This window comes from Aphis gossypii, chromosome X (assembly GCF_020184175.1).
Source record: "Aphis gossypii isolate Hap1 chromosome X, ASM2018417v2, whole genome shotgun sequence".
Classification (NCBI taxonomy): Eukaryota; Metazoa; Arthropoda; class Insecta; order Hemiptera; family Aphididae; genus Aphis; species Aphis gossypii.
Genome location: NC_065533.1, coordinates 15,560,226 through 15,671,617, shown reverse-complemented (window position 1 = coordinate 15,671,617; position 111,392 = coordinate 15,560,226). Strand labels below are relative to the sequence as shown.

The 111,392-nt window shown below is 26.0% G+C and overlaps 6 protein-coding genes and 1 long non-coding RNA gene across 11 annotated transcripts; 4 read left to right on the top strand and 3 right to left on the bottom strand.

The window, feature by feature from the left end:
- Positions 1-738: 738 nt before the first annotated feature.
- On the bottom strand, positions 739-14,620 carry LOC114124520 (protein BCL9 homolog). Of its 2 annotated transcripts, none has more exons than XM_027987795.2 (10): positions 13,954-14,620; positions 8,379-8,721; positions 8,214-8,306; positions 7,847-8,160; positions 7,502-7,765; positions 5,547-5,760; positions 4,967-5,458; positions 3,810-4,595; positions 3,549-3,747; positions 739-3,002 (listed from the first exon to the last, which is right to left on the bottom strand). In XM_027987795.2, exons 2-10 carry the CDS (start codon positions 8,683-8,685, stop codon positions 1,394-1,396), a joined length of 4,278 nt encoding a protein of 1,425 aa, XP_027843596.2. In that variant the 5' UTR covers positions 8,686-8,721; positions 13,954-14,620; the 3' UTR covers positions 739-1,393. The 2 variants fall into 2 exon arrangements, with proteins under 2 accessions (XP_027843596.2, XP_050061246.1); XM_050205289.1 differs by having other exon boundaries at positions 7,847-8,052.
- Positions 14,621-18,630: 4,010 nt separating this feature from the next.
- Positions 18,631-30,479, top strand: LOC126552940 (uncharacterized). The gene is made up of 3 exons (XR_007606408.1): positions 18,631-18,968; positions 29,396-29,578; positions 30,338-30,479. It is a non-coding gene; the product is annotated as an uncharacterized LOC126552940 (long non-coding RNA).
- LOC114124514 (uncharacterized) lies at positions 25,047-66,250 on the bottom strand. 3 transcript variants are annotated; one of them, XM_027987782.2, is made up of 43 exons: positions 65,679-66,249; positions 65,406-65,602; positions 64,970-65,320; positions 64,810-64,887; positions 64,640-64,735; positions 64,453-64,578; positions 63,334-63,526; positions 60,426-60,789; positions 59,203-59,326; positions 58,857-59,130; positions 58,091-58,778; positions 57,721-58,029; positions 57,537-57,660; positions 57,256-57,476; positions 56,861-57,178; positions 56,069-56,150; positions 55,205-55,594; positions 43,210-43,471; positions 42,398-43,132; positions 42,154-42,335; positions 40,332-40,514; positions 40,067-40,271; positions 39,386-39,602; positions 39,238-39,331; positions 38,950-39,150; positions 37,573-37,901; positions 37,331-37,512; positions 36,354-36,588; positions 36,098-36,296; positions 34,887-35,007; positions 34,644-34,810; positions 34,023-34,416; positions 33,693-33,939; positions 32,493-32,923; positions 31,190-31,798; positions 30,627-30,759; positions 30,348-30,551; positions 30,092-30,281; positions 29,667-29,970; positions 29,394-29,602; positions 29,064-29,329; positions 27,025-27,463; positions 25,047-26,954 (listed from the first exon to the last, which is right to left on the bottom strand). In XM_027987782.2, the coding sequence occupies exons 2-43, from the start codon at positions 65,523-65,525 to the stop codon at positions 26,490-26,492; spliced, it is 11,061 nt and encodes a 3,686-aa protein (XP_027843583.2). In that variant the 5' UTR covers positions 65,526-65,602; positions 65,679-66,249; the 3' UTR covers positions 25,047-26,489. The 3 variants fall into 3 exon arrangements, with proteins under 3 accessions (XP_027843583.2, XP_027843585.2, XP_027843581.2); XM_027987784.2 differs by having other exon boundaries at positions 42,398-43,129; positions 65,406-66,250; XM_027987780.2 differs by having other exon boundaries at positions 65,406-66,249.
- LOC114124515 (uncharacterized) lies at positions 61,946-63,171 on the top strand. The gene is made up of 2 exons (XM_027987785.2): positions 61,946-62,399; positions 62,460-63,171. The coding sequence occupies exons 1-2, from the start codon at positions 62,020-62,022 to the stop codon at positions 62,674-62,676; spliced, it is 597 nt and encodes a 198-aa protein (XP_027843586.2). The 5' UTR covers positions 61,946-62,019; the 3' UTR covers positions 62,677-63,171.
- Positions 66,251-81,775: 15,525 nt separating the features above from the next.
- On the bottom strand, positions 81,776-88,056 carry LOC114124519 (U3 small nucleolar RNA-associated protein 6 homolog). Its single transcript, XM_027987794.2, has 11 exons — positions 87,558-88,056; positions 87,067-87,392; positions 86,852-86,978; positions 86,643-86,795; positions 83,729-84,093; positions 83,535-83,666; positions 83,232-83,454; positions 82,937-83,161; positions 82,532-82,805; positions 82,323-82,470; positions 81,776-82,228 (listed from the first exon to the last, which is right to left on the bottom strand). Exons 2-11 carry the CDS (start codon positions 87,138-87,140, stop codon positions 82,177-82,179), a joined length of 1,773 nt encoding a protein of 590 aa, XP_027843595.2. The 5' UTR covers positions 87,141-87,392; positions 87,558-88,056; the 3' UTR covers positions 81,776-82,176.
- A 5,796-nt stretch (positions 88,057-93,852) lies between these two features.
- LOC114124516 (dual specificity protein phosphatase CDC14C) lies at positions 93,853-103,610 on the top strand. The gene is given in 14 exon segments (XM_027987786.2): positions 93,853-93,957; positions 94,371-94,414; positions 94,514-94,698; positions 94,758-94,966; positions 97,147-97,230; positions 97,298-97,377; positions 97,443-97,575; positions 97,634-97,721; positions 98,251-98,436; positions 98,439-98,597; positions 98,655-98,793; positions 98,908-99,142; positions 99,203-99,558; positions 100,050-103,610. Coding segments are annotated over 12 exon segments (1,851 nt in total). The 5' UTR covers positions 93,853-93,957; positions 94,371-94,414; positions 94,514-94,616; the 3' UTR covers positions 100,150-103,610.
- Positions 103,611-104,990: 1,380 nt separating this feature from the next.
- LOC114124513 (uncharacterized) lies at positions 104,991-108,804 on the top strand. Of its 2 annotated transcripts, none has more exons than XM_027987779.2 (3): positions 104,991-105,998; positions 107,803-108,406; positions 108,491-108,804. In XM_027987779.2, the coding sequence occupies exons 1-2, from the start codon at positions 105,087-105,089 to the stop codon at positions 108,304-108,306; spliced, it is 1,416 nt and encodes a 471-aa protein (XP_027843580.1). In that variant the 5' UTR covers positions 104,991-105,086; the 3' UTR covers positions 108,307-108,406; positions 108,491-108,804. The 2 variants fall into 2 exon arrangements, with proteins under 2 accessions (XP_027843580.1, XP_027843579.1); XM_027987778.2 differs by having other exon boundaries at positions 108,488-108,804.
- Positions 108,805-111,392: the final 2,588 nt, after the last annotated feature.

The following is a 111,392-nucleotide window of genomic DNA, read 5'->3' as shown; positions in this document are numbered from 1 at the left end:
AATTTATAAATAATAATTCATAAGCATTTAACATTTTATTTAAAATATAAATTAAAAATAAATCCTATGTCAAACTACAAAATCAATTATTATTATTTGCAATTAATATTTAACATTCAATTTGAATACAATAAATTAATGAATTAAATATAATATTTTGTTAATGCTATAGCAGCAAGAATCAGAATTAAAATAATAAGAAATATTTTAAGTGTTAAAAAAATCAAATATTTTAAAACAAATGTGTAATTGAACAATAGCTAAGAAGGTATATAATAAATAATTAAGGCAACTTCTTTTACCTTCTGAAAAGATTTTTATAGTTACATAATATACTGTTTGTGAATATTATTATATTAATTTTCAGTGATCATACTAAATTAATACATGACAAAGAATATACCAACTAAATAGTTGGTTTATCTCTGAAAATTAAATGACCACCATTTATTTGATCACAAACACTTTGCACTAAGTTTTTGACAATTCCTGATTATTGATCATTGTCTTTTCACAATATTTTTCAAAAAGCATTGAACACAAACCTTTCATTTTAAATATATATTGCACTTTGTAATTTAAATAGATTATATAACCATTGATCTCACACTTCATTTTAATAGAGATTTTTAGGTTGAGATAATAACCATGGTAATAGAAAAACCTTTACCACAGTTAACATGAGTTATACTGAAAATGTATTCAATTATTAAGATTTAAATAAATTAACCACAAAAATTATTTAACACATTTGTTATAATAATTATAATAATCATTTATATTACATTGGAGTGGCGCATCATAATAATCTTAATAATAAAATGTACAAAAAAAAAATATATATCATTAAAGTTACACGCTCACTCCCTCATTATTGCTGCTGCTGTATTCAAATTGGTGTACAAAATAAATCATTTGCGATAATTTTATATTAATAATAATATAATAATATAATAATGTATAATAATAATAATAATAAAAAAAAATAATAATCATAATAATTATAAATTATTAAATTGTAATGTGGTGGTAGAGATGAATTATTTGTTATTTTTCCATTATAAATGGTCACGTCTATACAGTTTTAGTATATAAATATATATTATATACATATATATTTTAATAATACTTACATTGTATACACGTACAAATTAACTATTTTTTTTTCTTACATTATTTTTAACCTTAAATTTCAGGGTGTTATTCGAAAACAAATTGAATACACATAAAAATAATTATCTTTAAGGATTATCAGTCTGCTGTTAATCTTATACAATTGGGAGGCAGCTTAAAAAAATATAATTAAAAAAGGGAGAGGATTAATAATACAACACACATAATTTGCTAATATAAATAATTGTTATTGCTTTGGAAAAAGTCAAATTATTGTTATTTACTTAGAGACAAAAAATTGTTGAGGCCCTCCTCCGCCAGGTCCTGATGGACCTCCTCCTCCACCTCCACCACGAGTATTAGTGGCATATAATTGTTGCTGGAAATTATGAAACTGTTGGGCATAATTAGGATCTGCTGTAGTTGGGCCAATAAATGAATTTGAAGTAGGTGGACCACCTCTAAAACCTACAGGCCCACCACCAGGTCCCGGACCTCCTCCACCACCCATTGATGGTGGTAAAGGTTGTGTAGCATCTGGAGGACCTGGGCCACCCATCATTCCCCCGCCTTTATGTTGTTGAGGTGGAGGGCCTCCTGAACCACCTCCCATCATCATCATTTGCTGTTGTTGTGGATGACCTGATGATGGATGATGAAGAGGACCACCACCACCAAACATGTTATCTGTAGGTCCTCCATTATAGTTACTACCACCCATCCCCATTCCGTTGTTACCACTTCCTAATCGTATCATACCTGCCGAACTACCACGCATCATTCCTCGACTATTATTTGGTCCACCAGGTGGCATACCTCCCATACCACCTGCTCCAGGAGGACCACCGCTACCACACATCATATCATTAATTCCAGTTCCTCCATTACTATTATTGTAACCACCACCACCACCGGAATTTGGAAAATATTGTAAATTATGAGTAGGTACTTTTCCATCAAGATTAGACAATGGATTTCCACCATTACCAGGTCCACCAGAAAATCTTTGCAAAAAATCTAAACCCGGTTGTTGTTGTTGTTGTTGATTTTGAGGAGGCGGGGGAGCACCTCTAGGACCACCACCCCTAGAGTTGTTAGGTAAATATTGTATTGTATTGGGTGCACTAGGTTTAACCTGTATATTAGCACCACCATTATATAATACTCCAGGTCCACCTCCTGCTGGTATCCTAGGCATTAACCTTTGTTGTTGTTGCTGTTGATATTGTTGTTGTTGCATCATTGATGATGATTTTGGTGATAATGGACCACCACTAACACAGGAATTCATCATCATACCACCATTCCTACCACCGCCTATTGGAGGCATTCCCATAGGTAATCCACCTCCTGGTCCCATAGACATTCCACCTCCATTAGGACCAGGTGGTGGTGGCCCTTGTCCAATCCCCGGTCCAGGTCCATACATCATACGACCACCACTACCAGGAGGACCACCCATTCCACTATCATGCATTCCACCACTGCCCATACCCATTGGACCACACATAGGATCATTATTACTACCCATCATGTGCATTGGTGGACCACCTCCTCCGCCAAAAGGTGACATCATTCCACCTCCAGGATGATGATGTCCTGGACCACCAGGGTGGTGTAAGTTAGGTACTCCACCACCATGGTTAACAATCGGAGATGATCCTCCACCAGCCACATTATTAGCCAATTGTTGGTTCATTTGAGCCAAAGAAGATATTGGATCAAAATGTTTCATTGGTTGATGCTGTGATGTTTGAAGACCAGCTGCAACAGCAGCTGCTGCGGCTGCAGAAGGGTTTAAAGGCATATCACCAGGACGAACGATATTATAAGACTTCATATTAGAATCTGTCATTATCATGTCCATATTGTTTTGAGATGAAGAGACTCTAAAAACAATAAAAACATAATTATATTAAAATGATTTACTACAATTAGCTTTATTAGATTTAACTGTTAATAAAAAAATTAATTCAAATTTATAAATATTACATAATTAGATACATATTAATAATAGTTAAATGTATTGCAAATATATACAAAATAAAGTTATTATGATAATTAACAACCAACAAATAAATGCCTTGATATTACAATTAAATTTCTTTGACTCAAATCTTAATAATAAAATGAATTTTGAAGTAGATTTAATTGTTTTAATATTTAAAAAGTATATAACAGATATTCCAAAATTTTTCATTGAAATTAAAATGTTAATAATATTTCATAATAAAATGTGAGTGAAATCATATACATACAAAATTACGAACAAGATAATAATAAATCAATTATAGAATAAATTGGAATGAATAATAATAATAATTAATAAATGTTTATGTCAGTAGAATTTGAAATAATTGAACAAATGATGTTGTTACAAAGATTTTATCGTATTTTATTATTTTATATACAATGTAATAACTAGATTGACTTACGAAGGGGACATAGTTGAAGTAGTTGTAGTAGTAGAGGATGATGAATCTTTTAAACCAGTATTAGGTTGTTTTTGAATGGTAAGTTCTTGACCATCGAATGTATTCAAATATTGAATGTGTTGAGGAGAAGGAACGGGCATTAGATTAGGTTCATCTCCTCTTTTAGATAACTGTTTATTGCTATGACAAAATAATCCATCTAAAAATAAAATAACAAATAATTAGTTACAAAATAAAGTGTTATTTTATTTATGTATATACCAGGAGATTGTTGACCACCACCACTAGGTTGACCCGGAGTAGCAATGTTAGATGAGGGTGAAAATTCATTGGACATTGGTCCTTTTTGTTGTTTCATAGATGAACAAGAATTGTGGCCAGGCGACATATGAACTGGTGTACCTGGATTACTGGATTGTAGTCTTGATCCATTGCTACCAGGAGATCGTACTGCAGTTGGACTCATATTTGATGATGGTCGACCACCAGCTGGAGAGTTGAGTGCTGAACATGTGCGAGGAGATGGCAATGATAAATTGCTATTTGTTACTCCAGTACCATTGCCAGCTAATGGTGAATTTGGGCTACAACTTGGCACAGAAACAATAGGAACGCTAGCAGATCGAGCTACTGTTTGATGGTAAGAAGGTGGTGGACCACAACGTCCCCCATCTTTTTTCTTCTCATCTTCATTGCCAAACATTGATTTTGGCCAATCAGATGAACATGATGTTGGTGTTTTGGGTGGCAACAAGAGATCACCTGCAGAGCTAGTTGCTGCAGCTGTTACAACAGCATCTACATCCAAATCATCGTCAATGGATGGCATTAAGTCGTCCATACCACCACTCCCACTGCAATTATCTAATGGACCTCCAACAGAAGAAGATGACGATGTAACAGGAGGAGGTTGCTGCTGAGAAGGTCCTCCACCACTATTTGAATTTTCAGGAAATAATACTAGTTGAAGTTTCCGTAAAGTTGCTTGTTGTTCTTCACGATGTTGTCTTTGTTGTGGAGTCAAATTTTCATCAGGTACTTGAACACCTAACAAAATAAAAATATTATAAAATATGTGTGTTTAAAAATAACTGTGAAAGGGTAACTGGTAAGTTATTAGTAATAACTTAATTAAAAGAAAAATGATTCTATTAAAAATACATTAACTTGCAATAAGAAAAGCTAACAAAATAAGTAACAAAAATAATTTAATTACTTAAAGCTCATTTGTAGTATTTTTTCAACATTTTAAATAAATAAAATATTCTATATTTTTATGTAACTTTATATTTTGGCTAACTCTTTTATGCTTCTACAACTCTTATTGTACTTGGTTTTATGAATATAATTACACTATAATGGACTGTGAAATTTATTGGTAGATCTGGCGTATGTAGTTTCAAATGAAAAATACTCACCAGTTAACGAATGGTGTGATGTTGCTCCTAGAGATGAGTTTCCACTACCTATAGGATCATCAAAGTCTAAAGTTGGCATCATAGAGGCTAAAGAATTGTGGCCACCTGGTGAATCACCTGGGCCTGAAGGTACTGGTACTGGGGGTCCACCAGATGATGACATAAGACTATCCATTGTAGATGGTTGACATTTATTAGGGCCACCCATTGTCATCATGTCAGACATACCATGATGGTGAGGAGGCCCACCCATTCCTAGAGAACCACCTCTATGGTGAAGTGCACCAGAAGGATGATGAGGAGGTGGATGATGAGGATGATGTGGACCACCACCCATCATTGGTCTATGACCACCATCTATCATATTAGATGGATGATGTGGATTTGGGTGGTGTTGTTGATGATGTGGGTTGTGATGATCCATTAAATCTAAATCCATACCATTCATGGGCATACCACCACCACTACCAGGTCCCATAGAACATAAATTTCCTAAAATTGAAAATTAATAATAATTAATAAAATAAATAAATAAATAATTAGTAAAAATACTTTAAATAAAATAATTTCAAATAAATACCATGCTGATTCATCATTGAACCAGGACCTGATCCCATCATTGATTGATTTGAATTATTGCTATTCATTAACATTCCAGGACCCATTGATCCTCCACCACTATGATTTGACATACCCATAATACCATTATTACCAGGACCACACATTGATCCCATCATATTATGATTCGGAGGATGTTGTAGCTGCTGAGGTCCAGAATCATTGAGATTATTTCCCTTAAAAATAAAATAAAAATAAAATTGTGATTTTTTTAGTGTTGACAAGCATCAAAAAATATATAATATGTAAATACAAATAAAGTGGAGTATAACCATTATTTACGATTCAACAATAATATTTACCCTAAAGTGTGTTAGACGTATAAGTCACCTAATATTTTTTTATTTATTAAATTATGATTTATTAGTTATCCAGGTTCATAATAAACCTATAAAACAAGGATCATTTAACCTTCCGTAGTCACATAATATAAAATATAGTTATTATATAATATACATAATTATTATTTTTATTATTTACACATACTACTTAATTGATTTTTAAAATATTTATTATGTATTAATGTTTACTTATTTTTGTAATCCAAGATTTTATATCAACAATTATTATCACAATAATAATTATTTATTTTAATATATATAAATATAATATGCTTAATTTTGTTTTTAGATTCTTCAATTTTATAATCTTTTATTATGTTTATATATTGATTATTTAATTACAAAAAAAATATATAAAATGAAAAGTACTTATTACATGAACATTAAACTGAAAGAAAATATGTCAATTCTTTTAATTCTAACATTAAATTAATCAGATTGACCATGTAATTAATACAAAAGCGTTCAAATTCTGATCTAATCACTGATATAAGAAGTTTTTGAGTCACCAATTATACAATTGATTACTGTACATAGTTATGAAATGGAAACTAGAGGGTAAAAGACTTATAGGCAACCCGAAGAAAATATGGGTAGACATAGTAGAAAACGATCTTAAAATTAAGGTAAAGCAAGATAAGAAATAAATAATTTAAAACATTACGAAAAATGGGGGGATATAGGATATAGGATGATGATTACTTTTAATTATAAATAAATATCAAAAATTCATTAATATATTAAGTTTAGCTTAATATAACCAGAGGCTTATAAAATCAAAGAAAAAAAATTAAACCAAATTATATTTTTTTAAAGTTAATTTAACTGCTTATAAGTAAACAATCATTATATTATTGAACCATTTTAATAACTTTTAGTAGTCAAAAACAGAGCTAATTTTATCATAACATTAGATAATTATTTTTATGATGAATAATAACAATAAATATTATTATCCATTATATGATTAAAATATAAATCATACCAAAGTTTTTAGGTATTGCAAGTACCATTTAATTAACCAATTATCCACATATGTTTTAATTTTAAGCTAGTAAGAGAAATAAATTATGCAATGTTCAAGTGAGGACAATTATTGGTTATAATTATTGATTGTAAATCAGAAGACAGAAATAAACAACTCAAAATTACTATGATAATAATTATTTGAACTAAGTTAGAGTAACAATTAAAAAAATAAAAAAACAATTATTTAAAAACTATGTAATAAAAGAGTTAAAATATTTTTAATATTTTATTTTAAACTGAACTAAAATAATTTATTTTTAAGATAAATTCTCTATTTCTAAAAAATTATTTCACAAACACAAGTGATTTGTTGCAGTTTATTTACTTACACAATTCAAAACATAAAATGATTTTTTTTTTTTATAAGAAAATTATAGATTTGTGCCTTCAACATTTCTGTGCCCTCGGATTTTGCCTATATTGCAAACTTCTAGATACCCATGGCTTTACATATTTAATAGTAACATAATGATACATTCATATTTTTATTAATATAAATTAACTTAAATATTGCACATAAATTAGAAATCCATAATTAAAACTATACCTGGTGTTGATTCCACATTGGCATTCTTGCTCCAGGTTGTTGTTGCATCATGGGATTTTCCATCGAGGCACCTGATGGACTATTGCTGTTTTTCATTGATCTTGAATAAGGTGTACCACCACCATATTTTGGTTGTCCACCATGAGGAGTCATACCTTTGTTTAGTTGTTGTTGATGTTTCATTTGTTGTTGAGATGCAACCACATTATTCATCCACTGTCCAGGATTCTGTCTATTAAACTGGTTTACTTTTAATGGATGTTTCTAATAAAATTAAAAATGTATTAAATTTTTTTAAATTATATGGTATTTTTACATTGAACATTTAAAAATATTTCACCATACCTCTAGGAATTTTTTTGTTCGTGGTTGAGCACAATGATAAGCTATAATAGTAGGATATTGGCCAGCTAATACAGATTCAGCTGATTTATTTGCTAAACTCGTGGAAAATACAAAAATCTGACTTTGTTGTTGCATATACTGTTGTTGTTGGGCATCCATATTTCCACTAGTTGTATTTGATTGTTTGTTTCCAGCAGCATTTGGGCCTAAAACATTGCTCATTAATGGTTGTACTCCACCAGAACCATCAATTAAATCTGATGGCCCTCCACTTCCACTATTCATTGAAGATAGTACAACCCGATCACACGATTCTAAAAAGATTTAGTTTAATATTTAAAATTAAATAAAATCATAAATATCATACCAAAGTCAGATTCAACAGTAGTTGTGGTTGTACTTGTAGTATTGTTATCTTCTACTTTAATGCCACTGTTATTACTGGAATCTTCGTGCTTAACTGAAGAACCCAAATAATAATTTTAGTATTGGCATTTTTTTTTAAGAAAATAATCTAAAATTATTTACTCACTTTGACTAAGACAAAGATCATTTGACATTAGCTGTTGCTTTTGGTCAGTGTTAGAAGAACCTGGTGAAGTATTGCTACTAGCATTTCCACCAACACCACTTTTATTATCAGCTACATCCCCGCCAGCATTATCTATTAAAGCTGTCATATCAGATTCGGTTTTGATAATTCTGTCCAAATCGTGATGAAGTTCACCACTATTATTATCTGGTGTTTTGATCATTTGGTTATCATCCCCAGCACTAGGGTCTCCTTCACTACTAAACGATGAAGACTTTGTTTCAATGTATTGCTTCTCCTTGATCATCACACGCGTGAGCTTGTGATTAAAATTCTTGTGGAGCTGTTTAAATATAATATTAACTAAATTAATTTAAGGTAGATACTAATGGTAATTGGTTAACCAAAATTGTAAATGATATATTAATGATTTAGTATATTATGGGTAGTATGATGGGTAACATTATAATTAGTGAAATATAATTCTAAAATCACATTCATTAAAACAGATTTAAAATTGTATTAGATATTTTGTTGTTTATATTGCACAATTTGATATTTATAAGCATCTAAACAAATCATATTTATTTTTACATACTATAGAATATATTTATCTCTCAAGCTTATCCTAAATAACACTTAATACCATCATAAATCACAATTTATATCATTTTTAACATAAAATCATGAATATATTAAAATAATTGATAAGACAAAATATGTTTCATAAACTTAATATAGGTACCATCTATATAGATTACATTTTAGAGTTCAGATACCTAATTATGAATATAATAACAATGAGGCCTAAATTTGTATGTAGTAGTTAATTCATTTTAAGTTTAATGATACATAAATTATACGCATCTCTAGTTCTTACAATATCTCCCAAAATGTTTAAATTGGAATAATATAATAAATTATTTATAAAATTAAAAAGGGCAAATAGTTTAATACATAATATAATAGGGCAGTTATATGTAGTTACCAAATATTAAAGCAATTAAACAAATGAAAGTGATACGTACTAGAACTAGGTATTTGAAATAAAATTATAGTTTATCATTGAATTTTTATTCTAAAGCACTGTATAATTATACAGTATATTTTAGTATACTATAATAAGTACTTAAAGTACATCTTAAAATCAGCAAATTTAATAATCAAATTATGATAATGATTATAATAATTAAGTATATAGGTTAAAACTTATTAGAGCTTGAACTTTAATGCATTGGCAATATTTTAGTACTATGATTTATTACTCTGTAAATTATAAATATTTTCAGATTAAATTAAACTAAATTTCTTTTTTGATTATCAGGTATTTCCTTTTTCTTTTAAGTACCTAATTGTTTAAAATGATAATTTTTCAAAATTGTACATAATATGTTTAGTGTGACAGAAGTTAAATTTTAATTGTTGTTAAATTAATAAACCAACATCCTATTTAAACCCAGTTTTACTGCAAATAGGGTACAGAATTTAAAGTATTTTGACCAGATTGTAAATAGAAACTAGATGTAATGGAACAAATAAAATAAAAACCATATGATTATTATGTTGTATTTTAAATTGAATTACCTACCAAAGGTGAATCTTTTTTGTGAATAAATTAAAAAGTTAATTTTATTTACATTTCAACATACAATTAAGGGCTAACTCCAATTTATACTTTAACTGCTGGTATTACTTGTACTATTGGTTATGGTTATCTTATCATATACACTCTAGTATGTAATTTAAATCTTTATTATCATAAATTAATAGAAACAAAGATTAGTACTGTCTTTCCTTACATGTAATAATTTTTTACCCATCATATATTTTGTCATTGGGTGATAATCTTTGGGTTCACACATAGTTTTCTATTTTACTGATACATTTGACAAATTTCTGAGGGACAAGGTACATATATTTTAATATTTATAAATATTAATGATAATGAAACAAATAATGAATATTGAAGAACTAGATGATGATGACAAACAGTGTTGATACTATACAATAATTTATAATGATATAGTACTTATTTATAAAAAATTTGGTTTGTCATTGTAACCAATTTTACATTATCCACTTATCACTCGACTTATCATGAGAAAATATCATCTAAAATCTAAATATAGTTGTGGAGTGATAAAACTTGGTAGAGAGCATACTGCAGTCGCAATGCTGCTGGTAAAGCATAATATACAACAAAATAGCTTTGGTTATCATTATGTTTAGTAAATATTTTAATAAGCTATTTCCAGTGTATTCAAGATTATTAATCATACCTAAGTAATTTAAACAGTCATCATCTTGATATACTTAAAATATTTTACCAATTTGAAATACTTTAGAGTAATTTAGTGGTTTTTGAGAATAAATCTGGGAACTGACAAATATATTTTAAAAATTAAGAAGTTTCTAATTAAACGACAAACCTAGTAAAATTTAATATTTTCAGGTTTTATAGTAATAAATTAATATTTTTTTTAGTAAATAATTATTTTATTTAAAGTTTGCAATTAGTTTAGATTAATAATGATTCTTGAAACTGAAAACCAAATATATACATAGTGATTCTTTTATCAAACAACACTTATTATTTCAAAATCCATTACCTAACGTGTTTGAAAATATATTGTTTTATATAATTTTTTAAGTATTTAATTTTTTAAAACAACATATATTATTAATTTTATATTCTGAATTACCTATAGGATATATTTCAAAATTGATTAGCGTTAACTTGTATTTTAAAAACCAGTAATAGGTACCCATTTATTTTAACTTAACGACTGTAACTCTTAAACAAAATTGAATGAATAAAACCATTTTAATTTTTAATTTAATTTTTTTTTTGATTTATTAAAAAATCTATTATTTTTAATTTCATACAAATTTAAAAAAAATTATTTTGTTATTAGTTGATGTGGTACAATATTTGCTTGAATATTATATTTGGTATTCGTTTAATATAATATATACCAAAAAAAACTGTATGCATGGAGTATGCTTCCTACCGTAGTTATTTTTAAATTGATTTTTGAAAGTGGAAAAAAGAGACAAGGCAACTTTATTACCAATCGTACAAAATGAAATATAACTAAGAACAATTATTTATTCAAATCAATGGCAAACATGTAATAGGTATCTTAAAAGATATAAGTTATCATCATGAAACCGCCAATCATTCAGAGTTTTTTGTTGATCCTACAACGAGTGCATAAACATAAACGACCGAGTATAATATACATGGAGACATGTCAAAACTAAATACCCAAGAAATAACGATTTGATAAACCAACAATTAAAAGAAGAATGGTGGCGGTCAATTAATACGCAACATGGCTAATTAGAAATTTTCTGGAATGATGCAAAAATAATAGGTATATAATGACATATTATAACAATATTATAAAATACTTGACTATGATGATCATCAGTCATTAATATTGTTAATTTGTTATTAATCAAAAACCAGTAGGTAAACGGTTTTTGGTAAGTAGCGTACTATCCAATATTTTAAGGATAAAAAATGTATTATATCAGGTATGTTTATTAAAAGCTTAAAGTTATTTTAACTAATATAACCATAGATAATGAATTATATAAAGCTATTAACTTATAAAAATATTATTATTAATATTACAAGGTATATTCAAAAAGTTAGTTCCATTTTCTACTAATTCTTGTAGATTTTGCATAAGAGCAGTTTGATTATCCTTCCTACAAGATATAGGCATCTAAAATCAGGCCACCGAGAGAACACTTCTGGGCGGCAATCAAAATTTGTCCCTTCTCGCGCATTCCCACCACTAAACCCTCTAAAACACCGACTGCCATTAACACGTGTCGCCAACATCATCGCCGCTTTATGGCGATTAGACAGTAGAGTGGGAGAGATTTGGGTACGAAACTGTAGAGCTCTATAATTTGTACGTGCGAAAGGTTAGGTACGCTCTCGGTGGCCCGAGTATAGTGATTTTTATCTTTATTTACACATAAAATCATCTATGGAAGGCCAAAACTTCAACAAAAATGATGAGGTGAAAGAAGCTGTTAATACATTGTTACAATCGCAGAAGGCATTTTTCTATGAGGAAAGATACAAAAACTAGTATACTAAATGATAAGTGCCTAAATAATGGTGTTGACTATATTGAAAAAAATAGTGTAATAGATACATGTAAGTACTTTATATTCAAATAAAATGTGTTTTAAAAATTAATTATGACTTCTTTTACATGTATTTATTGCCCATAGTAACTTACTTTCTGGGCATACCTTAAACGTTATTTTTATAAATTATTTTATTTTATTGCTAAGCAGCATTGGTGGAGGTCAGGTGAGTTAACGGCGATCAGTGTTTTGGAGGGTCTAGTGATAGGAATGCGCGAGAACGAACAAATTTTGGTCCCCGCCCAGAAGCTTTCTCTTGGTAGCCCGATTATAGCAATGATCATGAAATTAAGTTATAGGTTTATTTCTGTCTGACTTCAGCAAAATAAATAAAAGAGTAAAATTCTGGTTATGCAATTGAAGTACCTATAACATATTATAATTTATTGATGATCAAATTAAATATTCAAAATCAAAGTTGGTTTAACAAAACTCTTTGAAAAAGCATTATTATGCCTAAAACATTATATTAGTAACAAAAGATAAAAACTAAATAGTAGGTAAATATTAAAATAGTGTCACAAAATAGAATAAAAGTATGGTTGATTAATGATTATACATGGATAACCCATATCACAAGTAGTCCAAGACTAAAGGTAAATAATAATGGTATCAGAGATAACTGGTGAGATAATTAATAAGTACCAAATTAATTTTTCGAAAATCATCAAAATTTAATCAATTATAATAAAATACTCATTAAAATGGTAAGACATATTATTGTAATACTTCAATTAGGAACAAACATTAAGATAAAATATGAAAAGTATGCTACCTAATCAAAAATAGAATTAATCAATGTTTTAACTAGACTTTAACCTTTGTCCTTAGCAATTCTACGAAATAATTCTTACAAAAAAAAATATATATATTAAAAATCTTATTATAGACGTTATAAAAACAACATTGAATTGATTGCGAGTACAATAAATACATCTACCTATGTAATCTTTATTTTGTTTAGACATGATTAAAAAATGTATCGGTACAAATACAATACAATACACATTTCTGTTGTTCAAAACCATTAAATGACCTACATCGTTTACATTTAACTTCTCGATGGGGCAGGTTAAGAACAAACAACATAAATAGGTAGAATAGGATCTATCAGACTTCAGATTTGATACGGTAAAAAAAACGAATGCGACACACAGAATTAAGGGTGTTATGTTTTGTTTTTTGGAGGCATAGCAAGTGAGTGATATTTGACACTTAAAACGTCGGTCGACATTAATATCGTAAGAAGAAAATGATTTGGAATGGCGTTCGCAACGCATGTTCAACGCCTGCAGTGTGAAACACATCACGGCTGCCTATCGAGAGAGAGACACTGACGTGACTCGGTGCTACTCTACGGTACCTACGACTACCTATTACAATAGACGGACGTTAAGACACTCACTCGGACCAACTATAACCACTGCGGCGTACTACAGTCGGTACTGGACGACGAACGCGCGAGCGTAGTCACCGTGTGTTATGGGACGGTCCTGCGTTTGTTCCGGCCTTTTCCATGGCCACCGCCAGTGTCGTCCGATTGCAGTCGGGCTGTTTCTCGAGGCATGATCTTCACGGGCCGCCGCCGCCGCCAACTCTGGACGCGCGCGACCGGACCATCGGCAGACGGAAACTGGGCTGGACCGACACGAATGGACTCGTCGCCCCCGGGATCTCACTGTACAGCGGTCATCGACGACGAGAGACGGTCGTGTGAGGAGGTAGACGGGCCGGCGACTAGAGCGTCGGCGGCATGTCGCCGAGAGAACGACGACGTTCGGTCAGACCAAAGAGGCCGAGTGTTGACGGGCGCGCGCGAGTCCAAACCAACGTGCGACCGACGGACGAGACGGAGAACGCGGCGACGGGTGCCGGACGACGGAAACGTTGCGACGTCTGTTGGTCGTTGCTCGTAAATCGCGACGACGACGAAAGAGACGATAATAATAATAATATTGTTACCGGACGAAACGGCACGGATCGACGGCGGTGTGCTGGTTGGTCGATGTCGCTGGTGACAATAATAAAACCCAATGTTACACACGCACACGCACACACACACACACACACACACACACACACGTACGTACGCGAGCGCGCTCGGACACACGGACGACGCACACGCGCACAACCGCGAGCGCACGCACGCGCCCCAATTCTCGCGCACACGGACGCACGCACACACACGCACAAGCGATAATAACACGCGCCGGCACTGCGACTATTATTGTGTGGCGGCGGCGGCGACGGGGGGTCGGCGGCGATCGGCGGGGCGGGGAGGAGGGGGGCGGCCGACGAGATCGGACCCGTGCGGCGCGCGGACCGACGGGGGGTCGAGATAAATAAATAACAACACGGATACGGCGACGGCGCGCATCGGCCATTTTGACGGCGCGTGGAGGCGAAAACGGCGCGCCACCGCGAGCCGCGGTGTGCGTGTGTGTTCGTTCGGTTACCGCGTCCCCGTGGAGGTATCGCGATCGGCGTAGTTGTCGACGCCGCCGCGGCCGCCGTACCGCGTACCGTCGTTCGCGCGATCGGCGGTGCTCCGAGAGCTGATATTCTAAACGATTTTCGATTTTTAACCCCCGGTCGACGTCCTATTTTCTAAAAAACGCACGAATTTATCGTTACGCTAACAGAAAACGTATAACGACGTCATGATCGTCGGAAAAACGTTTACCCAATTGTACCGTTGAAATAGGATTTCGAGATATACATACCAAACGACACTTGTACGAAAATTAAATTTTTTACGTGCTCGTAATTTATAAAACAAAATATAGGTATGAGGTACTTTCGAAAATAGAAATTATAGGTAGGCATATGAGTTTTTATGATTTTTTTGGTGGTGCAATAATATAAACTTGCACTATCACGTTTCAAATGTGGTAATGCAATTATTATTGTTTCATTTACGCCACTGCGTACGATGAAATCCTATCGAAAACGATAACGGGATACGATTCAAGTATTAATACGGGTTGAAACGGTGTTTCAAACCGCGAAACTGTAAAACACCGATATCACAGAGTGCTACGTGATATTGTACAATAATATTAGAGATTTTATATTTCGAATATTTATCGTTTAAAATCGCTGAATAATATAATAACATAATGAGTGGCGGGCGCCACACGAGACGCGTAAGGACACGACCCTACGTCGTAATCGATTCGCACGATAAATCATTACTTTCGTTTGTCGCTGAGTTGTAACACGGAACTTTTGATCGATACGCCTAAAATGGTGGTCCCCTAAATTTAATTTAGTGCGGCACAGAGTTTAATTTTTTACGTAACCCGTCGTGCTTAATTACCTATACCTAGATAGATATGATAGGTACTGTCGTACTGATTACTGATAAGAGGCGGTCACGAATTCGATATTAACTTATCTTACTTAGGTACCTAGTAGTGGAAAAGATACGGATAACGGTTGTTGAATCGTAGGTATAAGTCAAACTATACGCGATATTTCGTTTTTATTCAATGCTGTTTTAATAAATAAAAAACATTTATACGGTTTTACGTCAAATTGTTTGTAACATATTATTTATATTTTGACCGTATCGTAATTAAATAGGTAAAGGCAATAGAGTCACCAGTGACCAGTCATGACTATTACAACACGACCTGTTTACGTGAACTTGACAGAATAAAATTAAAAATAGTTTTTTTTAAATAAACAAACCCACGCAAAAAAAACTGCTTTAGAAACTTACAAACTGCTTAAATACGTTTTTTTCTTTTATCAAAAATATAATCTATATAATATTTTGCAATAAACATATTCCTATTACCTTTAACCCACGTAAAACAATAATTAAACACCTGTGTATAATATTTCTGTAGGTAATAAAAAAAAATGTATTTAATTATAACTTTTTAGATACCTATTGAATTGAGTGACGATTGTATTGATTTTACAATGTGTGTGTATTTTTTTATTGGAGTTTAAAGAAAATTAGATCTAGTTGGTACTTTAAAAGTCAAAAGTAAAAAATTCTTAGCACTTTTCTAAATAATGGTAGAAAAGAAAGTTAAGCAAAATCCGAAAATTTTTTTTTGCAAAACCAGTGTATGATCAAATTGATTTTATTTTACGTTATAATACAAGTAGAAATTTTCATTCTCTTTATTACCATTTTCTTTAAATGATAACATTTTCAAGATTTTTTAAATCTTTTTGAGATATTTATAGACATTTAAAATTATTGTTTGATCTAATATGAATATTTTTATAAGTTTTAAAATTAAAAAAAGAAATGAAGAGTGTAAAATATTTTTATAAGCGTTTAGAATTAAAATTTTAACACATTTTGTGAAAATCGTGGAAATTAGCAAATTATTTTACAGTTAAAAACTGATAACATTTTTAATATTCCAGTAAACATTGCAGGTTTATAATCTACATTTATAATAAGGATAACTTAGTTGTATGTGTATACGCAGTCTGGCAGTCATAATTCGTATAATAATGGTATAATATAAGTTAAAAAGATAGATTTTACGTTGACAATACACATGTACGTATTTGTAAATTTTTCATGATAAAATTACGTTTATTTTATTTGGCTTTTTGTCTTTTTTTTTTGGTTGGTCGATATTATGTCAAAATATAGGTACGGATTTACGTGTAATTTACTTCTAGTTGAGAATTTGAGATCGGTTAGTCCGCATTTTTTTTTTTATGATTGAACCAGTGAAGTGGTGAGATCAAAATTTTTTGATAAAATATTGAGTGATACTAGTAGTAGGTAGCCTACCCAAGGTAGGTAAACTAAAATCTTAGCTCCTATTAACTATTAAGTACCTATTTTATTAAACACACACAAATATATATATATACTTACCTAAAATTTCAAAACGTAGCATAATGTTTTTTATGAATTTTGCAACTCATATTAGTCATTTTAACAAAAATTTACAGAAAAGTCATATTAATTTTTTACAACATTTCATATTAAACTGTGTTCTGTAAAATAACTGTTTCTCCTCATTCGATTTTTATTACTTTATCGTTAAGAAAATTTTCAAACGTCAACTATATTAATATAAGTTGTAACAATCAGCACACATTTAAGTGTAATTAATGTGTAATGTCTTATCAGTTTTATTAAAATGATAATTTTATTACTTAAATATTAAAATATAGTATTCGTACACACAAATAATTGTTCTATATCAGATATGTATGTGATTTGATTTATGAAGTTAGCCTCTTCTTATTGCTATAATCAATCCAAAGTAATGAAATTATTGTGCAAACTATTGTTTAACATTTTTTAGAATTTTTTAATTAAAATTATTATTTTGATTAATTGTTTATAAATATTAGAAAGTCCTCTGCTAAAATAAAAACCCGAATTTGTGAACAAGTAGATAGATGGCAGTAATTATGTTACACTAAATTATAGGGCTAGGATTTTAAAGCATAATAAACAACAAATAAAAACACACCATTGTTTTAAAAAAGCAACCGAGAAGCATATTTATTAAAAAAAAAAATAAACTGTGACCAAAACTTAACACAAACTAGTTATAACAATGAATTTAAATTTAAAAAAGAATTAACTACCATGTATATTTGTATTTCCATAGATCTGCAGTACCTAGTCAAATTGACTCTATATAGTCTATATTGTCCGACAGAATGTTTTTATACAGAAAACGAATTCTGTACATCATACTGAAGTTATCTGTGCATACTTAATACAAGACGTTTCAAATTAGGTACAATACTAGATCTTGAATTTTGAAATGGTCGATATCGATGTTATAGGTACTGACCTAAGACACTGAAGGCTGTATGTAGGTTGGTAATCGATACGCCTTTAATACATTACTAGTAATCAAGCCGATAACGAAAACAATAATAATCCAATATAAACATCTAGGTACCTATGGTTTTTACATTCCTTATTAATTATTTATTATTTTTTTTTTTAACACAATATAGCATAATAAACATAAATATAAATGTTATATTTACTGTTGTGTTGATAAATGCCATAGTTATTATGAATAGTTATTATATAATTACCATTTCATAGTTATTATGAAATTAGATGTAGGTAGGTACCTAGGTATATGTTGTTTAGTGTTTGTTTTAACATTTTATCTTGGTTTCTCTAACCATCTAATATTTGTACTAGTTTAAATTACTGTTTGCAAAAAACTGTTGTGCTGTGGAATCGGTTACCCTTGCTATAAATAATAAATGAGTCGGGCGAGAATGACAGTCTCAGTATTATTCTCAGCTTTTTCTTTGAATAATGGTTTGTCGCTTTTACTTATACCTAAAGAAGAGGACGGCCGTGGCCGGGTTCGAACTGACGATAGTGAAAATACGTGATGGTATAAATTGGTGATCAAATTCTATCAACTTCTCCATCCTGTTTGTCTCAAAATTCAAAAAGTGAGTTTCAATTGATTCACTAAATATATTGTAAGATAAGGCTTATCGAAATTAATAATTTTGACTAGTGAACTTCAAAAAATAATATGCAATTAATTTGCACTACTTGGGATTAATTTTAATAATAAGAGGGAGATAACTACATATTTATGTATATGACATACATAAATATAACATAATAAGTCATAACCATATATAAATAGAATAGATATTTGTAAATAAATATTATAATTAACTATTTAATTATCTATTTATCTAAGTAATTATTATAGATACAAATAGCTGATCTTCAATTTACAAGATATTACTAACACAATAATTATACATTTACATTTAAATAGAGAAAATGTGTGATGACTGTGAATTGTAACAACTTTCTTGATATTCAACAATTATTATAATGTAGGTAGGTATGTACTAGACATTTTAAAAATAATATCACCTACTTGCCTGGCTGCCTATATATTTCATAATTTAAATAATTATACCTAATTATGATAATGAAATTGTTTAACTACATTTATATTTTATAATAAACTTGATAAGCCATTACACATAAACACATTTTAACTTAATTGAATGTGTACTAATTTTTACAACTTACTTTATATTATTGATTTAATGATAATTAATAAGTATTCATAATATAGGTACCTATAGATAACGTATATCAAATAATATTAACTTTATATTTTATAATTTATAATTATAATAATTAAACACACTTAGTTAGACCACTATAAAGTTTAAAATATGTTAACCATGTTAAATATGCTAAATATATTAGTTAGTAAGTAATTCTCTGTAAGTAATTTTACATCACTTCTAGAAAAAATTATATAAAATCGTATTAATATTTTTGGATTGACTGTAAGAAAATTTGAAACATTTTCTACGTTGACTTTTTTTTTAAGCTCATTGGTTCGTGTTTATAATTTATATGAACCATATTTATGCACAAGCGTTCGTGTAACTAACAAAATAGGTACAAATTATATTCACAAAAATCTAAAAATAAATATGAATAATCAAGCCTTAGCTTTCACGAAGATGTTTTACCTACAATAGAAGGGGATATATTATAGTTATTCTGAAAATACGTATATCATATTTTTAGATGGTACTTAACACGGATAAAAGAGAATGAGTCGAAATCACTAATTTTGAGGAAACGAAAGAACAATCTAAATAAAATCAAATATTTTGATAATTTAAACTATATACTAACTAAAGATATATTCTATAGCATAACGTTTCCTTAACTATGGTCCGCGGACCCCTAGGGGTCCACACTTGTACCGGAGGGGTCCGCTAATGTATATTGAAAATACTATATAGTATATAGTATATAATATTATAAGAACGAAAATTTTATTTTTATTAAAGGGTCCGTAATCGTTTTTATTATCTCTAAGAGGTTCGGCAGAAAAAAAGTTTAGGAAACGCTGTTATAGGACATTTTTTTTTTTTTACAAAATACATCTAATAAGTATTGTCGCAGTAGCAGTTTAGCGTAAGTACCTATAGGTATGTCTTAATAATCGGAAAAATAATCAAATCGACTTATTCTTACCCGCACGACCGCACGTCAAACACGAAAACACAATATATTATAACTTCGTGTTCAATATGTGACGTGGATGATTTATCTGTATATACCGATGATGCGTATACAAAGTATACATCTATAAAGTGTTGGAAAGTAACTTAAGTTACAAGTTACTACCTATAACGAAATTACTTCTTAAGTAATTTGATGGTAATTCAATTACATTTTATTGTAATTAATTTATATATTATTTGAGTTACTGTTTTGTAGTAATTATTACTTAATTACTCGTTACTTTCTTTGATTTAATACATGTACTAAAAAGCAATCTAAAATTAGTGATTGCAATTTTGAAAATGCACTTTTGTTTAGAATAAATTTGAAAAAAAAGTTTAATATTTAATGTGTAACAAAATAAGTATTTATTAATAATTTTATATTGTTGATTGTCATTATTTAATATTTAGTTTATGTATTGTCGTATTGAAAACGTGGTTACATTAAGCTCTAGTGATATTTTTTAAAAATGTAACTTCTATTTTAATTGAGTTATTTTTTTAACTCAAAATAAATGTAACTTGACCAAATAAAATAAAAGTAACTTAAAAATAATTTAGTTACAATTTTGACAAGGAATTAGTACAGTAATTTAATTACCAAAAAACAGTAACTTCCCCAACACTGCATCTGTACATATTATAAGTATGTAACTTTCCAACTTACAAGAAGAAGATTTAAAACCATAATAAGCAGTAAGCACTATAGCCTATAATATAGACTCATATTCACACTAGGTATTATATATTATTACTTATTAGGATATATAAGTAAAGTGTCTTTCATAATTTTTAATACTTTAATTTTCTACATATTTTATAAATACATATATATATATATATTATGCGTCATACATACACATATCGTATATTTAAACGATATTGTATAATATTCTGCGAGGGTCGTGTGTTACACAAATAATTGAATTCGTATACATAATAAAATAGTATATGGAATCGCATACTATATACACCTATATTATAATACATATATATTATGTAGATACACATTTTGCGTGTAACAATATAATATAGAAAGGATTATAATATATTTATATGAGTCTGCTATAATATATACGTGTGTGACCTCACTGCGCTTACCTCAGCAACGCTAAATTTGAATAACCTTGACGGTCGATTGTACCTTTACGTGTATGTAATATGTATATACATTACCGGTGTATGCCGTGTGTGTGTGTGTGTGTATTATAGTTGGGTAGGTATGTATATTATATTATAAACGTGCAGTCTATATATCGTACGGCCATCGTAGTCGTCGTAACGATATAATATACAATACATAATAATATCCGTAAACGTGTATATCTGGTAAATTATACACAATATGTGTGTACCTATATAACATAATATAGGTACCTACATATTATTATAAACATTTGCATGATGTTAAAAAAAAAAAAAAAACGAGAAATGCAACCCAACCGTACGAAATGTCACATTTCCTATAGGCGTGTATCGTCAACGTCCCGGCCGTTTTTGCGGTACTGAATGGTGGTGCATCTATATATTATCACTTTCGCAGCGGCATGATTAAGAGGGGATGAGGAGAGATAGAACCCTTCTCGGAGCATTATTTTCCAAGTATTTTCCAGTATTTATAATTGAATTGTAATCCAACCATAATATTATAAATAGTTTATTGTGTTCTTAATAGAGCTTAAGGTTTTTTTTTTATTATTTTTTTTTTTTTTGAACTGATAAAGTTTAAAGTTTTCTACTAAAAAAATATCCCCTCCACCCACAAAAATAAGAAAATCTTTAATTTCGTCACTGCACGTTAACATTTAAAGGTTCTCCTATTCGCACAATATATTTTGTTAAAATCTATTTTCAATAGAAGTGAGTACTATATATACCCACACAAATGTGCATCATACTTCGTCATAGGCGCAAATTGGTTCAATTTAGAGGGGGGCAGCCCTGGCTATTAAATCGTTGAAAAAACTGGCGAGGTACAAAAATTGTAAGTCATTAAAACATTAATATATTGGGGGGCTAAGGCTAATATAAGGGCCGCTGCGATTTGAGCCTATGCATATTTCGTTCATGCATGAGATGATTTTTTTGATTTTTTTGTGCCTTTTCATCAGCTTTATGACAAACAGAAATAAAAGATAGCTAAATTATATACATATAATATGTTGTAGGCTATATGGAAAATTTTTTTTTTTGCTTAAAAACTAGGCTTTTAGCCTCTGCAATGGGGTAGCCCATTTATGAACAAATTATTATTTTTCCAAACAGCTTGCTGTTTTTCAGGCTCGTTGCATACAGGTTAGTTAGGCCTTTTAAGAACTAAAATCATTTTATGGTAATAACTATTTTAATTATTAATTTATTTCAAAGATTATTTATAATCGCGCAGTATTTATTTTTTCATTATTTTTCCGGCAAGCCCATCTATTTATTTTGCACAATGTTTTTATATATAACATGTAAACTGAACTATTATATTGTAGTATGCCGTATTATAGGTACCTACATTATTGTTTTTTTTGTCTACAATTTTGATATTATTATATTTTGATTTTTGAGTGTCTAATTGTTCATGATCTACTTTTGATAAAATAAAATACAATAATTAAAATGATTATTACCATAAAATGTAAAATTAACTTCTGTTAGTCTGCAGGCTGTTTAGAAAAATAATAAGTACCTATCTAGTTCGCAAACGGGTTACTCTATTGTAAAGAGCTTATGACACATATATTAATACCTACCAGTAATGTACAGAGTTTGATTGTAGTCTACGAAAATAAGTTGTGCAAGTTCTGCTGTACAGTAACCGGTATCGAGTAGGTAGTAGGTCACTGTTAAATGTAAATGTAGGTATATGTTTAATTTGAATTAAACCATTTTGCTGTGTTTAAAATGCGATGTGTGAATAGATTTATGATTAAACAAGTACCTACTCATTATCTGAAATGAATCTATATATACCTATTTTGAAAATTTCATTGCGTTTAAAATTCATAATATCCATACGTAGGTACAATACGTAGTTTTAAGTCGCCAATCCACGAGTATGGTTTTTGATTAGTTATAGGCTTATAGCAAAATAATTGATATAAGCAATTACACAATTAATACACTGAAATGTATAGAAACCGATTATTACAATATCCATAAAGTAGATTGGTAGGTATATTGGGATTTAAGTTAAAATGTAAATTTAGATTTTTTTTCCTAAATTATTATTTATAAATTCTTAATTCTGTGACTGGCTATGTATATAATAAAACATTTTATATATAAAAAAATTGAAATATATATTAAATCAATAATAATTTATAAACCTTTTAATTTAGATGTTTCAAAAACATCAAAATAAATTTCAGCTTTAAAGTTTTGGTGATAAGTATTTCATGTTTGGATTTTTGAGTTATTTATACAGAACGTCTTTATTCCTAAGTTATGGCTGTATAGTGCATGTATTGTTATTGATAAACATAATAAATTAGGGAAATCGATAATAGCTTAGGGTTGTTAATTTTGATTTGTATGTTGATTGTATGTATGACAGTAAATAATGTAATGGGTTATTATAATATTTTTTTTGCATTGGACCACCAGAGCTTTTTAAGATTGTCAACGTGTAAATGTGTAATTGACGAAGATCGTCCGAAAAGATATTTTTATAACGCGAAAAATTGCGTTCCACATCGTAGAAGTTAAATAGGCGTATTTAAAGTAAACCAAGTCCTCGTTGGTAAAATCTTCAGGCAATACTTCCATAGATTGGTTTCTCTGGTTAAAATATTTGATATTTTTTGTAAAATATTAAATCTGACATTTTTTTGCAAAACATTTATTCATTTTTGATTTATTGTGACACCTACTTCACCAATAAATTACTTTATCTAATTTGTTTACTACAGATTTTACCAATCATGGAATCAATAATTATTAAAGCATTTTGACTTACGAATTGTTTTAAAATTGATGGTAAAAATCCATAATTTGCGTTTATAAAAACTAAGTTAGGTTCTAGAGCAGAGGTGGCCTAACTTTTTTTGGTCACGATCTATTAAAAATATACTTTTTCTTTGAGGATCGACTCCCATAGATCATTTTTTTTTATTATTAAATAACTATAATTATTAAAAATAATTTCTATGAAAGTCGATCCTCAAAAGTGAAGTTTATTATTAGTAGATCGTGACCAAAAAAAAAGTTTGGCCACCCCTGTGATATATTATATAAATAAAGCATAAAGCCATAAAGGTAATATAATTATAATATATTTCATACAAATATACCAATCATAAAATGTAATTGTATAATTGTTTAACGTTTAAAGTTTTAAAACCAACTATAATAATTAATAAATAATTAAAAACAAAACAATGTATACTAAATATATTCTATCTTAACAAGAATCCATTTCAATAATATCATAATTTATAGTATAAGTAGTATAACCACATCAATAATAAATATTAACAACATTTTTCAAGCTAACTCAATAATGTACTGTGCAATTCTGTGATTTTTTTTTAGTTTTCTAAGCCTTAAAATAAACAAACAATTAACAAAAATAATTCATTAGCACAATAAAATGTATGTAAGTATTTAGTTATTTAAATTGATTGATTTCAAAATTGTTGTTATAAAAATCATAACAGATAGTCTTTCTAACTACTATACTTCTAAATTATGGTTTGTTGACCATTACAGAATCTCCTTGATGTTAGAAGTTTTTCTGGATGACATATATTACAATTTTTTATTAAATATTTAAATGCTAATGATAAAACTAGACTTGAATAAATCATGGTTAGAAGAAAAATCTATATTAATTTTAAATAATAAAACAACATTAACACATTTTGAGAATCATTTTATTGTTATTTTGTTTTTGTAAAATTTTCCTTAACTATTAACATATTAAAAACAACAAGGTAGGATCAAAAATTATTTTTAATAACACAGTTGATACATTAACCTTGTAATAAATTACAGTTTTAGTAATTTGGTTAACTGTTAATATTTTTATATTTTATACAATCAAATGTTGGTATATATTTAATTAACAATGAGATTTGAATAAAATAACTATAACTTAAATAAAAATAAAATAACAAGGTCAGTTCAATAATTATTTATTATAAAAGATAAAACATTAACCATGTCAGACACTTAATATTAATAAAAACTTAACTTAATCACAAAAATTGGTACATTCAAATAAAAAAAAAATTATTTAGTACCAATAATTCAACAAAACAATAAAAATAATTAATAACATTGAGCAAAAGTAATAAATTGTACGTTTTGGAATTTACCATTTTATACAAACATTCATATCAATTGGTAACAAAAAGATACAACATAACAAGCAATTTAACTTTATAATATTAAATTTGGTTATCAACAGTCATTTAAAAATAAAATTGTACTATATGTTTGTAAATAATCACGCTTGCATAAAATTAGTAAAATTCAACATTCTTTATATCAGACTTTGAGTAAATAATAGGCCTATTCTCTTCTTATAATAATTTAGAAAAATACAATTATTCTTAAATAATCTTGATTATTAAAATATAATTTCACAATTAAGCTAAAAACATTGTGTTTATTTTTTTATTACCAAAGAGTAACATGTTTTGTTATATAATATAAGCTATTAATAAAAGTGTTAGAAAAAATTAAGTAAAATAATATTGAGTAAGAATATATTATAATATTCAATAGTTGTAAAATATTACTAACTAAACTTGGTGTTGACATTTTTGGAGAATTAAATGACTAGACTCAATAATAATATAACTATATAAATGGCACAAAATTATATTAGGTATAGTTTTATATTATTAACAAATTTGATCTAGAGTATTTAAGATTTTCAATAAGATTATGTAACAAAACGCGACACTATTAAAATTTTGATATTCATTTGATTGATTGCCAAATAAGATAACATATAGCATCTCCAACAGTTTCTACTAGTGCAGCCACTTCATCAGATCCACTTACATTTCTTCTAAAAACTATATTTACTAATGAATCGGATGAGGAAACAAGTTTCTCTGTTGAGTCGATTCCATTATCAATTATTACAAACGCATCAAATTCGTCAAATTCTGTTAAATTTGGTAAGACTACTATGTATTGATGTTCTGATCTATTACTATTATAAATACGACACTGTGGGGGTAATGTAGAAGTCGTCTCTAATAATAATGTTGATTGCCCAGAGATCATTTTGTGTAATGAAGTAAACCATTGTGGTTGTTTATGAAGTAGCTTTAATATATGACGGTAGTTTATGTCATATTCGCATAATGATTTTACAAAAACAGCTGTATTCACTAGTTCTTCTAGTTGATTAAATGTAACGTCGGTAATTCCAAGTTTCTAAAAAAATACAAATTTTTATTTTTATTCACTTATAATAATAAATCGGTCATTTTTTCATATAATTTACCTGTTGATCAATTGGTATACCAAATAATTTCCATAATAGATGTATACGACAACGATTGGCTGCTGTATCTACAGTATGTGCGACCAATTCTGCTGCTTTTTTCTCATAGAATTTTATAAGGTTTCTTTTTTTAATAGTTTGTTGATGATGTTCGTTCAAATCATCATAGACATATTCATTATTTTTTTTACATTTCTTTTTGAAATAAGGTAAATGATTTGGGGGTAATTGAGAATAATTTTGAAAAGCATTGTTTTCATCCAAGCTTCCACCACAAGTAGCTGACTCAGATGTTAGAGAATTACCAACACTATCACTGGGTACACTAGCAGACAATAATTGGTTATTTGATTGATTAAATCTACGATCAGATGGACGAATAGGTGTACTATGTCTTTGTTGTGTATTGTAGAAGGTCTTAAGTGAAACGGTTTTTTGTCTAGAAAAAAAAAATAATAATATATATACAGGGTACAAAATGTGAGCATTTAAATATACATTACATAAGCAGAAAAGTGTAAGTCTTAAATAATAGAAACAACATTAAATACAGTGCTAAGAACTAACATGAAATAAACCAAAAAAAAAAAATTGTCAAAGTATAAAACGTGAATATTATAATTTAACAAATTGACTTATATATGAGGTACATGATGCCAAAACAGATTATCCCACAAATCTATATTTTAAGAAAAAATGTAAAATAAATAGCGAGTACAATTAGCAATAATATCATTTCAATATTTGCTTTTTGTTGACTTGCTTCTTTTTTTTTTTAACAGTTATATGTTGACAGGGTAAGCCGATTAAGCCTGAGCCTACCCAATTTCTATTTGATTAATTATTTTTTATTACATGTAACATGTAAAAATATATTTATTAAAATACATAAAATACATAAGATATAATCACATTTTATAGACAAAAAAAAGTATTTTACTTTTACTAAATGAAGTATTATTTTTAATTTTGTTCATTTTTTTAAATTGTTTTCTTTAAAAAGTTTTTAAATAATAGAGACTTAAGTTATATTTTATGTTCATATTTTTTTTTTAAATATGTAACATTAGTTTACTATAAATCAAAGTTATTTTTACTATTAATTAAAAATATAGTATATTAGAATTAATATACCATATATTACTACTAATATTCTTACAAATTATTTGCTTTTTAAAAATTTTTGTAAAAAATACAATTATTTTTTAGAAAGTATAATAGTTAAAATTCAAAACTCCAAAATTTTCTTTTCATATAATAGCCCAAATGGCAAATTTTATTTATGTAGAACCTAAAAAACTATAGAATAAATTGGGCATCCTCAAATATTTTATGTTGTAAACGCCACTGTTATTAATTTTATACGTCTTATGATGGATAGAGTACTATAACAATGAAATCAATAATAAAACAGTTATTTCATAGGTTTAACCAACTAATATTAGTGAGTACATAACAGCTAAAATAGTCTAAATCACTATCAAAGATTTAGATTACATTGGTTCTAAAATAAATATTTAATATCAATAACAAAAAAAGAAAATTAAATTTTGCTAGTAACTGACAATTTCTTTAAGCTTGGTTTTCAATTAGTACATTATTCTAAAATGTTTAATTTAAAAGGTTGAATTTTCTGGGGGGAAGAAGGTTAAGCTGTTTAGGCACCGTGTTTCATATATTTACTACTACAGTAGTTCTCAACCTTTTTTGATTCATGTTACCTTTAACCATTAGAATCAAATACTACGTCACCCTAACATCAAAATAATAAACAATCTTGGCAATCATTCTATTAAAAAAAAAAAAAAAAAAAAAAAAATACAGTACCTACACGTTCAAAACGATTAATATGAATATCATAATATGATTTTTTTTCGCAAAAATTATTTTTTTTCCTTTTCTCGCTGATTTTTTGTGTCACCCCGGTTGAGAACTACTGTACTACTACATAAACTACTTCAAAAATGAGCAATACCATACATATTATTGACATTATACACTTCACCGCTTACATACATAAACATAATCATTAAACATACTTTTTCAAATTATAATTTTCATTATTTGTCAACAACACATAATATGATAAAGTGATTTCATTACTAGTGTCCAATAATAATTGTTTTACTGATGACAAAGTCATAACAAGTGTTGCATCAAATAAACCACATACTTCATACTGATTATCAGTAAAAAAATCATCTGATTCCATTCCCAGTTTACGAGTATGAGTATTTGAATTATTTTTCAATTCTTGTCTTCGTTGTATATCACTACCAGCCATATGATGAACAAGAATATAATCCTATAAAATGTTGTATTATTTAATTGTTAATGTTATCAGGAAATAATATATTTGTCATTCTTACAGTTAAATCATTTCCAAAGATATGTTGGGAATCTAAAAATTCATGATCTTCAAAATCATCAAATAGAGATGCTCCATCATCATCTTCTGCTGATGAACTATCACCAATTTTCAAAACAGCCATCCCTTCACAATCTTCCGAACAGTTTTCAACTAAATATTCATATAATTGGAGACCAGTAACAGGTATTTCACTGCGCTTAATGACGCCTATAAATAAAATAAAGTAATTTAAAAACTAAATAGTATACATTTGAAATATTAATAGTAGTACCTGCCAATACTAAACAACTAGAATATAATGGTGGTAGCGTATAATATTTCAAAAAATCATCTAAAAATCCAGCAATAGCATTTTTTTTATTGTTATTTCCCGTTTTATTGGCACTATTTTGTATAGAGTTTTTATGATCCAATAACATTAATATATCACAGCCATAATTACATCTTTTACCAGCTTTCTGTTTTTCTACTAATTTACTTAGTCTGTCTGATAGTGTTCGTACATGAAAGTCGTATGTAAATGAATGTAAGTGCATATTCTGAATAATGTTTTCAGATTGTTCAAGGAGACAATACTAAAGAAATATAAATTATTTAATTATTATTATTTAATACATGCAAAATGCAAGGTAGTAAGCACAATAACATTTTTTCCCCAAATATATTGGAGATTAATAATTATTTAAGATTCTTTACCGATTTGCATTTATCTTTGTAATTTTCAACAAGATTTGTAATTCGAGCTCTTTCAATACAACTAAGCTTGATGTAATAAAATGGCTGGCACACTCCAATTTCTATTAAAAGTAATCCACCAGAAGCTCCTGGTATAGTTTTTTTATAATAACGAGTTATGGATTTAGTGCTATCCAAATCCATTATCATACTAAAATATAAATTAAATAAATTATTTTAATTATTGTATTAAATTTTTTTTAATAGATTAACTCACCCATCATTATATACACGGGATTTACCAATTTGAATTGGTTGAAAGCCACTAAAAAGAGGATCAGTCTCAATATATTGAGCATATGCAACTGTCAATCTAGCACATAATCGTTTGTGCCATTGAGGAGCCTGTGAAAAAACTAAACTTCTTAATTTAGATGCATCCACTAGATGATCTCGGGTAGCAGCTGATTCTAACCTCCACCTAGTAAAAATAAAATTATTTATTAAGATTATTATTAACAAATTATTTAAAATATTAGTAGATGTTATTATTTACCAAGGTAAAAATAATAATGGTGTTAAACAATAATGAATTAATCTACTATGTTGATAAAAAGTCCGAAAAGCTTCTTTGGTAACAACTGCATCCACTTGAGTCCACATATCATATAACAACTTTTGATACATTTCTGAAATAACGTACATAAATCATATTTCAATCATTAGATTTTTAGTATTATTTAATTTTTATAAATGTTGTAAAGGAATAAAATATATAATATTAAAATAACATTTGTTCAATAAAATGTTTATTTTAAAATAACACGATTTTCATATATTAAATTATATTTCAAGTATTTCAATTTAAATTTGTAATAATCATTGAACTATTGAAAATTATATTTCTATCGTAAAAACTATATTTATTAAAAAAACTTGTAGATTTAAAATTAATATTATTAATAATTAAATACTATCTGAAGTTTAGAATCACATTTTAGTGATCTGTGATTTTATATGAGTTTGATTCATTTAATTATTATTTAATAACTTGATAGTAAAGGTATATACTCGTAGTTTAAGATTTGTTAAGTTTAGGTAAACTATTTTTAACCTTACCTGTGCGACGCTTTTGTTTACTATTTCTCACCAATCGTTCAATATACGAATCAAGAACATCTTTTTTGTAGTTTAAAGGTTTATTTTTTTTATCTTCTGTATCATTATCAAGTGGTTTGGAACCACGATTATTTATTCGAAAGTTTTTTTCAACAAATATTTTCTCATGAGATTCGTGTTCTCCTACAATAGCAGCATAATTCTTATAATCCAATAATAAATCTAGGTTATTATTTATTTTTGATGATTGGCTTTTAATTTGAGTGCTTCCAAATTGCCTATATATTTTTGAGTTTCTTAGTCCTATCATGTGATATATAGATGATGTGAAAACAATGTTTCGCCATTCTAACCAGCGACTCAAACGTTGGATAGCAATAGGTTGGTCTTCATTTTTATGACAACTGTATGATAATGCATGAACCGATTGACCAGATATAGCTAATAGAAATAGTTTACTAATTTTTTCACAAGTATTGACATTTGGTGGTTTTTGATATTTATTAGTATCAGATTTATTAGTATCAACTGTGGTTTGAATAACATTTTCATCTCCATCATTATTTAAAGTTATTGGTTGATCATCAGTTATAGAAGTTTCAATATTATCTGTAAAATATAAAAGAGTATTATCTTGAATATTAACAGAAGGAATGTATAATAGAATTTTTATTTTTATTGGAAACAATTTCTGAACTACAGTAGAACCTTAATAAGTCAAAATTTATGGGGAATGTGATTTTTTCGATTTGCAATGTATGGACATATATTACAGTTTTTAATTATTTTATAGTATACACATATATACTATATAATTATAATGTGTATTGTTATTGTTATTACTTTAAAATTGTTATTAAAAATGTGAATAAATAATTGATAATTTTTATATTTGATTCACCAAAAATTTGAAATCAATTGATTGCAATTGACAATACCAAATGTGGTGAAAATAAACCAAATAAAAAATACAATAATATATAAAATAAACGTGATAAAGGTTTAGGTTAAATCATTGGAACAGTCAGCAGTTTAGACAAACGATTTTAAAAATTATCTATCATTATCTGTCTATATTTGGAACTCAGAATGTTTGATTCAAGTTGTCTATCGTTTTTCTTTTGAATAATTGAGGTTTAGAAATAGCATTTATTTTGACTTGTTGTGGTTTTCGATTTATCAAGGTTCCACTATATATTAAATTAATTATTAAATAATATCATATCACTATAATACTATAATTGAAATATTCCTTAAATAATAATATAATAGCAAATCTTTAGTAATATAAATAACTATTTACCTCCAACAATATTTATGTTTTCATTATTTTCTGGTACAACTAAACCATTATCTGCATCTGAATCACTGTGTTCATTACCCATATTTAGATGTTGTTGTCGTTTACGTTTATGTTTGCTCTTGGTAGAAGTTACAGACACTACTATTAAAATACATGCAGCAGAAGGTGGACATACTACTGAATCAGTATCTGGTACTTTCCATTCATAGAACATTAAATTATTCAATGAAGAATCATGTTCTTTTCGCAGTTGCAGAGGGTCAGCTGAATCACTTATAATGTTGTTACTAACACAATCAACTGATGTTTCACCATATTTTGTGCGTGGAACGTAAAAGTAACGAACAGAAATAGGCAAATTGTTAGATGATGATAACCAAGACCAAGATAAATGTGTCTTAAATTCTCGAAGCACGTGACTTATGTGTATGCTAAGATATGTAAAAAAAAAAGTGTTAATATTTTTTTTTTTTAAATTGTTAAGATAAATATAATGTATAATACTAGAAATATATTATAAATAATTTAATTGTATTACATTTTTTTATATGGGAATTTTATAATTTATTGTTATCAGTTTTGGTAACTATCATATATTAAAATACAAACTACATATTGGTTAAAAACTGTAAAATATACTCCTAAAGAATGATATAAATAATTTTGTAACTCTTTTGTAAATTAATTTATATATAAAAAAAAAATGCATTACATAAAATAGAAATTCATAAATTAAGTAAAGTTTAATTTAAACGTTAGTATTTTAGTAGACAATGAAAGCCAGTATCACATTACATTCAAGGAAAAGAAAAAATTAGATTATTCCAATAATCATTATAACCAAATTAATTTATGCAAGATACACTATACAGAAAATTCAAAAATAAATTTTACTTAGTAATAATATATAAATTAATTTTAACACAATAAGCTTCAAAAACATAAAATACAAACAAATATAGTCATTGAAAACCTTATTTTAAGTTAAGTAAGAATTTGTAATTATTATAAATGTATACACAGACTCCTTTCTGTGAAACAGTCACTATCAGATGCAATGAGTACAATGAAGATTTTTAAAAAGAAAAATTATATAATATATACATGTATATAATATAGTAGTTATTAACTACTAGTTTTTTTACTAGTTATATATTAATTTATACCAGTCCATAAGAATATAAAATATAATATACTTACCGACATAATATTTTAGAATGGTAAGCCAATGGAACCGATTTACGTGCTCCAAACGCAATCCATTTTGCTAAAAATTGAATACATAACGGATTCACATATATTTCAGATGGTTGTTCAATTATAAGTGGTTGTTCCCACAGAAATCGTTCAATGTAAATATCCCATAAAGAGTAAGTTACAGTGGAAGTTAATTTTTGCTGAAGAACTTCCATGTTATCTCGACCGCGCCACCATACAAACAATTTGACTAAACATTGTGAATAGTAATTTAGTAATTACATTAATTACTTCAAATTAACATTAATATAAATCAAAATTTAGAATTCTTACTATAGCCACTATATTCAGTTGTTGATTTCAAATCATCAATACATTCTGCATGTGTATGTCTCTCAAATAACTCAGGATCAGTAGGATAGTCATATAAATCCTCTATTGAATCGTGATCTTCATTTGAATAAATGTCAAATAAAACACAAGCTAGACCTCGTTTACCACTTGTAATTCGTTTACCACCAATTACACTAGTACCAGCAATTGGCTGATTGTACATAAAAAATGAACGAATAATAGGCTTTTTTGTTTCATTAATCATACTATATGCATAGTTAAATCTGTGATGACGACTCGCATATTGTGGTGGAAATAGCAATAAAGTTGCAGCATTACGTTTTAGATTGTGTATAAACAATTTTGTAATTTTTGTTTCAATTGGCAATGATAACTAAAAAAAAAAAAATAATTTTAAATAAGTAAATTGTTGTATAAGTAAAATTACGTTTAATGTAACCATATTAGTACTATTGACATTAAATGTTATAATTAGAAAAGAACAAATTGTTGAACTCAATTTTATTTTGTTATCTATTTTTATAATTTAAAACCTTCAAGTTCTTTTTTAAGAAACAATCTTTATTATTAAATAGATATAATATAATATGAAATAATTACTTTCATAGTATAATCTGGGTGACCATTACTTGGTTGCACAAAGCGTACATCATCTGGATACAATCTACATAGAGGATTTCTATATAACATGGTTGTTAATAGTTCTAATACACCATCATTTAATCGGTTCTGTAGAACTCTTACTAGATCAATGCGAATTTCATCACCTAATATAATGAAAATAGTAAAAAACATTAAATTTTTCACAGTTATATCTTAATTAGTTAAATGTATACTACTTACCAACAGGCGATATTCCATGTACTTTTAATGTCAAATCTTCTACATCCTTTGAATCTATGTCACCCCAATACCCACCTAAAGAACGTGTTCCAGGATTTTGAATAGATTTATTGTCCATATACTAAATTAAATAATAAAAATTATGAAATGTTCATGAGGTGATGAATAAATTAGTATCCACACATAATTATATACATATATATACAGAGATTTCCAAATTATGATCATTTTGTTTTTTGTATTATATTTTTTTTACTGTTTATAATATATACAATATACATTTAGTCTTGGTTTTTTATTTTGCTATTAATTATTCATACTTGTACATTATGAGCATTATACATTTAAAAAATATTGTCAGGTTAAATATGTTTAATAAATTAAGCAAAATCTGCAGGTTAGTTAGTAAGTGATAATATGGAGCTGGTTTTAAATTATTGTTAAGGGTATGACAATTAGAACTTTTACATTCAGTTAAATAAAACTAATATAAAATAAGTTATTATTTTTTATTTGAGCCAAATTAATTCTGCTTTAATATCTTTTTAACGTTTAATCTTATACAAGGATAATTAATACAGATTAACTTAAAAAAATTATTTATGGCTAGAATTTAAGTTATAGAAATTATTATAATTTCATGTACACATTACTTTCAAAGTAACATAAATATATTTATTTTTAAATTTAGTTTTAATTAACAATGACTTATAGTGGCACTATCATTATTTAATGTACATTTTTAATACTAATTTATTCTCGTCTTGTGTTGGTCTTAAAATGAAAAATGTGTAAATGTAAAATTAATAAAATAAAAATAGATTTTGTTTCTTAAAGATTTGATACATCAAATAACAGTCAAAATGCATTGAAACTTAACCAATACAAGAGTCATGTTTCAATAATGGCTTCCCTTTGAATTTAAATATACAGGGTGCGGTATAAGTCGGTTTCCCAATTAACACAACAAATTAAATATGTATATTGTATATAGAACCGATAATACCGGCTGCCATTAATGATAATCACAATAATTATTATAAAACTGATTCTAATTATAATAACAAATAAATTATTAATAACAATAATAAGCAGTTTTGCGATAACAAAACAGCGGGAACCGACTTATGCCGCACTCTGTATTTTAGTGATATTTATTGGTATATTTTATAGGATTTGAAAAACTCTGTATATGTGTATGATGATATTACATTAACATTAACATCTTCAGAATATTTGCGTGAAAAATTTGATTGGTTAGAAGAAAATATTGTGGATGTAATTGTTGTTGATGTGGCAGATGAGCATCTTGATATAGTATCATCGTCATCAGAATCATATTGTAATGGATATACTAAATTATTATTATTTTTTTGCTCTTGTTGCTGTTGACTAGAATTTTCATAGATTCTACAAAGAAAACAATACTATAAGCTCAAATAAATTAATGAAATTTTGAACATTTACCTTAAATAAAACACAGAACCAGACGACTCTTTATAAACAAACATATTTCGGCGATTTCGAACAGAAAACCCTTCAAGCATAGTATGTAAAACTTGTATACCAAGTAAACCCATAGCTGTTGCTCGTTGAAGCCTAGGATGTAATGAAAATCTGGTAGACCATACAACTGGGCACTTAAATTGGCCAAAAGTAAAATGGTTTATAGTTTTCTTTTTTTCGCCAATTCCATTTTCATCTATAAGAATATTAACATAACATGTTATAATTACAAAGCATCTTGGAGTATTACACTAGTGAGCAGAAAAATTATACTGTTTAAATTTTTATACGTATTCTTTATTTAGATAATATATTTTAAAAAATAATTATTATTACATTTAAATTTAATCAAAGAATCATACATTTTTAAATAGATACTACTCGTATAATCTTGAGCCACACTGAAAATTATTTGTTTTAAAACAAAATGTATTTATTTGATATTATTTATTTTTATTTGTAATAAGTTACTTTTTTAATATTATTATATCTTAGTACCAATAGTGAAACTATAAAAAGATTTAAAAAACATGATTAAGTTGTATTTTTCAAGTAATTTTTTCATCAAATCTAAATTAATTTAAGCTAGTCATAAAATTGTATTAACTTTTTCTACAAAAGAAAATAATTTGTGTAAAACACTAAAATATACTATAAATCAAGATGTATTTTATAGATTTATTAAAATTATAGTTAAATCAACTAATTAGTTTTAAAAATTAAGTATAAAAGAAGTTATCAAACTAACATAAATTACACAAAATGTTGAATAGATAAATTATCAATTAATTTATAAACTATTTAACTTTTTTCAAAAACAAGTTTACTATTTTGATTTATAGTAAAATATTAAATTATTATTTAAATATGAAATGATGTATCTGTAAATGGAGGTTATATTGTTTTGTTAATATTTATTTTATGTTAAAGAATATTACCACAATCATCTGAATGATCATGATCTTCAATAATAGGCTCTAATAACGGATCACAAGTTTTAGTTTCATACAAACGACACAATAATATAGTTTGATTAACAACAGTAGCTGCTTGATGCACATTCTGTTTTACTATTTCCATTATTGCAGAATATTTTCCTTGTATATTTGATTCAGAAAACCTAAGAAATAATATGCATTAGAGTTCAGGTAATGTTCATATAAATTAGGATATTAGTTACCTGCAATGGAAGTATACATTTACTACTAATGTGTTGACGGTGTTATTATTGTCAGATTTGTGTTCTTTTTGGCATTGCTGATCAGGCTGTATTTTGAGTATGATCCAAAAATTTGGTAATATTGGTTTAGAGTGATCGGTTTCACTTAAAAAATCGTCTGAACCAGGACTATTTTCGAGATCATCATTATTGTTTTCAAAAACTGTACTATCAGGACTAGGATGTAGATATTTTTCCACAACATAAAATGTATCTTTTGTAGATTTTTCAAGAGCATAATGTTCATTTCCATTATCATTTTCTAGTATAATGTCAAATTGATCTAGTTTCTAAAACAAACAAACAAGAACACATTATGTAAATTACATAAATTAGGAACTTAAAATAAACTGTAATATAAAAATAATATTTTTCTTATGACAGTAGTACATTTAATGCAATTTTTTGTATAATATATTATAATTATTATATTAATTTAGATATTCTATATTGATATTTTCAGAATTATAATTTATATAAATGTTACAATCAAAAATTGTTTTATTATCATTCAGTTTTTACTATAATAGCTTACATTCACATTTAAATACTTTAACATTAGATAATATAAATAATATATTCTGACATTTTCTGTAATCAATGTATTTTTTTAATACAAAACAAAATATAACCAATGTATAAAACTATGTGTTTGATTTAACTATGATCAATATATACCAAGTTTATATAGTCTAGGACAGCGGTTCTCAAACTGTGCTCTGCTAAACTAATCTAAGGGCTCCACAAACACATCTGAATTAAGTACATATATTATTATTCGTTAAATTGTTACAAGTTACATTTATATTGTATAACGTTTGTATACAACAATTTATTGATCCATATTTTGTTATGAGTTGTAAAATTGGTATTTCAAGTTTTTAGGGCTCGGTAAATTTTTTTTAGCATTTCAAGGGCTTCACAAAAAAAAATTTGAGAACCGCTGGCCTACGAAAAATATCTGACACTGAAATAATAAATATTAGAAAATAAATCTCACAATAAGAATATTTTATACACATTTGTAATATCAATGAGTCGGTTAATTCTTTAATTTGTAGGTATTATTTTGTAATAATTAGAGTAAAGTGGTTGATATTATTAAAACATTCATTTTAAATAGTTAAATTTATTGTGTTTATCAGTAAACCTGAAGTTAAATTGATTAAATAGTTAAGTAATAGTAAATGACAATGTTAATATATTTTTAATAAACTTTTATTAGTTTTTGAAAAAAATAAATTTGTTAAATATCTATCCCATAATAATAATTTTTTGGTATTATCTAACTAGAATGAATTTAAAACAATAAATAATAATTATTAGGTTATATAATACCTGTAAAAAAAGTGAAACACTATTATATTTAGAAGGACGTGATGTAGGTACAACAAAATGAACAGGTATTTGTTGGTGATCATTTGATGGTGATTGTGGTGAATTTGTAACATGTTCAATGATCTTTTCTAATGAATTAGTAGTGACAGTTGGATATTGTAAAAGACCAGCTGCCATTTCATCGCGCATACACCATTCCACCTATAGCATATAATTATAAATTAAAATAAAGAAGTTAAATTATTATTTAAGTATTATGCAAGTCTGATAAGTGATAACAATAACTACCTCAGCTAAGAATGCTGCTAATCCTTGAGCATGCCGAGGTGGTAGAGAAGAACTCAAATAAACAAATGAGTTTTCATGATCATCTGTCTGTTTTCTATAAATAAAATGTGCTTAGAAAAAAGTAAATAATTTTTAAGGTTATACTAACAATGGTTGTACTATTGTCGATTTATTGTTAATTGGAAAATGTAATTGTTCTGAACTATTCATTGTAGTATATTTATCAATTTCATCATCATCGTCGTCGTCGTCATCATAAACATTAATTGGTAACATTAAACAATAGACATCCAATGATACTTTTATGTTACTAAAATCCATATTTTTTGAGGTTTCGTCATCATTATCTTGACTCACTAGTTCAACTATGTGCAAATATATAATTAAACGTAATGTATTTTAAAGAACACAAACAATCTTTACAAGGGAAAATTGTAAATTATGTATATATTAACTTATATTGATAATATACAAATAAGGTGTTACAAATATTATTTTAAGGACTTTTTCATTATTATTAATTTTGATAAATGAAGGTTATATAAAAATTGGATTTAAATCTTCCCCTATTCTTCTGTTAAAATTTAAAACATTTTATAACTCATTTAAAAATTAAAATATTGTAAAAACACTCATAAAGAAACACATATAAAGATTTTATCTTTAAATTTGATCATAATACTATTCAAGTGCTAAACAAAAATGAAGCTGCTTAATATTGGTTTTATTCTAAAATTGTAAGACAGAGAAAATATATGGGACTGTCCTACACTGTCGCCTTTAAGCCTGTTTAAATATGCCACTGATAGTTTATGCTATAAATACTTACGAATACAAGTAGGTAAAGAACGAACAGACTGACTTTTTGTAACAGTATTGGTTTTTATAGTACAAACTAAATGTACAAATAGAGGAAATATATCTTGTTCATCTAATTCATGTGTATCAAAATCCGTTTTATGATAGGTCTCTCCTAGTAAAATGTTAGTAAGATATTTTTGTCTTCTATTACTATTACTATACTCATCACAGTCCTAAAAAAAATTATAAATTAATAGATTAATGAAGTAATTAAACAAAAACAAATAACTTACAAAATCATCAATTAGGTCATAGAAATAATAGTCTTGGTGGTTGACTACAGGCTTCAGCATATGGCGATCTAATGTAGCTGAAAATTTAGAGTGTATCATATCATGATGTGATTTTAATGTTGTGTTATCAGCAGGACAAATAGAACAACTATCGGCATTTTTCTTGAAATGATCACACACAACCTGTATACCCATAATAGTAAGTAGTCAATAGTATTACTTAAAATTCTTATTAAGATATGATAATTTTATGATAATTAATTATTATTATTTGATTAAAATAATGTTAAATAATTTTATTATAATTTACTAAAACAAAATGCAACATTCAATAATAGTATGCTATTAAGACAGCGGTCCTCACTAGGATTTTAGAAAGGGCTAAATGTAATTTTTAAAAATTATTTGCGGTCCGCATACATTTTTAATGATAATAATTAAGAATATAAAAATTATATATACTATAAATATTGTTAGGAAAGGGTATTGTAGTGCGGGCCACACTAAATCTGTTAAAGGGCCACGTAGTGGGGCCCACTATATTAAGAGAATGTTCAATAAATAAGAATGTTAATTATTTCTTTATATAAATTCTTAAAAGTATTAATAAGTTATACATAGCATAGTAATACACCTTAGATTTGATTTATTAACATCAAAATTCATACAGGATAATTATTTTATTGTTAAATAACTCATTATTTCAAAATCTACTAATGTTTAGGTGAGTGGAATAGTAGACCAACATTTTGAGAAATTTCCCCATACAAACTGTATTTCTCTCACCTAATTTTTAAATACTTATAACTTAAAAACTACTTGCCAAAATTTTGATTTTAAGTATTGAAATACTGTAAAAAAAATAGTTAGCTCTAGAATATTAAATTAAAAATGTATGTTGCCATAAACAAAGAAAACTTTTAAAAAATGTACTTATATTTTCTTTTGTTAATAATATTTAAAAAAAATGTTCAAACAGGTAGACATTTTTATAACATAAAATATTTAAAATTAGATTACTATAAAATAAATGAATATAATATAAAAGAAAAAATGAATATTTATGCATAAATTCAAATAAGAATAAAATAGTATTTTCTATATTATTACATTCAAGTTTAGTTTAACCATTATCCGCAACAATTACAAGTGTAAAAGTGACGTATTGCCACAAAGCTATTAAACTAAAAGTTATCACAAAGATAGTGAACAGCAATAAAAAAAGTAAATTTAACATGTTGTGGGTCACCAAAATTTTAACATTTTTTCTAACCGTTATAAGTTTGGTAACCTCTGGTATATCGTATATAGTAATATAATTTAGAATATATTTGCACATTATACAATAATTCATTTTATTAAGGCTATATTACCACTTAGGTTGTTTAAGCCCGCGGTTTTTAAACATTTTTCGTTAATTCAGATGCTAAAAAAAATTCACAGATCCCCCAAAACTTGAAATACCAATTTTACAACTCATAAAAAATTATGGATCAATAAATTGCTAATATACAAACTTTATTCAATATAAATGTAACTTGTAACAATTTGATGAATAAATGATACATGTACTTAATTGAGATGTGCCCGCAGAGCCCTGATCTATAGTTTGGATCAGTTTGAGAACCGCTGGTTTAGGCTTTAGCCTAGGATGGCAAATTTTAAAGGTTGAAACGTGTAGGGTTGTTTACATTAGTCAAGGGTTGTGTATCACTTTTAGTTGTAAAATATCAATATATAAATTAGGTTGTAATTTTTTATACAAATTTATTTCAGCCAAAGGGTGGCAAAAACCTTAAAATAGACCTGCATTTTATTTTACCTTTATGTAATCAGTGATGTCAAATGAAATTAAACGATGCTGACATCTATCGACAGCACGTTGAATGTCCATGGATCTAACATTCAATCCCAGATGTAAAGCTTGAAATACTGTTGTAACTAAGCTGCGATCATAAATAACTCTAATCTTGTATAAATATTTTTCTAAGAACATTGGGTCAACTGAAACAAATATTTAATTTTTTTAAATAGATCAATCCTAAAATAAATAATAAATAAATTACCAGGTGGGTCATCATAAATATTTTGTTCTCTGTTAGAAATTATATTTTTTTCTTCTACTTCTTCATCACTATTTGTCTCAGTACTATCACAGGAACTACTTTCTTCCGAATAATCATCAGTTAATGAATGGTCAAACGAACTACAGTCTGACATAAGAACATTTTCTACATCTTCTTGTCGACAGTCATAAACATCAATAAACATATGTGTTGGATAATTTTGTCCATTAGTATCATTATCACTTGAGTAACTATTATGTTTAATTTCAGCAGTAGAAAAATTTTGTTCAACCCTAAGTTGAGCCCAAGACAGATCTTCAGAGTCTTTATAATATGGCTTTGATCCCACAGACATTGTTCGGTAGTAATGAATAGAATTTTCTTGGGACTGTGTACTTAATAATGATTGTCCTGTTCCTCTTTTAGTGTAATGCCATGTATTAGCTCTTGAACGACCAAATGGTTGAAGGTTATCTTCAGATAAGTTATCAGCTGCAATATTATATTTTTCTTCTATAAGTGATGGACCAACGGTTAAAATTAAACGGGTATCATTAACGCGTTTAATAAAACATTGGCCAATTTCTTGATCATTCAATGTCTGATTCATATCTAATGATATATCTGAGTCATTGACATCAAATGATCGATTATTGTATGTCCGCAAACGTGAGTAAAATGAACGTTCCAATATGTAATTCAATTTTCTTTCATCTTTGGCACTATTTAATTCTGCTATAATGAGATAATTAAAAACAAAACAAATAAAAAAATGAATTACAAAATAATTTTTAATATTAAAGTATTCTTACCAGTATCATTATGATCTGCAGTGAAAAGACTAAATGTCATTGAAGAATGATGTCTACATTTAGGAAGTAAGTTGACTAAATTAAATGTAAAAGGTAATTTATATATGCGACCAGCATCAATTATTACAGTTTTACTCTGTCTTCTTTTTCTATTTAAATCTATATCTGGATTAGAAACTAAAATATTTTGGTCCATACACATATGTTGCATATGTTGAAATGTAAATAGCGAGCCAATGCAATCGGAGTCCACTTGCCACAACTAATAATTAAAATACAAAAATGTTAATACTTTTTAAATAATAAAATAAACATGTAACTTGATGTTTAAAAATAAAGTATTAATTAATTTTATCTGGGTAAATATTTTTTAATCACTAAGAGAATTCATATTTCAATTGGAATCCAATTAAATAATTGGAAAAATTGTTAACACATTAATCTAGATATTAATTTAATAAATATTAGGTTATCGTTTAAAATAAAATAATAAAATTCAATGTATAGCTAAATTACTTTTAGCTATAATATTATAAATAGTTACAATAAGTGTCTAACTTTTTTCTCTATAATGGTATTAAGTTTTATATTAGTAAGATGATTTTTTTAATTTTGTAGCAATTTGTCTAAGAGTAAAAGAAAAGTTAACTAAAAATGATTGTTCTTTATAGAAATATTTTCTTCCAAATGTAGGAACTACACAACAATTTCTGTTCAGTTCTATTTTTTCTTAGGTAATTCTTATAATACAATTCATTAAACTACTATCAAGCTTAAAAACAAGAATATTATTTGTGTTTTCTTATATGTTTTTTTAGAGATATTTATATTTTTAAGCACGTTATGATTATGTAAAATATTAAAATGTTCATAATTTATTAAAATTTTAAATATCTTAAAAAACTACAAAAAAAAGATAAGAAGTTTAACTTCTTAGTTTGATAATAAGTCGATTTACTGTATTATTAAGTTAACCTATACAAAATTGGAACTCCTGATCAAAGATATGTACGTTTGTAAGATGGAGATAAGACACATGGAGACACACACATTACATAATATGTACAAATGTACACATGTAAGAGTATACCATACCCTTAACAATTTTTTTTTTTTATTCAAAACTTAGAGGCTGATGGGAACTATTTGTCACAATTCTGCCACTCACTCTTTACAACCTATAATAATAAGTAATTAACTACAAAAAATAATATGCACATTAACTAAGAAAATATTTTGTCTAGTAAAATTGATCACATTGTATGGACAATTTATATAGTATTGAAATATAAAACAAATTAAATACCATAATAACCAGGACCCTGAAGAACCAAACAGATAAGAAATATTCAAATACAGTAGGTATTCATATATCTATAATATAGTATGAATATAAAATTGAATTTTAATTATGAATGAAATTATAAAATCCTAATAAGGACAACTTATGATTTTGAATTATAAAAACATTTTATTCTAGTGTTTACTGCTCACAATAAGATACTTAAACTATCTAATTCTTGTCCAACTAAGCAAATTAATCTTTTGAAAATTTGTTGTTTTAAAATTTATTTATTTATCAGTAAAGATTTAAAAAAAATATATTGATCCTTAATACTCTGAGTATCACTAATTTTGCCCGTTGTAAAAAAAAGGTTGGAAAACCATGTTCTAATTTATTGATTTATTTTACATGCATAATACACATATTTTTTGTAAACTGAAATTAATGTAAATTAATGTGACTAAAAATTGTTATATCAAAATAAATAATGAGATATTATGCAAGATTTAAGTTTCAAAAATAACAAAAATTAAAAACAAAAAACTTCAATTTCAACAATAAATATTTATCAAGTATTAACTACCCAATTAGATTTTATAAGTACTTCACATTTAAACAATTAAATCCTAATTAAAAGAAAAATTCAACATCAATCATTTTATTTAGCAAAGATCTAAAAACATATTTATTTTACTCAATTAAATATTTAATTCATAGCTATATATAATTGATATATTATTGTATCATAGTAATAAATAAATTATTGTTTTAAAAAAAAATATATATCTTATATTGTTATTTAAAGACCAAAATGTCTGTAATGATTGTAATATTATAACATGATTATATAATGTTAATACATAATAAGGAAATAAGTGTGGAATTAAATTAAAAACTGAATAATTAGATTAAGTTCTGGAATAATTTGTATTGTTAATTTTACTATAAAACATTCATAAATTGAATAAAAGTAAAATTATTGATTATATTATTTTTATAAAATTCGCAATAAACTTATTCAAGGTCGTATTTGAGTTGAGTTTTTCTTTTTTCACTTAAATAAATAAAACTATGAGTACCAAATTACTTTTTATGTCACTTTTAATGCACAACAATTAACAATATAATAAACCTTCGATTTTAAAATCCATAAAACATAACATGTGTAAACATTATTGTTAACACTATAAAGATGGGTGGAAGGATTATACCACTACTTTGATTATATATTTAATTACTGAAGTATTCAATATTGGTAAATACACATTTATTATATTGTATTCATCAAGCTAATGATACAAATGAAAACCTGTACATTCCATTTATTTAATTAATCAGATATTTATTCAATATTCTAATAAATTTAGCTATATTAGTCTACAATATTTTGAAATGATAACAAAAAACAAATAATTTTAAATTTCAAACAATTTTACAATCTAAAATAACATTTTAACATTAACATCTACATAGGATATAAGCTATAAGAGTTGGAAAAATTAAATTATTTGAATCATAATACATTTTGAAACTAATTATAATGCTAGTTTAGCAGCGGCCATCTCCGTAGATCTTCGTAGTGCGTAGTGACTGAATTAAGTTGGAGGAGTTGAATCTCACTTTGTGCGTATTTGCAAAATATTTTATTATATTTAATAAATATAGTGAACAGACTACTTCTCCACTTAATTCATGAATTCACATGTTCTGTATATAATATGTACTGAATACATATATATATATAATTTAGGCCGCTGCTGCTATAAACTAATTTAAAATTACTTAACAACTTCAGAAAACTTATTAAGCTACTAAGGATGGTACACATTTCATAAACGACTTGCTAATAATAAAAAGAAATTAAATTATTAAATTATTAGTAAGAAATATGAAGAAGAAAAAAACGCTTAAACAATCTTGGCCTGATCTAGATGAATACATTATAATGTCTTCAGGCCAATCTTTTGCGTGAATGAAATGTGTAAGAAACTATTGAATATACATACATTTTATAAAAATCTATATGACATGAAATATGATTAAATTTGAACAGGTTATTGACTCTAAAATATAATATCTATATTGTATTCTGTACATTTTTTTTTTACTCTTATCTATGAATTCAATTTTGTTTAAATTATTATTAAATCATTTACATCAGAATTTCAGAATGAATTTAAGTCTTGATATTAAATTTTAAACGTGAGAATATTGATTTAAATTTAAAAAAATTACTACCGAGGGTTTATAATTAATTTCATATTTTTGTTATTAAAAATGTTCTGAGAAAAAACTATCTTTAAGATATTAAATAATTTAATAAGACATTTTCATAATTTTAAATTTGAAAGATAAATAGGTATGTAAATGCCTAGGTACCCACGAAATATAAAATATAAATATTCATATGTACTATTTAAAAAAAATGTACAAATAAAATATTTACAGAGTTGAAATGTAATTTGATGTTAACTATAAAAAAATAAATAAAATAAAAAGTCAATAACACTATTAAAGTAAGAACAGTGTATAAGTCTTATACAGATATTGGAATAATATACATTGTAATCAATATAAATAAAAAATACATTATTCAATATAATATACGTAAATGTTTATAATCAAAAATAAATAAATAAAATTAAGACAATAATCGATTAAATTCATTGAGATCTTACATTATTTGTGGCTAATTATGCGGAAAAAAAATCTCACTATTTAAATTAATATACTAAACAGTCGAAATTCACCGAGTCCAATCAGCTGGAAGAGTTAGATCTGGCACTGTATGATATTAAAAAGATAATTTTCTATTTTATACCAAACGTAAAAACAAAAAACATGCCTTGATCCAAACTTCCAACTGATTGGACAAACGGTTATTAAACCACATGACAGTGTTGTTGCGACAAACGAACGACAAAGAAAAAAAACGAATTACACGTTAAAAAAAAAATAAAAAAAAAAAAAAAACCAAAAAACCAATTTTACTCAGAAAACAACTCGCGACTTAAGAGCAAAAACTTAAAATAGAAAATAAAATACTGCACGCTCATGGTGTGTGACGATCCGACACCAAATGCGCTATGAATCTACAATAGCTCAGAGTGACGTTTTTATACCACGAGTGCGCCGTTTCAAGAGCGAGGCTCAAACAAGAGATAACGTATTAACAAATAAAAAAAAAACACACCGGTTGAGTAATACGCACGATATTTAAGTAAGTGCCTGCACGTTATCTTTCGAGTGGTTGCGTTTAGATACAGACTAGGTAGGTACGTCGTAGACGAACGCGTACAACGAAATGTACAGCCGTGTAATAATAATATAAAACCTTCTACTAAATAATATCTAACTGATAGCGATTGTAATACTTTTTACGAAGAATAAACAAATTATGACGAAATGTATGGAAGGTATTATAATATACTCGACAAAAGAACAAATAATACGATATTATAACGATATTACACGATCAGAACGATGGCAAGTCGTTGACAGCGAGACGACGATACACTGAAATTCCACGAACACGAAAAACATCGGCTCAGATCAAAGGCGATTTAAGACGCGTGCCTTACAACGAAACACACTCGTCTTCCATTTACGTGACACAAATAGTCGTGAAATAATAATAATATGATCATATTATATTGATACGTATTTCATGATGTACGCTATATTAGTTGTAGGCGTATTAGTGTATTACACCTGCAGCTGTGTGTTAATGGATATTCGAATTGTACGTTTAAATCGGTTTGAAAGACACTACTAGACTACGGCAGATAAAGATATACGGATCATCATAAAGTCAACCGTGACGACGACGAATAGTTATTTTAAAACAAAAATATTACAAATAACTAAATGCATTGAACTAATATTATATAATACAATATATCGCTGTGGATGTACATGCGTCAATATTAAATTTCAAATTTGATAATAAATAATATGTATATTGTAATGTAACACAATACAATTTCGAGATAGAGTTTTATGATAAATTAATTGTTTTCTAACTTTTATTACTAATTGAAATTACTTATCTATCTATTAATATAAATCTCAATATATATATATATATAAGAAAAGGTGTCAATTCATAATATATATAATATATATATATATTATATATATATATATATATTTTTTGATCTGTTCGAGTGTAATATTTAATTATACAATTACATCGCAGATGGAGTTAATAAACTTTAATAAAAAATCACAACAATGATCATATTAAATTATTAACATTGACTAGGTTGAGTTGGTTGAAATATACACTCAACAGTTAATAAATTTATTCAAATCTAAACAATATTTTTTTCTTTTACCCGATTTTACATAATTAATTTTTTTTCGCATTACATTTTTTTATTACTTACTTACATTTATCTACAACTAAACTAACTTTGAATGATTTTTTTAAATATTTTAAATTAATATTTTAATTTGCAAAACTTTTATTAATCACAAATCAATTGTAAATCATTACTGAATAAATAGATTCATATATATTAATATTAATTATATAATTAACAATACATTTTTTCAAATTTAAACATGGAGTGTCTACTAAACATCAAGGTAAAGATAATACATTTCTTTTCTATGACAATTACTTAAATTATTATTAAAACTATACTATGTGATATTCTTTATATCAAAAGTTATTTAAATATGATATTAAATTTAACAATATATTATTTTACCTGTTTAATAGTAGATACCTACTCCTAATTAATAACTATTGATAAATGGTTTATCTTGTATAAAATATTTACCTATATTATTATTCTTTTTATAATTTCTTAATTTACTAGGTTACCTAATATATTTTTTGTCAAAGTATTGTGCACAACTTAATCACGTAAATTAATGTACTGACGTATTATATTATAACGTATATAGATATATTATAATAGTATGAATAAGTTCATACCTAGGATAAATTGATCAAAATTAATCATTAATAAACTGAAAAATTTACTATATAAAAAAAAAATATAATATTTTTGATTAAAATATCTAAATTTATAACAAAATAATATACAAAAATTTTACCAAAATTATTTTTTGTTTAATTTTTAAAAATTTGAATTTCAAACACGCATAGATGTTGAGTGGGTAACTGTAATGGATGTGTTAAATTTGAATTACATTATATACGAAAAACGACTTTGAGCTAAGACGTTTCATGAAATGACGATATGTTATTTGATATTGCTATTAATGTAACTTATTTTACTATTAGTATTAAAGATAGTTATAGTAAAATTGAAATTGAATCATATAGGTATTATACGGTTGTTCAATTCAATTTTCGTCAAAAATATTGCATTTATCTATATATGGAGTCCAGTAAAACATTCTATATTTTGCATTTCATCAATGTGTCAACAATGAAAACGCTATTTACCAAACATAATGTTTAAATTCGAATAATATAAAATGCTAATAAACTTTTTGTTCATAAAAAAAAGGTTTTTTTCTTTATTTTTGTATGTTTATTTGTAATTAACTTTTAAAATACGAGATTTTTCCGGACTATGTATTATTAATACTTAATTAATATAATAATAATAAATATAACGTATACAATATTAAATTATTGTCATCAATTTTTGAGTTAAAATCATCTTACTGTAAAACAGTGTAAATTGATACGTTCAACTGGTTCAAGGTATAACTAGGTAGGTAAAAGATAATACTTTAAAATTAATCTACATGTTTTGCAAATGTCATTGCGCAAAGTAAAACTAATAATATACAAACGTTTTATGTCCCTACGAATAATATTTTTAAATTATAACAAAATAATGAATATCATTATTCATTTTTAAGTAGGTACCTAAAATTTAATAATTTTAGTAATTTTGATCAAATTCGAACTAAAATGTTAATAATAAAATAAAATTATGTTCAATTTTTATCGGCATTTGTAAAAAAAAAATTTAAAAATAAAATAAAAAATTTCTTATGCTTTCAAATAACTCAAAAACAATCAAATTATTTGAAAATTAAACCATCTACATAAAATGATAATATTATCATTAGGTTAAAATTTCAAGTATCTAAGGTATTTTGTTTTTGAAGTTACATAAAATAAAGAAACCAATTTTTAAATCGAGAATTTTCGAATTTAAACTGACAATAGATAGTTCCAACTAGATCTAATTTATTACTATCATTCTTCATATAAATTGAATGCGTATTTTGTTTTTAAAAGTGTTTTTAAATAAAAATAAAAATCCTATGATCTAAAATCTCTAGTACATTCACCATTTTACAAGTTAATTAAGCACGTCGATGAATATTATTATAGTAAAAAGTTTCTAATTAAGGTAATTAATTATTTTTTTTTATCTTTCATATAATTAGTTTACTTAAGAATTAAAACATATTTATATAATGTCTTATAGCCGTTATAGGTGACTAATAATACATTATGGATATTATATACTTCATGTAAATATTTCTAAATTCGATAATGCCCATTTTTATATAATGTTAATAAATTACATTTTCTTCCTATAGAGAACTATTAATAAATAAGCATTATTGAAGTCTTATACGTAATACGTAAATAACTGTCGTACCATATTGTAACTTATTTTAAAATGTACCTATACATTGAACAGTATCTATAAACACCAACTATTTTCATATAATCATAATATTATATAATTCCAATGACCGTTTTCTCTAATCTTATCACGAGATAAATATTTTAAATTGTTATTATTTAGCGTAGGTATATTGTAGTTACAAAACATGAAATTAAATTACTCATAGAATCACATATAAATACTTCGTCACTTCGATATTAATATGGATATGTCATATAGATTTATACAAATTAAACTGATATGCTTTTTAAATGAGTCAAAACTAAAAATTTACTATTAATTTATAATTTCCGTATGAAAATTGATAAAAAAAAAAATTATAACAATCATCAAAAACTTTTGGTAGGTACAGTAACAGAATAATAGTTTTTAATATAATATTTAAGTACTAGTGACTTACTAAATATCCAAAAACATTTTTACTAAAAAAATTATTTCCGAAACAAATTTTGATAAAAAAGTATTTTATCCGAAAATTATTGGATACGAAAATAAAATACACAAAAATATTGTAATCGAAAAAATAATGTCCAAAAATAAATTGTTTAAAAGACATTAAGTAATAGCGCCAAAACATATTTTACATGAAAAGTTTAATCATAGTAATCGATAAAGTTCACACAAACAACTTTCTGATATATTATTTTTAATTTTTACAACTAAAAATGGTTCGGACCAATTACTTTACTTATACCTAATATATTTTTGGGCTAAAATATGGATAAGATGAAATATTTTTCGGATATTTTATACTCTCCTGTATTAATTTATTCAAGATGGTCTTTGTTTAACTGGTTAAATCTAGGTTAAATATTTTATAAATGTACCCATTATAAAAAATGTATAAAGAAGAAACAAAGCAATTATATTATACATTACATATCGACTACAATTACATAGCAGTTAAAAGTATTTAAGTTCAAGCTAATACATACTTTTCTATTTGATATTACATAAAAATGAAAAACTTGATTAGTGCTCTTTTATAATTTACTCAATATAGGTAAATTTTAATGCAGTTACTGTTTAAAGATTTAATGGCAAAGTTATCAATTATTAAATATTTAGGTATTAATATAGTTATTAATTACTTATCGTTTTCAAGTGTTTTTCTTACTGAATAATAAAATTAATTGAATATGATACATAATCGATGAACTACATTATTTTAGTGCTTTATAGCATTTATATTACTACTTAAAAATGTTTTTATGTTTAATTTAATTTTGTAATTTTTATCAACATAATCGTGCGGGTGTATATTTGTTATTCAGTTTAGTCATAATTTAGTGCCTAAGTACTTAGAAATTTATTTTTATGAATATTTCAAGTGTAGAACTTATTTACAATCGTCTAATCTAAATGGTAAAATGTATAGTGATGGTTTTAATGTTGCGGGTATACACGTAAACCCGATGGCTCTTAAATTCTTTGTTGGAGTTATGCAATGTTAGTTTTGTTATACAAATCTATTTCATGTATTATTATAAATAAGTAAAAATTATTTAACCTTACATATATTGGTATATTTACAGAAACTAAGACTTAAAGACATAAAAAAATAACTATAGAGGTAGACCTAGTTCGATTACCTACACAATCTTTGTTTAGAGGTTTATAAATTATAGGAATATTTTGACTGCAAATGTTACTTGGTAATATTGATCAATGGATATATAAGGTATTCAATAGTTTATTAAATTAAATTTAATGGCAATATTCCTTCATTAATAATTAAACCCGCAAAAGTCTAAAAAAATATATTTACGAGTCACTCGTGTCTAATGATTAATTATTGTAGCAGTTTGATTTTACGAATTTTTAAAATAAAAACACCGAAGGGTTTAATTGTTTAAATTATTATAAAAAACTATTAAAATTTTAAATTATATACCGAAGATCTCAATTAATTATTTTAATGCACAGTTGTTATTATTTTGCGTTACAGAAGGTTTCAAATTTCCTCGACATTGAGGTGTAAATTGTTATTGTTAATAAACAGTGTCTCTTGAGGATTTACTCATTGCAATATCTTTTCGATTCCAACCGGATTGAACACGATATATTTTAAAACAACATGATTGAATACAGAAACTATGAAAAATTGTAAATTTTGAAATGATCATAATAGAAATTTCAAAATTAAAATATAAAATATTCTAAGCGAAATCCAATTTATTATTTTTAGGTTCAATTTTTAATTTTGATTTTATGCCATTTTAATTAACTCTAATATTAAAAATGACAAAATAAAATGGATTATTTTGAACGTAAAATTTGTTAATTTATGCGTTTGTATAACAGTAGCAGGTATGACGTCATCTTAATAATTGTTATTTTAATACTATTTAATCAACTTATTTTACTTTTTTTAAATAAAAATAAATTTGAGATTAAAAAATATTAAATCTTCTCAGTACCAGACAAATCAATTAATTGAATGGATGGTAGATCATTTTGCAATTATGTCAATATCGATGAGGCCATTAATGAGAAATTCATCTATGATATAAAAGTTACCAAAAAATAAACTAATGTGAAAATAATAAAAATCTTTTTATAGAACACAAACAAAAATATAATTATATATTAATATAATCACCCGAACGCATAAATACCATACAAAATAATGTATAAATTATGACATTTTGATGAGCATATTTTCGTATTACTTCGTCAGTGTAATATAAAATAGTTTTTATTTTTTTCATATATTATCTGTACGTGATAAATATTCCAACACACGCGTTCATGATGACGGAGTTTATACATAGCAAACAAGCAGTAATCCAATAACGCACCTCAGTAGGAGGGTCGAAAACTCGGTATTGTTATCGATGAATAAATATTAGTTTATTTGTTTAGTTATAGAGATAATAACGCGATGATGACAAAAATAAAATAATAAATAAGGTGGATTAATGAAATGAAAAACACATTTTTCTTCCTCTTTCGTACTACTAGGTACACAGCTTATTTTAATCTATTTCAAAATTGCTATTAATATCAGATGATAATATATATATATATAGTAGTATATGTATTATATATTTCTATCTATAAATTGATTAACGTTAATTCCCGTTTGGTGATTAGTACCCTAGCCTAGTCTGTAGGTTTTTTACATTATTCAACATATTAACTCATTTTTATGGGTAGGACTTGGTATTATACTTAATAATTTAATCAACAACCATATAAAACATATATACAGACAGGTTTTAAAATCCTCAAAACAATATATTATCTGTATTCATATATTATATCCTACACTCCTACACAAGTTATAACAAAATTATCTATGACTCAATATTATCTATGTCTAAATGTCTTAGACACACAATCAATGTTTACAAAGCACTTCTAATATGTTATCGTTTAACATTAAAATTAATATAACAGTAAATCTATTGATGATGTAGTAACTATATAGGCTATATTATACTAAATGATTAGAGATTACAATTAATTTTTACTATTACTAAATAAATAAGGACCAAATTATAATACGAACAATATATCCAAGACCAATTTAGGTTTTTGAAATAATACTATACTCTATATTGAGTTAAGTTTGAATGTCAAAATGGCGAAATTTAATTTATAACAATACTTCATAATTTTAGGTACATCTTATTGTTTTTAATCCCACATAATTTGTATAGTTATTAATTATAATTGATTAAGATTGATTATATAATTCAATAATTCTATAGTTAATTAGTGCTTTTAAATTTTCAATTTTAAAATGTATGTGTGGTCTCTTCCACGAGCAAAAGTATTTAGTTAGACAATCAGATTGCAATAATTTTAACCGTTTTAATTTAAAAACTTTAATAACTAAAATATGCCCTTAAAGTGTTTATAAGTTATACTTAGGTATTTAATTAGAAATATACAATCAGTTTATCCTCCTGAGATTTACATTATTGAGATTTGACTATAGTTTATTATTATTTTAATATGAATTATTTGTATATAATTAATTATAAAAAAAAATTCTAATTTTATCTATTCATCTTATATCTAATATCATCTAATATATATCAAATTAAATAAACAAATATTATTTACTCACCGCATCTGCTAATTGTTCATACATCAATCCAGACATATAGTTATAATTTTGTTTTTCATTAACAACCACTGTTCCATGTTGTGGCTCAATCCAACATTCTGTTATTAATTGGTATTCATCTTCCATTTTATGTTTTGAGCAACAATCATTACTATCGCCAGCAAAAGAAACTATATGTCTCCCTTGTTTTTGAAGCTTATCAAATTTTTGTTGATCTTCTACTGACATTATTGATGAACTTTCATCGTCTTTATTTTCCATGTTTAATTTATCAAAAACACTATTATACTCATAAGTTTTTGGTTGCTGTTTTTGTAGTTTGTTAGGCGGAAATAAAACATATTGAATAACACAATGACTTGTGGGTGTACTGGGACAATGTGGTGATCCCTAGAATATAATAATTATTATTTATTTATAATAGAATAACTTTATTTTTATTTTTATAAGATTTATAATTTTAAATTGCTGAAAATTATTTAGTAAAAAAAATTAATAATTATCTAAATTAGTTATAAGTACTAAAAGGTCAATGAGTAAACAAAGCATTTTGTTTTTCTTATTAAAGAATAATACTGTAATAATATTAAATATATCTAACATATAACTTTTTGTATTATAATTTATAATTAATTATAACTGTATAGGAAAAATATTTAATGTTAAAAAATTATATTTGTTAGCCAGAAACAACTCGATCAATAGTTCAAAAAAAATTTTAAATATTACAAGCAATTTTGTCGAATACAAATAATGAACTAGTTAATTATTTATTTTTATTAATTTTCAACAAAGGGAATATATTTTCTTAAATCTTAATTTATATTAAAAATTGTTAAAAAAATAATAATATGGTATACTAACTTCTATCATGTCTACTTCTAAAACCATGTTTATAATACCGGCAGATGAATGTGCAAATTTGAAACCTTCTCTCAATCGTATTCTAAAAAATCAAATTAATAAAAAAATTAAGATACCTTAATAAAATACTTAAAAAAAATTTAATTATTTTAAATATACACATCCGTTATTAGCATTTTAAATAATATAGTATAGTCAAAACTATGGTAAAATAAAAGATTAAGTGTTATTAATTTACTTTTTAGGTATATTGACAAAGGGAATTATCAAAATTTGAATACATTAATTATATGTATGATAAAATATTTTCTTTTCAATTAAAGTGATGTGCAGAAAAATATTTTACATTTTTTAAAACACTTAATCAGATAGATTTAATGCTCTAAAAGATGCCGAGTAGTAAAATATTGTATGTGTAAATAAACCAATCACATTTTTAAAGAAAAAAATTGTTTTGATATTCTAACATAGATCAACTACAAATTTTTCTACTAAGATAATACTACTTTTATTTTAATATCAATAAAATAAATCTACTTTTTATTAAATGTGATTATTTTAACAGATTTAAAAAGATAACTGAATTAATTACATAAAATGATACATAATGAATGTTTTCATACCAAGTCTATCATAGGATTATATGTTCTGAGTATTTTATTAGATTTTCTTAACTCATACAATGACAATAAATAAATATAGCGAGTAATTAGATTTATATGAAAATACCTAGACAACATGTTTTTAAATAACAATAACTAGTAAATCTTAATAATCATATTTATATTGTACCTTGTCAACACTGAAAGAGTACGTGCCAATTGCATTTGTAGTTGTAATTTTTGAGACACGCTATTACTACATTGACTATAGCGACTACATCCACTACTCCATATCCACCGTTTATGATACAAATACCGTGAAAGAGTAGTAGTGGTTGATACAGGTTTTGATTCTACTCCAGTTGATGACTCATGAACAGTATCATGAGGAAGTCCAATATTTAATTTAGACCTTGGATTTTGTATATTTATTGTTGTTATAGCAGAAGAAGGTTGTGAACCATCAGGGAATATGACAGTGGTGAATTCTGAGGGAATCCGTTCATATCTTAAAATAAAATTTAAAAATATATTGCAATTTTAAACATGACAATTTATTCAAAGTATTTTAATTTATTGCTTTACCTAATTAAAAATTTTTCCAGAGGTTTATCCATTAAATACACATATCTTTGATGTTTTGAAGGTTTATTTGGTATTAAAGATTCTTCAATAGTAATTGTTGGCACTTTTTTCTTGTTATTTTCTTGATCTTCAGAAACCTGATTATTATCTTCAAAAGAAGACTGTTTCAGTGCAGTAGTTGAGTCCAATAATTCAATATTTTTCTTCAAATCATCCATAATCTATAAGTAAAAGTAAATGTGAATTAACTATTTTATAATAATAATAATAAGTAGTTTAACCTTATGGTGGACTGAAGCTGGTACACAACTTTGAAATGCTAAATGCAATACTACACAACAGCAAGATGGTGGCCTAGGTGAAACTCGTGCAATACAAAATGATACATCATCAGTATATGTTTCACTATTAACAAAAATATAAGTTCAATAAAACAAAAATATTAAAAACTGTCTATAATTTTACCTTTGGTCTAAACATTTTACATAAGAGTGTTCATCAATTAAAACAAATGTACACCATTGCTTCAGCAAAGCGTACAGTGCTAGAGATGATTTATTGCAGGTCAGTGTTTGATAATCATCATTATCTATATTTTCCTTATGAAACCACTGAGGTAATGATCGATCATGTCTCAGCAACAATACACCACCACCAATTCTATAAGTGGAAAACCATTTGGGCCACTGAGTATCGGGGTCTAAGGTACAAACAGGTTTCCAAAAATCTACAAATCGTTGATGTTGTTGATCAGTGTAACTTTGTTGTTGATCACTAAAATACATAATATACTATAAACATTTTTGCAACCATAAAAAAACTATTACAAACTCACTCTGTTTTAAATTGATTTTGTTTTAAGCAAAATGATGTATTTGAATTTGTTACCACATAATAGAATAATGGTACACCATTATGTAATGGACTTTTATTTGGAACTTCAGATGTCAAAAAGCTAAGCAAATTTGTTTCTGTTTTCTCGGTACTAAACACTGTATCTGTTTTGGTGTTGCTACTATTTAAATTACTTGGAATTACACTAGAATCATCCAATTGTAAGATTTGAGGTGTTTCTAGTACTTGAAGTTTTTGTATCACTGGTGATTTTGGTTCTATTTCTACTGTTTGTTGATTTTCTTGTTTCTGAAGTTGTTGATCTTGACTTTCATTCTGTTCTATAGGTTGATTACAGTAATCAGAATTAGATAAATGACCTGTACTAGAAGAATATGCTTCTAAATGTTTAACTAGCAAATCAGTTTGTGCTATAGAATGCATAGTTGACCAAAATCGAGTAATCAATGCTTGTCTATACTTAGAAGTAACTTTCTTTTCAATACTACTGTATGACCTATCTGGTAGTAAATTTAAATTTCTTGTAATAGTAGTTGTAGCAGTAGCAACAGAAATTGATGATGATCGGCAGGATGACAAATGAAATTGACAATGTCTAGGTATTTTTGACAGTAACTGAGATTTTTTAGTTCTAGTGCATGTTATGTCATGTAGAAACTCGTATGGACCTATAATTTATAATCGTATCAATGAATAAATATAAATAATAATTAATAAGTAATAGTAATTAACCACTATTGTTGTACCTTTGACTGAAACAGTGTAATAAATATTTAAGCTGTCTAGTTGTATAGGTGGAGGTGGTTGCGTTGTTGATGTCGATGGTTCTACTAACTCTGGTTTTTCTTCAATAACTATTGGTTCAATTTTTTTTTTGATTGATGGAGGCCACTTCACAGTTATGTCATACTCAATATATATATGATTAGTCCATGGCAAAATTAATTTTAGTTGTAGTTTACTTGAATTATTCATATAAGGAACAACAGTTGAACTTCCGACATCTTTGAATTGTATATCCTATAATTATTTTTAAATATACATAAAAAATAATATTTAACTGAAAACAAAAAATCCAACTCATGTAAATACCTCAATAATAAATCCTTCACGCAAACGGCAACACACTATATTATCAAGATTTGCTTGAATATGATCACTAAATTGTTTTTTAGTAACTAATTGTGTTTGTCTGTTACCATAAAAATTTGAATTCCTAAAACAAATCATTAATTTCTTGTTATAGATAATTACTTATTGGTTCTTTTAACTGTCAGAAATGTGTATAAAAGAAATGGTGAAACCTACAATTTGCTTAATACATTTTTTGAAATACAGTTAAGAAAATTATTGAGATTATAAATAATTAAAAATGAATAAAATTTAAAAATACTTATATAGATAATAATAACATAACTTAAACAAATGATTCACTGATTGCATACTAATTGATTTAGATTCTGATCAGATCAGAGCAATTGTATAGTATTTGTGTGTGTGTTGTTATGGATTAAAATTAAGTGCTCTAATTTTAAAATTTAAAGGTCTTATTAAGTAACTGAAATTCAGATCTAGTTGATATTTTAAAGAAAATTTAAAATAATTAAACCAAACATAAACCAACAAATTTATGAAAAATGAATTTTGATTTAATTGGATCTTAAACCTTAAATGTTGTGATTATAGCTAGTTTTTAATCAAAAATAAAAACTTAAAAAATTATTTCATTATAATTAAATAATTTTTAAAATTTTTAAAATATTTAAACTAGTTAAAAGGTATGAATAAATATTTAAAATTTATTAGTTTTATTGTTATTTTTTTTTTTTTTTAAACAAATTATTTAATATTGGTTTATAAACAAAAAAACTCACTTAAGCTATTACTATTATTATTTAATAAAATATACATTAAAAGTTATGAAGAGAAGAAAATGTATCTGATATTTTATAATCATATTAATATAAAAAAAATAAATAATATACTATAATATTATAGTAAACATAATATATTATACTTGAAAAATATCAAAGATAATCTTGTAAAAAAAATTGACTGATACTTGATACTATGCTTAAGTATTGAGAAATAAAATAAATTTATCACTTATCTTTACAATTTAGTAAAACCTTTTTTTTTACCATTTTTAAATTATTATTACCTAGTGCAGTTATTTCCTCAATATCTATCTTTGGTTTTTTTAATTAATACTTTTTAAATAATAATTTTTTGGTAGGTTACGCTCTTTCTTGATAATATGATTCAGTCAAATATTACATATACAAAAGATTTACATTTAAAATATAGATTAATACCTCACTGTCCATTCACCAGGGCGAACACGTGGAGGTGTGCAACTAAGGTTTGTTGTATTGTTTGAAGACTCATTGCCATCTCCTCTTTTAAATGACCACATGATGAATTTATCGTGATAAAAATTAACAACTAAATTAGGTGTTGTTTTTGGAAATGAGTTTAAGTAAGTACCAGATGTGGCTGTTGCTATAAGCTGCATCAATTCAGAGTATGGCACATTCCCATGGCCTGAATGTGGGTGAAATTGACTAGATACATGCAAAAATGAGCATGCCACACTTATACATCTTAATTGGTTTAAAACTGAATCAAGCACTTGTATGTCAGCCAAAGTTATCATCCCATCAGTAATAACAATTAAATCTAAAAAACAAATATTGTTACACTACATATTTTATTCGAATTAAAAATTAAATACAAATAATATTATGCATATGGTTGCAATATTAATACATAAACATACAGTAAATCATATACCTATTTACACAATAATGAATAATTACATAATATTTAATACACATGAATAAAACTTAAATACTATGTTAATTATAGGAACTACTAAGAAAATCAGATGATTTTAGAGTAGTGTTACTAGTTGAATATGAGATTAAAAAGAGTATCATAAAATACTATGGATAAAGGGTATAGGCCATAAGGTATACATATGAACATGATCAAGTAAAACAAAATACCTACTATAGAATATAGATATAAACAATAAATAAAATAAGCCAGTCAATATAACAATAAGAATTATATTATTTACTAAAATGTTGAGAAAACTACTAAAAATTTGAAAATATATCATTAACTGTGTCAAATTTCTAATTAATAAATGTCAATTTAGAGCTATAAGTTTAATCCAAAAATAAAAACACATTATTATATAACTTTTAATATATTATAATAATTATAATTTCAATTAGGTAACTTGAAAAAAAATTTTATTCATTACTGCATGATTAATTTTCATACAAATATTTAATTTGTGTTATTTTTCAAAATTGTTAACAAAATTTGATTAAATAATAAAAGGTATTCCGTTTTTCCCTAATTAGATTTTACCAGAAAACTTTTTTTCCGACAGTTATTGTTCTCGAAGTAAAAAATTTTAAAATTTTGTTATTACGAGGAGGTCACATTTTCTGTATATTACATTTAATACCTCTAACTAAAAATACAGTTATTACTTAGGTATTTCAATAAGTATACATTCTATCAACAATCATTTTTTCCCAGCGATAAAGATAGTATTTACGAAAAAATACGGGTACTTGCCTTTATCGCAATTTACCATCGTACGACATATTATTATACCTGTATAATTTATATACTATTACTATTTTCGCTGTATGAACAATAGTAATTGATTTGTATTTTACACTGATATCATCACACGCTTATGACATTGTTATTATTATTATTATTATTATTATTATCGCTTGTATACACGTAAATCAACACCTAATTGTCGTAATCGTAGTCACGTTATTCGCATACTATCGGCCGTCGTTATACTTTCATTTTCAAATATCCATAAAACTACTGCGTTAAATTGTAAATTATAAAATAAAATTATTAATATTTTACATCATGGCTGAAATAAAAATTTTGGGAGAAACAAAATTAATTTATGGTGGTTTTATTTACGTGCGGTCTAAATTACCCACCAATGGCAAGACATACTGGGAATGTAACAAATTACGTAGAAAAGAGTGCAGATCGAGAATTATTACTGCTTTCGATATTTCTGAAAATAAAAATTATTTTATACGAAAACCAACGCTGGACAATCACAATCACGGTCCCAACCAAGAAGAGTGTGAATTAGAGATCTTCAAATATTATTTGAAGCGGAAGGCTGAGGGTCAACCACAAATATTACGTACAGAGATGGCTGGGCTATCTGACGGGGTTCTCAGTCAACTACCTAACCCTGATAATTTAAAGAAATCAAAGCGTCAAGTCCAGAGGTATTTATTTTTTCCACATTTCCACCTATCCATTCTAATTTTATTTATTTTACATACAAGAAAAAATTTGCTGTCCAATCCGAAAACACTTTCTGACTTGGGTACTCTTCCCAATCAGTATCAGAAAACGAATACAGGTAAAAAATTTTTAATTTATAATTCGTTTGATGATAATTTTGTCAATGAAGGTAAAGTTGTTGTGTTTACGGCCCGGAGAAATTTAGAATTATTGGCAAGGAGCAACTGTTGGTTTTTAGAAGGGACTTTTAAGGTTTGATGGTTTTTATCTCCCATAATTTCCAAGGCTGGGCAAATTAAGGTTTTTTATAACTTGTTAAGTTAAATTATTATAAGAAAAAGTGAATTAAGTTAAAAGTAAAATATGTTTTTAATGTAACTTATTAAGTTAAAAGTTAGTTTAAAAAAAAAAGTAAGAGTTGCATAACTTAGAGTTAATATTAATTTAACGTTTTAACATAATTTGAATGCCCAGCCTTGATCATTTATATTCATAATCATTTCATAATTCTTAGGAGTGTCCCACTATTGGTCACTTTATATGCATTATAATTTATTAATTTTAAAATATTTAATTATTATATTACAGCATTTATTGTGTTAATTTTAATTGTATTTATTATAATGTGTATTATTTTTTATTAATTATTATAAATAAAGGCCTCAACAACAAGATCATAGGCCACTTAATATTATATATTATAATTTATCGATTTTAAAATATTTAATTATTACACTATACCATTTATTATGTTATTATTCGTTTTTAATTTTTAAATATATTATATTTTATCTATTTTAATATTGATTTGGGTAAAAGGTATTCAGGGGGAAAAAAAGGTTACGGGTTTACGGCTTTTGGGTCCAAAATAAAATTTAAATTATAATATTACAAATTTAAATAAAAATAGCTTACTTGATATGCTTGATTGGGGTAATAATCTAACAGCTAACATGCCATATCTTAAAGTGTTTATAAAACCTGAATCAGGATTGTTATTGAATGTAGGTCTTACATTTGAATCACTATTTATCAAATTATGATGATGATTTGTAGTTGAATCATTGCTCACTGGAGTATTATTGTTTTGATTTTCATCATTAAAATGCTATAACAGGAAAATAGAAATGTTTAAATATTTTGATCAATCCAAAATAGTTAATTTTATTAAGAGAACATCACATTCTCATATGTTAGGTTAATAGTACCAATATAAATCATTTTAAATTTGAGTTCAGCAGAACAAACTGTCAGTTATTAGTTTAAATATTAGAGTAAATTCTTCATCAATTATCAAATTTAAAGGTAAGAACATTATTTGTATTCTCTCATTAATTTTTAAGCAAGTTATGGGTATGTGAAATATTGAAATATAAATATGCACACCTCACTAAAAATTTAAAATATCATAAAAACACAGATAATTATCTAATTATTAAATTTGATGACAGGTTAATTCATTCTTAATATTAAAAGCAAACAACACAAAATTAATTCTTTTAAACACATATTTAGTATGAAATACTTTTATAAGATGGAAACAACACATGCAAGTGAACATCCTTTTAACAAGAAATTTTAATCATTTATAAATATATTAATTATAACTTTTACCAATTAATAAGAAAAGTATTACGATATTGTTTGGATTCACGGGGGTCTTATTTACAGTTTTATTCTGAATGCATAAAGTAAGATATTTTATAAAAAAAAAACCATATTAAAACAAAATTAGTTATGGGAAGTCCACAATTTATAAGTTTTTCATCAGGAGTCAATGTTCTACAAAAATTTAATAAGTGCTGATGTAGGGTACAGTATTACATTATATATCTAACCAGGTAAACGTTATACTGATTGCAAATAATTTTTTTTTAGTAGTGCCGACACCTAACTAAAAATAAACTAATGGTAGCAATAAGTCGATAACCGAACCTAATATAGAAATAAGACAATATGGTTTTGATATATTGTTGTTAGTTATTTAGTCTTTAAAAATAAACATACACGGAAAAAAATGTTTATGTTACCTACCTTAGGTTTTCGAGTAGTTTTTTTAGTCATTGCTAATGAGTTTTCCAGACGATTCATTTCTGTTGTGATAATTCTAATAAACTCTTGAAAATTACGATTATTGATAAGCCAACCTTGTACCAGTACCTAATTTTAAAAAAAATTAACATACATATTACACATATTCATTAAATAAAATGTTTCAAACCTGTTGAGCCGGTGATGTGTAAAATGGTGTATGTACTATAACTGTGACATACACTTGTGGTTCAAAAATAATGTTATCAGATCCAGGTACAACAAACTATCAGGATAAAAATTAAAAATAAATGTGATATATGTATAAAAAAAAGCAAAAAAAGAAATAATATTTCATACCGGCCTGATAAACCCTTCGATACTTCTACGCAATGCCACAGTCATCTCATCGAGCATAACATGACATCTCTGAATATCCTAGAAAAAAATTAAAACCAAACCAGATGTAATACTTTTACAGTTATACAATACAGTAAGCAAGTATTCCAAGTATTCTTACAACTGAACAATTTGACGGACTCATATCTAAGCAATACACCATATTATATACGGCTGTTAAAAAATAAACACGAGTAAATGCATCCATAACAAAAATAGAATTTGCAAAACCATCTTTATCCAAATTTTCCTCTCTGGGTATAAATGACATGATTTTACATTGCTCTGGGGATTCGACATCTAAATCGTCATCTACCATCTGTATGGTTCCCAAACGTTTCAAATACCACATGACACGCATGTCTGCACTCATCGATCTACCCTTGTCAATTAATACATACACGCACGAGGCCAGGGCATAGGATCCAACGGGTAGCGGTGCAGCGTAAGTAAAATTCTCTGGTCCGTCATCCTAAAGCGCATAGATGTATTGGAATAAAATAATTAATAATATACAATGAAATTATGGGTAGAACAAAAAGAACGGACGGGTTTACCTGAGTCTGGGTGGGATTGAGAATTACAGAGAGCACCGAATCGCTGTCGGAATCCGTCGACGACGATGACGTTAAACTACTGCCATTACTGTTATTATCCCAATCGTCCGTCTCCTCCATCGCGTATGTGGTCGGCGTATAATTATTCCGTCATGTATGCCAAACGACGTTACCGGGACGACTAACGATTTCGCGCTCTACGAAATGGCGATGTGAAAACTGGTCATTTCGTTGACAGGTACGTACAATTAATTATATAATATCGGTATCTACCCGTATTCGTCTGTTTGTGCATTCCTCGCCTACCCGTGTGCTGCGTACAAAATAAATGGTGTATCCGCTACACGGTCAGTAGTCGTCCGGCTACAGCAGCCCACAGAATTAATATTATCGTTGTCGTTGACGTATTTCGTCAGCGATCGTCAAAAATCTGTACAAAACGCGCAAAAACGGAATAGTTATTATTGTTATTATCGCCGTGTGAATTCGTGATAATGAACGGTTTTCCGCATAACAATAATTCCGTTTGATACGATAATGATAAGGCAATGCCGTCCGCGCGACAACGCACGTGCCCGTAATTATTATTATTATTATTATTATATGTTTTTTTAAAACCGCCGCGCAGCGATGATGCAATAGCCAGTGGCTGCGGCAACTGAACAACTGGTGGCGGTGGCGGTGGCGTTGATAACGGACGAAATAACACGAAAACGAAACAACGAAACCGTAATAGCCATTATGACGTAAAAGCGTATAATCGTTACTGTATAATATTACAATAATAATATACTAATGTTTGAAAATATAGCGCTAAAGACCGGACGTCGCAACGACCGGCGACCACTGCCGGAATCACAATAATGCACAAGTGGTTTTCAAAACATGATCGATACCGCGAATGTGTGGGTACCAGCTCTACTCGAACGATCGTGAACGACCGGTAGGTTATAGCCAACGGTATGGCCGCCACAGACCTCAACAACACGATATTTGTTTATCGTCTAAACTCTAATAATATTTAGACGAGTCTCTAAATAATTATTATAATAACAAGCTAAATGCATAATAACGTATAAATCGTATAATTATATTACCTACTTGATCGGTCGACCGTAAGTCAATAATTAGCACTCTGTCGTCCGCGTTCATTGTTTAATTGTCTCGTGTCTGTAGGTTTTTCTATCACAGTCCTTATAATAATGTTATGAGAAAAATATTACCTATTATTTAATGAATACCCATCAAGCTTAGAGCGAAAAATGCATTAATCCATAACATTAAGGTAGATAGTAAAAATGCACATACCCAGTAAGTTCTCCGGAAGGCTTAGTTGCCATTTCAAGTCACACAATATTTAACATATTTTTTAATTTTTTAAATTGATTTACTCGTATAGGTATTATATTATTATGTATTTATGTGGACTTTAGTGACTGAGGTGATTATTTTCGAGTGCCTGTTGACTACGGAGAGGGGTCATCGAGCTAAAAACTCTACATAATAATAATTAGCTACTAAAACTCGCTGTACGCTGGGATCAACAAATAATAGCTTGTAAGTCCTGCGCATTTTCGGATCACACCAACGTGTATCTAATGCGTATCAAGCCATATTTTAGTAGAAATACAAACTAGGACCAAAAATTGGACATATGGAGTAATTAAATTTCGATTGTAGTGTAATCTTGGCAGTGATAATTTTTCCAAGTTTTACAAGTGCAGTACAACTATTGACAATGCAATTCATCAAAGTACGTATATTCCACCATTGACGTCATTGATAAACACAAATCGAAACTTATATTTAATTGCTGCAGTGTTAATGAACTGTTTAAACTGCTTAAAGTTACAATATCAAAACTAAAAAAAAAAAAGGAATTGAATATATTACAGAAAACACATTTCAAAAATATAAAAATATCAAAGTACGTCAAATAATCAATACCCCTTCTATTTGGGTATTACAAAATATGGATACGGAAACGTACTACCTATTTCGAAATTAATTTTACATTAAATAAAATAAAACGACAAGTTTATGTTTACATTGTGTACACAAACGTGTATCTTTATCTTTATAATACACCTGCTATTACTTACAATAATAACGATTTTTTAAACAAATTAATAAATAGGTGTATAACTTTTTTTTTACATAATTTATTATATTCATTATTTCAATAGTGTAAAAAAAAAATTATCCAAAAGAAAATGAAAATCACATCCTTTGGGACGCAATGCTCGATGATTTTCTAAGATAAATATAAAACACCCACGTACTCAATAATTTATACAACAAACGCATATTATTCTAAAAATGTATTTTAAAAACGTTATAATAACAGTATACTCGATGTACGTGCGTCTTAGTGGTGAAATCAGTTGCTCAACAATCGAATTAACATAAATACATAAAGGTATCTTATACACCAACCGTGGTCCGGAGAGGAAGGTGGAAGGTCAAGCGCCTCGGTGCGCACGACAAAACGCCGGCGCCTCGCGTTTGACCAGACTCGGGTATTCAAATATTGTAAACACCCGTATTATATTTACCACCTGTTGTATACACAATTTAGACCGCGGCTGAGTGGGAATAATCGGTACCGGTACTGGAGGGTACCCCTCAGTCCTCTCCAGTAAATTAACTACGTACGTGCGTTTCATGTTTTTATTCAACGGTTAAATTATGGTAATGTGTTATTTAAAGCTCTGCAGCAGTGTATATTGTTTATAAATAAATATTATAATATTACTGCTATTATAGCAGCACAATAACATAATCATTGTGATTTCTTTGTTGATATCTACATAGGTATATATACTTAGGTACTAAACACGTTGTGCGTCATTGGCGTACACAATATTTAATAACCAGTAGCACTGCAACAGTGTTTATAGTCTATATATATATGACTTATAAATAGGTTTAGTATAGGTACAACCCATTTTAAAAGGTCACCGATGATTTTATAGAATATGGTCGAAGGAAAGTAATCATATGTAAATATCGTTGTGGGTTTAATATAAATTAAAGCGGTCGGTTTTTTGGAAGTACCTATATTTACTCAGTAGATAATGCTTAAATGAAAGTAATAAGACTACGGATCTGTACATCGTTTATTATATTTGGATTAATTTTCGAAATAGAATTATCTTTTTCAAGAATTAGAAAATTATGTTTAAAGAAACATTTTCTGACTATATGAAATACTCCATAGTGTATAGGTAATATATTAGTATAAAATATTGTGTACAATATTATGATATATTGTTATATTATACGTATAACAATTTTATAAATACTTACCATTAGCTGTTATATCGTGCATTTCATACAGAGTGATTCAATCAGCATGCTCTTCCAGTCTCCTGTTTTTTTTTTATTTAATAATGTAATCATTCAAAATAATAGCGATTAGTAGGTAATGAATAAATAATACGATTATGAATGAACAATTAATATTAAATAAACATATAATTTAATGTTTTCTAATAGATACCTTGTATGGACTTATATCATAAATATATATATCATCATCAAATAATACAAAAAAGTTGTAAATAAGTATATTTGAAAATCTGAACTTTAAGTATGCTTAAAATATCTTACAACCAGATTTTGAATAACTGTAGTATTATTATAAAGAAAAAAGAGGGTGAGCATACTTGGTGCATCGTTCTGTATAGGTACATCGTACATACACATAGGTATGTAGTGATAGAATTTGAGTACCTACCTAATGAATCAAAACTTAGCGAAAACACTGTAATAAATATTGTTTTATCGTTACTATGATAAGCTATACCTTATTTTCTTTATATAAACCTAAATAAAAAAAGTTTATTGAATAATTTATCAACCATAATTCATAATACTATGTAATATAATTTGGTAACTTTAGACTTTAGTCAAATCGAAATATAATATAGTATAGGTACATTTATCGGCTACCCGTTCAATAAAATTAAGTGTTTTATTTAATTTTTCATACATTTTACTTAAATTCCAACCGTTTATGATTAAAGTGATACCTACGCCTTTTAACACAAGGAATTGATTTTACACCACCTGGTCATAATCATAAATGAATTGGTCTACTTTGATTTGTTTAGTCGTTTATCGTTACATAAAATGTATAATAATTATCATTTTATGATTATATTTTATTGTCCAGAATATAGAAATTCGTTTGAAAATCTACCAATACCTAAATTACATACCTAGTACATAGATGTAAATATTTCAATTTTTTCTATTAATCATCATGGCATATTCGCATATTGGCATATTGTACATGATTAATAATAATATAAAAACCTTAAATTTCGTTACATAGTTACATTATAACTCTATGTATCAAATACCTAATACGGAAATAAATAATAATCATAATAAACGCATGTAAATAACTTGAAGTTTTTAAGTTATAAGTTTTACTGTCGTATAAACACTATAATTTATAAGCTATAACAGCAAGCGATTTTAATATTAAATATAATTAAAATATCGCTTAAACCGGTTTGAATTTGAATGTGTAAGAAACGAATCTTTCACAAACGTTTGTTTCGATTAGAGAAGTCGAGTAACTTAACTATTGGCATTCATTCAAAATTACTTAAACCGTAAGTGACCATTTTTTTTTTTTAAGCACACAGATATAACATAAATATTATGTTGTCACTTGTTAGTTATATATGAATAAGGTAATCATATTTAAACTCGATTTAAATTATATGACTATAAAACCTAAATGAAACTAAGAAAACTAAAAATTTAATATATTTTCTAGTTATCTAACAAGAATTATTGATTATGGACAGCTATGGCACATCGGAAAGTATAGGAAAAAATTCCAATTTTTTTTTTTTTGGATTGGTTTGGGGAGCTAAAGAACCATTAAATGCCGATTTAACCTAATTTGGCCTTAGTGGGAAAGTATTTAAAATTTGGTTTAACTTTTTCTGTGAAGACGAATCTTCAGAAATTAATAAGTGCCGATACATTAATAAATATATACCTACATAATTTAGTTTGAAATTTTTAAATTCGGGTGAAATAGCAAATTGTTTTAGAATTTTTAAATGTACACAGATGAGTTGTATTAAAACGCATTTTTGACAACTAGAAAAATTATAAAATACAAAATAAAATGTATTATTTGTTTAAGAATTCATAAATATAAGCAAATGAGCTGAAAATTTGTGTGCAAAGAAATTTTGAGAACGATTTAAAAAAATGTATAAACTTGTTTTAAACATCTCAAATAAATTATTTTTAAAAGCACAGTGTTCTCGATTTACTTAAAAACGTACTTGGCTTAAGTACTAACAAATTTTTTTTTTTATGTTTTATGTTTATCATTATATTATGACAAAATCTTAAATTAAATTAGAATTTATAATTTGTTCTGCAGAATACATTTTAATATTTTACCATAACTATATTTGCATGAATATTTAAAAATAGGTTAATATAACATATAGTTCTTTGTCTTAATAATAATAATAATATAATGTTAATACATTCAAATATTCAATACAAGTGTTTACTTTCACACCAAATACAATTACAATGATCGTTGTGGGAGGAGAATATTTATACTAACCCTTTAAAAACCAACATAATAAATCGTTATTTTTACAATTATTTCATATTGATTTTTTAATCATTGTATAGAAAGTTTTCAATTTTAAAATTCTCATAAATTGCTTCAAAATTAAAATACAATAATAAATTGTATTAATAATAGTAGGTAAGATAAATTCACTATAATAGCAAAATAAAAATAACATTAAATATATTTCGTTTTTAATAATATTGGGTGACAAGTGGTCTTCGCTCAAAATCATTTTTGTATGCAATGATTTATTATTGAATTCAAATTTAATATTTTATACATTAGTACATTACAGTGATTTATTTAATGACAAAGTGCAATCATCTATCGCTGGTATTGGTATACAACAAAGTGATGGTTATTTACTTTTTCTCTTTTTATTATTTTATATAAGTACTTAATTAATAAATAATTGATACACTAATGAATATACTACGTTGACTGTTGTCTATTATTTTTATTTATTGATTTTTTTCTTCGAGAGCCAAGAGATATCTTTTTAAAAGTATAATGCGTATTATCTACTTAATTATGTATAACACGCATCGCTGTACATTGATTCTATAATAATATTATTATAGAAAGTTTTAAGCATCAGAATAATAATATCAAATGCAATAATTTATTTGTACTTTGTACAAGGTAAATTAGTTATTTATTTTATACAATAACTATCATATACCAGGTGTTCAAAAAGTTTGGATACTCTTAATTACTGTATGTATAATTTAATACTTACATCGAGTAATAAAAAATAGGTAACACATTTAACATGTAAAAAGTTTAATAGCCTCATTAATTATATCATATTATCGTTTATTAGTCCCAAAATTAGACTACTCTGGCTACTGATCATTTCCAACTTTATGAACATCCTGTATGTATACATGATATTATTAGAGAGGTGTAAAACTTGTTTTAAACACGTTTAATATCTAAAAACAGGGAACGTCGCTTTGCTGCATAGATTACGAGTTTATGTACCTTGTTATTCAGTATAGGTCACTGTATTAGGTGTTTTAAAAAATGTTTAAGTTCCTAAGATCAATATTATTTTGAATTAAGTAGGTTCTTAAATTATAACAAAAATCGTTATTTTTCGTTTATAAAAATATATACTAATATATAATATATATATTATATCCTATTAAACATATTGCATTAAAATAAAAACTTAAAATATCTAAAAAAAAAAAAAGTTAAAACTATATTTTCTTTATACATTAAATGTTTAAACTTTTTAACCAAGCATAAACATTTTTTCATAATTTATAGTAAAAACGTTATAAAAATTCAAAAATATCAAATGCTTAAATACATTAAAATTTATTTGCTTAAATATTTTAAGTTCTAGGGTTAATAATATTTTTTAAATTGCAAAATGAATAATAAATTATTACGTTTAAGGCTTAACTATCAAATGTATTTAAATATCTTCAACATTTGTACTTTAATCGTTTACATAACAATTATGCGACTTATGCAAAACTTAATTTTAACAAAATAATTTTAAATTTTCATAACGTTAACAAAGCTTTACTGAAAATTCAATAAATCCAGAGCGGTTTATGATTCAAATTATTATTCATATTATAACCATAGCATTTCTCGATTTTATTATTAACTTAAAGAAAACCTACCTACACAGGTACTTAAAAGTTAAAATGATATTTATCTCGTGTAACCATAAACCATTATTTAGTTAAGTTGTTCTTGTCTAAATATTTATTTATCTATTCATATGGCTTTAGAGACAAATCAACATTACAAAAAATTGTCTAAATATGAACTAAATAAACATAGTTGTAGATAAGAAATCTATCTTTTTAGTATTAAAATTGTCTACACAATAAACAAGACATGATGTTATATTTTTTCAGGTAAGTAATACTAAAAAAAACTAAACTTATTTAGTCATTGATTTAGAACTATTGTTGTGATGTTAAAATAATTTTTTAAAAAAAAATGGAGAATTAATAATGTTAAATATTCCTGTAAATAGGATTATTTAGTAATCTGTAGTATTAAGCTTGTCAAAAAAATCACTAAATCATTAAAATGTAAATTACGTACTTAAAAAAATAATTACACATATTACCTGAAAGAAAAACTTGTAGTTTAAACATAAGCTTTATTATGACTTTTGTTACGCAGTATAAAAATATAATACATATATAGATATATTAAAAACATATTATCACTATTTATCAGTATAACTATAAGAAGGTAGTAAAAAAGTTAATTCAATTAAGTCAAGTAAAATAAAGAATGTTACTTCTAGTTTATCTACAGCATAAAAATGAATAGATTCATAATCGTCAAATAATACAATGAAACATTTTAAAATAGTATTTACTTACTAGTCAAACTCAGCTCATTATGTTCAAATACTATGATTTTTATCAAAATAATTAGAGAATTACGTAATAATATAAAAAAGTAATCATATTATCATAAACATTTTGTGAAAATTTTGAGTGTCTTCTGCCATTTTTTTTTTTTTTTTTAATTAAACTAAAAAAATAAATCGATATGTCATAAACTAAATTTGATAAAAATGTCTAGTTTTTCTTAATTTTTTGTTTTGTTTATCCTTGTTGTTTTGAAAAATGCTTGAAATTTTTAATTTTGATGTTTCCAAAGTACAAACTAGATGTCTAGATGATAAACCTAACCCAATCAATTTTATCCAAAATTGGCCTAAAAAAATCGAGAAGAAATTAAAAATTAAAGCATTTCTTTTGAACTTATCATGTGAACATAACAACAACAAAAAACCCCTCCTAAGTTTGAAATTGAAGAATTATTTCGACAAGTTATACGCTGTACACAAACAAAAACAAATAAAAAAAAAACACACATCATTATAAAATCAATACATTCATTCACTTCGTATAGAAATAAAATGATTTATTTTTATTTTTAAAACAGGCACCTATAGCTGATGGTCATGTTTTTCATTAACAATTAACAATTACCGTATAGGTACTGGTTACCCAAATTTAATAAATTAATAAAAAAAAATCTAGATACGTATCTAAAGTCAAATGACGACATGACGTTACAGTTAAAATAACTCGTTAGTAGTGACCAATAATAATGATTTAGGTAGGTGACAATAATAGTGACTTAGACATACGATTCGTTACCCAAATTGCTCAAGGATTAATTATAATATGTACTTATAAAAATAAATAGTATTTTTAAACATTTTTGATATGTACCTATTGTGTTCATTAATGAGAGGGAATTTTTAATTTTGGTACCAATTTTTAGTGTCCGTGTCCACTATTAAGTATTAGGAGATAACCGATAACCCTTATTTTATAGGTACATACATTATTGTTGGGGAATTTAAAAACGTCCACTATTGGGAAATGCCCACTGTTGTGAGGTATCCGCAATAATAGAGATTTCACTGAATGAATATCACATTTACTCTTACTTGAATAAACTGCAGTTATAAGTAATAATAATATTATTAAGTATAGACATTTCATCGTATAAGTGATAAATGTAGTCTCAAACTCTCAACTCTTCACTGAATAGATAATAGGTAGGTACATTTTAATGAACAATTCGGACATAATAAACAAGAATTATTACGAAACGTGATTTTGATTAGTTTTTCACGTGATTATACACAACTTACCGATAATACATTACATTACGTAAATAGGTAAAGTAGAAAAACATTTAATCTACTTCTTTTTAAAACCATTTTAGCACTTCGTGATACTATTTATTAAATCATTTTATAATCCAAATTAATCGTAGTTCTAATAGTTCAAAAGTACTTCTATTTCTACATCCTACTATGTAATGTTAAGTATGTTCATTGTTCATATTACTTAATAAGGTATATATTATACCTATTATTATTATTATTAATATTATTCATATTACTTAATAAGGTCACAATATTAATCTTAATTTTTTAAGTTTAATCTACTTAATACCAATTATAAATTATAATTTAAAATGACTAATTAGAAATTTATTAGAATTTAAATGCTGTTTTGGTGGTGATTAGGGTATTTAGGCACTACTTTAGTAACAAACAAATAATAATAAATGATACAAAAAATGTAAATACAAATTATACTTTTTAAAAGTTATCAATTGACTAAAAATTGAATGGTTATATAGTTAAAATATCAATATTTAAAACATTTAAACTAATACCTTATATACCTTAGAAATAATTGTAAAATAAAATATAAAAAGTAAAAGTGTCCTTCTTGAAATATCTATATCTGTAATATGAAACAAATTATGTACTTGAAATATATTGTTTTGAGTCATATACCTACCGCACGCAAAAACTTTGCATTGAAATCCAAGCCCCATTAATGATATTCTGATTATTTTTTATAAACTTACTTAACTCTCAAAATCAATTGTAAAATAAAAAAGCGAGGTCAAGTGAGTATCGCTATACTGTACATTAGGTGTTGTATGGATCACTATTATATTATATTAAATGAGTATTAAATGTAAATCTAATGATAGGATGTATCATTGTATACGAAAAACGATTCAAAACGGAGATAATTTGTCAGTCTATGATATAATAATGTATAAAATATATTATATTTTAAATTAAGTGATGGAAGGGTGGTTTATTTTTTAATGATTTAAATAGTGAATACCCCAAAATTAAACCATGTACAGAAAATGCAAATTTAAACAACTACCTATTATAGTGCATATTTCAAGTTTCTACGATTAGTATTTTTCAACTTTAATAACAATTTAAAATTATTTGATGTATGGTAAATCGTTACTTAGCGAGTGAATAAAAATTTAAGCTAAGGATAATTTTTTTTTAATTTGCCAACTTTCAAGTTTTTTTATAATTATTGCAAGCCAAACTTATGGAAAATATTGTATTAAATTTTCAATATTTTTTTATGAATTATAACTATAAAATAATTTGCAAATATTCATGATTATAACGAATTTTTGTCAATGTTTGAATATAAACGGTAATAAAAAAAATTAATTTGTGACTATGTATTCTTATCAATTTTAAATCGCTATAAGGCTAACTTATGAGAAACATTGTATTCAATTTTTAAGTATTTTGACTCAGCTTAAATAAAATTTATCGATAATTCAAAAAACTGTTTATAGATAACACTAATACCTATATATACAAGTCGTGAAAATTTCAAGTATTTACAGTGATTAATTTTTGAGTTACAATCAAATAAAAAATCGATTTTTTCAGAAACTGCTTTTGCGTAAAAATTCCCGTTTTTCCGTCACTTTATTTTGTTTTTCTCGATTTTTTTGAAAAATGTTGGAAAATGTTTACTTTTGCTCTGTATAATGCACCAAGGTAATTTACTTTGCCATCGGACCCCCCTTCCATTGAAGTTTGAAATTTAAGCATTATTTCAATTAGTTAAACTGTTTACACTACACAGACACAAAAAAAACCACACATATTTGTAAAATCAATATATTCATTATTTCGTTGTGAAAAAAAAAAAAAAAAAAACGTTGAAAAAATTGAATTGGAATTTTCTATAAAAAGATTTTGTAAAAGACAAACAAATCCATAAACAAATAAAAATGTAACATCAGATGCTGAAAATAATTATAGAATAACTATTTTTTAACCATACCTAGAATATTTTATAAACAAATTTCAACAAAGATTTTTATCTTATTCAGAAATTTTTAAAGGTAGGTATTAAATAAATAAATTTATTAATGTGATATATAATTGTGAATTTTTATCAATAATAAATAAAATCTCTTACAGGATTTGAATGTTTATTTTCAAAGAATCCTGTTATGACTGATAATAAAAAATTATCATTTAAAAACCTAAAAGATTTGTATACTCCAGAAGTAGAGAATTTTGATAGGTCACTTGCTGAGCTTAAATTATGGAGACGGAAATTATATAAAATTAATTTGCCTAAAACGTGACTACAAACTCTCACCGAATGTGATTCTAATATATTATATTCTAATGATTGGGGAGTGGTTACCTTCAATTAATTTCTTGTCGGAATGTTTAAATGAAAAGAAAAATAATAATCTTATAATACATCTATATATTTTTATATTAATTTCGTGCGCAAAATTCGGCGAATGAGTGCAGACAGACTAGACAGTAGACATAGGTACTAAATATAAACAATTAATAATCGATCTCTATTGTAATTTGCGTCGTGGTCGGTCCGAATCGTAGGTCGACAACGTACACAAAATAACATAATAAAAAATAGATAGAAAAAAATATGTTAAAAATAGATTGTAAACAACGTCACCGTGGTCTGCACAACGCACGGCGATAACACAGAATATACAACATAATAAAAATAATATTCAAATCACTACACTAATAGGTAAGCATCTATTTTATTTTAAAAATATTTTGTATGTTACCCGTCTCCTCTACTACTCTCGAACATATATTTTCAAAATTGTAAAGATCGAAAACATACCAAAGAAATACAGTGGCTGAGGTATGTAGTCGAAAAGCACACACTATTATTATTATTAATAAAATTGTATTGTATGTAGTAATATTTCAAATAGGTATTTGATTGATATGAAATAGTTTTTATTTATGTTTATTTATAGGACCGTTTGAATAAATTAACAATGTTAGCAGTGTATAAAAATATTAAACTGGCTCAGCCCCCCTCACCTCAAAAAATTATTTAGACAAAACATATTCCCCCCAGGACAAATTCTTAATTACGCCATTGCTCCCGTGTGAATTGTCGGATGTGCTGTTGCATTACAACTCTGAGTGAACTGTTTTTCACATACGTCACACTGGTTTGGCTTTTCTTTTGTAGTTCTGTGTGTGTCTTTTGATGTTCCATAATGTTTATTTTTTTGGTTTTTTTCAAAAATGATTATCAATTCTACCGCATATATTGCTAACACATGTATAAATTTTCGGGTTTTGCTATACGATAAGTACGCCAATTAAATTTGACGACGTTTAATTTAAATATTTTATGTTGTAACCAAATATACGTTTTTTTCAATTACTACATCTAATACTCCAAGTATTATGTTATGGTCGATTAGACTTATTTACATTGCTAAATTTTTTATCTAATATTGTTTATAACTACCTTCTTCTAAATTTTTGATTTAAGATTTGATTTGCTTTTTAACCAAATAAAAAACAATGATTGCATATTTTTTCAAAATTAAATAACTCATAATACTATATGATCCACTAAAAATAAGAATGAAATTCATAAATTTGATTAAAAAGGTCTATACTTTTTTCTCAATCACTATTAGTTATTTAAAAGAAATTATTATGTGAAATTTAAATGCAGGGCTTTTTATGAGAATATGCAAGTATCGAGTTTAAGTGTTTGCATATTTATCAGATCAGTGATACCTACCTATACAAAGTAAAGTATGTAAATCGGATTCTTTTAACAGCATAAGCATTAGATTTGAACGTAAAATAAAATAAAATTTCAAATATTTCCTTGTAAATTCTAAGGATACTACCAAATTAGCAATAATATCTAATGTTCTACAACTATTGAAAAATTTGCTTCTTGATGCGCAAAAACACTTGTTATGATATAAAAAATATTTAGCAAAATGTCGATACATATTCAGACGTACGACATAAGCTTTTTGCGTGTACCTTTCTACAATGAATAATATAATATATTTTAATAGGTATTTAATATTTTTATAGGTAACTATTTAATCTAAAATTAAATTATGCGTTATATACTTGTGCAGGTACCTATAGTGTTATGCAGAATAAACATTTAACATTAAACATAGTGTGGCATAATATCATTATAATAGTATACAGTGGGAGTTATAATGAGAGTGGTTATAAGGTGATGGCTATGGAGTCTTGAGTAGGGGACTTTAGAATTTTAGATACTATTTCAAAGAATACTTTTCCATTTGTATTAAGTAGGTGATTTATAAAAGAAGATATTATACTTGTTATGGCTGTAACCTGTAAGTTGTAGCAGAACCAAATAGTAGTGAATTCAGGGGAGGGGCATGGGTACATGTGCCCTCCTATCTATTTTCTATCGACAATTTTTTTTATGTTACTATGAGTATCAAATAAATGAAAAATACAGTAAATAAGAATAATACTAGGTAACTACTTGTATAACCAGTGGCGTAACTAGGACTACTCTGTGGGGGGTGAATTAGATATTTTTTATTTGTAAAAAAAAACAAAAAATTTATACGTATCTCACAAATTATAATTCATTATATTATAAAAAAAAAAGGTTTGGGGTTAATATATCACCCTCAATAAACATATAATAATAACATAACATACATTATGTTGCCTTTTTAATTTATTGGTAAGATGACAATTTTGTAATTAAAAACATTTTCTCCCCAGCATTATTAATTTTATTTAGCTCACCTAATATATTTTGCACCGATTTAATCATATAGGATAATTTGGGTATATGTTAGTTGTAAAAACTTGTATTACCAGATGAAGTTAAATTTGTTTTATACCTATTTGTTTTACTTATTGAAAATCATTATTATATTATTACAAAAGAAAAATCTGTTAATTCTTTATATTTTGTTACATAGTTGTGCATAGCATGATACATTAGTATCATTAGCTTAGTTATGAATGTAGTTAATATGAAGTATTAGTGTTTTAATAACCCATTTGGAAAATTTTTATTACCTAAAAAATGTATTAGAATTATCATAAAGTGTATACTTAAGTATTGTTAACTATAATTTACTGTTAACTAACTTCTTTGATAACTATTTCACTTGGTTTTACCTTAACTTTTTAATGTTAATTAATATTCAATTTATGAAACATTAATTTAACTAGTGGAAAGCCAAATCAACTAAAAAGTACCTACTTATTTAAAACTACTTTATTTTTAATATTGTTTTGTAGTTGTATTAAAAAGTACAATATATTTAAACCATGATTTAATTTAAGTTCCAATTTCCAATTTGTATAATTAAAATAAAAAAAAAAAAAAAAACAATCTTATGAATTAATGTAATGGTACCATCGGTACCCAAAATATTTGTAGTACCTATCCACAGAGCCGGTTATAGGTGAAAAAAGGTATAGAAAAAATAATATAACAAGAGGCGGAAATTTTGATCTTTGCCTATGTATAAAAATTTGCTTGTGCTGGCCCTGAGTATTCATATATTACTTAGTTAACAAATGAAATTACAGCTAAAAATTGATACTTATATTTACATATTATATGTATTTTTTAATTTATTTGTGGAAAAACTATTGGTTGTCTTGGTTATTAATATTGAAATATGTGGTAAAACAGTTTCTTTAAAATATTGTATAGTATAATAAGAGACCAACAAAGTAGAAATAATTTTATAGGTAATTTAGTATTAATTATTATATTTCTTGATAGGGATCTTACAATTTTTTTTTTTTTTATTGAACGACCATATTTGATACAGATTTAAGTTTTAACTGTACACTTTTATTGTAAATATTAAAGCAACTTCTATCAAAAAGTTGGTCTATACTGGGCTATCATTTTTTGACATATGTGTTTATTATATTCTTTTCAACCAAATTCCAATCAATTAAATTGAATTTCTTATTTAACTGGTCTTATATAAAGAAAAATAAATAAATCTAACTTTTAAAATCGACTGTTAGACAAAATAAAGTTAGTTATAACTTATAACAAAGTATATCATACATAGGTATTAGGTATTATGCAGTTAATAAAATTGAAAAAAAATAAGTAGATATTATATTATATGTATACAATCCCAAAATAACATAATATAAATAAACTTGCCAATAAAAAGTAATATTATCAGTATCCTAGTTGAGTCCACAATTGGTAGATTTATCTATTAACAGTGTTGGAATAAGGGATTATAATTCTGTTTTAGATAGCCTATCTACAATAATTATATTGAACTATTATAGGCAGTTGGTATTGCTAAATACTCAAAAATTATATTATCAGAAGGAGGTCAATTTTTGGGTAGACAGTTAGATGATAATTTTATCCGATATTGTAATAAATATTTCATTAATTAATTAAAAAATTAACCGAGCCTTCTTACAAATGATTATATTGCATTTACCAGTTGTGAAACTTTTGGAAAACATTGGTTACAGAGGGATTATTTTTGACAATACTACATTAAAATTATCAGTTTTATTATTGTTAAATATTATTATACACTCTAATGATATGTCTTTCATTGGTAATCTCTAAATTACATCTACTAGGCCGATATCTGGATTATCAGTTTTTTAAAGGCTAGTTGTATTGCTACAAATAATCTGAAAATGAATTATTTATATTATATTATTTTTGTATGAAATATTATACAGATTAAATTTTAAACAAAATTACAATAGGTTCATTATTTTAAGTTAGAGGAAAATACACTACACTAAATTTAATACTATAACAACATACTATATTGATTAAACTTACAAGTATTTATTATATTCATTGCATTTCTATTTTCTGTATCAAACAAAAAAGTTTAGAGACCACTGTCCAATATGAATGCAGAAAATACAAATTAGCTTGCATTTCATCACATCGTAGTTTGACAAAGGAACAGAACACGATCAAGTTATATTTCACACACACTTGTCATATTTACATAAATATTACTTAATAAGGTTTGAAGCATAGACATGGGTGTGTCTTTTTCTGACAATATTGGAAGGACTAGACAAGATATATAATTTAAAGTAAACTTAAAAAAACAATTTTTTTAAAAATGTGACTTCAAAATATGTTACATTTATTCATAAAATATAAATAAATAAATATACATCTATTTCAATTTTTGTATTTGTACTTTATTTTGATTTTATACTACTGTATAAAAATATTCAACAGTAAATTATTAACATAGTCATATTAACTGTTTTATACCATTATGAACACATAATTGGCTACACTGTATCCTGACACACTTTAGGGTTAACATTAAAAAAAAAAAATGTATATGTAAATGCCATTTTAAAAAATACATAAAAATAAAAATTAATAATAAACATAGGTACATTAACTTAATATAACATGACAAAAAAAAAAAAAAATGTACCAAATAATAACTGAAGAACATCAATTTAAATATACAAACACATTCCAATGTCATTTTCTCCAAAATAGATAATTATTCGTCATCTTCAATAACAATAACTCCTAAATCTTTCCGATCATAATCTCTGAAAAACGAAACAAAAATCAACAGAAAATTTAATTTGTAATTTATAAAAAAAAGTATAAATACATTATAGCAATTAAATAATTAATACACACTTGAATTCATCTTTAAGTTTTTCATACTCTTCTGTCATACTACTTTTTAAATTTGGATTCACGGAAGTTAATGATGCCTCAAAAATTGCTCTCACATATCTACGAGAACCATACATGTACTCAAAACGCATGCAATCACTCCATACATCTGTATTTGAAACAAATTTAAAATCAGCTTTAATAATAATTGTAGGAAAATTGATACTCACCAATATCTGTATCACCAAAAGAATTGCATAAAATGTTATGCAATTTTCTGATAAAACTTAATTTAGAAATTCCTGAATTCTGAGTAAGTTCAAATGTAATCATAGATTTATACAATTGTTTGCATTCTGGTTTTACGTCTTTAAGTTTGTTGAACAATTCACGAGTTGAAAGTATCCCATTGTGAAGTACGTTCCATTCTAAATATTCAGGCCTGATTACACAATTGACTTCAGGGTATGGACAATTTGAGCCTTCTTGATATAATTGTTGGAGCTAAATAGAAATAAATACTCTTATAAAGCAACCATTTTTTTTAGAGGGAGAAAATAATACTTATAATTTAAACTTTTTATGAAAATCAATAACTTACAGACTAAACTTATAAATATTTGTACTTATTTTACCAATTTTGGATGAGTATTCGCCATATATAAAATAAGAATTTCCCATAATGGCATCGATTTGTTTGTCAAAGCCCGAACACCGGCTTGAAAAGCTTCAATGCCCATTTCAAGACTGTCATATTTTAAATAATATGATATTAAATTATACCAAAGATCTACACTATCTTTTATCACTTTAACTGATTCTTTCATTATCCTATGGCAGTCTTTATTTGTGTTTTCAGTCTAAAAAAAAAAAAAAAAATTAAAATTGTTATACACATTAAGCAGTATTGCTTTATAAAAATGCACTTACCCAATAAATGTAATATTCGGCTTTACATAATGCTTTATTCTCATGAGCTTCTTGAAAGGCTCGTTCCATTGTTTCATTCATAAAATTTCTGATAGTTTCTTTTTTCATACGATAAGATTTACGAATTTCAATAATATGATCAATATAAAAGGTCCATAACTTAAGTTTATTTTTTAGTGGTAAATTTTCTTTTAATCCGTTTTCATAGGTTTTAATGCAGTTTCTATAAAACAAACATATATACATATATATATATATATAAATATCATAAAAATGTAATTTTTGAAATATTTGAATACTGACCTTATACCATTAATATAATTTTTATCATAGTGTAATTGTTCAGTTTTTTGATCGTAGATAAAACCATCAAAATGAATTTGAGCTAATTTTTGCCACATCAGTTCACTATGTTTATACTTTTTAATCATATCTCTAAATAAAAATAATATATTTATAAAAATGTACAATAAATTGTGAAAAAAATATATCAGTACCTGACTACATTGCATTGTAGTTCTCTAACTGTACTTAATTTTATTGCTCTATCTAATAATATAAAATGAAATTCAATATCATTTGCAAAACGTTTTATTAGGTTTCTGTATTTTTCAATGGCAATTGGAAGTGAGGCACCTTCAGTCTTTTCTAAATGTTGAACTTCAACCCAAAATTCTTCTACATATAAATTTTTACAATTTTCATGATGTTTTAATCCTTCTGAAAAATATCGTCTAGCTGATTCAACATTATTTCGATCATCAAATTCATATGTTGCTGCAGTTATATACACTTCAGGGTCACTATGGTATTTCAACATGAGAATTTCCAACATGTTACTACATTTAGTTATAAATAATGCCTGAAATCAAGAATTTATGATGATTAAATAAATATTTCATAATTAATAAACAAATTAATTTTAATTCAACAACAAATTTTGGTATTACAAAATTAGCCAACACATATTTAGCAGTTTTTAAAAATATAAATATTCAAAACATTCTTAATATAATAATAAGATTAGCAATAAAGTGTAAAAATATATTATCAACATTCAAATGTTAATAATAATAATTATTATTTTGAAAAATTCTATTAAAATAATTGTATATTATTTTATATCTTTCTTTATTAATTTATTAATTATTAAAATGGTTCAATGAAAACATGAATCAAAAACTGACCTACTATTTAAAATGCATATGACATTATTCTTATTGTGTCATACTATCATACATTTTATTAATCATATAATTTTTATACAGAAAAAAAATGAGGTTTCCAAACTATTTAAAATACAAATATTATCTTGTATTTGAGATAACAATCAGAACAATATAAACTGTTAATTTTTTTTCACCCCCATTTCTTATAATATGGTGTTCAACTGGTATAGAATTAAATGCAATTTTGGTAGTCACCATTATCAGTTTGCATATTGATCATTAATGAATAGGTAATCACTCATCATAAACTTAAAATGATTATATGGTATAGGTTTTAGAGATTTTCTAAGTCTTTACAGTTAACAGAAAAATTGAACAACTATAGATATTAGATATTTAAATTAATTTAAATATACTTACTTTAATATTAACTCAGAAGTAATTAGTCCAGAACTAAATATATGCTTACATTCATCTAAATGTCAATCTAATAATCATCATAATTGCGTTATTCTAAAGAATATAAATTATATTAACTATCTAGGCCTTACTTTAGACAATAAACTTAAATAGAATTATCATATGAATAACCTTACAAATACTCTTCGGACAATTTTATATGATTTACAGCATATATTTGATATTAATATGAAGCGTAAACATAGCTTTTATTATTATGCTATGTAATTGTCTTTTAGGAGCAAGTATATGAGTCTAACATTCATTCTTTGCATATTACTTTAAATAATGTAATTCAATTTATATTTAATATACTTAGGCTTACCAACAATGAATTTGTATACAATGTTAAATAATCTACTAAGAGGAAGCCACACCCATGTGTGTTGTGTCAATTTTACATACATACATGGCAAATTTTCATTCAGCAGAATCAAGTTTCGGCTGTTAACTTAAATATTAAAGTTAATTTAACAATCTTAAAGGTAATAATATTATATAGGACAGGGGTCGATAATAGGTGATCCGTGGAAAGGAAATAAATAGACTATCAAACATTTTTTTTTTTTTTTAATATTTAGTTTCTCCCGCATAATAGATATTTGATCTATTTTTATGATGTATTTGGAGATCACGATGGCGTTCATTATATATTAATGTTTACAATAATAGTCACAATAACATAAACATTTTTAAGTTTTTCTGGTTCTTGAATTTTTTTTTCTTCAAATTATCTAGACAGTCATAACATTTAATTACCGACCTTTGATTTAAGGCATCTTGTAGGCTTTTATTAATATTTTAATATTTAACAGTTACAAGCATTTTTAAGTTATAATATTTTACTTAACTAAATTCCAATAAATTTTTAAATTTTTATATCTTAAAATTAAAATGTTAATAAAAACCTACAATATGACTTGGATGATATTGATGCATTTAAGTTTGATAACAAGTAAATTAACTCTTATATTAAAGTTAACAGCATAAAATTGATTTCGCTAAATGAAAATTTGCCATGTTGTATATATGTAAGACGGTGACAATACAGGTGGGTGTGGTGTCCTATTAATATTAAATGTTTGTATTATAAGAACCTATTATTAACTTTTCATAAATTTAAAAATAATACTGTTTATGTTCATAATCATAATCATAATTATAATACTAATTACAAAAAAAATATTTATTTAAATGTCCTTTTTTACCACAAAAATGTTGACATAAAAAGTTTTATTTCAATAGCAATCAAAAACTATGTAAACTACTTAGAATTAATATGTATAATTGTAATAATATAAATTAATTTATAATTAATCACATGTAGGGTGAGGTTGGCTACACCGCCATCTAACACCTCCGACATCCACTGTTTGTGTGTGTGTGTGTAGTTCGTTACTCTTTTTACATAATACGCACGTTAAGCACATTATTTTATTATGAGTTATGTTGTTTAATATTTTTATATTAAATATAATATATTCGTATCTTATGTTATAAGTTTCTTTTTTTTAATTATTAATGGGTCGGCGTAAAAATAACACTGCCTACAAATATATGTAATTTCTAACTATATTATTATAAATATGTTTTAATATGTATTATTGACATTAATTGAATTCAAATAAATTTCTCAACACAAGCTATGTTTATAAGGGAGTTGCAAATCTTTGTATTTTATTTTATTTTACGTATTAAGATACCATCTATACATGTTTTTTGATTTGCGAAACACCTAGTATATTAAAATTATAAACTATTAATAATATATTTGTTTACTTACATTATTTGAGCAGAAATCGATATATTCTGACAATGAAGTCTTTTCAACAGGAAATAGTAGAAACATATTTTTATACATTTCATTAATACGATTTGATAAAATGGTAAGTATTTCAGTATTAATATCCTCAGTATTATTTTCTTTCATTTCTTGCTATAAAATAAAAATAATAGTAATAATTGAAATAATATCAACTGGCATAGTCTTACTTCAATTTTAAGTTGACACGTGTCCAACATATTTAATTCGACTTTTATTTGTTTCAAAAATTCCTCTCTGGTGGCCAACCCGAGCAAAACTTTTTGATTAAGTGATTTACGATCATTATTTAGATTTCTTAAATTTAAAAATCAAGTAAATATATAAATTATTATATGCATTATATATAATGTAAAAAACACTAGTTTAAGAAATTTATAATTACGTTATTTCGTCCAATTTTATAATACTATAAGTTTTCATAAAAAGGACTTCAGATTCCGCTTCATCTGCTGACATGATGAGATTGATTTTTTTCTTAACTAGTCAAGCCACAAGACATTAATGCTTCAGTTTGAAAGCGTAACACAATTGAACAAATTAATAAATTCAAAATATTGTACTACGCGCTAAATGTAAACATTTCAGCACAGGATTAACAACAACTATATCAGATGTTTAGTATCATCATGCTAAGTGAGAGGCCTTGTTTTAAGAGTAGTAGGTAGTGGTACTAAGATTTAACTTAATGTTTCCATAATTTTATGGCACCTATAAAAATCATAAAATTAAAATTAAAAAACTTCTTTCACCAAAAGCAGTATAAGATACTGAAATGAAATCTTATTTTAGGTAAAGAGTAAAAATCATCAGAATATGGCATGCAATGTTAGAGAAAAGAATTTAAACATTAACTTTTGGAGATTAGATACTTACCTAGCTGCTGTATTCAAATAACTTCGGAATAATTGCCGTTAAGTTATAGGCTCGACACTAGTACACAAACCGCGTAAGTTTACGATAAGATTTCAAATTTGTATTATCAGGTAACAAACACGTGAGTCGTATACCTGTATAGTATACCGTATTAATATTACGATAATTCGTGGTCGACGACGAAAAAAAATAGTCGGCCGGTTAACGCTTCACTGTCAACTCATATCTACTAAGGATAAAAATTAATAGCGATCGACTGGAATACGACAACTATTGTTGTTCTGGATTTGATTTCAGTACTACCGCCATGGGTAGGTTAGTCTCTTGTAGTGTACTGTTTTAAATTGTGTTTGAGCCACACGATTCGGCGTTAACAGTGTCTATTATCATTAATTTAATTTAATATTTCATCATGTTTTAAATGTTTCGTTTACTATACAAGCCAGTAATTGGAATAGATAGGTACAACGAACATGGTGTAGCCGGTAGCGCGGCGTCGAGATAAATGATAATGTCGTCATTGGCTACCAATGCTGTTGTTATCTTCAGAATATATACAGTTAGTAGTTGTTGATAACCTTACTACTCGCGCCGGGCTACGAACGTCGTCAAACATCGATAGTCGATGACTATAAAAGGCGGGCATCGGCTATCTAGTTAAAACAATAAACAGTTCGATTCGTATATTATATTTTTTTTTTTCATTTCAATTTAATTAATTAACTCATTTTCTAATTGAAGACTGTACTTTGTATTTTATTGTTATTATTATTATTATTATTATTTAATAGAACTAGTGGTTATGTTAGCGTGTGTTGTAAAATTCTCCTACGTGAGGTACATAATATTCTATCATAATATTATCATTATGATAGCACGTATTATCTGTTATAACCCGCGTCTACTTTTACTGAGTTTTACGATCATGAATCAAATTACATTTATAATCATATTATTATATACATAAACGAATGTAATATTATGTAGGTATATCTACTTAATAAAATCATAGTTAATGTGAATAATGTGATGGTCGCTCTCTATCCTTATGAGATTTTAAGGTATATTAATAATTATTAAGTGCGATTTTTGTACGTCAGTTTTCATATTTTTTATTTTCGATTTCGTATATTTTAAGTTAAACTTAAAAAAAAAAAATTAATTAATTTTTACAAGAAATGTTTGTTTATTTATCAGATATCTGAAATGATATCAACAAAAAATTCTAAAATTGAATTCGTTATAAGTATTAAAAAAGTATCTTTAATAAGAGTTCATATTTTTTAAAAACTTATTTTGAAAATTAATAATTGAATTTTAATTTTTATGATGATAATTAACGGTGGAAAATACAAAATGAAAAAGTGATTCATCTGTTCAAATTTTTAGGAAAGTACCTATCAAGTATTCTTCGAATTGTACCCACTGAATAACATTGGGATAACTAAGCAAATTAACTAACAGGCTAAATGAACTGTAGCCTAGGCTCCCGCAGTTTTGTAATTTGTAAATATAAAACTTGATTCGGCTTAAAGAATTTTAAGTTTTTAGAAATGAAATCAAGGAATTTAATAACTAGCCAAGAATCTTTAATGTAAAAATATTAATTAATAAAGAAGTAAAATATTGTTTTTCTAATGTTGAATTAGTTCTTTGCATTTATCTTGTTCTTATAATAACAACTGCAATAGTATAAGATCATTCTCTAATTTAAAATATATATGAAATAGGTCGCGCATTTCTATGAACAGAGATAGACTTAATAAACTTGTAAAATTGTGATGTTTTAAGAAAAATTTATATTCTAAGTGTAATTGAAGAATTTGTGAATAAAAAAATCAAGAAAGGTTCTAGGCATTTAGTTTTAATTGTGTCATTTAAAATAATTATTTTTCTTATTATTTTAAGCCTTAAGGCTTAAACTCTCAGTAATATATTTTATTACTGAGTAAATTAAATAAACAGCATATTATTCAAAATATTAAAATATGTTTTTAAATTATCAAAAAATAAATTGTCTTATTTTAGGCCCTTACAAAATATTCTGTCTACGGGTCACCACATACCTACCTAAATATGCCAACTTATGTACAAAACTGTAATTAACTGTAAATAATTGAATCTTTTTCTTTTATTTCGTTTACAAACTTATATATTTAATCTAAACATAGGATACCTAATAAGTAATAACCATTAATGATGAAACCTTAACAGTTAATTCCAATTTGAAACCAGATAGAACATTTAACAATACACCTTAGCAAATTTGTTCAAACGAGTTATTATTTAGGATGTTAAAAATTATATTTTATGTCTTGAGTGACTCTAGGAAATTGAAACTTTTACACAAATTCTGAAATACCTAGGTAACTAATATAAAATTATTTGAAAAGATTCATAATGAAATAATAAAATAGTTTTTTGTTTTGTTTGAGTATCCACTTTTATCAAAAGTCAAACTCAAATGTGAAATGTCTATAATATAATAAACTTGAATTTTTCACTAAGTAGGTACCTATTATATATTATGCTAGAATTTGTTAACCATGACTAGGAGTTTTGGTGATGGCTATAAATTATAATACATGTTTGCCGCTGATAAATAACTCATATTTATCATTATTAGCGCAGTCTATTAAGTATTTAAGTACCTAGTTTGTTAACGGAAATGTTAGCCTTGCCCGTGCATTTTTCAAACAATTAAACGTCATAAATAAATTCAGTAATCGTCACAACAACATTCATACCTATTGTATTCTATACATATATTCAAAAATCCAATCTAAGTATGAATAAATATTACATTTTTTATAAAAGAATGTCAAACTCGTGATTTCTACCCAGATCCGATATTTTTAAATTTAGAAATTTAGATTTTAGACTGAATATTGAATAAGCTAATTATAAACACTACAAAAATATCTTTAGAGACCATTATATTAAGCTGTTTTTATTATTTTATCAATTATGTCAATCTAAACGCCTAATAAAAAGTTCAGAAACAAGGTTTGTCGGTAATGGGTATATCAAGAAGATAATGATGTTCGTAAATATTGCAGTACCTATGATTCTTTGTTTAACGTTTCTAATGTTTCTATCACTAAAAAAGTTACTGGGCAGAAGCAGAATAGCGTGCTTAAAACAACAAAGTGAGAAAATTGATATTCTAATATCATCTACTAATTAATTAACTTACTAATTACTTATTTTATGATTACCTGTAGTCCTGTACGACTTTTAAAATAAATTTAATTGGTACCTATAATTATACTCGTTTTTTGGTATAAATAGCGCGAGAATACATTCCACTATTCCAGTACCTACAATATTGTGTACTATAGCAAAAAATAACTAATAATTTATTACTATATATAATTTATCCTATTAACATGAGATAACTTCCTAAGTAGGTACCTATTACCTAATCATATGTAATTTTGGAACTTTCAATTTAAAAACTGAAAATGATTTCTATTCAGACATTGGCTTACCTATTTTTTTTTTTATTATTAATAATTTTTTATATTAAGTCGTTTTCATCCCATCTGTGGTATAAATAGGTGAAAGTAAGTTCCTAAACAAAACCTATCATGTAAAAATACATAATTTGTTAATTAATAGATAATAGTTGGTACACACTACACAGTAAAAAAATACTACCTTTATAAATTCTTAACACCTCAAAAATGTGTATGCGTATTTAAGACCTTTAAATAGGTAATTAAATTCATACGCAAATGTTAACTATTAATAAGTACATTTCTACAATTTGTAGTGAAATAATGTTTTGGTTAAGTTATTTATGTTATATATATCTGTATTAATGATACAAACTCATACAATAATTATCATAAAAAAGCCCATATTAACCTACCGTAGAATAGTGTCAAACAGTTTATGTCATTTGTGGTACAAATAGCCAATACTCTAATAGAATAAATAAATCTAATCTTTAATAAATGTCAATGTGAAATGTGCTTAGTAAAATGATATATAATAATATAGCAACGTTAATTTCAATTTATCTCGAATATAAAGAAAACCAATTTATTGTATTTTTATATTTTTTATATTTTTAGAGCTCAGTAAGAAGTAAGAACCAAGAAATTATGTATTCGATTTTCAAGCCTTATTTTTAGTTATAAAAATTAAACAATTTTTAATTACAAAATAATTTTGATATTTTTGATGAATTTTGTCAACAGTTATGTTTCAAATATTTAAAAAAAATATCGTGATTTTACCAGTGTATAATAGGAATTAAAGCTAAAAAGCAGAAAACACGTATAATGTTAACATTTTTTGAGTAAGATGAACATTATCTGTTTAAGTAAAGTAAAAATATTATTTATTAAACCTTTATTATTAGTTAATTACTAATATGTACCTATTAGTAATATGTACATTATTTACGTCTGAGTAATTTCACTTTGATAAAATAACGAATGTACCTAAATTATTGTTTTTAATTAAGCACATGCACTAATAAATGATTAGAATTTTTAGACAATAAAAAATCATCATGTGTAATAATTTATGTAGGTACGATAACGACAATTTTTTTCCGTTGATTAAGGTTTTAAAAAATATCATCTTAACTCTAATTGTACCGACTAATAAATAATTGTGTAAATAAAATATAAATAAAATATTACATTTTATACGTTTTCATTTTCCAACTAATATAATATGTAATAAAATGTACTACCCGTTTTTGGACCTTATTAACGTACCATCATAATATATATATTATATATATATATGTAATACCTATAATTAGGTCTGGAATTAAATGCATTAAAAATGTACAAAATATTTAAAAATATATAAACAAAAATGCATGTTAATTAAATTTATTTAGCTTAAAAATGTTTATAATTCATTAAATAATTAATATGGAACAAAAAATGTATTAAATGCCTAGTAGAAATAATTTAATTGTATTATGTATAATGAAAGTTGCATTTTGAACATTCACTCATTTATATAAAAAGGCTTCCATCAGTCCATTTCTTTATAGTTTTTCGTTATATCGAGACCATTATTGACGATAAATTGTTGTAGTGGCCCACAAAGAAAATTTTATTTACGTAGGACTTACTGGACATAGCATTAAGTATTAGTATATTAATAACTTATTACTATTTTTTTTCGTAAATATGCATTTTATTTTAGAAAATTGCTAAAACATGTATACAAATTTAAAATGGTCCAAGTATGCAAATATGTGCAACATTTAATTTTTCATATTAACACATTAGTGTAAGATTCAAATTTGTAGCTTATCTATCTAGCTATTTTTTGGACTGTTAAAAAAAACACGCAAATGCATAAAAATCCGGGCCTTACCTATAAATTACAATACATATTTATTATTTAAATAACTAAATATAGCTATAAGAGTATAAGACATGGGATTTTAATGCCCTAAAAAAATGCAAAAGTGTAACAAAAATTTTAAAATATACCTAAACAATAAGAACACGTTTAAAAATATAATCATTATACTAAAAAAATCATATTACAGAAACGTGTTGGGTAATTATGATTTTTCTTTAGATTAAGTACTAAACACTGTAAAATTTAAGTATTGTTATCGTCTCTTTAATTATTTGTAGATATGAAAGCGGTGATTGACGATAAAATATGTATATCTTTCACACGTTCGACACTTATATCTGACTACTATCGTATACCTAATTCTACAAGTATGTAAACAATTTAAAATATGTATAATTAAAATATCATTAAAATCCAGGATCCCCTAAAACACATTATTTTGTCTTTAAAACATAAAAACAAAAAAAAAAAAAAAATAATGACAATACACCAGACTTTTAGACCTATTAAATAGCATTAATACTTAAATTGATATTAAATATATTTTATAAAATATAAACTAAGTATAGGTATTTAATTTGTACTATACTGTATAACACTGTCTGCAATGAATACAAATGTTGAACATTAAAAGGGCTTTATGTTATGAAGATAAAACATGTATGAACAGTTCTAATTTTTTAACATTATTAATTTATTTAAGAGTTGTAATAGGTACTACCTATACTATAGAAATCTTAATTTATTTGACACGACCAAAATTTCGTGAGCCGGCCCACGATCAAACTCGTTTATTTTTTACCCAAGTCTGCTTACTAATTTTCTATAAGTGACGGCGAACTTGTAAGTATTGAAAAATAAATTATTAAGTCGGCAGTTGGGCCGGCGTATTTCGCTATTCGTCAGCAGCTATACTTACGGTAACGCCCGTAGGTAGTGTTTTTTGGAAAAATTTGGGAACCCTGCATTTTGTTGTTATCAGCTAGTGGAACATGCGTATAATAATAACATCATACTAAAATGTTGATGCAGCTCGACGTATTGCACATCATGTAGATAGGTATGTAAGTTTCAAGTTGAAATAATAACAACAACAACACTCAATAATATTTACAGTACTAACACCGATACGATACGATTAATTATTATTTGAAATATTCAACAGTTATTGGTGTAATATCAGTAGTAATTATTGGTAACTAGTGTATAATAATTTATAAATTTACTAATGTCAGATCGGTTTTCGTGTACTAATCGTTATTGCTCGTAAATTAAATATTTATATATGTATATATACAAACTGAAATACAGTATGTAAAGTATATAAGTATGCATGATGTCAGATGTATAGCTACTTAGGTACCTGATTGTATTGTTTATAAATTGACCATCTATTTGCTTGTTTTTAGGATTTTTTTTTTTTTTCAAAACTTTTTGATCTATCAATTAATTTGTTTATTTTTCTCCTTTTAGAGTACAAATTATAGAATCCGGAAGGCACGCCTACCTTAATAGGAGTAAGTAGGCGGACATATAACCGACCAGAAAGTTGTATATTATTAGTGTAGGTGTTTTAATCATAATTTGTTGTGTGTGGGCTTTCATTGTATTAGCAGTGTAGGATGGATGGCAGAACATCAAACGTCTTCAGTGCTTGTAATATAGCTGCATATTGATATCACTTGGTTGAACAAAAAAAAAAAAAAAAACATTTTAAAAATGTCAGTTGAATTTAACAATCTTATGGTTAGTGATAGTGCTAATAAATTGGAAGTTGCCGAACTGTCAGAATTGATTGAAGGTAAGTTTAAATTTATGTTTGCAAAAACATTTTAATTTTGATTAATTTTTCATTCACAGATCGTTTATATTTCATGGTGTTATCTAATCATAAGGGACCAACAACGCTTCAAACTTTCAGAGACTGGAAAATTTCATTGAAAGACAATGATGTATTTTATTTGAATGTTGATGACAATTTGGTATATGACGGTTTTTATAGTGACTTTGGCCCTTTAAATATAGCAATGATATATCGTTATATTGGTATAGTACGAGACAAGTTTAAAGTGAGTCAGACTTTTTATATCTAATTTAAAACTCCAATTTACAAATTGTATTTTTTTTTAAATATTTTAATTTTTCTACACGTTATGAGTATTTGTAAATAGTAAACTTTAAGTCTTCAGTACCCTGAATAATATTCTTATCTTTAAATTTACCAATAGACCAATTCCATCCAAATTAGTCTTAAAAATAGCAGAATAATGTAGATTTTTCTGAATGTAAAATTTGATATTTCATGTCTTATGTATTAGTAAAACGAAGCAAAACTTCTGGCACAACATTTTCTTAATAATTCAATGAAAGTATCAGACATTATAATCATTATTTGACAATGTAGACAATTTTTAAGTAATTATTTACATTACCATAATATACAATTATTTTTATACATAACATTCAATTGATTAGAATTTTTTGATAGAAGTTTTGTGAATTTACCCATCATTTTTCTTAAGTTTTATTTTTATTAATATAAAAATAGAAATTATTTTATAGGTTTTATGCGAGGTTTTATGTAATACTTAGTTATTTTTTTTTATTACATTTCTAATTACTTTTACGTTAAAGTCTATCCTATGAATAAATTGGATGTGTGTTAAAATTAGTTTTTGAATTCCTTCTATTGTTTATTACTAAAAAACTTTAAATAAAATAATAATAATTCAATGTTTATTCTTTCAACTTTTAGATTCTTAAAAAATTATATTGCTTTGAAATATAAAATAAAATTGTTGGCAACCATTAAAAAAAAACCAAGAAACTTGAAATATCATGCCGTTAATACATTATGTTATAAAATATATTAAATTATTTAAAATTATTCAAGAAGAACTATATCCAAAAATGTTATTACTTTTTGAGAAAGCGAATATTTACTTTAAAAAAACCATACTGTATATATATATATATATATTTTTTTTTTTGGTCATTTATTAGTTTTAGTGAATTAATTATTAACAAATTAATTTTAAGATTGGAATATTTATTATAATAATTTTATAACATTTTGAAAGTAAATTAAAGTAATTTTATAAACGCTGAATAATAGTTTTTAAACTACTGAGGATGTAGAAAGTTTTTATTATACAGTTAAATCTTGACCCGGAGCAAATCATACATAATAGTTATGATTTTATTCAATTTTCATATAAATATATTTGAAATAGAATCTATGAAAATACCTCAAATGTTTTCAGAAAGTTTGATAAATTTTATATTCAACTATAATTTAATAAATCTTTATAATTTTTAAATCATTCATAAAGATTTGAAAATTTATTTATATATAATAAAAATTCATTAGCATGAAATATCATAATAATAATTAGGTAATTACATTTATTTATAATTTAGTGCAAAGATAATTAATGACTATTTTATTTTAGCTTTCATTAAAAAATATAAATAAATAGTTTAATAATTAAATATTTTTATGGATAATGAAATATCATTTCAGTTATTTTAATCTTTTCTTTTGATCATTTGTAAATTAGAAGAGTTTAGAATAAACAATGCTTAAAATATTATAATCAATTGTAAAAAATACAAATACTACAAATTAAATTCATCATACATTTTTATATACATATATGTTTATATAAACATGATAAATATTACCAGGTATATTGTTTAATTTGGGATTATATATTTTTATTATATTATATTAAATTAAAGTAGCTCTAAGTTTTCAAATAATTTTTAAAACTGTCATACATTTATATTATTATTCTTCCTTTTTAAATTATAATTTTGGTTTATTGTACTTGCTTTTAATATCCATTAATAGTTGTCTAATATATTTTAGAGTATATGCATTACTTATGTGTTATTCCTTTTCTTGTCAGTCGTTTTCATACTATTAGTTTACAAAACCAATTGTACTTTTGCTATTTTTACTATTTACACATTAAGTTTATTATTAGTGATATGTGTGTGTGTGTGTGTGTGTGTGTGTGTGTGTGTGTTGTGTGTGTGTGTGTGTGTGTGTGTGTGTGTTCCAATTGATTAGATTATGTTATTAAGAAATAAAGTGATAAGTAACAACTAATAACTTATTACACTTATTACAAATACATAGTTTTAAAATTGTTAGGTATTTATATTTATCGTATTAAAATTAATAGTTTATAATTGATACATTTTTTTTTATATAATACATAATTATTTTCTAAATATTTTTTAGGTTTACAAGAAAATTATTCACTGTGCCCATATTGGTGATCAAAAGAAAAGGTCCAATGCTGCTTTTCTTATTTGTGCATATTTGGTTAGTTAACTTGTATAAACTTACTAACAAATTATACATTTTTAACATTCACATATTAATGTTGTAGGTAATTGAAAATAATTGGACAGCATATCAAACATATAATTTATTATCACAACAATATAAATATAAATATTTACCATTCAGGTAAATATGAGGTTAAACAAAAAATGAATGTTTTTTTTGATTTATGAATTTGTTAACAATATTAGGGACGCATCATGCTTGCTGCAATCAGAATATTCAGTTTCAGTGGAAGAATGCGTTAATGCTTTGTACAAAGCTAAATGGTATGGATTTTTTGATATTAGTGACTTTGATTTGGATGAATATGAAAAATATGAGGTTAGTATAAATTTTAAATTGCTATATTTGTACAACTAAAAGTATTATGTTTCTTTAGACTGTGAAATATGGTGATATTAATTGGATTGTACCTGCTACCTTGTTGGCATTTTCATCGCCACATTCTCGAGATTATATTGACAAATGTAATTACACTTATTATAGTTTTATTCAATGCTCAAAATGGATTAGAATGCACTGAAATAGTGTTCCGACTCATGTTATTAGCTTGTGTATCAGTTGCGGTTGGTTAAATGAGAAATTTAAGGTTCTGAACTGGAAAAATATTTAGTTAATACTGAAAAAAAATAAAGGATATTGCTACTTAGTAAAACTTTTCCGATAGTTTTATAATCTATCTAAAATTATTAAAAATTTTCTAAAATTGCAAGTACCTTCAAAATAATTAAACTTGTGACCAAAGTCATCATTGATAACGTATTCTAAGAACTCTGTCTATCAACTATATGTTTCTATAGATGTCTAATAATATTGCCATGTCAAAAAAAAAAAAATATATATATATAATGTACCATATTATAGATATATTTGTGTATGGTATATTAATATTATGAGGGTTTCAGTTCATAAAATTTTCCATTTTGAGCACTAGTTTTATTTATTTAAATGATATATTAATAATAATTTATTATTGTTTGTTACATATATTAATAGCTGGCTATCAGATACATTCCCCAGCTTACTATTATACCTATTTTAAAGAAAATAATGTCAAGCACGTAGTTAGATTAAACAGCAAAAAGACATATGATGCTAAACGTACCTTTGTAGCAGTAGCTAATATTCAACACACGGATTTGGTTTTTACTGATGGTACACCCCCTTCAGATTCTATACTCAAAATTTTTTGCGTCTCTGTGAGCAGTATATTGATGATAATTGTGATGTTGAACGCACAAATAATGAAAAAAGTGAATCGAATGAAACCTTTCCAAATACAACTATAAATAGTGAAGTTGATACAGCTAAATATGTAGGTGCTGTGGCTGTACACTGCAAAGGTAAAAGTAAATCTTGATTTAATATATATTCTCTTAGATATTTATTATAATTTTTAGCTGGATTGGGAAGAACTGGTTGTTTAGTGGCTTCATACATTGTGAAGCATTGGTCATTTACAGCAGTTGAAGCTATTGCATGGACTCGTATATGTCGACCTGGATCAGTAATTGGTGTGCAACAACAATGGCTAATTGAGTAAGAATCTAAATTAAAATTAAAAGTACTAAAAAATCGGAAACTAAATACTTAATTTTTATTACTTCTCAGTTATATAATCATTGTTTTAATTTAAACAAATGTATTACACAGTAAAGAAGAATATCTAACAACACTAGGTAAACAATGGCGAGAAAAAAGAAAAAATGCTGTCAACAAATATAAACGCTTCATAAATGGAATATATAGTGCTAAACGGCGTACTTCCAATGCTAATGCATATGAGTATGTAGATCCACCTCCTCATTTACACATTAGTAATGAAGCACAATTCACCAGCAGCAGCAGTAGTAGTGGTAATAGTGAAATATGTGAAGAATCTGAAGAGGTAGGTAATCAATTGAGTATGTATAAAATATTTTTTTAAATTATATTTTAATACTTACAGTACAAACAAAGCCGATTATCTTCTGTCTTAAAAAATAAATTGAAGACAAACAATCATACACTTCCCGATGTTCAAAATGATGTATATGTACCAAACCTAAGACAAAAGAGATCTGCCTCAAAAATCGAGGACCCTAAGCCTAAAAGTACATTTTCAGCATTGAAAAATATTCGTAGAGTTACAAATGCATCCATTGGAATAAGTATGAACAGTTTAGTGAAAAAGAATAATACTACACCAACTATTAACATCACAAGAAGCAGTTTAAAGGCTTCTATAAAAAACACTAAACCAATAAGTGTATGCAAAACTAGCACCAAATCCACAAGAACTCATACATCAGAAACTGCCACTAAGTAATTCCTATTTCTACTAATGACATTAAAAATAATATATAATGTGTTCTAAAAAATGAAAGTAATTCCTGATTATAGATTGAATAATTAATACTTTTTTCAGTTTGATTTTGAAAATTTCTGGCCAAAAAATTATGATAATATATCATGGTAGAATAGTTTTTAAAAAAATCAATATTTTCAAAATTATCACAATGTAAGCATTATTTTCCCAAGATTTTAATAATAACTATTCATATCTTTTACTTTAGAATTACTATAATATATATATATTTTTTAAATAATTTTTGGACAGTAATTATTAATTTATTAAACATATAAAATATTATATATATAACAGAAAAATTAATTTTTAATATTTAAAAAACGGTAGTATTAAAATATATAACTTACAAAAGTAAGTTTTCAATTTTAGAACATGCTATATATAGATAAGTTCTATTGTAAAAATTTAATATTTGTATTTATTATTTATTTATTTATTTGTATAGAATAACAGAAGAAACAAAATCATCATATGCATTAGCTACAGTGGCATCATCTGCACGTGTATCAAAGCGTCTTCGTAATCAAAATTGCATCACTAAATAAAATTATGAACACATTCATAATTTTTAGTGCATACAATTAAAGAAGAATGATTATCCTTTTATAGATAGAAGCATCACATACATTAGAGATTTAGTTCCTTAGAACAATTAAATTGATTGGATTGATTTTCAAGGCTTGGTCTTTAAAATGTTGGAAAATGTCATCTTGAGTTCGATATTGATTTACAGTGGTTAGCGCTTATTCAAATTAGATATAAATGAATAGTATTATTTTAGTACTAAAAACTTAACATGAATTAAGCTTGTACTTTTATTGACTGATCGGAATTTGTGGAAAACGCCCCCCAGACAATTTAAAATTAAATAAAAAATACTTATGATTTGGTTTTTATAACAATTGTTCATCAAAACTTGAAAATACATCATTTTTAAGGGGTAATATGCATTCTATATTTTTATTTCTACTGTCATGTTCATAGCTTATACTAGGATGAGTAGTTCATTATTAATATGTTTGGGTGGTTTTCATTTGTGTTAGTTCCACTTAATGTGATCACTGGTTTAAAGAAACAACCGTTTATTGGAATCAAAAATGAAAATCCCTAACCAAATCTTATGTTACTAACGTTAAATTAACCTTTTTTAAAATCTCCAAGTACTGGATAATTGAATCACTTTTATAAACATAATCGTTTTTGTGATATTTAAAACTGATTATAGTTGATGTATTATTGCGGGGTGGCTAACTTGTGGCTTGCGAGCCCCATACAGCTCTCATTATAGTCAGATGTAGCTCATGTCTTATTCATAAAATCAAAATTTACTTATTATTTTTTTGAATTAAAATTTTTTTATAAACATTTGTGAAATTAATTAATTAATTAATTTATCAAATTATATAAAATATATTTATAACATTTTAGCTCTTGGCATCATTGTATATGTCCACATGACTTGTGAGCACATTCATGTTGACCACCCCTGTATTAAAGTATTTTGTACTATGTACAATGTACATTCATTATTATATATTTAATTTTAAATGATTAAAAATGACATGTACATCAATTAAATATGGGTTTTAATTTCAGGCTAATATGAAATGAAATTAGTAGATTTTCAAGCAATATCGAAAATAGATAGTTTCTTAACTTTATTTTAAATGCAATTATTTTATTATTTTAAATATGTTTAAATATAAAATCATAAAAAATAATAATGTTTTATGGAATCAACTGGTAAATAGAATCAAAATGAGCTAAACTAATGAGATCACATTAAGTAGAACTTGCTGTATATCATTTAGGCGAGAATAATATGGATACCTACTTAATGGTATTGCTACTTATTACTTGGCTGAATCTTATATTGAATACCTAACACGTCTAACATTTTTTTATAAAGTGAATTAGCACTCTTTGTTTGTTTTAACTGGCATGATTAAAAATGTTTTAAAATGTTTTTTATAAGTATTGATAAAATATGCCAGTAGTTCTCAATTGGAGTGAAATGTCACCTAAGGGTGATAAGGACCCAGCTAAGGGGTGACGATGAAATCTACGAGAAAAGAAAAAAAATAAATTAAAAATAAATACATTTTTGCGAGAAAAAAATCATATTATTATAATATTCATATTAATATCTACATTTTGAATGTTTTTTTCTGTGTACTGTATTTCTTTTTTTTTTTTTTATAATAGAATAATTTTAAATATAAAGCTAAGATTGTTTATTATTTTAATGTTAAGGTGGAGCAGTGTTTGATTTTAGTGGTTAAAGGTGACATGAATCAAAAAATGTTGAGAACTACTGTAATATGCTATTCTTTATTGAAAATATATTAAGAAACTTGAAATATTGTAAAAAGCTAATCTACAAGCACAAATCATATTTTTAACTTTAAGTTTTATACTATTTTGTTAAAAGTTTGGTCAATTTACTTTATCATAAAAGTTAACAACATACAATTGCTTCTGTTGAATTAAAATTTGCTATTATGTAAGTTAGTCAAAAGCAAGAAAAACAAATAGTGTGCTATATCCTCCAATAAGAATTTGTTTGATAAATATGTTTATTTTTTTGCAAATTATGTATACTTTATTTCAGTAAATTTTAGGATATTCAATCAAATTAATTATATCTATGTACCCTACTAAATAACTATCCAAATTTTACAAAATATGCCTGTGTATTTTTATGTAAATGTCATTATAAATTTTATTATAGATAATAATAATATATTCTTAATAAATGTATAAACATGAAATAGATATATGCCTGACAAAAATGTATGTTATGTTATACTCATGGTTTTATTTTAAAAATGAAATTGTTTTAAATTACGAATAAGCTAATTTTTATATTTGTTGAAGCACTAATTTATACATTTTTAAAATCAAACCACAAGAAGTACAAGTAATTATCTTTACAATGATTAACAATTAAATTAATAGTTAGTCAGGTTTACTGAGGCCTTTATAAAATACTTAATGTTTTGTGTTAAATGATAATGTTTTATTATATTAGAAGTATTAGACTATCTATGTGGGTACATGCCAATTTATCAATATGTGATTGGTTAGAATATATCTTTTATCTATTCAACATTTTGAAGAGTTTAACCAAACAATTTTATATAATTTAAATACAAATAAATCAGGAGGTTTTTTAGCGGTTAGATAGTGTTTTGAAGTTTTACATCTAGTTTCACACAATGAATAGTGCTATATAACATGTGCTATTAATCAAACATTTACTTTGAGTTTAATATTTAACTCATGTCTTTTTTTTCCTAAATTATTATAAGCTGATCATTGTTTTTTGATTTTAGATTCTAGGCAAAGTTTAGCTTTGTATTGTAATACATTTTAGGTATTCTAATGTTAATATTATTATATTTATTTTATTTATATTAATATTATATGTTTGTAAATTATCGCCAAAAAATTGAGAAACAATTTTTATATCGTATAATAAAATCATGTGTATTATATTTTAATTTAATTAATATCTGTGTTACACGTACTTATACTAATCCCCTAAATTAATAATAACAATAATACTATTTCAGAATGAAAATTTGATTTCTATTCTCATCATATTTATTTTAATTAACAGATTTTGTTATTGTAGATATTTAATAATAATACAGTTTTTAAACTATATATTATTGTTTAAATTTTTTTTTTAGTAAAGATTTGATCTTTAGACCTTATTATATATATAAATATGTTACTATTAATTAAGTGAATATTATATTGTACAGTTCACATAGGCCTTGGGCACCCTAGGCAATCTCAGCACTATAAGAATGTAAGTTATGTACCACTAGATTATTTTGTACTTTATGGTATTATATTGTACTTTTTTGTTTTAATACCAAACTTACTGATACATTAATATTTATGAAATAAATCTTAATAACATACCTATTGACTGTTAAGATGTATACAAATTATATTATGACTGTAATAAACTAATTAGTTGATCAGATGTTTTAAAGTAGATTTTAATTCAGTTTGTGTTTTATTATTATTTTGAGTGTTTGATTAAATAATATTGTACAATAAAATCAAGATAAAGTGGACGTGTAAACATTTTATTGATTAAAATTGTAATAGTTGTGGGGTAATATCATGATTGAAGCTTGATAGAAACAAATTAATTCTATATAAGAATGTATTCATTGATTTTTTTATTTTTACAATTCATGTGAATGAACAATTCTTTAGTGTAATTACTTACTGTTATGTACCTAATCATTATCTAAATACTTTTAAGAAATGAAAAATGTTTTGATTTTTAACATACTAACATACTAATGTTCAGTTGAAAATATTGATGATTAATAGATAACAATAAGTTTTACAATAATGTGTTTTCTTTTTCTGTGTCTGATGACATTTTTAGAACCAAAATATTTGTTCCAAATTCCAATCTTAAACTTTGTAAGTAAACTTTGTAGGTAGTACCTAATAGAAAATTTGCTGTTTTTGGGGAGAAGTCAAATTTAAAAAAACTCAGTACTTTTCTTAAGACTGATAAAGATAACTAAAAATATAGGTAAACCTAGAATATTCATGTAACACCACTTTTTTCCAAGTTTTTGGAAGGTATTCAGCAGACTTGAAAGTTTCACCAAAGATTTATGTTAGTATGTTAACACTTTTAATTCATTACTTTTTATTATTAACAGTTCTTAATTATTTTGTTGTATTAAAAAAAAAGATGTATTAACTGTAGAAACTAGAAACATAAAAAAACTATTTACACAATTATTTCCTATCACAATGAAATATTTAAAATGTTTATGTCAATTTTAGCTGATTATTTTAAATTATTTATTATTTTTTTTTAACTTTTACTTGTTTATGAGTGGAGCAATAATGTATTACAATATTATAGTGTATTGGTTTTACAATAACGTTTTGTGTTTGATTATCATATTTTGAAAAAGTAAAAGTGTTTTAATCATCAACTTTAAAGTGATTTCTGGTAGCAGACTAAAACTATTTGGTACTTTGAAAAGAGTAAATTAAATTTCTAAATACTTCTATTTATTTTTCTTTTTTAATAAAAATTAACAAGAATATTTCTAATTTTAATTATTTAACTATTTATGAAATGTTTGATAATTCATATCTAAGCCTCATTTTTTTTTATTTGTACTTAATGTGATTAAAATGATGGCATACTTTTCATAACTGAGTATATTATATGAGTATTATTAACTACCCATGTATAATATTGTATTTTATAAAAAAATTAGTTCTTAAAATAATTTGTTGATGATGTAATTAGAATATTCTGGTTCTTATCCAACAATTAGATAATCACTATGGAAATAATTATCTATAATTGTGTTTTTTATTATGGTTTTTTTTTCTGAAAAAAAAGAAAGAAAAAATGCTTAATTTTTTTTAAATTGATAGTGGAAATAGTTTTCGATTAAATTTTTGTATATTTAAACATTATAAAATGAACAATAATTCAACCAAACCAAATTGTTTAGTAAAAAATAATGATATTGACTTAAAGCCAATATTTCTCAGTAATTCTGTTTATGAATTTTGTGACGATAAGGAGAATGTTGATGACCAATTAACGATATGGGGTTTGGACAATTTGAACTCTAATGACACACGTAAATTAATGTTTGATATGAATTTTAATGAATACTCTGACAATTTAAATTTTGAAGAACCAATATTAAATAATAAACAATGCAATTGCGATTGTACTACTACATGGGAGCAACTTAAGCAAACTTTTGAATTAACTGATGAAGAAATACTCAAGGGATCTGATATAATAAATTGCATGCTTACTGACGATATTTTTAATAGTTTACCCATTGACTGTAATGACGACCAAGTTGACAATTTAGACGATTTTCAATGGGATACACAATTACTGGATTTTAATGACATAGACCAATACCAAAACGAAAATATAGCCGAAAAAGAAAAAGAATTAAAAATGGTTAATGAACCCGAAGTAAAGTCGACAAACAAAAAATCAACTAAGCCTGAAAGTAAACAAAAAAACGTAACTCAAAAAAATACCACAAAACCCAATGAAAAAAAAGGTGTTGATACAATTGTTGAGTCTAATAAACCTCGTCAAGAAACCATTAAAAATGAAAATCAGAAACAGAACATTAAAAATAAATCAAAATCACCCAAGAAAAAAACTAAACGTTGTACCGAAAACGAATTAGTAGTCTTAAATAATACAAAAGAAGAAAATAGGATAATGAATATGAAGTACGTATACACATTTGGTGAGGATTATCGAGGTGGCATAAAATACGGTCATAAAAATTGCGTTAATTTTTGGATGCCAATTCCGCATAATAAAGGTTGGATTGATGATAAATTTCTGGAAGCCGTAAGTTGTTAACTATAATTGATTATAATATATTTATATAATTTAGACTAAATTAAGGTTCACATACCTATTAGGTGGGTACGTGTTGTATTTTAGTTGAATTAGCTTCTCAATTATACTAATAGTTTAATAATAAGTAATAACCTATATAAGTAATACCTACAAAGTAAAATATATTATTATGTATATTATTTTTATATCTATTATTACGTATAACTTTTCTTTGACTCTATTAAAGTACTAAATGCTATTTTAAATTTTTATCAAAAGTTCATATTCAAATATCTAATTATTAATAATTTTTTTAATAATTTTACATGTTATCTTAAATTATACCTTTTTCGATCAGCATTTCCGATGTAGGTATATTGTTATTGAATTTATAAAAATTTGTAAAAAAGCTTTTGATTTAAGCTACACAGGCAGTAAACTTTATTTGGACCAACTGTAGCCCTAGAATTAATTCTTCTCATAATTTATTGATTAAAACTAAGCATGCATCACACATTTGTAACTATCAAACTATCCAAATTAAGATCAGAGACATGCTCTTGTGACTGTGAATGTCTGCATGTGGTAAATGCTGTTAAACATCGGTTAATATCGACCTACAGGCTACAGCAAAATCATTAGTGAATTTTACTATTGTTTATATTGTTTAGCTGTACCATGTATTCACTAAGTACTTACCTGGTAAATGTTGATAATTACAAATTTGTATCAGATAGTTATAATCTTGGAATAATTACACAATAATCATATTATAATACATCTAAGTAAATACCGAATAATAATTGTATATAAGTAATGAGCAATATTAGTTTTATCGTAATACCTAGTTGATATAGTTTTAATAAAATATACAACCTTACTCAACAATTAATGTTATACTATATATGTCTCTTTTATAAATCGACTACCAAAGATGGTGTTATAAATCAATTATACACCAGAAATCAGTTTTCAGTGTGCAATTCAAAATGATTTGAAAGTTTGTCTGATTACGATAAAAAAAAATTACTTACTGTCATTAAAACTTATTTTTAATAACTACAAATACATTGTATTTCGTATATTATTAATAATATTTGTTAAAAAAAAATGTAAATATGTCAAAATTAACCAAACCTTATTGTTGTATACGTTAACATACCATTTATCAAAATCATCATGTTAGTTTAATTTTTTTTAATTAATCAACATTTACTAATTGAGGTTTGTATGTTGACATTTACCAGTGACTGTCGGCATTCATTAAATAATTACGGGCATCCACGGTAGGTAGGTAGTATAATATATAAAGAAAGTACCTACTATACCTACCTACTCTATGTAATAACTAATATAAATCTGTATTGATTTTTTTGATGAAAGTTGATTAACTTTGTCTATTAAATTAAAATAATATACCTAAAAGTAAATAAATAATGTATACAATTTCTACTAACTAATGCCAATTTTTTTTTTGAATATATGAGTTAAGTCAAGAATTGTGATTAATTTTTTTTATATCTCAAGTTTCAAAAAATTAATAATTAAAAAAGATCACAACTAGTCTTACCATACCGTGCTCAAAATAGCCGAGTAAAAATATTTTGTTGAACGCTAAAATACAATTAAATTATTAAATAATCGTAAGACAATAAAAATAAAACTCAGATAAACAAATTTTCCATAGGTATATCACTTTAGTTACCTATACATATAGTAGTAATAATAATCATAGTATATAGTTAATAATGTGTCAATCGCGTACACATGGAAACTTGACATACATTTAAACAAATAACTTATTGTCATACAGGAAAGGAAAAAAACAATTGACAAGAAAAAATTGCAAATTGCGCAGGAACAACAGAGCAGAATGAAAACAATGGAGAATGAAAAGGCCACGATCAAAAAAGCTAGACAGGAAAGAGCAGCGTTGCGTTTTCCCAGTTATAACACAAACGCTAAACCTAAACCGAAAAAAGCACCAAAAGTCCCGAAAATTAAGAAAGTGGAGGCGGTTCCCGCGTTCAAATTGAATAAAAACCGAGGCATATACACGATCACTATGAATTATTATACGAAAGAAGGGCGATTGGACAAGACGGAAGAACCAGTTGTGTTCAAATTAGCTGACCACACGAAAGAAATGGATGGCGTGAGCTCAACTTCGAGCTTCAACGTGGAGTTCGTCACACCAGGAGCAATCAATTCGTTACGTCCGAAAAAACCCATTAAACCAAAAGTCGTTAATACTCCTATTCCGGCCGTTGAAGCAGTCGCGCCACCAGTTAAGTCGACACCCAAAAAGAAAGCATAAGGAATTATTGTCCGTTAAACGGTTTCTCGTCCGCAATAACACCAACTGAGCTCTATAACTATCACTGGACTGCCAAAATGTTACCGGAGTGGAAACAGTAGTAAGTTACATATTTTGATAAGTATATTTAAATTAACCGGACTTGTTAAAAATGATTACCCATATTAAACCTCTTTAAAAGCAGGTACGGGTTCCAGTTCTGCAGCTGCAACGGCGCCAAGTCTGAACGGTTCAAGTTCTAACGGCATGTTTAAACGGTTTTAGTTTTGTGTCAAATATGGGCTTGATAAGTATTGGTTCTGGAGTAGCGATCGAAAATCCGAAAGAGCCAAAAAATTTCCAATACTGATCTGTACTACCCACGTTATCCGTTAGTGGCAGTTCCATACACTATAGTATTTTTAACTTCGTATACAATTTATACAAATTATGCTTACACAAAAAATTTTAGAAAATTATTTTTAACCATTAATAAATTATAATAATGATGAAAAAAAACTATTTCAGTATTTTTTTATGTTATTTTCTGTCTAATTAAGTAGGTATCGATGTATCAATGTAAAGTATGTATTTAAAAACAAACTCTTCCGACATGCTCACAAAACAAAGCTCACTCTATTTAATTACGATAAATCATTAGAGAAATTATCGACTGATATACAATGTTCTCTGTTCATATAAAATATTTATATTATAAATGATTATTGAACATTATAATTAAAAACATTGTATAACTTGTGGATAATGTATCGGAAATTTTCTTCAAAATAACAAATCATTTACTACGTTCAATGATCGAATTTATTTGAAAATATTTTACACGTGTGATAGAAATTAAACTTGAAATGTTTTTGATGTTTACGAAGCTGAATTATTTTACAAATATTAAATTTGTGATATTTATAATTAATATTTTTACTTCGATTTTAGGGGTTTCTATTTTTATCAACTGCTTTAAGGTATTTAATTGAAAAGACGAATCGAATAGGAATAATGATTTTGAACAAAAAAAAGTCAGCCTTTATTACCAAGTTAATTTCATGGTAAGTTTTTTGATATTGCTATATTAAGGTAATTTATTTTACCATTAATATTACGATACCTAGATTGATTTTATTGTTTTCGAAAACTTTGCATTTATTATATTATTAATAGGTATTTAATTATTATCAAAGTATGTACCTATTTACTACACATTAAGTTAATTTTTCAGATTACGTTTCATTATAACTAATTGGGAAAATCTAAAATAATAATAATAATAAGGGATTTATTTATTAAATCAGTTTATGAAAGAATCAATTTTCTTATTCCTCATAATGTTATCGTCAAACTTTATGAAAAATGATTGTGAACGTTTGGTGAAAACACTAATTTTTGCTTCCTGTAATGTTGTAAATTAGTAACTCCCATAAACCACACATACTCATTTTTAATTCTAAGTTATTAAATTTAATTAACTACATTCGATAAAATTAAAAATACATAATAATATGCATTCCTATGAGTTCCGTCGGTGGGCGGCTTCTTGTTCAAAAATCACGCAATTAACCTTTATAATCACATTTAATTATAATATGTTTATTGTAAAAATATATTGTATAAATTACATATTTCAAAACAAAAAAAAATATTATTGACTATTAAGAAAATACTTACTCTGTCATATCCCCGAGGTCATTGAAATTAGTTTATTCGCAAATAATATTATAATATTAGTACGAGTTACCGATTTAGAAATATAGGTAATAATCATAATTATCTTTCATTATCGGCTTATTTATCTTAATAATCTATGCAATATAGTTGATATGAATTATATTAAATAGTACATTTACTGCGAAACATGTCGATTTCAAAACAACTTTAATATTTATAAATTTATAATGAATACGAATATCCAACACTACACATGTACTATAAATTATTAAAAAGGTACAAACCTACATTTAATACCATCTGGCACCATTCAGCATTAAGCCATTAAACATTTTTTTTTAAACTTCAAAACATATTCAAATTATTATTTCAAGTAATAAATATTTGAAATTATTTGAACAGCTCATTACTATGAGTAGGTTTCTTTTTAGTACGTTTTTTTTAATAATTGTTGTTTGTAAAAAAGTATAAAATATTCAATGGTTTGTTTGGGCGTGTATGTAATATTATGAAGCGCGGGATTAGTTAATTAATAATGGATAGGTAAAACATTTTAAAACATTTTTAGTTAACTGTACAACACCAGTCGGGGGGCATTCACGTGTATTATGACTCGACTAGGATTGATTTCGTTTTCAGAACACATTGCTATTGAAATGTTAGTTTATTTAAAAATATAAATTTTATTATTAATGATTATTGTCGGTTAAATTACGTAGGAAGTCGTAATTTACTATCCAATATCATAAAACTTTATACAGTTTTTAGTATTAAATAAATTTTAATTTTAATTTATACGGTTATATCAATAAAAACAAACACGATTTAAATGCACATGCAGTTTTGGCTCCAGAATAACCCCACTATCCGTCTAACAAAGCTTATATAGTTACATTTTTAATTTTTTCACATGGAATTGTTCATTTACATTAGTCAATAGGCAAAAGTTTGATTAATTCGAAATTTAGCCCGTAAGTATAATACATTTATGCACAGCATATTTGCACCAATACGCAATTATATATAGCCAATATAGGTACGTGTTTAAATTATAATAGGCATGTGTTCTCATCTAGTGTTCGAAGTAATATTGCGTGACAAACAATCGTAAATACTTGTACATTGTTACAATGTTAATCCATAACATTAACTTAACTATCAACCCTTTTAAAGGTTGCTATTAATTACTAAAATGGTGAAAACCATAGGGTCTAATAACTGCGAACTATTTGTTATTAATATATGACACTATATGACAGAAAACTAGCAATATTCTTAAATGTGTTCTTATAGGTATCCCCAAACATATTAAAATTGTAAAAATATAATTTTCAATACCTATCGCTTTAAATTCAAGGCTGTTTTCGTATAATGTAGAACCTATACGCTCGTAGACACCTGTAACTGTGTGAGCATACTCCCTGTTG

What these genes read in the sequence shown, in the direction of transcription:
- LOC114124520 (XM_027987795.2), bottom strand. Translation starts at nt 8,685, where the DNA reads ATGATCAAGGAGAAGCAATACATTGAAACAAAGTCTTCATCGTTTAGT. An exon ending in GAACAAAAAAATTCCTAGAG is followed by an intron (nt 7,766 to 7,846) that starts GTATGGTGAAAT and finishes TAATTTTATTAG; the next exon opens with AAACATCCATTAAAAGTAAA. An exon ending in TGGTGGTCAACAATCTCCTG is followed by an intron (nt 3,748 to 3,809) that starts GTATATACATAA and finishes TTTTATTTTTAG; the next exon opens with ATGGATTATTTTGTCATAGC.
- LOC114124515 (XM_027987785.2), top strand. Translation starts at nt 62,020, where the DNA reads ATGGCTGAAATAAAAATTTTGGGAGAAACAAAATTAATTTATGGTGGT. An exon ending in TCAAAGCGTCAAGTCCAGAG is followed by an intron (nt 62,400 to 62,459) that starts GTATTTATTTTT and finishes TTTACATACAAG; the next exon opens with AAAAAATTTGCTGTCCAATC.
- LOC114124514 (XM_027987780.2), bottom strand. Translation starts at nt 65,525, where the DNA reads ATGGAGGAGACGGACGATTGGGATAATAACAGTAATGGCAGTAGTTTA. An exon ending in GTGTTTCACTTTTTTTACAG is followed by an intron (nt 37,902 to 38,949) that starts GTATTATATAAC and finishes TGTTTGTTTTAG; the next exon opens with AAACTAGATCAATTTGACAT. An exon ending in AAACATAAATATTGTTGGAG is followed by an intron (nt 31,799 to 32,492) that starts GTAAATAGTTAT and finishes TATATTTTACAG; the next exon opens with ATAATATTGAAACTTCTATA.
- LOC114124519 (XM_027987794.2), bottom strand. Translation starts at nt 87,140, where the DNA reads ATGTCAGCAGATGAAGCGGAATCTGAAGTCCTTTTTATGAAAACTTAT. An exon ending in TCGATTTCTGCTCAAATAAT is followed by an intron (nt 84,094 to 86,642) that starts GTAAGTAAACAA and finishes TCTTGATTTCAG; the next exon opens with GCATTATTTATAACTAAATG. An exon ending in CTACAATGCAATGTAGTCAG is followed by an intron (nt 83,667 to 83,728) that starts GTACTGATATAT and finishes ATTTTTATTTAG; the next exon opens with AGATATGATTAAAAAGTATA.
- LOC114124513 (XM_027987779.2), top strand. Translation starts at nt 105,087, where the DNA reads ATGAACAATAATTCAACCAAACCAAATTGTTTAGTAAAAAATAATGAT. An exon ending in ATGATAAATTTCTGGAAGCC is followed by an intron (nt 105,999 to 107,802) that starts GTAAGTTGTTAA and finishes ATTGTCATACAG; the next exon opens with GAAAGGAAAAAAACAATTGA.